This window comes from Nerophis ophidion, linkage group LG10 (genome assembly GCF_033978795.1).
Source record: "Nerophis ophidion isolate RoL-2023_Sa linkage group LG10, RoL_Noph_v1.0, whole genome shotgun sequence".
NCBI classification, from domain to species: domain Eukaryota; kingdom Metazoa; phylum Chordata; class Actinopteri; order Syngnathiformes; family Syngnathidae; genus Nerophis; species Nerophis ophidion.
This window is the reverse complement of record NC_084620.1, coordinates 24,170,223-24,309,528: the sequence shown is the minus strand read 5'-3', so window position 1 is coordinate 24,309,528 and position 139,306 is coordinate 24,170,223. Positions and strand designations below refer to the sequence as shown.

Here is a 139,306-nt window from a genome sequence, read left to right as displayed (position 1 = left end):
GGAAAGGAAGAGAATAATACTTGAGGTTTAAGGTAAACATACAGGGGCAAATAAAATAACATCTGCAGGAATGTACTAAATGCATTAATAATGAAATCATTTTTATTGACCTTCAGTCAGTGCACTTTAAAAAAGTATGTACTGTGCACACTGAGTCCACTCGCTGTGCATGCACTCAAAAGATGACGTGTAAGAACGGAAGTCCAGAGAGTGTGCGTGCAGTTGGCGCATGCGTGTGTGCGTGTGCGTGCGTGGGTGGGTGTGAGACCAGACACCCCACGTTTTAAATCTCGTCTGTACTGTACCACCAAGCACCTCCCCACCCCTGACATCAGGGCTCCGAGTCCCATGCGCCATGACACAATGCATGAAGAAGAGACACAAAGCTTTATTTAACACTGTGTGTTGTCACTCTATTCTTCTTATTCGGATGGTGACTCTCTCTCCTCCGCCTCCACGCTGAAAATGACTTCCCGTGTGCAGGAGGCAACAGGTGGCGGCTGGCAGCGTTACAGTGACCTTGATTGATTAATTGATTGAAACTTTTATTAGTTGATTGCACAGTTCAGTACATATTCCGTACAATTGACCACTAAATGCAACACCCAAATAAGTTTTTCAACTTATTTTAACGAGAGAGGCAGGATGTGAACAAACAAAAACAAATACAGGTTAAAATGAATTAATAATGTTTTTAACACTGTTTTTATTCCTGATTTTACTACTGGTTTAATTGCTACTTATTTACGAGGCCGGCGCTCCCGATATACGCTATCTGTGATTTTCTTCTTTGGCGTGCTGGTTTGTAAACAACTGGCGTATAATTGTGTCAGGAAGATGCACAATTATTTCAATGCGGTACATTTGGTTTTATGCACCAACATATTAATTATGACACATTTCCCCCATTAATTAGTTGTAGTGCAAAACATGCCTCAAATTCAATTCGAGTTTGATTAAAAAGTATAAAAATTGTGTCATAGAAATACATTTTTTGTACATATAATTACACGTGTAATAAGCCGAGTGAAATTAGCCGAAATGTTTAACGGTTCCACTTATTTTATTTACAGCATTTAAATTACATTTAAAATTATATGTTGAACTGCTTCTTTTTTTTAGTTTTTATTTATTTATGGATTTGGCTTTATTGTGGCTTGAAAATGCATTGTAATTTCGCCTAGCAGTACATCTCTGATGAAAACATTTTAAATGACAATAACTCTGAAACGGAATAATTGCACCATGAGTAATGGCCAATTTTTCAACAAGTTTTTGTCCATTCCAGTCTACAGTCTTGTGCCTGAGGTCAAGGGCGTAGAATTGGGTAGGGACGCTAAGGACACGTCTCTACCAATATCCAGCCGCTACTGTGTAGTTACTATCAACACAACCGCTGCCCGTAATGTTTAGTCAATGATTATGGCACAGAAAGGGTTAAATGTCGGTCTCTGCTAGAAGTCCCGCCTCTAACCTAAATATCGCTCCTTGATTGGTTGCCGCTTTCATGCTAACTTACGTGTGATTGGCTGTCTCCGCTGTCACTCCTCACTGTGGAAAAAACAGTCCCACCTATCCAGACGTTAGCTCCAAATTAGCACTGCATCTCGTCTTTTCCTCCGCTTGTTTTCCAGGTGAAAGTCAATGCTCAATCCCCTCTACCATTGTTAACCCTCCCCGTAGGTGAAAGTTAACCTTAAACATGTGAATTCAACTACTTTAGTCCGTTTTTTAACATCGTAAAAACATCAGCTGTCTCTTTCTGCGGACTGCAACAGTCCGTTGTCATGGATACATGACAACAACTTCCATTCATACCAGCCATACGTGCCTGAAGCGGAGTGACAGCCTATGCTGTGATCAGGCTTTAGAATAGTAGCCGTGCTCAATATTTAAACCACGGTTAACAGCCAATCAGATCGCCGGATTTCACCTTTCCGTTTTATTTTTTTTAGTTTCATGTAACATATTTACAGTACAAAAGCAGCAATAGAAAGAGGTAGATGAAGGGAAAAATTGTGAGTGATTTAAACACAAGTTGGGGAAAAGATTATTACAGTTCATTTATGTTTATTTACAATGTTGTATTGCATGAATGTGTTTCTGATGTTGTTGATGGACAGTAGGCTATGTTAATTTACAGTATGATGCACAGTTGCACTACAACCCTACACTAAAGAGTAAAGATGAGAACTCTTCCAAGTTGTCTACTTTGCTTCCATTTTAGTTGCTTTACCCTATAACATCTGCATGACATGAAATTATGATTGCTAATGTAAAAAAAAAAAAAAAAAAGTAAACTTTCAGAGTGCCGCCTTGGAGCACTTTTGTGTCCCCACCAATCTCAAAATCAAACCTACTCCCTTGCCTGAGGTTATTTGTCAGCTCTTAATTGTTCTTGGTGCATGAGTGAGAGGTATGGATGAAAGAGATGTACTTTATTCACATATATTGGGAGTAAATGTTTGCAAACTATAGGGATATTACCCATTTTTATGAATATTGTATGCATTGTAAGTCTTCATACACCCTCCACACAGTTATTAACCCTTCACACACACTTACTTTCTACACCCTGATCTTACTGTACCATATAAAATAAAATGATAACGCTAAAGAATTAGCTGGATGATGATGTGTATGTCCTCTTCCAAGTGAGGAACAAAATTACAGAGAGTTGGGTGCACCTGATTTCGCCATCAGCTAATTTCCATCTAGAACCTATAAAAACACTTCTTTCAGGTCACCTGACATACAATAATATTCAATATGTACATTAAAAACATCATAAGTAATACAACCACTGGCATGAAGTATAAAATTACTTATGTAAAGATTCTCAGTTCACATAAGCTGTTGTGGTGCAGCCGTGCCAGCAACTTGAGAGTTCCAGGTTCAATTCCAGCCATTCCAGTCACGGCCGTTGTGTTGTCGGGCAACACACCTAACCCTTGCTTCTGATGGGTTGTGGTTAGCGCCTTGCATGGTAGCTTCCACCATCATTGTGTGAATGTGTGAATGTGATGTACAGCATATTGTAAGGCAATTTGGGTATCATTCCAGGTATAGTAAAGTACTACATAAATACAGACCATTACCATTTTAAAAGACACCATACATGAGCTATGACCCACTTATAAACCATAGTTACTTATTGCCGAAAAGGCACCAAACAATATAGTGCATATGCTGTGATAATTACTTCATAAAGTGGCCAAAGGGCCTATAATTTATCAAGCACATACGCTGCAGTGCATACAACACACCTACATTATAAATTTATAGGGCTTACATGAGACGTCCACACCACACAGCACAGCTCCAATGTACACTTTATAAAATCAAGCAGTACAAAAAGCCTGTTATTTATAAAATGCTTAAATTATAGTGCATACGTTTTAAACAGCCCTAAAAAAAAGTTTCACAGCATAGTTTATTATAAAGTATTTGATTCCATTCAATTGTAATCAATTATTAAAGTTTATGTATTTAGAATCAGTATAAATCTGTTAATTCTGAAAATACATTGATTCAATGTGATTAAAAACCATGAGGTTTCTTTTCTTAAAAAGTGGATTTATTATTCATTTCTCCATAAATGTCATGCATTGGGAGTAAATTGGCTTCATGGTGGAATCCTGGTTGTTGTAAAATCAATGCGCTGAAATTAGGTTGTGGTGGCCTATAGTGGTTCTCATGTTGGATGAAAATAATGGCGACGATACGACATAATATGAGGAAACACAAGATAAAGTAGCATCAGGTATTATGTTCATCTAGTCTTGGCATATGCATCGGACATCGATGTGAGGCATTGGGAAGGGAAGTAAATTATATTTATATAACACTTTTCTTCAGACACAAAGTGCTTTACATAGAAAAACCCTTAACTACATCTCTAAGCTACAATTAAATCAGTGGTGGCACTGGGAGCAGATGGGTAAAGTGTCTTGCCCAAGGACACAAAAGCAGTGACTTGGATAGCAGAAGCAGGGATCGGACCTGGAACCCTCAAGTTGCTGGCATGGCCGATCTACCAACCGAGCCACTCCTACATTATGAAGTTTGTTCTCGACTATGTCTAGAAAAAAAATGGTGATGACGCTTGTCTTCAAGATATACATTTTACAAAGAGTATACTAATTTGCATAATATATTAGCTCAGTGGTTGTCTAACTTTTTTCACCAAGTACCATGTGCACCTGAGAAAACACATGGCTCTCCAAGTACCATCCAGTGATTATTGGACGTACTACACAAGTAGAGTCGAATATAAAGACAAAATGGCCAACCCGTTTTTTGGAAATCTCTTCAATAATTGGTCAAAAGCGACACGTCCTCCTTAGAGTTTTGATGTGCAAAAATGCCCTGTTGTGCAGCACGGGGCTGCTCAACTAGCGAGAATTCTGAAAAGCTTCTACATCCCCCACAATCTTGAAAAAAACAAGTGTGGGAAGTGAAGGTTCGCGAACAACACTGGGGAGCCACCGATTACACTGTCATGTGTGAGGTAAACGCACGTCATACAGTCTCAGTAAAACTAAAGTAATGCTATTCAGTAACTGTAAAAGAGAAAATCAAATTGAAATCCAAATAGATGGAATACAAACCACATTTTGGGTGTAATAATAGATGAGGAAATAAACTGGAAATCTCATAAAAAATATATAACATAAAAGGACAAGAAATATGTCAATAATAAATAAAGAAAAATATGGTCTGGACCCAAAAACACTCCATATTCTGTACTGCTTGCCAGTGTTGCTATATCTGAGTCATTGTGCAAAAATATGGGGAAATAAGTACAAAAATACACTTAAACTCACTTACCATGTTACGAGAAAGAAAGCTCAGTGAGAATAATATGTATTGAGTGAAATACATTGGAGGCAGCCGCCACAGTTGAAAATCATTCCTCTGTTGGTCCAAAGCTACTGTGGATTTTGGAAAACTTAGAGTATTAAGTAATTTTTTTTGTCAATCTGTGTATTTTTGATGTTTATTTCTGTGTCGGGGGCAGAATGCTGGGGCAGTGTTAGTGCTCGTGCCTCACATGAGAAGGTCCTCAGTTCGATTTCTGGTCTCGGGGTATTTCCTTGTGATGTGATGTGAATTATATTTATATAGCGCTTTTTCTCTAGTGACTCAAAGCGCTTTAGATAGTGAAACCCAATATCTAAGTTACATTCAAACCAGTGTGGGTGGCACTCGGAGCAGGTGGGTAAAGTGTCTTGCCCAAGGACACAACGGCAGTGACTAGGATGGCGGATGCGGGAATCGAACCTGCAACCCTCAAGTTGCTGGCACGGCCACTCTACCAACCGAGCTAAACCGCCCCTTGTGGGGTTTGCATGTTCTCCCCGTGACTCTCAGTACACCGTTTTCCTCCCACCTCCAAAGATATGCACCTGGAGACAGGTTGATTGGCAACACTAAATTGACCCTATTATGTGAATGTTCTCTCTCTATCTGTGTTGGCCCTGCGATGTGGTGGAAAATTGTCCAGGGTGTACACCGCCTTCCGGCTGAGTGCAGTTCAGGTAGGCTCCAGCCCCCCCGCCACACCAAGAAGGACAAGCGGTAAAAAATTGATGGATGGATGGATGCTTTGTCAGGTGCGTGTTAAGAGTACCTGCTGGTCACGAAACACTGCAGGAATGTAGTAGCGGAGTGCGTGAAATACGGCCTCATAATTATACTTGCACAAAATAGAAGCATATCTTATTTTAAGTTGTTGCGCTCTTATTTTGGTTTATTTAATCAGATAAACAGTGATTGCATGCATCCGTGCACAACCACACATGTCATTGGTAGCAAAAATGGTGCCTGTTTAGTTGGCCATACAAACTTTATGCACGGCTCTGACTAGTGGTACTGTACACGCTCCACAGTTTGAAAATCCCTGATCTAGAAAACAAGGAAGAGTATTAACTGTGGATTAAAATCATCATAGATCCACTTCAGGCAAAGAGGAGGCTCAATGTGGCTGAGCCAATCATCTGCCAAGACAAAAGACACAGTGCTGTTATAATATATGAACATAAAAACAATATTTGTATATTTTATTTGAGTGGAGAGGGAACAGTGTAGTTTAATTTCCTGCAAGTTATATCTTCACTACATTAAAATTCCACACAGCTGCCCATTGATCCACTTTAATTGTCCATCTGGTATTAATGGTAAAAGGACGTGACAATGTTTCTGTGATATGATTCCCCGCACTTTTCTGCTAGTGTGAAGTGCAGGCGTACAGTGGAGTCATCGTAAGGCCAACAATGTCTTCGAGGCGAGTCTGTCAGAAAGCATCGGTCTCTCCTGTTCCAGCTTCCTGCTCTGCAGCGTCCCCGGAACACGGACACCGTCCGTCACCATCTTGCTAACCCACACTGCCAACCTCTGTCTGTCAGGCACCTCTGCTGCTCACTCGGTGAGGAGGAGGAGGAGAAGAAGGAGGAGGAGGGTGAGAGGTCACCACCCTGGTGACCTCTGGTTGACCCTGACAGGTTATCCTGCCAGTCGGCTGTAAAGAGCTGAGATTATCAGTCCGTTGCTGAGCTGGAGCAGGTGAATTTCTTTCACACATTTAGGCTTCCCCCTCCCACCTTTCAGGTCACATGCTTGAACAGCAAAAGCCATCACGGGATGCAGGTGGCGTTACGAGCCAGCAGATATGCGGCGTGGATGCGGGCTAATAGTGATTGCTGGGAGGGGGGGCGGAGTCTCATGTGAATGGAACATGTGCACCTTTACTGACTGGTCTAGGGCTACCATCACATGATAATCTGGTCTGAGCCAATCACAAAGAGTACACCAAAAAGAGGGTGTGGCTGAAGCTTGATTGAGGCCCCTCGTTGCGAATGTGCACACAACGTCCGATGTTGACTGACAAGTTCACCTTTTAATCATGGTGGGCGCTCACATGGTAAAGGTCGGGCTACGGGCGGGAGGAGGACTGAAAGAGAGAGTGCTCTTGGTCTGTCTTGCCGCGCTTGATGATGAGGAAACCAGGGCAGCACACACACTTCCTGTAAGCATGTGACCAACTCCTGATTGAATAAGACAGAAAGATGAGGAATCAAGGGGATGGATGCGCTGGCCCCCGAAGTTGTGAGTGTCTTCTTGTGACAGACAGGCAGTGTTGTCTCTCAGAGACTGTTGGCATGGACAACAAACAAAGCCAGGCACGTCATGTGATCGACAAAGTCATCCTGGTCACCTGGCAGCTTCATTGTCTCTGCTTTACTAAGTCCAGGTGCATGTGTGAGTGTCGAGGAGGACACTGTCTTGTGGCCTGCGGCGGCCGGTTGGCATCTTTGCCCGCCGGTGTGTGTTTTGTCACCCGTTCACACCTGGAGACGTCCAAACGTGACAGGGCGTGCCACGGGAAGCCAGTGCCAGCAGACCTCTGGGCCAAACAAATACACTCTCATCATTTGACAATCGGCGAGGAGATGATGTGTCAGGACAAGGAGAACGGGGTCTCCTTTCCGTGTTTTCACTGGAAGCCTCCCTACGAGAAGTTCACACACGCAGGACAAAGGCACGACACTCGTGCACACACCGATTCACCTCAAACATCATGCGGCCCAGCTGCTGCGAGAATGAAGGACCCTTCTTTAAAAAAAGGTCCCCACCCTTTCCTCTTAATTAGTGGTCATCACTGTGGCTGAAGGAGAATGGACAACCTGTCTTTGCGTGACACCTTTCCGTGTCAATTGTGGCTTTTGTGTGCGTCGTCTTCCATTTAGCGGACAGCCATACAATAGGGTGCCTTGCAGGGGTCCCTACCTGTGAAAGGGGCCCCCGACTGGTTCCATCATTCAGTCCTTTTCCTCTCAGTTCATTGTCGAAGACCCCCACACCCCTGTCTTCCTGCTCTGAAAGGCTCTTGTGTGCACTGCTATTTGTGTGTTTTGGGGTGTTTAGAAAACAGCGGCCATTCACCAACTACGTAATGATGCCGTACCACAAAACAGGAAATCACCCCTCTTTTTGTGTGCACGTGCGTCTTTGTCCTTTTGTGCGTTTGTAGCGAGGGACTTGTCCGGGTCGCCTTCTCGCCGGACGCACCGTGCAATAAAGACGTGTTCCCGATGCCTGTCAAATGAAAGACACTCTGTAACAAATCTACTTATACTAACATCCTTCTGTCCTCCATTGTTGGACAGACAGTTTTGAAGACATGACCATTGTCGCCGCTATTCCCGCCATATTTGCTGCGTGCATCCTAATTACTTCCCACTGGAGACAAAGAGGACATTTCAGATGTTGTGACGAGACACTCATCATAATATTACGCAAATTGTGGCACAAAGCCTTCCGTTCAGCGTTTGTGTTGCGTCCACTCTCCAGTCAAGCTAATGACTCGTCAGGCTTTGTTGATTCCAGCTGCTTTGAAAACATCGCCTCCACTTTGTGTCCACCCCCAGGGGAGAAAATTAGCATCCATCCATTTATTTATCCTTCTGCTTGTCCTCTAATGAGGTTTTAGCGTCGCTGATGTGTCCCAACCAACCAACACTCGTCAAGTGTGTTGAAGATTTGGACAAAGACAGCGTCTGAACTGCAATTAGCAGTCCTGTTCAATTTGTTTGTATTGGTACACACGCTGCTTTTGGAATGTTTCTTTTTCTATAGTGCCTGTCTCCGGTAAGGTCACAGTAGAAATGTCCGACAATGGCTTTTTTACCGATATCCGATATTACGATATTGTCCAACTCTTAATTACGATACCGATATTAACCCATACCGATAGATACAGTCGTGGAATTAACACATTATTATGTCTAACTCTGTTGTGATGCCCCGCTGGATGCATTAAACAATGTAACAAGGTTTTCCAAAATAAATCAACTCAAGTTACGGAAAAAAATGCCAACATGGCACTGCCATTATTATTATTGAAGTCACAAAGTGCATTATTTTTTTTAAATGCCTCATAACAGCAGCTTGGAATTTGGGACATGTTCTCCCTGAGAGAGACTATGAGGAGGTTGAGGTGGGTGGGGTTGGGGGGCGGGGGGGGGGGGGGGTGTATATTGTAGCGTCGCGGCGGAAGAGTTAGTGCTGCAAGGAATTCTGGGTATTTGTTCTGTTGTGTTTAAGTTGTGTTATAGTGTGGATGTTCTCCAGAAATGTGTTTGTCATTCTTATTTGGTGTGCGTTCACAGTGCGGCACCCCCCTTCCAGTATGACTTACGTTAACTGAAGTGCTGCACAGGGCACATAAGACAATAAAAGAAATAAAAGCCATAAACAGTGAACAACACATAAAACAATAAAATACCAGCATATTTTTGTAAAAAAAAAATGTCCAGGTCATTAGATTATTATCATTGTTTACTAACAAACTGATGGAAAACTTGCTTTGGAATCAGATGTTAAAGCGACAAGCAGATATTTTAGTTCAGCTAAGTGTAGAATTAGATTTGAAAAGGGTTTCAAGGACAGAAAACGCTTGGAATAGCTTGTTGTGTCAAATAATATCTAGTAAAAATTAAATGCTTTACATATTTTGTCAAAATTGAAATGCGATAATCAAGAGTGATGAAATGTCTTATTGACGCACATATTTTCCAGGCTATGGAGGGCCTCATAAAATGATATGGTGGGCCAGATGTGAGTTGAGTTTGACACCAGTGTCTTAAAGTCAAGAATTGAGGTTTACACAACATATGGCCACCCTCGCCAGCATCCGTTGCACACTATGCACCTCACTATGTGCTTCACTTCTAGAATATTCTATTTCTAAAATGTTTGTAATCAACGTGTGGCCATGGATCTTCTCTGTTGTCACACAATATCAAAGTTGATCTGTAAGAAGACAGGGTTATGGAAAAAAATGGTTGGGTGTTAGTATTGAGAGGGTCAGATATAGGGTTAGGGTTTGGGATAAGGAATGTACACTTTAAAAGTGTAGACAAGAACACATGGGTTTCCCTTTTCTGTGAGTGCTCAATATTGAAAACTCGCTAGTGCAAGGCAGTTAAGAATGCAGGCATATGCAATGCACCAGAGCACTTTCATGACACTGAGTCTACATTTCTTTTTTTAGGCAAGTGGCTGTTTTTTTTAGCTCTCTTTTAATTAACCTGAATAGGAATAAGTCTGGGGTGGTGATCTTGAATTTTCTTTGTGTGTTATTGTCCATGTTACTGTCATTAGAATTAGGGACGTGCCAATTGATCCGCCACCGATTGGTATCGGTATCTCGCTCCACTCCAATAAACTAATTATAATCACCTCCATTATGGCAAATAAACTGCATTTCTTAGTATCTTATATAAAATCTTAAAGTAGTATTATCATTGATGGACGAGGTTCAATCAATCAATCAATGTTCATTTATATAGCCCTAAATCACTAGTGTCTTAAAGGGCTGCACAAACCACAACACAAACCACTACGACATCCTCTGTAGGCCCACATAAGGACAAGGAAAACTCACACCCAGTGGGACGTCGGTGACAATGAGGACTATGAGAACCTTGGAGAGGACCACATAAGTTGTGGCAATCCTTAAAATGTTGAAAATACTGTAATTATTACGTTTTGTCATGGATGTGCGCGTTATTACAAACATATAGCATGTATAAAAAAAGTGTGTGAGGGTTTTGGGTGGTCGTTAGAGTGTTTTATAGGTTAAATAGATTGTACTCCCATTACCTGGATTGTTAGATGCCTCTTTGGACCAGTTTTTTCAATAATTAGAATTCACAAAAAAGAGAAAGATGTGTGTTCTTGTCTCACATAATGAGTGTGGATAATGGGCAAAGTTCCAAAAAAAAGTGAATTTCCCCTTTACACTGTACGCACTAATAGTTTAGTATTAAAGGCCTACTGAAACCCACTACTACCGACCACGCAGTCTGATAGTTTATATATCAGTGATGAAATATTAACATTGCAACACATGCCAATACGGCCAGTTTAGTTTACTAAATTGAAATTTTAAATTTCCCGCCAGGTATCCTGTTGAAAATATCGCTGAATGATGACGTTTATGTTGACGCATGCTTGTGACGTTATTGGTTGGAGCGGAAATTTTATCCCAGCACCACTCACGGCTAAAAGTCATCTGCTTTAATCACATAATTACACAGTATTTTGGACATCTGTGTTGCTGAATCTTTTGCAATTTGTTCAATTAATAATGGAGACTATAATGAAGAATGCTGTTGGTGGAAAGCGGCTGATTGCAGCTGCCTTTAGCAACCAAAACACAGCCGGTGTTTCTTTGTTTGTTGTGAAGCTTTAATATGAAACAGAGCGGTCAAGCGAAAATGTTTCTCTACCACATGTCAACCAGCAAGTTTTTGGATGAGAAAATTGTAATATGAAGTCGGCTCTTACCGGAGACTTGAGCGGAGCTTGCGTCCTCCTGCAGCAGCTGTCCAAAAGGCAGCTGTGACTTTCTTGGCTACTCCATATGGCTTCCCTCAGAGACACTGCCGGTCACCGCAGCCCTCCGACTTTCAGGTATGACTTTATAATCTCACTAAAACACTAGTAACACAATAAGCAGATAAGGGATTTTCCAGAATTATCCTAGTAAATGTGTCTAATAACATCTGAATCGCTCCCATTGCCGTCGCCTTTTTTTTTTTTTTTTTTTTGCTAAATCTAACTTACTCTAACTTTCGTCATCCACGAATCTTTCATCCTCGCTCAAATTAATGGGGAAATCGTCGCTTTCTTGGTCTGAATCGCTCTTGCTGCTGGTGGCTATAATTATAAACAATGTGAGGATGTGAAAAGCCCGACAACCCGTGACGTCACGCGCACATCGTCTGCTACTTCTGGTACAGGCAAGCCATTTTTATTAGCAACCAAAAGTTGCGAACTTTATCGTCGATGTTCTCTACTAAATCCTTTCAGCAAAAATATGGCAATATCACGAAATGATCAAGTATGACACATATAATGGACCTGCTATCCCCGTTTAAATTAAAATTTCATTTCAGTAGGCACTTTAAGGGCTTCACGGTGGCAGAGGGGTTAGTGCGTCTGCCTCACAATACGAAGGTCCTGTAGTCCTGGGTTCAAATCCAGGCTCGGGATCTTTCTGTGTGGAGTTTGCATGTTCTCCCCGTGAATGCGTGGGTTCCCTCCGGGTACTCCGGCTTCCTCCCACTTCCAAAGACATGCACCTGGGGATAGGTTGATTGGCAACACTAAATTGGCCCTAGTGTGTGAATGTGAGTGTGAATGTTGTCTGTCTATCTGTGTTGGCCCTGCGATGAGGTGGCGACTTGTCCAGGGTGTACCCCGCCTTCCGCCCGATTGTAGCTGAGATAGGCGCCAGCGCCCCCCGCGACCCCGAAAGGGAATAAGCGGTAGAAAATGGATGGAATGGATGGATAGGCACTTTAAGACGTAAACCCAAAGGGATCTGCAGAGAATCGGCAGGGAAGTCGGATAATATTTGGTGAATTAAATCAAAAAACTATATTTTTTTAATTCCCCATGCAATTTTTCTTGCAAATTAAAATGTCTTTAAATACACATGAACATTGAACATAAATAGCTGTAGCATGAGCACACTACTCAGTCATCCTTGCAGATTTAGAATTAAAAAAATGAAAATAATATAATTGTATTAAGAAAGCTTATGATTAGCGCTGTAACTACCTGCTAGCGAGTACCGTGCCAGTTGCCATTCAGAAATTAGCGCTCTAATTGTCAGCAAACGATTAGCACACCGTTTGTCAGCTAGCGGTTAATACGCCATTTGTCAGCTAGCAATTAGTGCACCGGTCAGGTAGCGATTAATTTTTGCTGGCTAGCTATTAGCACCGCAGTACAGCATTATTTAAATATCTATAGTATCTTTATATTGCACAATAACAATGTACTTTTAGAACCAGTTTTTTTTAAAACATAATTTTATAAAATATATATGGAGGGGGTTTCACAGTGGCAGAGGGGTTAGTGCGTCTGCCTCACACTACGAAGGTCCTGAGTAGTCTGGGGTTCAATCCCGGGCTCGGGATCTTTTTGTGTGGAGTTTGCATGTCCTCCCCGTGAATGTGTGGGTTCTTTCCAGGTACTCCAGCTTCCTCCCACTTTCAAAGACATGCACCTGGGGATAGGTTGATTGGCAACACTAAATTGGACCTAGTGTGTGAAAGTGAGTGTGAATGTTGTCCGTCTATCTGTGTTGGCCCTGCGATGAGGTGGCGACTTGTCCAGGGTGTACCCCGCCTTCCGCCCGATTGTAGCTGAGATAGGCGCCAGCACCCCCGCAACCCCAAAAGGGAATAAGCGGTAGAAAATGGATGGATGGATGGTCCAAACCAGTTGTTAATGTTGACTTATGTGGTCTGCAAACAAGTATATCATGTGGAATTCATCAGAGGTGTGCTGCAGACAGAACGTGTTGCATGCGCCAGGAAAGCAAACGCATTCATTTATGTCTAATGTCCACTGTGCTTCTCTTTAAAAGCCCACCTTTACCCTATCCAAGAGCAGCCATTAAAAAAACAATATCCCGCTCTTGCCAGGTGTCTGCCTCTTCAGAAGCACGGGGACCGCCTCTTCCTTAAACACATTAACGCTCTCAGGCTCGCAGCTCACAGGTGTCGCTGAACTAAGAGGCTCAGGTGATTGACGCGCTTCATCCTGAAAGTCTTTGCACATGCAGCAGGTTGCCTTTTGTTTTCACACCTCGACACATACGCTGTGTGTGTGTGTGTGTGTGTGTGTGTGTGTGTGTGTGTGTGTGTGTGTGTGTGTGTGTGTGTGTGTGTGTGTGTGTGTGTGTGTGTGTGTGTGTGTGTGTGCGCGCGAGAGTGCACACATGAATAAAGCTGCCATTGAATAAAAGCATTACTCCCACCTTTGACTCAGACACATTTTAGTGTCTTCACACTGTTTCACATTAGATATTATTTAGCTCTATTGGTGACAGGCACTGCCTTTTCCACTCTCTGACATGTATTTTTGATTGTTTTGCTGCACCAAATTGTGGGCTTGTGGAGGAAAGTAATGAGTAACGCCTGTTCAGTCCATGCATAAGATGTGAGGTGTGTGCACGTGTGCCTGTGAGGTTTGGAGGGTGGGGGAGGTGAGTCACGTCAAAGAGTGAACTGTTTCATGGAAGCTGACATCACCCGGAAGGATGAAACACCAGGCTTCAGGTGGTGGATGGCAGCTATCAAAGTACAGCAGTAGTTTAGTGCATATAAAATTATAATTATTCTCTATGAATGTGTTTTGTGTCCATATTTTTGGGTATCTGGAATGGATTAGTCAGGGTTTGTAACATCCATCCAACCATCCATCCATTTTCTACCGCTTTTCCCTTTTGAAACACCACTGTATAGTGGCTGTGCCATGTGTATGTTGGTAAAACTCACTTCCTGACAATATCAAGGGCAGTGCATGGCTATAGGACTGATAGCTTGGGCTTTTAGTTCAGTAGCTAGCATGCTCGTTTCTTATGTCCTTTCTTGAATCCAGGTTCAAGTCCCAGGGGTAACAGAAAAGCATAGACTTAATCTCAATGGTTACAGTAGCTTGCTTCAGAGATGCTGAATACACTTTCTTTCTTCAAATAAAAAGAGGAGGAATTCTTCCACTATATATTACATGTCAAAAAAATATTTTTCAAACCCCTTTATAGTGATATTTAAATAATATAGGACAGGATAGAATAGGACATCATAAGATAGACACTATTAATTTTTCAATAGGGACACTATGTGGTTCCAGTGCAGCGTTTACGTAGTATATAGTAATAAGGTTAAAAGAAACAGTGGAAAAACTACAAATGAGTAATAAGGAGGGACGGCGTGGTGCAGCTGGGAGAGTGGCTGTGCCAGCAACCTGAGGGTTCCTGGTTTAATCCCCACTGTGGAGAGGCGAAGCCAAAGGGCTGACGGCGGGGCAGGGAACGCTGCCCTGCCCAAGATGACGGCAAGGAGGCGGAGGATGTGGCGGAGCAAAGAGGCGGGGCTTGCTGCGAGCGACGCCGCCACAATTTGAAACAGGTGCGTGAACAATTTCCCTATTAATTTGAGCGAGGATGAAAGATTGGTGTTTGAGGATGTTGATAGCGACGGACTAGAAAAAAATTAATAAATTGAAAAAAACGCGATGTAATCGCGTTGCATTGAGACGGATTCATATGTTTTTAGAGACATTTACTAGGATAATTCTGGGAAATCTACTTATCTTTCTATTGTGTTGCTAGCGTTTTAGTGACTTTAACAGTACCTGATAGTCGAACGGGTACGTCCACGCCCTGGTGTTGACGTGCAGTGTCCACGGGGAGTCGACGGCAGCTGTACGGGAGGCGCAAGCTCAGCTGATATCCGGTAAGTGGCGACTTTTTAACCACAATTTTCTCACCGAAACCTGCTGCTTGACAAGTGGTCGGGATCCATGTCCGCTGTGATCCATAGGAAAGTTTCAACTCCGTGAATTTTAAACAAGGAATCACCGTGTGTTTGTGTGGCTAAAGGCTAAAGCTTCCCAACTCCATCTTGCTACTTTGACTTCTCCAATATTAATTGAAGAAATTGCAAAAAATTCAGAAACACAGTTCTCCAAAATACTGTGTAATTATGCCGTTAAAGCAGACAACATTTAGCTGTGTGTGTGTGTAGCGCTCATACTTCCTAAAAACCTGTGACGTCTTGCGTACACGTCATCATTACACAACGTTTTCAAGACGAAACTCCCGGGAAATTTAAAATTGCAATTTATTAAACTAAAAAGGCCGTATTGGCATGTGTTGCAATGTTAATATTTCATCATTGATAAATAAACTATCAGACTGCGTGGTGGGTAGTAGTGGGTTTCAGTAGGCCTTTAAGGTTTTACTACTTACGTATAAAATACTAAACAGTCCAGCTCCATCCTATCTTACCGATTGTATTGTACCATATGTCCCGGCAAGAAATCTGCGTTCAAAAACTCTGGCTTATTAGTGATTTCCAGAGCCCAAAAAAAGTCTGCAGGCTATAGAGCGTTTTCTGTTCGGGCTCCAGTACTATGGAACGCCCTCCCGGTAACAGTTAGAGATGCTACCTCAGTAAAAGCATTTAAATCCCATCTTAAAACTCATTTGTATATTCTAGCCTTTAAATATACCCCCTTTTCAAACCATTTGATCTGCCGTTTATTTTCTTTTAAGCTCTGCCCCCCTCTCCCTTGCGGAGGAGGGGGCACGGGTCCGGTGGCCATGGATGAAGTGCTGGCTGTCCAGAGTCGGGACCCGGCGTGGACCACTCGCCTGTGCATTGGTTGGGGACGTCTCTGCGCTGCTGACTTGTCTCTACTTGGGATGGTCTCTTGATGGCCCAACTATGCACTGGACTCTTACTATCATGTTATATCCACTATGGAATGGACTTTCACAATATTATGCTAAACCCACTCGACGTCCATTGCATCCGGTCCTCCCTATAGGGGGGCGGGGGGTCACTCACTTCTGCGTTCTTCTCCAAGGTTTCTCATAGTCATTCACATTGACATCCCACTGGGTTGTGAGTTTTTCCTTGCCCTTATGTGGGATCTGAACCAAGGATGTCGTTGTGCCTTGTGCAGCCCTTTGAGACACTTATGATTTAGGGCTATATAAATAAACATGCCTCACAATATGAAGGTCCTGAGTAGTCCTGAGTTCAATCCCGGGCTTGGGATCTTTCTGTGTGGAATTTGCATGTTCTCCCCGTGACTGCGTGGTTTCCCTCCGGGTCTTCCGGCTTCCTCCCACCTCCAAAGACATGCATCTGGGGATAGGTTGATTGGCAACACTAAATTGGCCATAGTGTGTGAATGTGAGTGTGAATGTTGTCTGCCCATCCGTGTTGGCCCTGCGATAAGGTGGCGACTTGTCCAAGGTGTACACCGCCTTCCGCCCGAATGTAGCTGAGATAGGCTCCAGCGACCCCCCACCACCCTGAACGGGACAAGCGGTAGAAAATGGATGGATGATTGATTGATTGAACTATTATCACCCATGCGCACTACATTTTTATGTACAAGTAATAAAACAAAATTACACTGACTGGCATGAGATTGTGGTGAAAATGCTTTGTAAAACATTTAGCATATATGACACAAAGTTTAAAGGCCTACTGAAATTAGATTTTCTTATTTAAACGGGGATAGCAGGTCCATTCTATGTGTCATACTTGATCATTCCGCGATATTGCCATATTTTTGCTGAAAGGATTTAGTAGAGAACATCGACGATGAAGTTCGCAACTTTTGGTCGCTAACAGAAAAGCCCTGCCTTTACGGAAGTCGCAGACGATGACGTCATCCGTTGATGGCTCCTCACATATTCACATGGTTTTTAATGGGAGCCTCCAACAAAAAGAGCTATTCGGACCGAGAAAACGTTCCCCCATTAATTTGAGCGAGGATGAAAGATTTGTGTTTAAAGATATTGATAGCGACGGACTAGAAAAAAAAAAAATCAAGTTAAAAAAAAAACGTGATTGCATTGGGACGGATTCAGTTGTTTTTAGACACATTTACTATGATAATTCTGGGAAATCCCTTATCTTTCTATTCTGTTGCTAGTGTTTTAGTGAGTTTAATAGTACCTGATAGTCAGAAGGGTGTATCCACGGGTGTCTTGAGGCCAGTGTCTGATGGAAGTCGACGGCAGCTGTACGGACGGCACAAGCTCAGCTGATCTCCGGTAAGTGGCGACTTTTAACCACAATTTTCTCACCAAAAACTGTTGGTTGACATTTGGTCGGGATCCATGTTCACTTGACCGCTCTGATCCATAGGAAAGCTTCACCTCCTGGAATTTTAAACAAGGAATCACCGTGTGTTTGTGTGGCTAAAGGCTAAAGCTTCCCAACTCCATCTTTCTACTTTGACTTCTCCAATAATAGCTGAACAAATTGCAAAAGATTCAGCAACACAGATGTCCAAAATACTGTGTACTTATGCCGTTAAAGCAGACGACGTTTAGCAGTGTGTGTGTGCAGCGCTCATATTTCATAACAGCCCGTCACACGTACACGTCATCATTACGCAACGTTTTCAAGAACAAACTCCCGGGAAATTTAAAATTGCAATTTAGTAAACTAAAAAGGCCGTATTGGCATGTGTTGCAATGTTGATATTTCATCATTGATATATAAACGATCAGACTGCGTGGTGTGTAGTAGTGGGTTTCATTAGGCCTTTAATCATTAGACAAATTGTCAATCTCAAGCCGTTAGCTCTCGTCCTCCAACAACAGGGGGCGCTCCAGGCAAAAGTAAGCCGCGCCCACTCGGCCCTTCTTCATCTTTCCTTAGCCTGCTCTCGAGACCTTTGACCAGCACAGCGCCGCTGCATGTTAGCAGCGAGCTAGCTGACTTATTTGTGCCTCTTTTCTGTCCTCTCTCGTCTCCTACGTCGTCCTTGTGTGTCCCTTCTTGTGCGGAGAGATGTGGTTTATTTATTTACTAAGCTGGCTGTCGTTGTTGATCCAGGTGTGCTTCGTCACTCTTGCTATAGGTACGTGTTACGTCAATACCGCTAATGTGGAAAGCGAACGTTGGCTGCTCGTGTTAGCAGATCGAATTGTACCACGTATTACTGTTCTTTTCTTAACCGAAGAGTCCGAAAAATATCATTTCTATTTGTATAAATAGATGTTTGTTATAAAACAGTGAATATATTCTGCTGGTATGCTGGTCTGTTGATGTGGTAAGTCTGTGTTTGAAGAACAGCAACGTTATTTGTCTTAAGATGGTAATATCAATCATGCAGTGTGTTAGTTATGCAGGAGTTAGTCAATATTTGACAGTTGCATAGTGGCAAAGTCCCACTCAGGCAACAATTGGAGTCTATCTTTAATACTATTAGAAAAACGTTAAAGTCAATGAGATGTGTGCTAAGGACTTTAACGTCATAGTGTTGTAAGCACAATACCAACGTCGCGCATTTTGCAAATTTAATGTCAAATCAAACATTTATTGAATTAATCACTATACAGTGTACATCCATGACTAAATTACTGACTAAACTACTACCAAGTGTGGATTCAGGCCAGGTGGCCTATTTCAAGTTCCAGGTAAACCTACATTATATTTTATAAATAGTAAACCATGTTGTGGTAGTAGTTTAGTAAGTAGTTGTGTCGTGGATGTACACTGTATAGTGATGAATCCAATAAACATTTGATTTGACATTAAATTTGCAAAATGCGTGCCATTGGTATTGTGCTTACAACAATAGTAAACATGAAGGATGAACATTGCAAACAAGCTTGCACTCAGTTTATTTTTTTTCGGTTTATAACGTTATCTTGCGAAAAATTATTCTGTGTGACCATTTTTCCTGGCTAGTGAGAACTGTATCGTATTTATATGGACTACAATGGAAACGAGCCTATTGGCTTTTTGTGCAATCCATTTGTCTTTTGAAAGCATTACATGAATTCAATTATTTTAGATGCATATAAACTCTTCAATCAATCAGTAATTCGAAGATTATCTTTCAGTATTTTTAGTCAGTATTTTCTCAGGAATTAAAGTTAAAAAGGTAAAGTACTAATGATTGTCACACTCTCGGTGTGGTGAAATTTGTCCTCTGCATTTGACCCATCCCTTTGTTCACCCCCTGGGAGGTGAGGGAAGCAGTGGGCAGCAGCGGTGCCGCACCCGGGAATCATTTTTGGTGATTTAACTCCCAATTCCAACCTTTGATGCTGAGTGCCAAGCAGGGAGGTAATGGGTCCCATTTTTATAGTCTTTGGTATGACTTGGCCAGGGTTTGAACTCACAACCTACCGATCTCAGGGCGGACACTCTAACCACTAGGCCACTTATCATGAATTAATTAACGCGGACCCCGACTTAAACAAGTTGAAAAACTTATTCAGGTGTTACCATTTAGTGGTGAACTGTACGGAATATGTACTGAACTGTGCAATCTACTTATAAAAGTTTCAATCAATAAATCAAGGATTCATCCTCTCTGTGTGTTCATAGCTGCTGGTCTGTACTACTTGGCAGAACTAATAGAAGAGTACACTGTGGCCACCAGTCGAATAATAAACTACACGATCTTGGTAAGTTGGTTAGTGAAATATGCTGTTGACTTAGTGTGCAGAGTCTGTCATTTCTGTTTGTCCCAACAGTTCTCGACAGGCGTTCTCGCAGGCCTTTACATTTTTGAAGGCTTCCCAGCGCTGATGGTTGGACTGGGACTCTTCACCAACCTGGTGTACTTTGGCCTGCTGCAGACGTTCCCCTACATCCTACTGAGCTCGCCCAACTTCATCCTCTCCTGCGGTACGTGGGACCAAGGCACTTAACCTTCTTGTGATAGGCTGAAGATGTGTACATTTTAACATGTTCTCCTCCACCGTGCAGTGTTGGTCGTGGTCAACCACTACATGGCCTTTCAGTATTTTGCACAAGAATATTACCCTTTCTCAGAGGTAAACTTTGATTAACAAAGTCAATGTGTTAGCCGTGTACATTCCTTCTCAAAGAATGCTCTCATTTGTTTCTCAGGTTCTGGCGTATTTTACAATATGCCTCTGGGTGATTCCTTTTGCCTTCTTTGTGTCGCTTTCGGCAGGTGAAAATGTTCTTCCATCCACCGTGCAACAAGGAGGTAAGCTTCTTGTTGACTTTTTGTAATTTTTGACGCCAGCAATGTGTGGAATCCTGTGCTTTTTGTTCACACTAGTCATTTTTGGTCAGGTTAAAATTAAAGTCTAGTCGGTTTTTACTCCGCTAGTACAGTTTGTCGGGTTGTACAATTTACACAACATATACGCCGTTTAATCAACGCAAAATTGAATGCAAATGCTTTACTTTGCGTTATTTGGTCTGCTGGCAAAAGTACAAGCGTGGATGCTTACCAAGCAACACACAAGTCACCAAGTTTTGTTTTTTCTCCAAATATTTTGTTCGTACTGGAGTAGCAGATGACAAGTGTGAAGTTGTTAAGCTTTTAAATTGTGCACAAAAACCTGACTTCCTAGGAGTTACAGTTCTCGGGCTTAATCCTTTCTATGTCACTTCTTTTCCCGTCAATGTCGTCATGATGTGAAGGTGGATTTTTTTGGAGGTGCGTGTCAAGCTCAGAGATGCGCTGATCGGTCGGCCACCAATCAGTATCAGCCAATTTTTTGTGAAAAACTATCTGATGAGTTCGCCATTGCGGATTACCGCCCATCAATGTTAAATACAAAAGCAGAGCTCTTCTTGTTTTGAGTGCCTTGGCTAACTGACATAGGCAACAATCAGCACTGTCTATGTATTCCCCCCACTACGTAATCATCACCTCCATTGCGAAAAATACCAGAACAACCTGTACATTACTCAAAAGTGCAGATTTCTCTTCCTATAGTTTGAGACTCACAGTAAATTAATAAATGCACTGCACATCATATTGGCGGCTCCAGTTTCAATGTTTAAGGTTTAAAAAAAAAAAAAAATATATATATATATATATATATATATATATATATATATATATATATATATAATGTGGGGCAAAAAAAGTATTTAGTCAGCCACCGATTGTGCATGTTCTCCCACTTAAAATGATGACAGAGGTCTGTAATTTTCATCATAGATACAGTTCAACTGTGAGAGACAGAATGTGAAAAAAAATCCAGGAATTCACATTGTAGGAATTTTAAAGAATTTATTTGTAAATTATGGTGGAAAATAAGTATCTGGTCACTTCAAACAATATATGGTCCGCCCCCGATACATGAATCATAATCTATATTCTAAAATTAATTCTTACCAACTCTAAAGGCAATGCAGCAGTTCACCAGCTCAGTATCTCAATAGCTGCAAAAGTTAGTTGGCTAACTGATCACAGTGCTGCTAAAAGTACCGCAGTTCTGCTTATAACAATATCGATAATACTTGGTTAATATTCAAGTGACAAGACTTTGAGATTTTGAATGTTTTTAGAGCAGTTTAAGGGTGGAATAGAGTCCTCCCATTAGCTGAATTGTTTACCACCTCCTATTTGTCGTATTTTACAACTTAAAGTGCATTAAAAAAAGAGAAAAAAAATGTGTTCTTGTCTTAAAATGGGATTGTGAATGATAGGGAAATTTGGCCAAAAATTAACTTCGACTTTAATTTACCAGAAGTGGGGCTTCAGTTTTGAAGCAACGACTATTTCTGTGCCAAATTTTTATGAACTGAATTTTACAACACAGTATTTTACCAAACTGATTTTTTAAACACACACAGTTTGCTCACAATTTTTTATTTAATGAAATTGTCAGCATAATTCCATTGACAAAACTCAAATGCAAAAAATTCAGTAACTAAAATTATATATCAGAAAAAAGCCTTGGTAATAAAGACACAAATTAACCTCAATACATATTCCCCTCAATTTGATACTGTACAAATTAATTGACAAGCTATTTTTCTGCATGTATTTTTTTATTTATTCTGCCTTTGTCTGTTAGAATATTCTTGTCATAAAATAGACAGTTTATACCGCTTTAAGCGGATAAACTTATTGGTTTTGTTCAAATAGTTATTTTTCACTCTGTATGTTTTATGAAATCATTCCAAAGGTTTGTGGTTTTAAGAATATCAGTGTGTCCAATGAATTGAATCTTAACTGTGTGTTTTAGATGACGTGGTGTCTAATTACTTCACCAAGGGGAAGCGGGGGAAGCGCTCTGGGATCCTTCTGGTGTTCTCTTTCCTCAAAGAGGCTGTTCTGCCCAGCAGGCAGAAAATGTACTGACCAGCTGGACTCAAGGGGTTGGATGGGCATGACCATGGAGGTCATGCCTATGCATTTGGGATTCCATTGAAACTGTGGTCAAAGAGGATAAGGAGCAAAAGACGAGAGACCAATGAACAGTGCAGCGCCTCCTGCTGGGCGATCCAAGGAGTGTTGTATCCTGACTTCTACTGCACACCTGCACTTGATGCTGCATTGGACTTTTTCCTTTAAAATTGGAAGACAAAACTTGTTTTTTACAAGACACGTCAGAAAGCTGGCCACCATAGCCTGGTTGATCAGTTCGTTGAAAGACAAATATTTACCAGATAAACTAACAGAACACACCTTGGCAATATTTACAAAAATGTACAAATGTATTTAAATGCTAAACGTGGTGACTTCATAGAAACAGAAGTGAGAGGGAATCAACAAACACTCGGGAGCGTTTCATGGGAATGTTCTGGAAAACTGCCACCTGTTTACCAATACCCACCTGCAAAGTGACTGTTGTTTTTAAAACCCACTTAGAACATTGAAAAGTCAACTGACTTTAGTACGAAAAGCTGCTGAGTTATTTGTGGAAATAGCACAAACGACGCCATGTTGACTTAACTCAGTGCTTCTCAAATGTTTTTGTTTGCGTCCCCCAAGAAGAAGAAAATATTTATATTCACTCCAAAGTGAATATACATGTATAATTTGTCTATAAAATTGTTAAAATTATAACTTGGCATTACATTATAAGCTTATTAAGAATGATGTAAACAACACCCCAGTTTTCCCTCATCTCCCACCGTGGTTACATTAGAGCCAAGTGCTACATATCTTGGTCTTGTTCTGGTATAAGCATGTTCGCCGATATCACTTGTGCCCCCCGAGGGCGGCCTGCCCTACTATTTGAGAAGGACTGACTTAACTCTAGGAATCAATTTCTTCAGCAAACTACTTCTGTGAGAAGAATTTTTATCGTCACATCTTTCTCGTATTAAAGATCCAAAATGACATGTTCGTTAAAAGCCTCATTTGCAAATTAGCACCATTTACCTGATAGTGTTTGATGTGATGGGAGACAAAACAAGAACGAAACTCGTATCTATCACTAATCAGATGACCTTATACTCTTCTCACCACTACCAGACTGGGTCAAGGACAGACTGAGTCTGGGCGTCCAGTTCACAATGCGGTTACTTGATTATTGTGTGACCCTCACTAGTACGTCAACATTGACGCATGTCTTGAGAAGGCAATGGAGCGGAGCCAAGGTCAGTTTTAGTGCATACAATATGTATATGGTGATGCTCTTTTACTGCAGGGCCATGTAAGAGTGTCATTAGACCCCTTTTACCGAGGCACGTTCCCGTGGCCCTATTCGAACGATATTTTGGCTGTGGACTTTTTAGTCCACACTGGCCCAACGTTTTCCCCAAAAGCTCTGATCTTTTTCTACTATTTGACTCATCTTAATTTTATTACATGTTTTGGAATAATACAAAGACTTGGGAAATAAATTGCTCAATATTTACCTATAAAATAACTTAATTGCAAATAAACTAGTATGTATATATATATATATATATATATATATATATACACACACACACACACTGAGTCTCATGTGCCCCAGTAGAGCTTCATGCTCAAGGCAGGGGTGTCCTTTTCACAGTTGTGGCTGCCCTCAGAGGGCCACTTGTAACAATAAGTAATAAATTATTATAAATCTAAAAGGATTCACCTCGTGATATTAATATACAATTGCATTTGATCATTATATATATTTTTAACGTACTCTAGGCAGACAGCTCAGTCACCAGAATTTTATCATACAGTTTTGGTGGGGTTTTTTTACAGCATATTCCTATAAATGGAAAGATTGTACTGCTGTTTTTTAACATAAAAATTCAAAAGACTGGGTGGTCAGCTTTTAACAGTAAAATCTATGGTATGGTGGGATCAAGGGTGTTTGGTCAAATGCAGAGAATCATTTCGCCACACCTAGTGTGTGTGTGACAATCATGGTTTCTTTTACTTTATTGTGGTTTTTATGGTGTATTACAGTAAATAGAAAAACAATACCACTGTTTGTTATGGTAAAATTGTGGGAACAGAGCGGCCATTGTATTAGGGCAAAATCTTGGTGGTTTTTTACAGTGTAATACTATATATGGTAAAACGGTATTACTGTTTTTTTATGGTAAAATTCGGGCGATAGTCAGTTTTGGGTTTTTTTTTAACTGAAATATCTGTTGTAATTTTTACAATTTAATGAATAACTGACTATGAAATCATAAGTCAACAAAAATATGTCATGTATATATGTTCCATTAATGTTGAATTAAATAATAGTTCATTATTTACTACAAAATATAACTACTTTCCAACCTAAAATTCAAAGAATTCAACTGACATTACATTATTAACATTAACATTATTACAGATTCTCACATAAGAAATTTCCTACCTAAATTCATACACATTAAATTGCCTATATGTGTTTCATTATTAAAAAAAAATGTTTAAACTATATACAATTGCATACAGTACATGTATTTTTTTTCTGCCAAAACAAAAAAGCAATACATTTAGTAAGAAAATAAAGTATGGATGTACATTATTTGCAGGCTTTTGTGGGCAACATTAAATGATACGGGAGGTTGGATCTCGCACCCGGGCCTTGAGTTTGACACCTGTGGCCTAAGCCCCTGTCAGTGTGTACTATGTAGCACAATAAACATAATGTGTGCTTGTGCAATATGTAGTATATGAATTATAGTGCCAACATGACGGGGCAGATTAGTGATGTCCTGCTCATGGTAAGTTTGCTGTTGGCATGGTAGCAAGCTCTCCAATTGGCTTGTTACTTTCCTTGGACTCTTTTTAAAAACAAATATATATATATATATATATATTTTCTTTATTTAACGTTGTGGTGCAGCATATCGGTGTGCTTGGATGTACAGTAATACCAATGTTATATGCTCCTTGTAGTCATCAATACCGATTGATTTACTCTGTGCTGCCCCCTGCTGACAAGATTGCTGAAATTTCAGTTGTAATGTGGAGGAACTGATGATGTGTTTCCTATTTCATGAGCATTCTTGCTGTGCTCCCGCACCCTCGGGGCAGCTCCTGGATTCTGTTTGTGCTCTGTATGGATGTACTGTAAAGTTGAAGGAACTTTGTTGTCATACCAGCTCACATGAGATGGCAGAATATGTAACAGCCATGGTCCCAGATTAAGCCCACATGTTGATGTAAAAGGGCTTGGGAAGCTTCTGCGTCCATATGAGCCGCCATCTTTCCCTGCATCGTCTCAGTACCGCTGTAGCGCCTGTAGTGTTTCTTACTTCCTCCACGCCTGTGTTCACCCGGGCGGCCTTGCACTAATGCACCATGGCAGGCTCAGCATCTTTAGTCACATGCAGGGACAACGGTGACCGCACAGCGACCTCCCTTGGCATCACTGTTCTGCACTCTGCCTGCTCAGTGAGAATGTAGCAATAGTGTGTAATTTGAATGCCTGAAACAGAAAAAAAAATGATGAAACTGGCTCAAATCTGTCAAAACGGCTGATAGATTTTTGCCAGGACCCCTGCAATGCATCAGCAGACATATTATTTATTCACGTTTACAAGTGTTAAAGCTCTTAAACAGTTGATGTAGAGCAGCGGTGTCCTGCTCATTATTTTATTGGCCCGTGAGCTGTGACACCTATACAGACATAATAAATTAGTTTTTGATTAGCAAACAAACAAAAAAAAGGAAAAATGGCACCAGTACACCCCCCCCCCCCCCCCCCCAACCCACTGGCGGGGTTGGGGGGGGTGGGGGGGTGGGGACTGAAAACTGGGGGGGAACTGAAAACCAAAATGACCGCGTTGACTTGTGCGTCTTCTACATGGTGTTTGGTACACATTTCTTGCAAAATATGGTAAGATTTTGAGTATGCTAAAGGACTAGTGTAAAAATGATACTAATATAATAAAGAATGACAAGAATAATTGATTAAACTACATTGTATTGGTTTTTGTTGCGTTTCGGTGTATGTATGAACGGCCGGCAAGTGGAGAAAAGAAACCCTTCATTGTTAGGGAAAAGCTGGTAACACAAAAACAAAGATGTGCAGCTGGGAAGTGCACAAATGGAAAACAAGTGTATGAAGTGAAAAGCAAGCAAAAGTACAACTCTGAGGTTCAAGGCAAAATAATCTAGGAAATCAGGGACAGCACTCAGACCATGAGCTGTGGTGGTAAATGGAGGCAAACAAGATGTGGAACGAAAAATCAGAGCGCTGGACAGGAAATAATACAAAAGACAAAAAACTAATGGCAGATCATAAAAGCTTTTATGATCTTGATGTACAAAAAAGTACAAAGTGGCTCTACACATTTGGAAACCTGTGATTTAGATTCTTACAACAATGGTTGTTTCATTTGATAAAATGTGAAAGATGTCAAGTACTTTATTAATTTGCTGTGCACAGGCCTTAGAAGAAAAGTGCGGACTCCCAACAGGGCCGCACACTGAAAAGTCAAAGCATGCAATTTTGTTTAAAAAAACTGACATTTTGGGACTTCTTTCTGTTATAGGTGACAAAGTATAATATTTTTATTAAAATCACATTTTCAGTTTTTCCTTATTAAAATTAGTCATTTTGCCCTTTTTCCCCCTCACCTTGTGTGTGTGTGCGTGTGTGTGTGCGTGCGTGCGAGAGAAAGATTACAAAATTCGAGCTGCAGGTGGCAAATGAACCCCCGGCAGCACTTTGGACACCTTTATTATAAACTCTAAGGTAAAACATTCTATAATTTGCACTGTAGAAAAACTATCAGATTTCAATGCATTTAAAGGCCTACTGAAATGAGATTTTCTTATTTAAACGGGGATAGCAGGTCCATTCTATGTGTCATAATTGATCATTTCGCAATATTGCCATATTTTTGCTGAAAGGATTTAGTAGAGAACATCCACAATAAAGTTCGCAACTTTCGGTGCTAAGAGAAAAGCCCTGCCTCCACTGGAAGTCGCAGACGATGACGTCACATGTTGATGGCTCCTCACATATTCACATTGATTTTAATGGAAGCCTCCAACAAAAAGTGCTATTCGGACCGAGAAAACAACAATTTCCCCATTAATTTGAGCGAGGATGAAAGATTTGTGTTTGAGGATATTGATAGCGACGGACTAGAAAAAAAAAAAAAAAAGTTAAAAAAAAAATGTGATAGCATTGGGACGGATTCAGATGTTTTTAGACACATTTACTATGATAATTCTGGGAAATCCCTTATCTTTCTATTGTGTTGCTATTGTTTTAGTGAGTTTAACAGTACCTGATAGTCGGAGGGGTATCTCCACAGGTGTCTTGACACCAATGTCTCAGGGGAGTCGACGGCAGCTTTATGGACGGCACAGGCTCAGCTTTTCTCCGGTAAGAAGCGACTTTCTAACCACAATTTTCTCACCAAAACCTCCTGGTTGACATTCCTTCGTAATTCATGTTCGCTTGACCGCTCTCTGATCCATAGTAAAGTGTCACCTTCAGGCATATTAAACAAGGAATCACCGTGTGTTTGTGGCTAAAGGCTAAAGCTTCCAAACTCCATCTTCCTACTTTGACTTCTCCAATATTAATTGAACAAATTGCAGAAGATTCAGCAACACAGATGTCCAAAATACTGTATAATTATGCCGTAAAAGCAGACGACTTTTAGCTGTGTGTGTGTGCAGCGCTCATACTTCCTAAAAACCTGTGACGTCTTGCATACACGTCATCATTACACAACGTTTTCAAGACGAAACTCCCGGGAAATTTAAAATTGCAATTTAGTAAACTAAAAAGGCCGTATTGGCATGTGTTGCTATATTAATATTTCATTATTGATATATAAACTATCAGACTGCGTGGTGGGTTGTAGTGGGTTTCAGTAAGCCTTTAATATTCCATCCATCCATTTTCTACCGCTTATTCCCTTTGGGGTTGCGGGGGGCGCTGGTGCCTATCTCAGCTACAATCGGGGGGAAGGGGGCGTACACCCTGGACAAGTCGCCACCTCAACGCAGGGCTGCATTTAACATCCATCCATCCATTTTCTACCGCTTATTCCCTTTGGGGTTGTGGGGGGCGCTGGTGCCAATCTCAGTTACAATCGGACGGAAGGCGGGGTACACCCTGGACAAGTCGCCACCTCAACACCGGGCTGCATTTAACATTTTGCTGTAAAATTTACAGTAACATTACAACTGACTGTTATATTTCACAGCAATCATTATTCCACAGTACAACTAGACCTCTGTAATAACATAGCATATAACTGCAAATTTAAAGTGATTTGTCTCTTGAGGGTTTACGTTGACCAGGCTGCACACTATTGTACATGCATGCAGCAAGGGACTCTGAGGTGTTAAAATTAGAGAGTAATTAACAATAAAATTACAACTGTGTCTGCGAAGTTACAGCTTAATTGTATATTATTGTAATTAACTGTAAAATAATATGTCAGCAGTAAAATGCTGTAAAGATATTACATAGTAAATAACTGTAAATGTTAGTATATGGAAGTAATGCAATTAGTATTCATTTGAATTTACAAGAAAATATGTGTATGTGTGTCTGTCAGCGGGACACCTGCTTGCTAAATGTAAGCCAGGCAGCCGGGTCATGATGTGGTCATCTTGACGGACCTTGTGGCGGGTCCAGGAGGGCGGAGCTCCCTGAGCCAGAGGATCTGACAGACATCCTGCCATCACACCTCACTGCTGACATGAGCTCCTCCTCCTTCACACAAGCCCCCAGAGGGGGGAGCAGGGAGATGAAGAGGAGGTAAAGTGATGGGGGTGTATAGGTCAAGTGAGGGGGGAGGAGGGGGGATCCTCTGTAGCAGCATCCTCAAGGGGGCAGTCTTGAGCTCCAACAGCAGGACTGCCCCCTGTGGTGGGGGACATGGCTACCTTGGTTGCTTTTATAAAGGACACGTGCAGGCTGCCATGAACGCAATACTTGGAAATGAAATTCAACCCCACGTGTGTGTGTTCGCTATACAAATGTTGCATCATGTTACCCTTTGTTGCAGGTCGAATAGTATCCGGGTCGTCCTCCATAGCGCTTTGTATCGCCATGGAGACCAACGACTCATCCAATAGTCATAACACCAGAAGAGTAAAACAAATATATCCCTATGCGATCTAATGTCTGTCTTCTCTTCAAGTTGTTAAAAGAAAAGGTGATGTAACACAGTGGTGAACATGCCCTTTCCCAACTACTTTGGCACGTGTTGCAGCCATGAAATTCTAAGTTAATTATTTTTTGCAAAAAAAATAAAGTTTATGAGTTTGAACATCAAATATCTTGTCTTTGTAGTGTATTCAATTGAATATGGGTTAAAAAGGATTTGCATATCATTGTATTCCGTTTATTTTTACATCCAACACAATTTACCAACTCAAATGGAAACGGGGTTTGTACTTGGTATCGTCACAGTTGATGTCCATGTAGTTCTACCTATGGCATTTGTTTACATTCTTGAGCGCTAGCCTGCTGTTGGTGGTTAGCTATTGTATCCTCCTACGGTGCGTAGTGTCAGGTTCAAACACTGAAGACATCTATTAAACAGACAAGAAGCAAGGAATCATGCACAGACAGAGTTCAATTTGGCTCAAATGAGGAGAGACGTTTTTTGAGCTGTACTCTAGTTACAGATCCAAACTACGCTCTAAAGTCCAGCCCATGTGCTTCCTCTATTTATTTGGGAGGTCCCTGGTTACATCACTGAAGCTGCCGCTGAAGGAAGGGGGTCATCTCAGCAGCTCAAGTTAGACACAATATATGACTATTAATGAAATGCAAATGTGCTGACACTCGTGATATCGCCCTGTCTCTGCTCTGTCTGCGTCACGGTACTCGATGTTCGCACTTGGCAGTCAGTAGGCCGATTCTGAAAATAAACACTGATACGAGACGACTGGCTTTGCACAGATAGAAAAAGTACAACTTCAGTACAATTGATAATAACTATAGCAAAGGCCCTTAAGCATAAGAGTTGTGTGATAATATATACATAATTATTCTAACAGTAGTGAAGCATATGTTTAGCCATTCCTCGTTCATGGAGGCGAGGATTAGTAGCTAAAACACTACTGCGGATGTGCGCTAGCCACTAGCTAGCTATGTTATAAATTACCTTTTGCAGGTGGTGTTTAAGTGTTTATGCTTCTTCTTTATTGTTAAATTTTTAGTTAAAATGCGTCCATTTTTCCGCTTCTATCCCCAAATATGTCTGCTTGTGAGTGTTCTGTCCACTTGCGTTGCCTACCATGTGCCTCAGCTAGTGTTGTAACGATACCAATTTTCTGGTACTGGGACTAAAAAATGTTCAGTACTTTTCTAAATAAATGGGACTACAAAAAATATGTTATTATTGGCTTTATTTTAACAAAAAATCTTAGGGGACATTAAACATATGTTTCTTTTTGCAGTTAAATCCTTAAATAAAATAGTGAACATACTAGACAACTTGTCTTTCAGTAGTAAGTAAACAAACAAAGGCTCCTAATTAGTCTGCTGACATATGCAGTAACATATTGTATCATTTATCATTCTATTTTGTCAACATTAATAAGGACGAGTGGTAAAAAATAAATTATTAATCTACTTGTTCATTTACTGTTGATATCTGCTTACTTTCTATTTCAACATGTTCTGTCTACACTTCTCTTAAAATGTAATAATCACTTATCCTTCTGTTGTTTGACACTTTACATTAGTTTTGGATGATACCACAAATTTGGCGGGCATCAATCCGATACCAAGTAATTACAGGATTATACATTGGTCATGTTCAAAGTTCTCATGTGTCCAGGGACATATTTCCTGAGTTTATAAACATAATATACATTTAAAAAAAACAAAAGAAGATGTTGTGATGCCAATAAATATCGACATACTCATAGCTGTATCAACTAGATACGTGCCTGTACATATCATTACAGTGGATATTAGGTGTCGATCCAGTAATGGTGTTTGTATACATTTTGACACCAGTGAGCTGCGGTGTGTAGTGAAGCATGTTTAGCTATTCCTCGTCCTGCAAGGATGATACTTGTAAGAAAGCAGTGACGTGCGGTGAGGTTCATGGCTGGTGAGGCACTGACTTCCTCACAGTCAGATTTATAAACATATGAACCCTATAGAGTATCTTATTCACCATTTGATCGGCAGCAGTTAACGGGTTATGTTTAAAAGCTCATACCAGCATTCTTCCCTGCTTGGCACTCAGCATCAAGGGTTGGAATTGGGGGTTAAATCACCCAAAATTATTCCTGGCTGCTGCTGATCACTGCTCCCCTCACCTTCCAGGGGGTGAACAAGGGGATGGGTCAAATGCAGAGGACAAATTTCACCAGACCTAGTGTGTGTGTGTGTGACAATCATTGGTACTTTAACTTAATGTAGCAGGTACTTTAGCTAGTATAGTATAGTATAAATAAATTACACTTATTATCATTATTAGCGATAATACTGCTAACATTAACAATATTGAATAATCACATGTATGTACAAAATAACAAACATGACAGTACACAGTGTTGTCACTATGACAGGTGTAACTGCGCTCCAGCGGCAGTGTTCATTCATTGTCTTTACTGTAGCATAAAAAATGCAGATGGCCTTAAAATGCCACAATACTCAGTCACCATATTTAAATACCCAAAATAAAGACTCAACATAAGTATTCATTCAATCGGATAAGAAATATTGGAGGAAACGGGATTAAAACCCGATGCTAACCGCCCATTGAAAATACATGGGTACGGCTAGTAGCTACTATTAGCAAACAAATTCACTTACCAACTCGGCGTAATATCTCAACATCGACACACTCTTTCGTCGCAACTTGTCCCTGATGGTCGGCACCTATAAGTTTACAATTAGTTGTAAAATTTTGGACGTTTTTTTTAACGATATGCAGGCAAACGACAACCTTAAAATATACCGGCTTTGGCCTAGCCGAGTAGTGCAAAAGTAATCTCTGGGATCAGTAGCGCCCACTACCACCAGGAGGCCGGAGAACAGGAGCCTCACATTGTACGTGCTTCGCAGCAGTTTTATGATTGCCCAGCACAAGAAATACGTTACACACATACAGTTGTTGACAAAATACACTGTAAATTATATACCTCAGCTAACCAAACTATGGAAATGTGAAATATAATTCAAATAGCAACACGGTCTCACTGCACAGCAGACAGCAGTTAGCCGAGTCATTGCGCAATCCATGGTGATTCTCAGTATTTGAACGACTAATGTGAAAATTAAGCGATTTTGAATACAAAATTATTTAAAACTGGTGAAGTTAAATGGAAAATAACTTTATAGTATAATCACTGGATACATATAACAATATAATTATATATTTATATTTTTTTTAATTTTTTCTTTCCATAATGGCAGGTGAGGCCACGCCTCACCTGCTGCCCCTGACTGCACGTCACTTTAAGAAACATACTTTATTTGTCGCCATGGAGACGAGCATTAGTGATGTAGAAGTTGCTAAAACACTGGCGACGGCGGATGGACGTTAGCCGCTAGCTAGCTAGCCATGTCTTAAAGCACCTCTCTCTGAGGGTGTTTCTGTGTTGTAACTTCAACTTTATCTTTAGTTTTTACACCAAAATGCGTCCATTCTCCATTTTCTGTCCACACACCATGTTTTCTTGTAAGTACTCCGTGATTGTGTGCCGCCGAACATGCTTCTCTTCTCGTAAACCAGCAACGTCACGCCGTGACTTGGACGGTGGCGCAGGTGGGGGGGCGGTGGAGGTTTAGCGGGACTGGTATGTTTTAGAGACGGTATTTTACTGAAAATGATTCATTAGTATCGCGGTACTATAGTGATACCGGTATACCGTACAACCCTAACCTCTGCTAATTTTACCAGCAATGTCACGACATGACGACAGCGCGCCGTAATATCTAAATGGACAAAAAAGAGTTGGTATTTTTCGGAAACAGTATAATACCGTTATTAATTTATTAGTACTGCGTAACTTTCTTTGTACTAGTATACGGTGCAACCCTAGTTTGAATACAGGAAAAGACAACACTGTCCTTTAATCAAGTGATTATTTGGCATATCACTAGATGAAGCCTAGGTTCCACTAGTGGTATGTACCACGGTTTGAGAATCACTGTTTGAGAGCATAAAAAAAAAAAAAAAAAAAAAACTACTGACGACCTTCTAAATATGTTTTTTAACATAAGAGTCCTCCAGACATAAATAACACCACTAAGAGTCAAACTTGTTTAATCCAAGACATTTATGCTGCTTGGGGCTGAGCCAATCAGTGGTCACGGTACTGAACACTGCGCTCCGATTGGCTTGGTCTTATCACTTGGCCAATACTACGACATTCTTGATATTTTTAGTTTATTTCGCCATTGTTATGCCCAGAAAATGTGTAAAGTATGCCAAAAATAGGTATGATATGCTTGAAAAAAAAATCCCTGTTAGAGTGAAACCGCAAACTTGGAAGTGCGATGTGGCAAGGGGTGACTGTATTGCGTCAGTAAGTACACTTTAATAAGTACACTTACTTATAGTGCTGTCCCAAACCCATGACTGTCCTTGTACACTTACCAGCAGTGACGATGGCAATATGTACCCACTACTTTTTCTTCTGTTATACTTTTCACCGCTACGGTTTGCTCCTCAGCCGCGATTTCTTCAAGTCACTTCTTCCCCTTCTGCAATTTAGCTTGACTAGTGGAAGTGGTCATAGTGTCAAGCAGTGCACACTCACCATCTAATTGCATTTTAACAACACAAATACATCATCATGTGACCTAAACCAGTCAGCACCAGTCAAGAACATCATGCAGGGCTCTGTGAGCACACCATGGCCGGCTCTACGCAGGGGCAAGAGGGGGCTGAGCCCCCTTAAATAAATCTCTTGCCCCCTCAAATCAAAATTTGAGAAAGCAAATTTTAATAAACTCACAAAATTATCTACACTAGCGGAAAAATCCGCCGAAAAAGGGACACACACGATATAGTAGTGTCGGCTTCCCTCTCACCCCTCCCTCCGCTGTGCGTGTATTCACCATTCCACAGGCTGCGCAGCAGACACACACCCGCACACACCCCTCAGCCCTCAGTAAACATCCAATCACTGTTGCAGTATGAAAGTAAAAGAAAAGGAAATGTCTATATTCATCATATACTTGTTAGGATGGGTGTATTTGTGTAGTCTTATCAGTCATAAACACGTTGATCGTCGCGGACTTTCGGTGCTACGGAGTTCGTTTTTTTTTGTTTTTTTTACAACTTGTCGAGAGCAGTGACAGCGGAGGCTCTGAGCAGCAGTGGTTTGGAAGGCAGAGAGCCTCCACTGTCCCTGTAACAAGCTACAAGTCATTTATGATGCTGTTAATGACGGTAAAAATTAAACATAAGATATATATCCTGCTTAGCAGTCCTCCTCTGCTGTCCTCTGTTCAGAGCGGAGTCCCTAGCAACGGCCCGTTTTACTTAGCAACGGTCTGACAATCGACTGCTCGAATTCTTTTTCTGTTGTTTTTCTTGTAATTCTACATAGTCAACCTTTAATGTTTCAATCTACATTTTGTAATAAACAAATTATAAGTTTCATTTGATATGACCATGACACCTAAAAACAAAAACACAGTTGTTTTCATCAATTTACAAGCAAGTGGGCAACACACATACATTGGAGTGAATGAATTTTGTGCCCAGATGAGTGCCCACGTCCACTACATGTGACAAACTGAAGACAAGTGACCTGTGTCTGACAGACCCCTACTAAAGTCCCGCCCCAGGCTGTAGTCCTGTACTGTTGTTGTTTTTCTTCATGTAATCACAGCGGGTTTTTTCTGTTGTTGTTCAAGCTTACTTATTTTCTGCTCAAGCTTCCAGCAGCTCACAAAGAGAAAGTTAATGCTCTGTAATGAATCCATTTTTCAGAGCATTTAAAAAGTCTAGTCCTGCTCCTGCATGTAGTAGTAGCAATGATGCTACTGATAGTACATCAGGGACAGCAGCTAGCAATACTGCACCTTTAGCACCAGCAAGCACTGTTTCTCCTGCACCAGCTCCCTCTGTCCCTCCAACAAGCGCTCCCCCAAAGCAGCCTGCTCAGCTACCCAGTGACTTAAATGGCAACGCACCATCTCAGCCAATACTGGGTGGCTACCCAAAGCGTGCATTTGGTACAACATTAAGATCATTCAATCCTGCCTGGTACCGCACACGACCATGGCTAGAGTATTCTGTGGTGCGAGATGCCTGCTTTTGTTTCCCCTGTCGGAAATATGGCAGCGCTGTTAATGTTTCCCAACCCCCGAAGGATTGCCACCTTATTGTGGTCAGGGGGTTTGCGTGCCTCAGTGACCGTAGGAGCTATACCAGCAGGAGCTTAGTCTTCAGTTGGGACACCCAAGTTGGACAGGTCTGAAGGTAGAGGCCTGACAAAGTGCAATCCACTACTCCAGGTTGGTGTTGGACACATAGCTAAAGACCCATTTCAATGAAGAAAGCATCGTTACTATAAGCACAGAAAAAAAAAGTGCTGGAGCATGATGTGTACACATGATGCCTCCTTCACATTTCTGACTGCCCCCTCATATAAGCATGCCTAGAACCGCCCCTGGAGCACACCCCCAGTACCTAAGGTGAGGATATTAGAGAGCAAGTCTAAAACGGATCTGACCAACACGGGAAAAAAACCTGCAGCATCACCCTCGGCCTAAGACCTGTGGGGTCAAGGTGAGTAAAAAAGCCATCTTTCCCTCACAGTGTCATGTGACAGAGCTCGCTACCGTACGTTCTCGGCGTGATTCTATTTCTGCTGATGTTAATTTGCTCCGTGTTCGCTGGGCGGTTCACAGCTCGGTCAGCCCTCCCTGATACTACACTGCCGCTTGCATCAGGAAAGGTTCTCCCATCACTTCGCATTTAGGTCGCGACGGCGCTGAACTGTGAATGTACCGCACGCGGGGACCTGGCTGCGCTCCAGCCTCTGGGTCCTGCAGTCCTTCGTTTTCTGTCAGACTCTTGGATTTGCTTTCTTTTCTATTGCTCGTTTCTCCAAATCGTGTATCTGCTCTTGTCTAAAAATGCAGATGTTATACAACTAACATAATACTACTAATAAAGAATATGTAATATATGTATTATACAAAATATCCAATAATATGCATATTTAAAAGGCAGTTTAAACCCATTTGTTTAAGTGAGTTCCAGTGTTAGTTCAGTGATATTTCTGTATTATTCCATTCCTTATTTAATCATTATGGCTTTTTTTAAATTATCATATTAGTTATTTTATTTGCAAATGTTCTGTTGTTGCATCATGCTATATGCTGATAAATGATTGTACTGTTTGTACTTTGTGAGCTGTCTTTATGAGAAGTGCTACATAAATAAAATGCACTCATTTACTTTACATCTATAGGCTGTGTATGAAATGTATATATTTTTGTTTTGTTTGTTTTTTTAATTTCTAATACATCTGTTATATTCAAGCTACAATATAAAATGTTTTCAATGTATTGATTTTCTCATGAATCATTCAAAGAACTTTATTGGCACACTATAGCACAGTGGTTCTCAACCTTTTTTCAGTGATGTACCTCTTGTGAAAATGTTTTAAATTCAAGTACCCCCTAATCAGAGCAAAGCATTTCTGGTTAAAAAAAGAGATAATGAAGTAAAATACAGCACTATGTCATCAGTTTTGTGATTTATTCAATTGTATAACGGTGCAAAATATTGCTCATTTGTAGTGGTCTTTCTTGAACAATTTGAAAAAAAGACATGAAAATAACTAAAAACTTGTTGAAAAAAAACCAAGTGATTCAAATATGAATAAAGATTTCTCCACATAGAAGTAATCATCAACTTAAAGTGCCCTCTTTGGTGATTGTAATAGAGATCCATCTGGATCCATGAACTTAATTCTAAACATTTCTTCACAAAAAAAAAAAAATATATATATATATCCATCCATCCATCCATCCATTTTCTACCGCTTATTCCCTTTCGGGGTCGCGGGGGGCGCTGGTGCCTATCTCAGCTACAATCGGGCGGAAGGCAGGGTACACCCTGGACAAGTCGCCACCTCATCGCAGGTCCAACACAGATAGACAGACAACATCCACACTCACATTCACACAATAGGGCCAATTTAGTGTTGCCAATCAACCTATCCCCAGGTGCATGTCTTTGGAAGTGGGAGGAAGCCGGAGTACCCGGAGGGAACCCACGCATTCACGGGGAGAACATGCAAACTCCACACAGAAAGATCCCGAGCCTGGATTTGAACCCAGGACTGCAGGAACTTCGTATTGTGAGGCAGACGCACTAACCCCTCTTCCACCGTGAAGCCCTATATATATATATCCATCCATTTACTACCGCTTATTCCCTTTGGGGTCGCAGGGGGCGCTGGTGCCTATCTCAGCTACAATCGGGCGGAAGGCGGTAGTCACCCGGGAAAAGTCGCCACCTCATTGCAGGGCATATATATATATATATATATATATATATACATATATATATATGTATATATATATATATATATATATATATATATATAGAATAAAGTTTATGAGTTTGAACATCAACTATCTTGTCTTTGTAGAGCATTTTGAATATGGGTTGAAAAGGAATTGCAAATTCCATTTATATTTACATCTAACACAATTTCCCAACTCATATGGAAACGGGTTTTGTATTTTATTATTTTATTCAAGCTAAAATATAAACATATATATATATATATATATATACATATATATATATATACAATATACATACATATATATATATATATATATTTATATATATATATATATATATATATACATATATATATATATTTGTATATATATATATACATATATATATATACATATATATATATATATATATATTTGTATATATATATTTGTATATATATATATATATATATATATATATATATATATATATATATATATATATATATATACCGTATTGCCGCCGGGGCGCTAATTAATCTAAAACCTCTTCTCACTCCTGCGCTTACCAAAGGCATGCGGTAAAAGTAAGCATGCGCTAATTATTTCAAAACATCTTCTCATCTCGGCACTTACCAAAGGTATGCAGTAAAAAATTGAGTGTTATGTAAGCTTGGACCTTAAATCTTACTGAATAGCTCTTAATCTTCTTCCCTTTATGCGATTTAAAATTACCGGTATTGAAATCAGCCTTCTCCATTTTGAAAATGATGACAGGGGAATTGTCACTTGTGACGTCACGAGTTTGACCAGGCGGTAATACTAAGCATGCGCTAATTATTTTGGGAAGCGAGTTTGACCCGGCAGTAATTAAAGGCAGGCGTATACTATATGCCCTGCGGCAATTCAAGGAAATACGGTATATATTTAATATATATATTAAATCATATAAATGTATATTAAAGTTTAAAGTTAATGTACCAATAAATGTTCCACACACACTAGGTGTGGTGAAATTATTCTCTGCATTTGACCTATCACCGTTGATCACCTCCTGGGAGGTGAGGGGAGCAGTGAGCAGCAGCAGTGGCCGCGCCCATATATTATATACCCAGACTCTTGTAACACACATTTGTTTCAGTGACTTTTCCGTGCAAACTAATGTTTTCTGTACGTGTTCCATCAGTTTTTAACACATTCAATTCTTCTTTTCACTTGATTTCTTAAATCATTCATTGAATTATACACAAACAAGCACCTTAATTATTGCATATTTTGTCAATATTATCAATGTAATTATTGCCTTCTTAGAGGGGAAATAAAATAAGAAAAATAAGCATTAAAATTAAAAAGAAAAAAAAGAAAAAATACAATTCTACGGAACTGTCAGCAGCTAATTAAAGTTATTTTGCAGCTTGTTTGAGCATAAAAAATGAAAGCAGCTGATTGTGACCTTTTTGAACCACGGGGCGGATTTGTCAGCTCATCAGGTCGTTAGCAGCAGATTCACGTCTCCTCGTCATCCCTAATTGAATCCTGTTGAAGTGTGCATACACAACACCTCAGGAGGTGCGTTTACGTCACAGTGAAGTGGATAAACGGAGGTCAAGACACGGAAAAACCTAATTAGGTCAGATTCACTAGAAGGCTCTATTTCCTTTTTTCCCGGACGCAGTTGCTTCACGAGGTTTATCTCTATAAAAAATACACAAGACTCTTTGGCCCGTCATGTAAAATTGATGGAACATGGACACTCAGCACGTCCTGCTGAAGGTTTGCAGGTGTGTTACACGTGGTGTCTGTCAACAGGTTGAGGACTCGAAGGCAGAGAGATGAGCTTCTTTTTTGACATACACGATAAATACATTTAAAAGCGATTGTTCTCGTCTGCTATTTGTCAGAGGCAGTGTTCAGTTGCCACGGCAACAGAGGCAGATGTGCACGGCTCTGATGTGAACTGTTGACCTCTGCACATGCAGTAATGGATATGGATTTGTGAGTGTTGTAGCTGTATTGTCACTAACGCAGCTCGGCACGCCATATGCCACAATGTGCATTTTTTATGTCAGGCTCGCAGGTGATTGGCTGTTTGGAACCGCTGCTCCCAGTACAGTCAGCAGCCATTAGCATGACGGTTGCCCTCTTTCAATACACCGTTAATTCCACAAGCTGCTTCAGATCTCTGTGATACACATGACTTACAGATTTGCAGCTGCACAGATGCACGCATGCATTAACTATTGGCGCACATGCGATGGCGTCACTGCTTCCATCCATGGGCTACAATGTGCTGGCTGCAGGTGTTTTTATGCCTCCTACGCACCCTGATGCTGTTGTTCCACTGTCATGTATGTTGTACACATTTGCAACACAAATGTTGAGAATCACATTGAATATGTCATTTATTAATTTTGCAATGAAATAAAATGTTGAAAATATGTATTTGTGTGTCAAGAATTTGGGGCCCCATGCGCTATACCGGTGTTTCTTAACCATAAGGCAGGGGGCCCGCCAAAAAATATCTGTTTCTCAGCTGTGGTTTGTAGGGGCCGTAGAAACTCAGTTGTAATACACTTTTCCACCACTTGTGGAAGTAATGAAAATCTCGAAAGAAACAGAAGAAGTCTGGTGCTGAAGTTATTAAGAAGTTTCTCAAGCACAAAAATTATGACTAAAGTGATCAAGCTGTCTTTTAATTTGCACTTTATGTTTATAGACAGTTAGTTAAGAAACTGTCATTATTCATTTAGTTTCTTTATTATAGCACAGCATAATTGTATGTTAACTTTTTGTGAGTTATTTAGGAGTCCCATTTTTATGCAGTATATTTGGTTAGTACTTATTTTTGTAACCTAAGCCTCGAGGTTATGTGTTGAATTAATAATATTTGTGATTGGTTTCATATCATTTGAGAAGTTTTGAGTTGTGAAGTTGTGAGTTTTCCTTGCCCTTATTTGGGCCTACCGAGGATGTCGTAGTCGTTTGTGTTGTGGTTTGTGCTACCCTTTGAGACACTAGTGATTTAGGGCTATATAAATGAAAATTGATTGATTGATTGAAGTTTGTAAACTGTAAGTAAGTTAGATATAATTATTGAATATGATTCAAATTAAGTGATGGATTACTAATTAATTGTTAATATTTGAGTGGGCCCGAGGCTCCCCTGTTATAAAAAAGTTAATGTTAAGAACCCTTGTGCTACACCATGTAACCAAACCTATTCCACGGAGGGCTGAATATTAAAACATTAAAGAGTTCAGCGGCCATTTTGATATTTTCAAGATTCAACAGGCAAAAAAAAAAATGTAAATATGTAAAAAAAACTATATGGGCCATTCCACCAAATCAGTTCCATTGTTGTCATACTGCTTTCAAAATAATGTAAAGGCATTTTACATTAACATTCATTATTTTGGATACAAATTGCACCAAATCGGTGGAATGGTCCATATAAAGAGGAATCTCGACTTTCTTATTTAATTTGTTCTTGAACCGTGTTGGTGAATACAAAAGTTTGTATATTTAAGCAAATTTCTCCATAAGAAACAAAGAGGAATAAAGGGTTCAGCTTACCTGGGCTTCAGCCGAGGTAAGCCCGTGCAATAAGGCGGCTCTGATGGTCATCTTGTTTGAATTCCTTCTTTTTCTGGCAGGTGGTGACTCTCCTGTGAGAAAACCTTGCTCTCACTTCCTGTGTACACAATACCTGCTTGAGCCAAGACAATAGTAAAGTACTATAGTGCTTGCGACACTGACTTCATTACACCCCCCATGAATATTTCATATTTACCTCCCCCTGACCATCCAATTTTCATGAAGGTAATGGAGATAAAGCCCAAATGGAATATTAATCCCATCAGAAAGGTGGTAGAAAATATCTGCTGTGGGTAAATGTTTGACAGCACTTAGTGGAGAGCGCTCTTCCTCAGTAAACTCCTGACCTCTGCTGCTGGGCAGTAATGAGGACACTTTGATTATTTAGGCAAAAGCGATGATGCACACTGACTCAGTGACCCTGTGGACGAGGACAGAGCTGACTTCCCTCTCTCGGTTAGTTGTCCTCTTCAGCCTTGGGGCTTCTGCCAGCATGAGCTGATGGGAGGATGCTCGGCGAGGACATCAAGCACTCATCGCGCAGCCTAACCTTCAGCTGAACCCCCACTGAGGAGATAAAAGTTGCTCATCTTCAATTTTCTCTTCATATTGACCTCATATAAAGAAGACAATAATTTTAATGTAGAATAATATTATGTTTTATTCGTACAAATGATTACATTATTGCAAAGACATTCAAGTAGGGGCGGTATAGCTCGGTTGGTAGAGCGGCTGTGCTAGCAACTTGAGGGTTGCAGGTTTGATCCCAGCTTTCGCCATTCTAGTCAGTGCCGTTGTGTCCATGGGCAAGACACTTTACCCACTTGCTCCCAGTGCCACCCACACTGGTTTAGATGTAACTTATATATTGGGTTTCACTATGTAAAGCGCTTTGAGTCACTAGAGAAAAAGCGCTATATAAATATACTTCACTTCACATTCTGGATGAGTCAGGTCATCTTTGTCCTGTGGTGAATACAAGATGTTTTATTCATATCAGCGTGTTGCTTTCATTGTCCCTTCAGATACAGTATGTCACTGAATAAATAACATTGATATGTCTATATTATTTATCACATGCATAGTCAAAGTATGACTCATTCAAGCACACAAAAGTACATAAAAGATCACTAACGCAAGGCAGTGTGTGAAATGGCTTCAGATGCACTCAGAAAGATGCTCGTTCGGGACTCTCGCTGCTGTGTCTTGGATCCTCTTTGGACTGGACTCCCGCGACTGTGTTGTATCCATTGTGGATTGAACTTTCACAGTATCATGTTAGACCCGCTCGACATCCATTGCTTTCCTCCTCTCTAAGGTTCTCATAGTCATCATTGTCACCGACGTCCCACTGGGTCATTATTGTCACCAATGTCCCACTGGGTGTGAGTTTTCCTTGCCCTTATGTGGGCCTACCGAGGATGTCGTGGTGGTTTGTGCAGCCCTTTGAGACACTAGTGATTTAGGGCTATATAAGTAAACATTGATTGATTGATTGATTGATAGTGTGCTCATAACCACGCAGCTTATGATTTGCAACGCTTACCCAGGGCTTCTTTATTATTAGCCAATCCTCTCAGCTTCTGCCAGGCTCTTAGCCAATAGAGACCTCGGTTTTGTGTGTGTGTGTGTGTGTGTGTGTGTGTGTGTGTGTGTGTGTGTGTGTGTGTGTGTGTGTGTGTGTGTGTGTGTGTGTGTGTGTGTGCGTGTGTGTGTGTCATTAGCTAGATTCCAGGAACTGGCCCTGGCCCACTGGACGCACTCAGCCGTAAAGGATGACGTCCAGAGGGGGATTCATCATCTGCAGCATCGTCTCCTCTCTCCAATTTTGCTGTCTTTTCAGGAACGCCTCGGGATGAAGATGACGGAATTTGAAAGCAGGCTTTCCACATGGCGACTGTTTCACCTTGTGACCCTCCCTGAAAAGTATTACTAAGACTGTTAAATGCAAGTATGTTCATATTGAAATTAAAAAAAACAAATGTACAAATGTAAAAATAAACATTTTCAAGGGTAAAAGAACTTTGCGATACAGAGAGAAAAAGGAGTATATGGCTAATTGACTGAAGTTTATTCCCTTCACAGTGATCAGTCCATTATTTTTTTTTTTGTATGGGTGTCAAACTCAAAGCCCTGGGGCAAGATTTGGACCACTATATTATTTCATGTGGCCCTCAGAAGCCTAGAAGTAGAATGCATTGATAAAGCACACCATTTTTCTTAATTTTTTCTTTAATTTTCGACATACATAGTGCATGTACTGCATGCAATTGCATGCCTTTTAACTTTAATATTATCTGATCATGCAACATACATTACCCATCCATCCATTCATTTTCTACCGCTTGTCGCTTTCGGGGTCGCAAGGAGTGCTAGAGCCTCTCCCAGCTGCATTAGGGCGGAAGGCGGGATACACCCTGCACAAGTTGAACATACATTATACTATTATATATTCAAAACAAACAACAACAAAAAAATCATATGTATATATTATACTTAAAAATCCCCTGTGATGAGCTGGCGACTTGTCCAAGGTGTACACCGCCTTCCGCCCGATTGTAGCTGAGATAGGCTCCAGCAACCCCCATGACCCTGAAGGGAGTAAGCGGTAGAAAATGGAGGGAGGGATGGATGTACTTAAAAATCCACTTGTCCCCCTTATTTAGGATTTCAAAGCCAATTGTCCAAATGTGTACGTAAACAAATATGATCAAAATAATTGCCTATTGTATACTGAAATCATGAGGAGATTATACAATATTATTCATATATATTTAGGTAGGTAGTAGGGTTTTGAATCTTTGGGTGTCCCACGATTCGATTCAATATCGATTCTTAGGGTCACGATTCGATTTTGTATCGATTTTTTTCAATTCAACGCGATTCTCGATTCAAAAATGATATTTTTCCAACTCAAAACGATTCTGTAATCATTCAATACATAGGTTTTCAGCAGGATCTACCCCAGTCTGCTGACATGCAAGCAGAGTAGTAGATTTTTGTAAAAAGCTTTTATAATTCTGCGATGAAGGGGCGACTTGTCCAGGGTGTACGCCGCCTTCCATCCGATTGTAGCTGAGATAGGCACCAGCGCCCCCCGTGACCCCAAAGGGAATAAGCGGTAGAAAATGGATGGATGGATGGATGGATGGGCTTCTATAATTTTTAAGGACAATGTTTTATCAACTGATTGCAATAATGTAAATTTGTTTTAACTATTAAACAAACCAAAAATACGACTTGTTTTATCTTTGTGAAAACATTGGACACAGTGTGTTGTCAAGCTTATGAGATGCGATGCAAGTGATAAAAAAAGGTTATAGAAGACATTTCAGAACCTCCTACATATATAAGTAACGTATTATTTCTAACCGGCAAATTCCCTGACAAAATGAAAATTGCAAAAGTTGTACCAATTCATAAGAATAGAGACATACACCAGTTCACTAACTACAGACCAGTTTCATTCCTTCCACAATTCTCCAAAATCATGGAAAAACTATTCAATAGCAGTTTAAATAAATTTATCAACAAAAGTGGGACCCTTGTGGGGAACCAATTTGGATTTAGAGCAAATATCTCAACATCAATAGCATTAATCAAAATAACAGAAGAAATTACCAATACAAAAAACGGTAAAGAATGTGCAGCCGCAGTTTTCATGGATTTAACAAAAGCATTTGACACAATTAATCATGATATTTTAATACAAAAACTACAACGATATGGCATCAGAGGTTTGGTATTGAACTGGGTAAGAAGCTATTTAACCAACAGGAAGCAATATGTGAAGATGGGTGAAAATATGTCAACACGGTTGGATATATCTTGTGGTGTACCCCAGGGATCAATACTGGGACCAAGATTGTTTAATCTTTATATAAACAACATTTGTAAAGTTAGAAAGGACTTGAAATTAGTTTTATTTGCAGACGACACAAGTGCTTTCTGTTCAGGAGGGAACACACAGAAGATAATACAAATAATAACTGAAGAATTTAACAAATTAAAAAAATGGTTTGATAAAAACAGACTAATTTTGAATATCAGTAAAACTAAAATAATGCTTTTTGGTAACAGTAGAAAAGAGCATCAGACACGAATACAAATAGACGGAGTATTGAAAGGGTAAAAGAAACCAGATTTTTGGGAGTATTAATAGATGATAAAATTAACTGGAAATCTCATATACAAAACATACAACATAAGGTGGCAAAAAACATTTCAATAATGAATAAAGCAAAATACTTCCTGGGCCAAAAATCACTTTATATTCTCTACTGCTCGCTAGTGTTACCATATCTGAGTTATTGTGCAGAAATATGGGGAACTAACTACAAATGTGCGCTACATTCGATAACTGTGTTACAAAAAATATCAATTAGAATAATACATAATGTTGGATATAGAGAACATACAAACCCTTTATTTATTGAGTCAAAAATACTAAAGCTCGATGATTTGATAAAATTGCAAACAGCTAAAATGATGTACAAACCAAACTATAACCTGCTACCAAATAATGTACAACATTTCTTCTCAACTAAAGAGGAAAAACATAACCTTAGAGGAAAATTTAATTTAAAACATTTGTATGCACATACAACACTTAAAACCTTTAGCATATCAGTATGTGGAATTAAATTATGGAATGGATTAAGTCAATAAGTTAAACATTGTACTGATATGATCCAGTTTAAGAGGCTGTTCAAATTAATAGTGTTTACAAAGTACAAAGAAGAAGAATTATGAGAAACACTTTCAACCTTATTGAAAATAAGATTTTCTTCATCTCAGTATGTTGGTAATGACTGAATTAATTAATTACATGTTACAGAACTGTTGTATTACTCATTCACGGATGTCATTTTACTATTTCGCTGTAAAAAAAAGTCAGTAAATGAATGTATATACAATGAAGAAAATAAGTATTTGAACACCCTGCTATTTTGCAAGTTCTCCCGCTTAGAAATCATGGAGGGGTCTGAAATTTCCACAATAGGTGCATGTCCACTGTATGAGAGATAACCTAAAAAGAAAAATCCAGAAATCACAATCTATGATTTTTTCAACAATTTATTTGTGTGATTCAGCTGAAAATAAGTATTTGAACACCTGTCTATTAGCTAGAATTCTGACCCTCAAAGACCTGTTAGTCCGCCTTCAAAAGTCCTCCTCCACTCCACTGTATCATCCTGAATCAGATGCACCTGTGGGAGGTTGTTAGCTGCATAAAGACACCTGTCCACCCCATACAATCAGAAAGACCCAAACATTCAGCATGGCTAAGAGCAAAGAGCTGTCCAAAGACACCAGAGACAAAATTGTACAACTCCACAAGGATGGAAAGGGCCAAGGAGAAATTGCCAAGCAGATTGGTGAAAAAAGGTCCACTGTTGGAGCAATCATTAGAAAATGGAAGAAGATAAACATGACGGTCAGGGGCGTCACTAGACCTAATACTGTACTGGGGCACACCTGGGGCACAAATAATTCATGTGAGCGCGCAAAGCGCGCAAGCAAAAACATTTTTAGCACTTATTTATCATAAAAAATACATAAATAGTGCTTTAAACTATGAAATCATATCAGATTATGTTGTATGGATCTTTGATTAACCACCTGAAATTAACTAATGCATTTGACCTACTTGTGCACTTTTTTACTCCAAACTTCTAAACTGCTACTGGTAAAAGCAAAAAGGAAGAGCAATGAATCTTTTTGAAATATATATTGCAGTAATCATCTGCAAATTTAACATCTACAAAAGTAAAACAAAAAATAAAGCACCCCTACATCTCTGGGTTCTTTTATATTATTCAATTTCCATTTAGGGCAAAGTGCCTCATCCTATTTCAGATACACAAAACTATAAAATATACACAAAACAATAAAGCCATAGTAGTAGAATAAATGAACAACTGTTGTGTGTCTGTTCAGGGAATCATTTTCTGAGAAGTAAACTGTAACGTCTCGTTTTCATTTTTGCAAAGTGGTCAATCACTCTGGACAGACATGGAAATATTACAGTAACTGTTATACAGTTGACCAGTGGTTCCCAACTGCTGGGTCGTGACATAAAAGTGGATTGTGTGTCATTTTCAGTGAGTCGCAGTCAGATGTGTGCATGAAAAAAAAAGTTTAGGGAGAAAAAAATCAAATTGTGGCAACAAAACCAAATATTTTTAGCCATTTTTCTAGTGACTATTAGTGAGTATTTTAGCAAAAGGCAAACCGACTAACAAGTTGGAGGAGGACACCGGACAGACATGGAAATATATTTTTTTAAAATCTAAATGGGGCAACAAAATCCGATTTTTTCAGCCATCTTTCTGAAAACAAATACAGAAATGTTACTATTTTTTCTGGAAACAAAACCAGATGCTTTAGCTGTAGCCATTTTTCTGGTGACAAAACAAGATTATTTTAGTCAAAGTCACACCGATTAACAAGACAAGTCTACTGTGCTATTTTTCTGTGAAATAAACTTGAATGATTGAAAAGGGGCTGGACTCTCTTTCACTCTGGCGTTGCCGGCAGTGAGAGGCGACGGGCTGGGGTGGCAATTCTCGTTTACCCCGGCTCAAAGCCTGCACGTTGGAGTTCAACCCAGTGGACGAAAGGGTAGCCTCCCTCCGCCTTCGGGTGGGGGGACGGGTCCTGACTGTTGTTTGCGCTTACGCACCAAACAACAGTTCAGAGTACCCACCCTTTTTGGGTACACTCGAGGGAGTACTGGAGAGTGCTCCCTCGGGTGATTCCCTTGTTCTGCTGGGGGACTTCAACGCTCATGTTGGCAACGACAGTGAAACCTGGAGAGGCGTGATTGGGAAGAATGGCCGCCCGGATCTGAACCCGAGTGGTGTTTTGTTGTTGGACTTATGTGCTCGTCACAGTTTGTCCATAACAAACACCATGTTCAAACATAAGGGTGTCCATATGTGCACTTGGCACCAGGACACCCTAGGCCGCAGTTCCATGATCGACTTTGTAGTTGTGTCATCGGATTTGCGGCCTCATGTTTTGGACACTCGGGTGAAGAGAGGAGCGGAGCTTTCTACCGATCATCACCTGGTAGTGAGTTGGCTGCGATGGTGGGGGAGGATGCCGGACAGACCTGGCAGGCCCAAACGCATTGTGAGGGTTTGCTGGGAACGTGTGGCAGAGTCTCCTGTCAGAGAAAGTTTCAATTCCCACCTCCGGAGGAACTTTGAAAATGTCACGAGGGAGGTGCTGGACATTGAGTCCGAGTGGACCATGTTCCGCACCTCTATTGTCGAGGCGGCTGATCGGAGCTGTGGCCGCAAGGTAGTTGGTGCTTGTCGTGGCGGTAATCCTAGAACCCGGTGGTGGACACCAGCGGTCAGGGATGCCGTCAAGCTGAAGAAGGAGTCCTATTGGGTTCTTTTGGCTCATAGGACTCCAGAGACAGTGGACAGGTACCGACAGGCCAAGCGGTGTGCAGCTTCAGCGGCCGCAGAGGCAAAAACTCGGACATGGGAATAGTTTGGGGAAGCCATGGAAAATGACTTACGGATGGCTTCGAAGCGATTCTGGACCACCATCCGCCGCCTCAGGAAGGGGAAGCAGTGCACTGTCAACACCGTGTATGGTGCGGATGGTGTTCTGCTGACCTCAACTGCGGCTGTTGTGGATAGGTGGAAGGAATACTTCGAAGACCTCCTCAATCCCACCAACACGTCGTCCTATGAGGAAGCAGTGCCTAGGGAATTCGTGGCGGACACTCCTATTTCTGGGGCTGAGGTTGCTGAGGTAGTTAAAAAGCTCCTCGGTGGCAAGGCCCCAGGGGTGGACGAGATCCGCCCGGAGTTCCTTAAGGCTCTGGATGCTGTGGGGCTGTCTTGGTTGACAAGACACTGCAGTATTGCGTGGACATCGGGGGCGGTACCTCTGGATTGGCAGACCGGGGTGGTAGTCCCTCTCTTTAAGAAGGGGGACTGGAGGGTGTGTTCCAACAATCGTGGGATCACACTCCTCAGCCTTCCCGGTAAGGTTTATTCAGGTGTACTGGAGAGGAGGCTATGCCGGATAGTCGAACCTCGGATCCAGGAGGAACAGTGTGGTTTTCGTCCTGGTCGTGGAACTGTGGACCAGCTCTATACTCTCGGCAGGGTTCTTGAGGGTGCATGGGAGTTTGCCCAACCAGTCTACATGTGCTTTGTGGACTTGGAGAAGGCATTCGACCGTGTCCCTCGGGAAGTCCTGTGGGGAGTGCTCAGAGAGTATGGGGTATCGGACTGTCTTATTGTGGCAGTCCGATCCCTCTACGATCAGTGTCAGAGCTTGGTCTGCATTGCTGGCAGTAAGTCGGACACGTTTCCAGTGAGGGTTGGACTCCGCCAAGGCTGCCCTTTGTCACCGATTCTGTTCATAACTTTTATGGACAGAATTTCTAGGCGCAGTCAAGGCATTGAGGGGTTCCGGTTTGGTGGCCGCGGGATTAGGTCTCTGCTTTTTGCAGAAGATGTGGTCCTGTTGGCTTCATCTGGCCGGGATCTTCAGCTCTCACTGGATCGGTTCGCAGCCGAGTGTGAAGCGGCCGGAATGAGAATCAGCACCTCCAAATCCGAGTCCATGGTTCTCTCCCGGAAAAGGGTGGAATGCCATCTCCGAGTTGGGGAGGAGACCCTGCCCCAAGTGGAGGAGTTCAAGTACCTAGGAGTCTTGTTCACGAGTGGGGGAAGAGTGGATCATGAGATCGACAGGCGGGTCGGTGCGGCGTCTTCAGTAATGCGGACGTTGTACCGAATCGTTGTGGTGAAGAAGGAGCTGAGCCGGAAGGCAAAGCTCTCAATTTACCGGTCGATCTACGTTCCCATCCTCACCTATGGTCATGAGCTTTGGGTCATGACCGAAAGGATAAGATCACGGGTACAAGCGGCCGAAATGAGTTTCCTCCGCCGTGTGGCGGGGCTCTCTCTTAGAGATAGGGTGAGAAGCTCTGCCATCCGGGAGGAATTCAAAGTAAAGCCGCTGCTCCTCCACATCGAGAGAAGTTAGATGAGGTGGGTCGGGCATCTGGTCAGGATGCCACCCGAATGCCTCCCGAGGGAGGTTTTTAGGGCACGTCCAACCGGTAGGAGGCCACGGGGAAGACCCAGGACACGTTGGGAAGACTATGTCTCCCGGCTGGCCTGGGAACGCCTCGGGATCCCCCGGGAAGAGCTAGACGAAGTGGCTGGGGAGAGGGAAGTCTGGGCTTCCCTGCTTAGGCTGCTGCCCCCGCGACCCGACCTCGGATAAGCGGAAGAAGATGGATGGATAGATGATATGGAAAAAAAATGTTCTTCCTGAAGATAAACCATTTGAGAAGCACTCAACTCACACATGCTTACTCCAAATCATCATTGATGCAGTGGTCCTGAGCAGAACCAGCAGACAATAACCAACATTATGTCTAATGTTCATTGGAAATTCCCTCGACAGCTCGTACAGCAAATGAATATGTTTGTCTTGATACAAGGAATAACGTTAGCTAACTTAGCATCAACTTAAGACAATGATGTTGCCTAGCTAGCTAGGACTTCACTTAATCTCTCATTCCTCGCTGCTTCTTCCCTGCTGCGGGCGAATAACTTTCTGATATCCATCTAGGAGTTACAGTTTGAGTCAAATCAAAATCAAAATAATAAAATTAACAAATTGTTGTTGGCTAACGTTACCTACCTCAGCAGTGATTTGCATCCTCTCTCTCTCTCTCTCTCTCTCTCTCTCTCTCTCTCTCTCTCCCTCTCTCTCTCTCTCAACTGAAGTCTCAATCCACACGTGAATAAATTACCATATTAATTAACCATGTGCTCATTGTTACGTGGAGTGAATACAGTAGCAATCAATTACCATACTAAGTAGTATGTGCGCTGTTGTCTATGTCATGTAGACTTAAAATTCTGAAGCCTTTTTTTTTATTGGTGACATTTTTACTGGGGCTCTGCACATCAACACTGGGGCACGTGCCCCAGTGAAATCTGTCTGGCGACGCCACTGATGACAGTCAATCTCAATCGGAGTGGAGCCCCATGCAAAATATCACCTTGTGGGGTCTAAATGATGCTAAGAAAGGTGAGGAATGAGCCCAGGACTACACGACAGGACTTGGTCAATGACCTGAAAAGAGCTGGGACCACTGTTTCCATGGTCACTGTTGGTAATACACTAAGACGTCATGGTTTAAAATCATGCATGGCACGGAAGGGTCCCCTGCTTAAACCAGCACATGTTAAAGCCTGTCTTAAGTTTGCCAATGACCATTTGGATGATCCAGAGGAGTCATGGGAGAAAGTTTTGTGGACAGATGAGACCAAAATTGACCTTTTTGGTCATAATTCCACTATGCGTGTTTGGAGGAAGAAGAATGATGCGTGCCATCCCAAGAACACCATCCCTAATGTGAAGCATGGGGTGGTAACATCATGCTTTGGGGTGTTTTTCTGCACATGGGACAGGACGACTGTACTGTATTAAGGAGAGGATGACTGCAGCCATGTATTGTGAGATTTTGGGCAAAAACCTCCTTCCCTCAGTCAGATCATTGAAGATGAGTCGTGGCTGGATCTTCCAACATGACAATGACCCAAAGCACACAGCCAGGAAAACCAAGAAGTGGCTTCGTAAGAACAATATCAAGGTTCTGGAGTGGCCCAACCAGTCTCCGGGCCTAAATCCAATTGAAAATCTTTTGAGGGAGCTGAAAGTCTGTGTAACTAAGTGGTAGCCCAGAAACCTGACTTATCTAGAGAAGATCTGTGTGGTGGAGTGGGCGAAATACCCTCCTGCAGTCTGTGCAAACCTGGTGAAGAACTACAGGAAACGTTTTACCTTTGTAATTGCAAGCAAAGGCTATTCTACCAAATATTAATGTTGGTGTTCAAAAACTTATTTTCAGCTTTACCACACAAATAAATTGTTAAAAAAATCATGGATTGTGATTTCTGGATTTTTCTTTTTAGGTTATCACTTGTACAGTGGACATGCACCTACCATGAAAATGTCATACCCCTCCATGATTTCCAAGTGGGAGAACTTGCAAAATAGTAGGGTGTTCAAATACTTATTTTCTTCACTGTATTTGTGGGCGCTCTGATGTGGGAAAGGGGTAGGATTAAATAAGCTTTGCTTCTTCCTACTACTTTTCCCACATGATGTGATGTGAGGTGATATGAATTGTCCAATGTATTGTGTTGTAAATGTGCTATTGTTCGAAATTAACTAAGAAAGAAAGAAAGAAAGAAAGTGTAAGCCACTGTGACACTATTGTTCTTTTTTTTATTTTTTATAAATGTCTAATGATAATGTCAATGAGGGATTTTTAATCACTGCTATGATGAAATTATAACTAATATTGATACTGTTGTTGATAATATTAATTTTTGTTTCACTACTTTTGGTTTGTTCTGTGTCGTGTTTGTGTCTCCTCAATTGCTCTGTTTATTGCAGTTCTGAGTGTTGCTGGGTCAGGTTTGGTTTTGGAATTGGATTGCATTATTATAGTATTGCTGTGTATTGGTTTGTTGGATTGATAAAAAATGTTTAAAAAAAAAAAAATTAAATGAAAAAAAAATTTATTAAAAAAAAAAAGAATCGATTCTGAATCGCACAACGTGAGAATCGCGACTCGGATTCGAATAGATTTTTTCCCACATCCGTAGTAGGTAGGCAGGTCTTTATTGTCATTGCACAAGTACAACGAAACTTTGTTTTCAGCACAAACCCGTTCAAGATTAGACAAACAAACAGGAGTACAGGGTTACAGAACAGGAACGCTGATGGGTTGCCACAAGGCGTCCCGTAAAAGACGGCAAAAAGGTCAACGCTGGGGGAGGATGAGTAAAAAAAATACAATTTAGACTGGGATACTAAGAGGTCCCAGTCTGGAGTGGGAAAAAAAACTCCAGAGCAACATATTACATCCATCTCAAGACTTGCAACAGAAGGGGAAGGAGTGGGGGCAACAGTGGAAGGCCGAAGCTATTCAGGCGCTGCCCATCCGGCCATCACCCCTAAGGGATCTGCGTCAAGGGCGTTGAATGGGGGGTGGGGTATGTGTGTGTGGCGTATATTTTTGTGGATGCATGTGTGTGTGTGTGTGTGTAAGCCAGCCAAGTGTCTCTATTCCACGGACTTAATGTCGTGCAGTCGCTAGTCCAACATCAACAACAACAGGTGTGTGTCCATGAGAGACAAAAAGGGAGTCTGTTGTGTCTTTGCCTTACTGTCCTTCGGGAGAGTCTCAAAGCCAGGGAAACAATCTAAGTTAGAATGTTTTGTATGCGAGTGAAAATAAAATAAGCTTTTCACTCTAAATTGTCTATGACTGATCCTCAAAATTCATGATTTACTAGAAATATACGAAAGTCCTGATACAACTTTTTCACTTCTGATATGATAGCCTTAAATATTGGCAGATACCGATATCAATTCAATATAATATCAGCACAATTCATAGTAAATACTTCTTATATTTAGTAGCGTGGAATGTTAGAAAAGGTTTGATGAAGTGAAATTACTCAGAGAACAATGGTACAGTAGGTATGACAAATACTAACCTATATATTTAAAACTGGAGTGGACTTATGATGTCGTGGAGTGGGAATTTGTTTTTGGTGACACCATGTGGTCACGGACACATATTTGACACCCCTTTTTGCTTGTATAGGTGTAATGTAAGAAAGAGACATAATGTGGATAAAACCAGAAAAGAAAACATATACATGTGTTTTTGATTGAAGGAAATAAGTGTTTGATCCGATTAGTCCATTAAGCAGACTAATTAGTCTTGACCCTTACTTCAAACTCAACTGCTATGTAGATGGAAAACACCAAACTGTTTCTTCCATTCAAACCTCTACGTCACAAGAAGCAAGACCAAAAAGCTATCAAAGCGTCTCAGGGACAACAAGGTTGTAAACCCGCACAAGACTGAAATGGATGACACCGGGGATAACAGGGGGTGAAGGGAAAGAAGGCAAAGACATGGTAAAAATGATCCCAACAACACATTTTTTAAACTATTGGTTCATCCTATACGGTTCATCTTTTAAAATAAGGGTTTCACTTTAAGCAATCAGCAGGGGATCAAATACTTATTTCCACTGAATGTTGGCTTCCTGCGGTCTTGCCTGCTCCAACTGCCCCGAGCAGAGCTAAATGTTGCCTCTGGGCACTGATTGAAGCAGACCTGGAGATCCTCACGGCCCATCGAGCCTGATAGAAATACCCCCCACCCCTGAGGGACGGCTGCTGACCTTAGCTCTGACACCCTCTGAAGTTTTTACCAGTCTCATGAATGTGTTACTCAGCGCAAAGCAAATAAATGATTGTCCTTGTTTTTTTTTTCCATTAACAAACATTTTTTTTTCCTATTCCTATTTTTTTTTCTCTTCTTGGTAAAAACACGTAAAAGCAGAGCATGATTTATCGCAAATGGGTCCAAGCAGCACGCTAATTAGGACATCAAAAATAAACCTTAAAGCCACTCAAATATTAATGAAGACGTTGAAGCGGAATCCCATTTACATCCTTCCTGGGTCAAGAAGGACCAAACATGGATGGCGAGACCATTATTCAAATGAGAGAACAAACGTAATAAAGAATTATCTTCATTTGTAGAGATGGAAATGCAGACTGCATTTTCACTTTCCCAAAAGCTTCTCTCTCAATCTTAATAAGAGGCTCCAAATGAGAACAAATCGCTAGGCAGTACAAAAAGGCATCATTATTGCGTAGGCATGAGTAAACTTACGTAAGTGTTTCTCCTAATCAGTCCCAGCTGAACCCGTAGGAACACTTAAAATGTCTTCAAATTTGGTCATGTCCCTATCCCAGGATATGGCTGCCCCAAAATGGCAGCGTGTCATGCAAAACTAGCTCGGTGATTGCAAACTGTGGTGTGCAGGGTCTATCTAGTGGTACGCCATATAATCATTTGATTAAAGTACATTGGGGTTTTACTCATCCATCAATCCATCCATCTTCTTCTGTTTATTCGAGGTCGGGTCGCGGGGTCAGCAGCCTAAGCAGCGAAGCCCAGACTTTCCTCTCCCCAGCCACTTCGTCCAGCTCTTCCTGGGGGATCCCGAGGTGTTCCCAGGCCAGCCGGGAGACATAGTCTTCCCAACGTGTCCTGGGTCTTCTCCGTGGCCTCCTACCGGTTGGACGTGCCATAAACACCTCCCTAGGGAGGCGTTCGGGTGGCATCCTGACCAGATACCCGAACCACCTCATCTAGCTTCTCTCGATGTGGAGGAGCAGTGGCTTTACTTTGAGCTCCTCCCGGATGGCAGAGCTTCTCACCCTATCTCTAAAGAAGAGCCCTGCCACCCGGCGGAGGAAACTCATTTTGGTCGCTTGTACCCGTGATCTTGTCCTTTCGGTCATGACCCAAAGCTCATGACCACAGGTGAGGATGGGAACATAGATCACCGGTCGAGAGCTTTGCCTTCCGGCTCAGCTCCTTCTTCACCACAACGGATCGATTCAGCGTCCGCATTACTGAGGACGCCGCACCGATCCGCCTGTCGATCTCACGGTCCACTCTTCCCTCACTCGTGAACAAGACTCCTAGGTACTTGAACTCCTCCATTTGGGGCAAGGTCTCCTCCCCAACCCGGAGATGGCATTCCACCCTTTTCCGGGCAAGAACCATGGACTCGGAGGTGCTGATTCTCATGCCGGTCGCTTCACACTCGGCTGCGAACCGATCCAGTGAGAGCTGAAGATCTCGGCCAGATTATCAACAGGACCACATCAGCTCTGAAAAACAGAGACCTATTCCTGCGGCCACCAAACCGTAACCCCTCAACGCTTTGACTGCGCCTAGAAATTCTGTCAATAAAAGTTATGAACAGAATCGGTGACAAAGGACAGTCTTGGCAGAGTCCAACCCTCACTGGAAACGTGTCCGGCTTACTGCCGGCAATGCGGACCAAGCTCTGACACTGATCGCAGAGGGATTGGACTGCCACAATCAGACAGTCCGGTACCCCATACTCTCTGAGCACTACCCACAGGACTTCCCGAGGGACAAGGTTGAATGCCTTCCCCAAGTCCGCCAAGCACATGTAGACTGGTTGGGCAAACTCCCATGCACCCTCAAGGACCCTGCCGAGAGTATAGAGCTGGTCCACAGTTCTACGACCAGGACGAAAACCACACTGTTCCTCCTGAATCCAAGGTTCGACTATCCGGCGTAGCCTCCACTCCAGTACACCCTTCCAGTCCTCCTTCTTAAAGAGAGGGACCACCACCGCGGTCTGCCAATCCAGAGGTACCGCACCCAATGTCCACGTGATGATGCAGAGTCTTGTCAACCAAGACAGCCCCACAGTATCCAGAGCCTTAAGGAACTCCGGGCGGATCTCATCCACCCCGGCCTTGCCACCGAGGAGCTTTTTAACTACCTCAGCAACCTCAGCCCCGGAAATAGGAGAGCCCACCACAGATTCTCCAGGCACTGCTTCCTCATACCAAGTTGTGTTGGTGGGATTGAGGAGGTATTCGAAGTATTCCTTCCACCGATCCACAACATCCGCAGTCGAGGTCAGCAGAACACCATCCGCACCATACACAGTGTTGACAGTGCACTGCTTTCCCTTCCTGAGGCGGCGGATGGTGGTCCATAATCGCTTCGAAGCCGTCCGTAAGTCATTTTCCATGGCTTCCCCAACCTCCTCCCATGTCAGAGTTTTTGCAAACCCTCACAATGCGTTTGGGCCTCCCAGGTCTGTCCGGCATCCTCCCCCACCATCGCAGCCAACTCACCATGAGGTGGTGATCGGTAAAAAGCTGCGCCCCTCTCTTCACCCGAGTGTCCAAAAGAGGCCGCAAATCCGATGACACAACTACAAAGTCGATCATGGAACTGCGGTCTAGGGTGTCCTGGTGCCAAGTGCACATATGGACCCCCTTATGTTTCAACATGGTGTTTGTTATGGACAATCTGTGACGATCACAAAAGTCCAATAACAAAACACCACTCGGGTTCAGATCCGGGCGGCCATTCTTCCCAATCACGCTTCTCCAGGTTTCACTGTTGTTGCCAACATGAGCGTTGAAGTCCCTCAGTAGGACAAGGGAATCACCCGGGGGAGCACCTATCAGTACTCCCTCGAGTGTATCCAAAAAGGGTGGGTACTCTGAACTGCTGTTTGGTGCGTAAGCACAAACAACAGTCAGGACCCGTCCCCCCACCAGAAGGTGGAGGGAGAATACCCTCTCTTCCACTGGGTGGAACTCCAACGTACAGGCTTTGAGCCGGGGGGAAAAGAAAATATTGCTACCCCAGCTCGTTGCCTCTCACTGCGTGCAACGCCAGAGTGGAAGAGAGTCCAGTCCTTCTCAAGAGAACTGGTTCCAGAGCCCTTGCTGTGCGTCGAGGTGAGTCCGACTATATCCAGTCGGAACTTCTCTACCTCACGCACTAGCTCAGGCTCCTTCCCCCCCAGTGAGGTGACGTTCCACCTTCCAAGAGCTAGCGTCTGTAGCCGAAGATACTCCTATATTCAAAGACAGTATTACCGTTCAAACTGTGTATAATGTTACAGTGGCCAAAACTATTCCATATACTTGTTAAATAAAACCTCTGCCTTGTTTTAATGAATACTCAGTCCTACTAAGCTACTGTATTTTAATGTTGGTCATTATGGTGGTACTTGGAGAGTGGAAAAAGTTTAAGAACCACTGAGTCAGCTCATTTGCAAAAGCTTATTTTTGTTGCCAGTAATGCTAAATGTGTGACTTTTCTTTTAATTAGTTCATACAAAATAAGCGAAGAAGGTATCGCTATTAGGCATTTAGCCTCAAAATATGTCTCACAATATTAATGCTAATGCTAATAAGACGTTTCATTAATGCGACTGTTTCAATGATTTTCAAGGACTATAAGTTGTTTGCTCATTTGATGTACATTTGTGGTACACAAAAAGTGTAATGTTTAAAAAAAAAACAAATAAGGAATACATTTACCAAGAAAATCCATCCATCCATTTTCTACCGCTTGTCCCTCTCAGGGTCGTGGGGTTCCCATGAACAGTGTAACATACATGTTTTAGTATCACAATTATTAGTAGTAAAACCGAAAATTTATGTTGTTCAATGTGTTAGAATCAATAAATAAACGGGAGGATGAATTACAGATTTTTGAAAGAAAAAAATGGTCCTTTTTGCAGTTGCCTTCAGATTTCAGTTTGTTTTCAACATGATGTTCAATTGTCGTCTTTTGTGACGGTTTGAAAGTTTGATGGAAGAAGCAAGGATGCCAGAAGGACCATTAAAAAACATAGCCTCCATGTGTGGAGCACAGCAGCACTCCCTAATTATCTGTTTGGTGATTGCCAATGCAGTATCAGGCCCACTTTGCTGTCAAAAAGTGTATTCAGAGAAAGATGTTTCTCTTTTCCACACTCATAATTTACTTGTCAAAGCACCGGTGCTCTCAGCGCGGACCAAGCCCCCCTGGGTGATGATTTCAAAATGATTTTGCTTCTCCTTATATGCCTCTGCTCAAGCAATGTGTTTGTTCCTTGTCAGCTGACTCGTGAAGCAATGTCGCCATCTGATGGCCACGACAGGAACGTCTTCTTTTTCCTAGCTGATGAGCTAAAGTTCAAGAAAACTTCATGTTTGTCTTGAGGAGCTGAAAGGTCTTCATCAAGTTTACCAGCCATAGCACTTTATGGGTGTTAAAATAAAACTTTATGCTTGGCTTGGATTCATTGAGGAAATATTTTCGAATAGTCACAGGCTACTGACATGTCATTATCTCAGAATATCTATAACGTGGCAGTGTGTCAGGTAAGCTAACTTATTTCCAAAAGCTTATTTTTTGCCATTAACGCGATTTAACAATTATGCTTCCGTTTTATGTTAAACATTACAATTCAACCACTCTTACTACGTTTGTTGAATTATTTAAAATAAACAATATTGAAAAATACCGCTATCTGCTTTTTTGCCTTCAAATTACAACATAACGTCTGACGTCACGTGACACAATAGCAAAAAAAATGCTCAAAAAACAAACAAAAACAATAAATGTCACTGTTTTAATGATTTTTTTAAATAAATGTTAATTGTGTATATACAGATAGGATTCATAGAAGTGTAAAGATGAAATACATTTACCATGAACAATGTAACAGACATAAAGCATGTGAATTAGTAACTGCCCCTTATTTTCGTGTAGATGTTAAATGTTTAAAATTCAACTGTTCTTGCTATAATTCTTCAATGCATTTTTAAAAATCAAGCTAAAGGAAAATGTTGCTATCAATGTCTTAGCCACTTTGTCTGTTGTACAGTATGTAGCTCATCATTTGACTTTAAAATGTTTCTTACGTGTTAAATAAATGTACTATTAACACAACAATACTAATTTTATTAGATGAATTTTATAAATTCCCGTAAACAATGTTTTCCACTTTGTCCATTAATCCTTCAATTATGGAGTTGTTTTTCCTGCTGGTCACCACGTGAAACCTGCCTCCACATCTCTGCAGGAGTCCAGCCAGCTCAGTGTTTTTCAGAGCGTTTTTCTCCACGCTCTGGCCTAACGTCTCCCCCCATGTAACCAGCAGCAGCGTTCGCAGCCAAGCATCTTTTCCGAGGCAGTTCACATGGCTTTTAGCTGCTGTCCTGTACTCCCGCGTGCACGCCATATAGGCAGGCAGGAGCAGGAGGACCACTTGAGGTCCTGGACTACACCAGGAGGCACTGGAGAGGATATTTTGTCTTTGATCCGTGCCGGACTGGTCTGGTCCGTCTCGCCACCTTAGACCAATTGGCTCCACAACTTCCAGGCGGCGTCCGGCTATCTGGGTTTTCCAAGACCTGAATCCCAAATGTTTTCGGACTTGTGGAGAGTCCCCGCCCAGGATGGTAACTCCGGGTGGAGACCGTAAAGACCAGTTCTCTCCTAGAAGCAGCACACTCCAAGGTTGTCCTATAGAAGGTCTTCCAGGACTGAGATTGGGAGACCACACTTCCTTTTCGACCCTTTCTGTCTCACCCTCTTCTTCAGCCTCCAGGTGACTCACAAACTTGCCGCTATCTGCTTCCATCTTTCGGTTGCCAACTCCTTCCTGATCCATGAAGATGGACTCTTCCTGGCTTTGACTTCCAGCTGTAGTCAACTTTGTCTGTCTTTCTTCCAGACTTTGCTGGCATATTCTCAGCTGCTCGGCATACCGATGTTCCTTGAGAAGAGTCATGTCCAGCTGCGGCATCCTGCAGGTCACCTGCTCCATTTGCACTTCCACCTGTGAGGTACGCTGGAGCAAGTCTTGATGTACCTCACCTTTCAGTCCTTTAAGGTGATCCTCTTTCTGTTTGACCTCCTCAATGCAGAGCAAATTTAGCTGCCGTCTTTCTCTGTTCTGGATGTGTCCCACCTTCTTGAACTTGCCTTCTCTCTCTACGTGTTGTTTTTGCTTTGCCTCAAGACATCTCGCAAGTTCTCGCTCTTTTATTTCAAGCATCTCTTCTTTCTTCTGCTGTTGTCCACATCTTCTGGATTCTTGTTTTAGACACTTGCTCTCTTTCAGCTTATGCTCTCTTTCAACTCTTTCTCTCACCCTCACAACATTTTGGTGACTCTCTTTCTCCAAACGACGTAAAGCTGCATCTTTCTCTCTGACAATCAGTCGCATGCGTTCAATCTCCTTCTCATACTCTTCCATCATGTTGTTGGTCTCTTTCTCCACCTTGCTTGTGAGCTCCTTCAGCTCAGACCTGGTTTTCTCTGTGGTCAGCCTCATCTGTATCATCTCTCTCTGGCTCTCTTTGGCCCTCTGTTTCCAGTGACGGAGCTGCTCCTCCCTTTTCTCCAGTTGTTTCATCACATCCTGTGTTCTCCTCTCTTGCTCTGCTTGGCGTGTCCTTGTGGCTTCTTTGTGCTCTTCTATCATGACCCTCAGCATGTTTACCTCATCTTCCTGTCTCTGCTCTTCACTCCATCTTCCCAGTTCAGCCTGCTGGTCATGTACTTTTCTCCTCAGGTCTTTCAGAAGGTCATCTTCCAGCTCCTTCTTGTCATTGCTATTAAGTATTTTTCTTTGATGCATTTGTTCTTTCTCTCTTGTGCTTCTCTCCATCCCCTTATGAGTCAGATGAAGTTCTTGATTTTCTGCCTCACGTTTTTCTCCCATGCATCTTAGCTCCTATTCTTGTCGATTTCATTCTTGTCCTCCTTTTTTAACACCATCGCCTTCTATTTTTCACTTGCTAGCATCTCTGAGACTTGGGATAAGTTTGAACTCTTCTTTGCACTGCAGTTCTTTTCTACGTCGTTATTAATATTTTTGCTCAACTTCTTTATTTATCTCATATTTTCTCCAAGCCGCTCTCTGACTTCATATTTTCTCCAAGCCGCTCTCGGATTTCCTTCTGTTGATCGACTTCCTGGTGGTGTCGAACGTGTCGGGCCTCAGCCATCCCTTCAGTTTCTCCTGAGATATACATTCAATATAATGTATAATATGTATATAATATCCTAATGTTTTCTTTCTGTAATATTATTTTGGACTCTCTGCTTTCTCCGCTCGGTGATGTTGACGTTGCACAGGGTTGCAAGCAGCTGTGAGTCCATTGACACCAAAAAGTTATTCCTGAGTGAGTACACGTTCCTGTAGGACTTCTTCTTTCTTCCTAGAAAACGTCCTAATCTGCATGGACAGCCAACCTGCTCATGGCTGGTCTTTACACTATCAGCTAGTCAATACGTTCCACCTCTTCCCTTTTTGTTTCCTGTGTGGCGTCAGGGGAGGAGCCTCGTTACTGCTGCAATGAGGAGCATTAGGCCATCGCTAGCACCATTGAGCGGCACAAAGCGTCAGGAAGTTTTGCGACACAATGTGCAACTGTTAAAAGTGTGAGGTGGGTGGTCTATGCGCACTGATACTCTAATGCTTGACTATTTGCCCCCCTCTGACGTTTTGAAGAACACTAAAAAGAGAGTTTTCTTCCGTAAACATGACACACAATCACATTTTTTCAAACTTAGAACAGACTTGGTTGGAGGCCAGCTGTTGGTTTCCAGCAAAAAATATGCTTCTTTCCGAAAGGGAGGGAGGACGGTTTGTCCCTAAAAGTTGAGGACACCCTATTGGACAACGATCCAGGTGAAGGTGAATAAACGATGGCAGGTTAACCTCACTTGTGTGCACTGGAAAGGATCTGTTGATTCTCTACTTCATTGTTTTACACCTGGCAGCAAGAGAAGCTCTGTCCGTTTGTATGAACATCTCAGATTCCACATGTTCTTCCTAAATGGGACTAACGGTGTGAGTGTGTGTAAAACACACACACTTTCACACTAGCTGGGGTCCCGCCCACCAGTGGACTAACCACCAATACACTATTTAAGCAGAAGCAGCTGAGCGGGGGTGGGGGACGAAAGCGTACCGTCTTTCTTGGAGGTGTGTCTTCACTTGGAGACCCTTTACAAAGTTCTTGGTAAGAAACTTTTTGTATTCTCCAAACTTTTTTTTTTGAACTTCCTTGCATGTTGTGAATATTCAAGTATCGGGGATTAATGTGTGAAATGTTTGAAGGATTTTATTTGTGTTTGATCTTCACTGCTGTTTGGGGACACTTAATGTCTTCATAAACCTTACAGCTGCGTTACTACTTTGGGCTTGTCAGTCACGACATGTCACAACAATCTTTGCAAAGTACTCTCACTTGGTTGGTCATTACTTCATCATCTCTATCCAAACTCTGACGCCAGCTAGGAGGACCATATGAATCTTAAAGTGATCCTGCCGTTCTGATCTCAAATAACAGTCATGCCCCAAAAAATTTTTTATTATGAGTGACTCCTGATGTGGCTTTTTTCTCTTTTTATGTGTTTTTTAGCAATTATTTACATCTGGATAGCTAGTTATTTGACTTGTTGGCTGTTAAATTGCACTCAGTGCCAGGAGGATAATGGGGAACATGTGCATCCTTAAAGTGTTGAATATGCAGAGCAGAGATGTCCAAAGTGCAGCCCGCAGCTTGTTTATTATTGGCCCTCAGCATATTGTAAAAAATAGAATTCATTCATTAGTAATGAGTTGTATAATTAATAATTACACTACTGTCCTTTTTCACCAGTCTCACACAAAGCTGAAAGCTGGTTTGTACATTAGCGTGGAGGTGGCGGTGTACGCTATGCCAGCTTGCTCTTTCCCATCCAAGAAAAATCAAGCCTCATGTTGCGGCTAGGTGGATCATAAAGACTGTGATTAGTCGGCTTTAAATACATTATTTCTTGTGTGTATGCGACATGTTCATGAGAAAGATCACTTAAGTCCTGAAGAGGTGGGTTTTGAGTCTGGATTGTATAAGAATGTCTGGTAGGGGTGAGTTTCATAGTTGGGGAGCAGAGTAAAGGGAAATATGCAAATTATTGATGTGGAATTGAATTTGAATAATTAACCCCAGGGAAGGACAAATTTGAGGAATTGTTGTTACTGAGGGAGAAAATGTCAACTGTCAATGTATTTACGAATTACATTGCCAAGAAGGAGGGGGTGATTGATGACGAGGGATGCTTAGGACAGAGCCTTGAGGCATGCCTTTAGGCATGATAAAAGTGACTGTTGTAACACATCTAGGGTTTCCCGCAGCGCCTTGTTGTTTAGGCGGCCACCTTAACAACAAAGAGCCACCGTCTAAACTAAAGTCTTAAAATAAAAAAAAAAACAACAACAACATTTTCTTCCCTGTCCAGCTTCTCAGGCAAATTATATAGTTGATGTAGATGTCCATATCGGCCGTTCAGATTTACTTTACAAAAGAGAAGTGTAGGATACTTCTCTTGTTTTCTTTATTTGTATTTGACTTTATTAAATGTATTTATATTATCATTTGGTGCTAAGCTAAAGTCTTAACAATCTGCTACGCTTCGTACTGCCTCTGTCAGGGCTTTTCTGCAGCACCCAGCATTGTCCCACCCACACGACCATCTGATTGGTTACACGCAGAGCGGTAACAGCCAATCAGCAGTGCGTAATCAGAGCGCATGTAACAGCCAATCAGCAGTGCGTATTCGGAGCAGTAACAGCCAATCAGCAGTGAGCATTCAGAGCACATGGGTTCAGTTATCATGGCAGAGGCAGGCAGAGAGGAGAGACGTGCGGGTTTGCGGAAAGGTGTTTAGCAGGTGAGCATAATGCAGCGGACTCTCCACAAATGATAATAAACACCTCCCAGTCAACTACTAGTAACATCACCGTTGACTATATTTTAAATGAAGAGTTTATGTCTCTGATAGTTGATATAATGATGTAAGTGCATCATAAAGCCTACATGAACTCCATGGTGTTCGGTGCTTAATAGTCTTTCCTATTGCTATTATACTATTTTTTCAGCCATAGTTACATTAATCATTAGTAAAGTAGCAGCCGAGTTTCCCTGCTATCACATCTTGATAAAAATATATCATTTACATAATTAAAATCAACTACATGCTTCCCAAATGCTGTAATAAATTAAGCATGATGAGTTGAGTATATGTCAGCATGTGGCCCCACTTTTAACTCTTTTTCAAACGCTTATTGCCAAGGCTTATTTACAGTAAATCATTAATTTGACTTGGTCATTATTTTGTCTTAGTAAATCAATATTTACTAAGTCAAAAATAATTCCATAATTAGTATCTCAGGTAACTAGGACTGTTTTGTGCTTTGGTTTTACTTTAGGTAAAAAATATTGAGATATATATCATATATCGCCACCCGGCCCTCTCCCCGTCCGTCCACCTGTCCCGGGCAACGCCCCCTTGCCCGTGGAGCGACACCACCTTAACTAACAAATGTTCTTGGGGAAACACTGCCATCCATTAGTTCTGTCAGTTGCCATAGGTGCTCACAGTTGACTCACCAGGTAACAGCATCTGTAGTGTTTCAGCTTAAATTGTATTGCATGAAGATTCACGTCTGCATTTTAAGGGACTTCACAGAAGCATGAATCAGGCTTAAGATATGTGTTAGGAATGTGCTGTTTGATCGGCCGCCGGTCACAGTATTGGGCGATTCTCATTAAAAAAAGTATGTGATCGCCATTGTAAATTATTGCTGATCAGAGATGCAGAACACCTTTAAAGTTAAAGTCCCAACTATAGTCACCCACACCAGGTGTGGTGAAATTATCTTCTGTATTTAACCCATCCCCATGTTCACCCCCCTGGGAGTTGAGGGGAACAGTGAGCAGCAGCGGTGGCTGCGCTCGGGTATCATTTAGGTGATTTAACACCCAATTCTAACCCCTGATGCTGAGTGCCAAACAGGGAGACAATGAGTCCCATTCTTATAGTCTTTGATATGACCTGGCCGGGGTCTGAACTCACGACCTTCCAGTCTCAGGGTGGACACTCTAACTACAAGCCCACTTAGCTGACACTATTTATTTTCAGGCCCCTGGCTGCCAACCGGCTAGCAGCTTATTATATGTTTTCATACACAGCGTGGAGCCGCTCCCCTAAGCTAATAATGATCACCTCCATTACTGCGACTAAACTGAATTTATTAGTATCTTAAATATCATTATCACGTATCATTATCTCTGGAGGACAAGGCTTAATTTGTTACACACAGAGAGCAAGCCCAGAGCAGGCTCGCTAATAGCTTAGCCAACCTCTTAAGATAGCCAGTAACAACACCAATAAATAAGTGCTTAGTAAAGTATAAGAAGTGTAGATGGAACCACAATGCAGCAGAAAGTATGCACATATTAACATGAAATCAACAGATAGATAAATAAGTGTTCAAAGAGAGTATAATATAACAGTTACTATCAGTTTTGTCAGCTTTGTCACAGCCAGAAGAACATGTTCTCTCAAAATATTTTTTGGGTCATCTTTGTTAACTCTTGTTACACACTGAAATAAATAAATAACAATTATTCCCTGGACACGTGAGGACTTTGAGGGGGGAGTAATATATATATTTTCCCAAGTTATTGTGTACCATGGACTTTTTATTCGATCGAACGATTGTGTGTAGTAAAAGAGAAGAATGAACTAGTTTTAATATCGTGTTGATGATGTTAAACTGTCGATAGCACTCCCCATAAATGAATGAAAAAGTGTACAGGTAATAGATGTGCTCTGCATCGTCCAATTTCACTTATTAATGATCTGAGTCGGCAGTATAAAACCCTGATCAGAACATCCTTAATAGAAATGTTATGTTCAAATAGCTTAGCACATATTACCCTACATTAGATTGGTTTTCAGAATGCTGAGTTAAATGTCGGAGTTCCTTTTCCTTGGAAGGTTTATACACCAGGCCATGACATAATTTATTTGCCCTTTTGTCTTCAAGAACTGTCACCACCATGTCTGATCAGTCTGCCACCACAACCGACCCCTCTACCGCCCCATCTGCACCTACCAATCCCGATGTTAAGGTGAGCAACCGCGGCCGCACCTCTGCTCCGATTGCCAACGCCAACTCGGCTGAATACGACGTCCCCGAGTTTGAGCTCTTTGGCGCGGTCGGACCAAGAGGACTTCCACCTATGACTGGTAATGGACAACTGGCTGGAAAAAGATATGTCTTGCAAGCAGCACAGCTGCTCATCACCCATGAAAAGTTTGACACTTGATTGACACTCTTGACAGGATAAACCCGCTTCCTGCTTCCTGTCATCTCATCACGCTCTCTCACAGCTGCAAATAAAAGATATCTTTGCATGATTGACAGCTAACAACTCACTCACTAATCTAGCTTCAAACACACAAGACATATATGTAAGCTAAATTTAAAATGTGTGTCCAGAGTTCCTAGACGTCTGGGATGTGGACATGATGAGGAAACAAGATGAGACCAACAAGGTTCTCCACCACACAGCCATGTACCACTCTGAATATCTCATCGTACGCAGAGCACAAGAATTCCAGATCAAAATCACCTTTAACCGTCCCTACGATGCAAACAAGGACAAGATTGCTGTGGAGTTTGTCATCGGTGAGCCAACATGTTCACACAGATCCACGAACATGTCAATCACCATTGTCTGGTCTTGTCTCTCAGGTGCCAGTCCTCAGTACAGCAAGAACACCTACATTCCTGTGTTCCCCAACGAAGAGCGCCGGAGTCCCTGGCAGGGGCGCATCATCAAGACCTCTGACAACATGCTCATTATGGGCATCATACCCACCGCCACCAGCATAGTGGGCAAGTACCATATGTATGTTGCTGTCGTGACCCCCTTCGGTATCCGCAGGACCAAGCGGGATAAAAGCCGCGAAGTCTACGTTCTCTTTAACCCCTGGGCAGCAGGTGAGTTTAGGCTGCCAGAACACATCCCCCCGCCAGCCCCGACTGAGCAGGAACGTGAGCTGATGTTGTCTTTCCTTAGCTGATGCTGTATTTCTGGATGACGACACAGAGAGGGAGGAGTGCGTGATGACCGAGACGGGAATCATCTACCATGGCTCCCATGATGACGTTGCTGAGAGGCACTGGAACTATGGACAGGTGAAAGTGAAATCAACTGCTCGTATTTTCAAATGGCTAATTTTTTGCACCGTGTTGTTCTTGTGTCCAGTTTAACTACGGCGTCCTCGATGCATGCCTATACATCCTGGACAGGTCTGAGATGCCCATTGCCAACCGAGGAGATCCCATCAAGGTGGCCAGAAAGGCATCTGCCATGGTGAGTGAATTCAGTTTCTCTTTGAGCACAAGTGCAGACTTTAAACAAGTCAAATTCCAACAGCTGGACAATCGGGACGATGGTGGTGTGCTGGTTGGGAACTGGAGTGGCAACTACACTTACGGGGTAGCGCCCACTGCCTGGACGGGCAGCACAGAGATCCTCCTCACCTACGCAAACAGAAAGATTCCAGTCTGCTACGCTCAGTGCTGGGTTTACGCCGGCGTCTTTAACAGCTGTGAGCACTCCTCCGTGCGGTGCTGACTTTTTTTCTTCTTCAATTTCAGAATGTCAACTCTTCTTTGGTTTTGCAGTCCTGCGCTGCCTGGGAATTCCATCTCGAGTCGTCACCAACTTTGTCTCCGCGCATGACAACGATGGAAACCTGAAGACGGATGTCATCCTAGATGAGAACGGTCGCATGGATCGCAGCCGCACACGGGACTCCATCTGGTACAAAAAATCCTGGTGTCAAACTTATCAAGCCTGGTCCTCCTCTAATCACGCTGTACTTCCATGTCGGCGCCATCAGGAACTATCACTGCTGGACCGAGTCCTACATGTCCAGACCGGACCTCCCTGCCGGCTTTGGAGGTTGGCAGGTTGTGGATGCAACACCGCAGGAGACCAGTGATGGTAACTATGAAATATAATTCAAGTCATGGTTCACATACAAACCTGAGGTCTTCTTAAAGGCATGTACAGATGCGGCCCAGCATCAGTCCACGCCATTAAACACGGTTACATCTGCTACCCTTTTGACGCGCCCTTTGTATTTGCTGAGGTGAGTTAGTAAGTGTCTGAGCCATGGTGGAGCCAACATGGTGCCCTTTGACGCCCTCTACCCGCAGGTGAACAGTGACATGGTGTTTTATTCCCGGAGGAGAGATGGAACCATGGAAACAGTCAAGGTGAATCGCTCCCATGTCGGCCGCATGGTTTTGACAAAAGCAGCCGGCACGCAGGACCGCCGTGACATCACTGAGCAGTACAAGTTTCCTGAAGGTGGCTTAGGAGCCTCTCTTATTTAACCATCACACTCTGGAACACACCAACATGTCATCGCACCCATGCAGGCAGCGCTGAAGAGCGCACAGTTATGGAGAAAGCAGAGCTGTACAGCTGCAAAAGAGAGACGTCCAACCCTCCCATTGCGGATGTTGACCTTCTTCTGTCCAACTTGGAGGTCAGCCTGGGCGACGACTTCCAGTTGAGTTTGGAGTTTGTTAATCGCAGCAACTATCGGCGCACCGTGGAAGCCTATATAAGCGGCAGCGTGATCTACTACACTGGCGTCACCAGCTCCGAGTTCTTGTTCACCACCCCTACCATCAAGATTGGGCCGGGCCAAAGTAAATGATGGAGCGGGGGTAAAAGGGGATATGATGGACATGAAAGAGTAAACGTTTTTTTTCTGTTCAGATGTAAAGGAGTCTGTGAGCGTGGAGGCCAAGCAGTATATGAAGCTGCTGGTGGAGCAGTCCAACTTGCACTTCATCGTCACAGGGAAGGTCATTGAGACAGGCCACATTGTCACCGCCATGAAAGTCGTCCGCCTGCATAATCCCGTTCTCCGTGTCAAGGTGGAGACTCAGCAATACCCTGCTCAACCTCACAATGTGCTCCAATGTCAATGGTGTGTGTGTGTGTGTGTGTGTGTGTGTGTGTGTGTGTGTGCCATGTCAGGTGTCAGGCCCAGCTGTGGTGAACGAGGAGATGATGGCAGTCGTGGAGTTTACCAACCCCTTCACCACCAGCCTTGAAGATGTCAACATCCGCATGGAAGGATCCGGAATCATGATGCCTATGTCAAAGCACTACAAGTGAGCCCCGCGCTAGTGGAAATCATGTGTTCTGGTCTAAATCCGCTCACTCAGTTTTGTTTGCTGCTGTCAGGCTCATTACAGGAGGCTCCTCCATCACTTGGAGCGAGTTCTTCAGCCCACAGAGGGCGGGCACCAGCCGATTGATCGCCACCCTGGACTGTCCCACTCTCAGGCAGGTGCACGGTGAGGCCACACTCACTGTGGAAGCCTGAGGATGGACGTTCAAGCTAGGAAGTTGACTGCTTTATCTGCATGTTACATTAAAACAAATAAAAGATGCAGCTTACATGCATTAATGTCACTTTGACAATCCTCCAAGCTCAGTCAAATAAATGATCGAAAGACCCACATGTACACACGTCCATTATTGTGTCTCGCTGTCTTCTTCACCCTAAACATGTGTGTCCTAGTGTATTTGTGTGTGCGTCAAGTCTTTATTTTGTTGAGGCTTTACATGATCCAGCCACAAATGTGGCAGCGTCATAACTTGTCAGTGGTCAAAAGGCCCCACTGATGGCAGCGGCCGAGAGGGGGAGGGTACATCCAAATGACAAACAAAAACCACAAACACGCGTTGGACCTGATGATAGTCATGATGGAGCCAGCTGATGAATCCCATAATAAGAAGGAAAGTCCCTGAGAGCAACATCAGCATCTTTCAATTGAACCACACGCAACCTCTTTGTTTGCTTCCTCTGATGGCGAGGTGGGTGTAGGGGAATGGGGGACTGTGGACCAACATATGGTCCCCCCCCCCCCCCCCCCCCCCACACACACACACACACACACATTCATACACACAACTAGCTGGGGAAGCTATGAGGAAGTGAAAGTGCATGTTGACATTGATCCAACATCAGAAGTTTGCATCCCATGACTAACTTCAAAGTCCTATTCTGAGGCAGGTCACATTACTTTTTCATGCATACATAGTGTAACACACGCTTGAGGAGCACACACAGCATGAAGATCATCACCTTGCTCACATTCTGCAGCCTGCTCGCCCTCGTTTGCGGTAAGCACACACACACACACACACACACACACACACACACACACAAACACACACACACACACACGGTCATTGCATGTCAACTTCCTTCTTAACGAGTCAAAACTGCTTCATCAGCATTTTGAGTTGAGTGACCTGATATTTTAGGCATGCCACCCCTGAGCCGTGACTTCAACACACACTGCCACTGCCTGCAGTTCGAGACCAGGGTCATACCACCGGACAGCCTGCGGAGCATCAGGCTGTTGTCTGAAGGGCCACACTGCACCAACGTGGAGGTCATGTAAGTCTTCTCGACCTTTGACATGTCCTAAGCGTTTGGCTCAATTCAGTACTTCCTGATGCTTGCTGGATGTTCTTTACAGAGTTTGTTTTTACTAAACAAGAATTCAAACTTTACCAGGAGTTCCACAAGGCTCTACTCTGGGTCTCCTTGACTTTGACTTTACAGTTTATTTTTGTGGACAGTCAAGACAAATATGTCGTAGACTTTATTGAGAAACACAAGAGTTGAAACGTCTAATCTCTCTGATCAGAGCCATCTTGGCGAATGGCCAGCGGATCTGTCTGGACCCTCAGTCCTTGTGGGTCAAGAAGTTGGTCCACTTTGTTCTGGAGAAGCAGAGAAATCAGAAGGAGGGTGTGCAACGCCCCCGGGTTCCAGTTTGATGGGACAACAAGACGAGCGCCTGTCTCAAAATAATAAGACACTATCTTTTCTTATAAGTGAACATATCAACAGTCTGTGTGTAATAATGTGAATTGCTAAATAAAAATGCATTAAAAGTATGATGAACAAAATGGTTGTGTACTTGGTTCATCAAGAGAAGGCCAGTGTCACATATTTGACTTTTAATGGGTGAATCAGTTTATTATGCCATAAAATGTACTAATGCTAAGACAGCAACTCAAATTTGATTACATAAACATAAAAATGAAGAATCATTAATTTAAGTAATACTATGTTCCAAGTGTTGTGGACATCTCTATCATGGCAGAGTTTGATATGAATCTCTAAAGCAACACACAAAGTCAAACAACAAATATTCTTCATCAAAAATGTATTGGAATACAAAGATTTATAAAAAATGTTTATGGTTTTTTAAATAAACACTGTCCGAAATTACATGTGGGCAAACTACAGCCGGTTAATCTTTTTAATCTTGCCTGCGGAATGTTTTCGAAATCATATTTTCGAACCTTTAACGTCAAAAGGCAATATGTATAGCAATGCTACTTTTGAATTCCAGTAAGTCTTGAAGTATAGAAATAATTCAAATTGTTTGTGAAGCTGTAGACTACGCGATAACGGGTCATTACGGTAATCATTGGGACTGTGTGACAGTAGCTGCAGGAGGACGACGCTTTGATACAAAGCTCAGAAGGGGGTTTGTTAACAGAACAGAGCGAATGTGTGTGACGGAAAGGGAAAGAGAAGCTACAAAAAAAACCTAGTATTTAATCAAACATTTGAGTGTTTTGTAGTTTTTATGTTTTGTGGTGGATAGTCACATACTCTTGGATGTTTTGTACTTGATAGTTCATATTGTAAATCCCAATTCCTTGACTCATGTACACTTGTTCAGTAGAAAATCTGTTAAATCTGATTCAGCATTTAAAGTAGTCCTGAAAAAACGTATACAAAAACAGACTTTTTTTTAAACTAAAAGTTGATAAGTTTTTAAGCCCAATGTGGTCCATAGATCAAAGTTTGCCAACCGCTCAACTAAATGTTCGATGTTAGTATGTGTCACGTGCTCATGTCCTGTTTTGTGAACAGTTTAGTTCCTTAAAAGTGTACTTAAAAAGACAAAATGTAGCCATGTGAACTGTCAAAAATTTAAGCCGGAAGTTGATGTTGCAGCAGAGGATCATGGGAAATGGAGTCCTGACAATGTGGTACCACCACATAACCCTTTCCCTGAGGGAACCACTTGTTCAGAGCGTGTGTCCAACTGCCCGTGTCGTACAACGTCAGTATGATGTCAAACACTTGGAGCAGAAAGGCGTGGTCAGCATCGACACACACGTGACGAAGAACGTCGCTCACCTTGATTGATGGCCAGAATCTTAGAGTGGAAGTTTTTGCCGTTTTGCTTCTTCTGCATGTACTCGTCGATGGGGAGCCTCACCACGTGGACGCCAAGTTCCTTGGCCCGACTGAGGCTCAACGTCTGCAGCACAGAAGAGTCAGGAAGTGACTTTGGAGTTGCAATCATTTGGAAGACGTGATAATAATAATAATAATAATAATAATAATAACAATAATAATAACAATAATAATAATAATAATAATAAATTAGGTTTATATCGCGCTTTTCTAGACACTCAAAGTGCTTCACAGAGAAGTGAGAACTCATCATTCATTCACACCTGGTGGTGGTAAGCTACTTTCATAGCTACAGCTGCACTGGGGTAGACTGATGCAAACGTGGCTGCCAGTTCACGCATACGGCCCCCCCGACCACCACCCATCATTCATAATTCCTTCACCAGTGTGAGTGGCACCCGGGAAAAAGGGTGAAGTTTCCTGCCCAAGGATGGCAGCGATTTGAACGGTAAGAGGCGGAGACCGAACCTGCAACTCTAAGGTTTCTGGCACGGCCACTCTACCCATTACGCCATGCCGCCCTGTGATGTACCTTCTGGATGCTTTCGTCCACAAGCCCTCCAAGAACGTAGACCTTGTCCTGCTCTACACGCTCCAACACTGATGGATTGAGGACACAGATGTCAAATTAGAATATTTCCTTTTAGTTTTGGAGCAGAGAAAAGCAATGCACCTTGTTCAGCGTCTGGTGAGAGGTACACAAGACTTTGTGCAGGGAAAATGTCCAGACAGCTCTGCTGTGTGATTTCCATCTGATAGAATGACAGATGTGAGAGAACCTTCACGCCAGGAATCGAACAGTGTGTTTGTTTACATAGGAAAGGACTCACAGCGTAATGCAGGAAGCCGGCATTCATGCGAACACACTCGCTGAAGAGGCGACTGTCCTCTTTCAAGTCTGTCAGGAACAGGTGGAAGGGTCGCAGTGCCTGCTTGTTGGATCCGTAAAGTCTGCGTAACTGCGCCGCGAGTCTGCTGACCTCCTGCATCACAACACGTGACACCTTTAAGAAAAGCTTCGCACAGCACGAGCATTTAAACCTACTGAGAGTTTAGTCCACCTTGTCAGACATGGAGTGTGTCATGGAGAGGTCGACACACACTTTGAGGCCGCTGCAACGAGCCTCAGCTAATCGCTCTCTGCTGATGGCCTTCATGACCCGCTTGCTAAGCTGAGGGGACGCTAACACACAAACACCAAACATTTTCTACAATCTTTTAATTTATATTTTTTCCTCGTCCTTACTAGACTCTCGGTTGAACTTTTTCCTTCGTTTCTCCTCTTTCCTTTTGCTCTTTTTAGCCGCCAGCTGCCTCTGCCAGTGTCGCTGCTTCCTCATCACATTCTTCTGTCCCAACACAGCATTACAAGTTGGCAATAAAATGAATCTAAAGGTATTTTAACGTGTCGTTGTTGCCTCTCCCCACTTACTTACTGAACAGTTGGCTTGGTTTCTCTCAGGTGTGTCCTGGAGATCCCCTTCCTTCTCCTGCATGTCGAGGCACAGCAGCTCCATCAGTTCTGAAGCTTCATCTGCTTGCTTTTCACTCCAGTCTGACGAACCCTCAGCCATTTTTAGTCATAAACAATGTGGACAATATAATGTCCTAAGACGATGTCTGTATGTCTAGTATGACATTTGACAAAATGTGATAAATTACAGTATATATTACATGTATATAAAGTCCAGTGTAATCCTTAGGGGGAAAGACAGCCAAGGCAGGAACTAAATGTGAGTGGAACGTTAGTGTCGCATGTATATGACGTCACGATGTGCCCACAAAAGAGTATAATCGCCTTATTTTCTCTGTTAATAGGAGAACATTTATGGTCAGTGTATGTTTTAATATTTGATTTTGATTTTCAAAAATGGGAATCAAAGAAAAAATATTTGTTTATTTTATTTACATTCAGTCATGTGAAAGTGTGTATTGAAAATTGTAGTGTATTAATGTGCATGCTGACTCAGCGTTGTTTGTCCTGACTGACTTGCCGTAGTTGAGTTGTGTCTACTTAGCATGCTCACCAAGTGCTGTACATTGAGTGTTGATGATCCCTCTCTAGAGTGTATGCTACTGCTACTCCCAAGTCATATATAAAAGTTACTTAACGTGTGTGCTACCTCGTTATTTGAAGACATAACAAAAATCAAAGCGTTTTTTTTTTCATGTTGAAAAGCAATAACTCGATCCAAACATCGTTTTTTTTTTTCATTTTATATTTCACATAACAAAAGCCAGTATCATCAGTCGGCGAAAACAAAAACATAACCAAAATCAGATGTGTCTTTAATATTTTGACATGGGAACAGGAAGTTGCTACTTTAACTACAGGCCATGCGTGGTTGGGCCAGTCGGAGGAATAACTATTAAAGTATGTTGTTAGTTTTTATATATATAATCAGGATACAACATCTGGATTTTTCCTACAGTCTGCGTTTTTGTTTTTAAAATAGCAATTCGCGGTGTCCGAAAATAACAATTTGTTTTGGTCCGTTTTTTTCGTTTCTGTTGACTGTTTTCTATTTATTTTATGTACATGAAATATTAAATTAAAATCAAACAATTTGGTTGTATCCATTTGATACAAAAACGAAGAACACTTTTTCTATACTGTCTTTTGGTATTCCAAAAATGAAAGTAACTAATCGTTTTCGCTCTTAAATTCCTGTCGTCTTCGGTAAAGTACGTATCCATTTTATCTGATTATGTTTGTGGCTTAGGAACTTTGCCAGGTACGATCGAGATAAACGCGACCAGATTGAACCATATTATTATAGACAGTTTTATATTTTATAATAAATGTTTTTTACGGGTAAGAACTGTTGGACGGGAAAAATTTAAACGTTATTGGTGTTGCAGTTTGCACATTTGGCCACACGAGGACGTCAAGCACGGTGGAAGAAAATATGACAAGTTCTGTCAACTTAATTGTGATATACTCCTTTCATATGTAAAGTAGAATGTGTTCATTACGTTCGAATCAAATTGAAAATTTATTGCAATGCTAGCAAATGTTTCTATTTGGAATATAACACACTTTTGCGTGTGTTTTCTAATATTCATTTATATACATTTCACTAGTGATGACAAAGAAACACAAAAACACAACGAAAACTTCCCACATTCTAAAAAAGCATTATAAAACACTTTCATTCAGACATAGAATTAAACAGTAATTTTTTTAAGGGGCTTTAAATTGTTTTTGTTTCATTCTATTCGAAGTCTCATCACTTCCGTATAGGTGCTGTATTCACTTGAAGTGATAGATCGAACCAAAAAAAGCAGTATCGTCCAACCATACGTCTTCCTTCATATTTACATATTTCATGATCGATTGATCGATTGAAACTTGTATTCGTAGATTGCACAGTTCAGTACATATTCCGCACAATTAACCACTAAATGGTAACACCCAAATATTATTTTCCACTTGTTCATGATACAAGTCACGCCTTAAAGAAAGTTTTCTATCTGTCTTTAGCGTTCGGTGCAGTGAAATGTTATGTTGTTTGTGTGGTGAATGATTTGTCTCCCAAGCCTGCTTGCTTGCTCGCTCGAGCGTTGTCAGGGGCGACACAACAAGATCCACCAATGAAAAGAGCCGACGTGCGTCACGTGACTTCAGGGAGCCTTATCCAACATGGCGGCGGCACATCATCTCTTGTGTTGCTGAAATTTTGATTTAACGGCGCGTTGGTAACATGGCGTGCGTGAAAGTCGATCCCAGAGAGCGCGAAGACGACTCGCCGAGTGGACTGAGCGAGTAAGACATGTTTTAAACGTGTGTTTATTAAAGGCCGTATTTGTGGTCAGGTAGTCCTGCTTGCTGGCGCACTAATGGCAATTGATGATGACGTCAAAATGTAATAATTGTGTGTAATATTTGACATGTGAGGTCACTGTGTGCCAACTTGTTTGTGTCAGTGACCTGAGACCTGAATGGCTTGACAACGTTCAGAAAAACGGCGAGCTCTTCTACTTGGAGCTGAGCGAGGGAGAAGCCTCTGCCATCGCAGCGCAACATGTGCCCACTCATCACCTACACTTCCATGAAAAGGGGCAGGAGCTCATCAAGAAACAGGGATGCAGCCAGCGGTCGAAGAAGGAGTTCCACCGCCAATGGGGTGGGACGGATGCTTCCACCTCATCGCCGCTCCCTGCGTCCGTCTTTAAACGTCGGCGGGGGAGCGGCAACCTGCAGCTTAAGGAAGTGTGCGTATACATCAACCCCAAATGTCTCGGAAGGTCGTCCTCACCTTTGTTGGAGGCCTTGTTGGGCATCGTGCATCGGCCATCTTGGATCGGCGCTCACAGACCGGAAAGACTGACCGTTGAGGGCCTCGTTCCCAAAAGCCCGGCGAGCAAATGCGGCCAAGTCCTCATTGGTGAGCTTGAAACACAGAGTGACTGTTGCCACAGCAACCACCAAACATGTTACTTCTGCTACTTAGGCGACGTGCTGCTCGCAGTGGATGCCTTGGACGTCAACGCCGAGAACATCGAAAAAGTTCTGTCGAGCATCCTGGGACCGACTCAGGTAGGAACGACAACACTGTGATCACAGCACATCCTAGCAATCTGATTGGACATCATCAAGTCACATGACGATGAAGAAGACATTTCCTCCTCAAGGTGAAGCTAACCTTAGAGACGTTGGGCGGCGACAGCGGGCCGGGTCTTAGGGCGAAGGTTTCGGCGCCCATCAGCCCACTGGTGCGTCTCCTTTGGGGGCAGGACACAGCTGAACTACAGATGTCAATCAGTCACATCCCACATGTGGTCATGTACCTGTCGCTTAAAATGGACGCCGCCTCACCACAGGAAGAAGTCAGTCTGCAGAAACATGTCTCGAATGTTCCCATTTAATTGGCCATGATGTGAACAGGAGGACATCTTGTACCGATACCCGGTATCAGAGGCGTTTGGTCGGCTAAAAGCAGCCAGAGGAATCTTCCTGACTCTATGTGACATGTTGGACAACGTCACAGGCAGCAGCATCGTCAGGTAAGAGAACTTCCAGATTTGCACAACAGATTGTATTCAAACTCTTTGTGCCGTTTCAGTTCCACACTGCTACTGGAAAAATGCTTGGTCCACGTTGGCTACTGGAAGGAAGGCCCCGCCCTGCTGATCATCGGGCTTCCTGCTGAGAGGTACACCAGTCTTTCTTCCTGTTTGTTTTGAAGATAAGGCTCACTTTTGTCATCTTCCAGTGTTCCTTTGCTGTGCCTGCGCTCGCTGGTTGGAGACGTGGTGCGAACATTAAAAGTCATGTACGGATCCTTGGACAGGTGTGTCACACAATCAAGGCAGCAGGTGATTGACTTGTTTTACTTTTGATTCATGTGTGTCCCCCACAGCGCCTTTTGCAGGGCGGAGCACACGCCACAGCTCGACCAGTTCTTCTGCATCTTCTTCCAGCGGCTCATCCAGCCGTGCCGCTTTACAGATGCTCTCTTAGATCCGCCCCCGGACGTTTCTAGGAGCGTCTTCCTTGACAGATTGCCCGCCGTCCGATGGCTAACGCTTCCGCCAGAAATTAAAGTAAGCGATCTCTAACGCCTGATCTACCACCCCCCTTTGGCTTCTTTTGGTATCACACTGCTGCCAAAGAAGTGAACCAGTGTCCACTTACTGCCGACCTAATGTTCACAGAGTGCTTTGCAAGTGTCCACCTAGTGCCAACTAAGGGATTTAAAAATATCTAAATACCACGTTCTATACAAAGGTCCTGCAGTCCTGGGTTCAATCCCAGGCTCGGGCTCTTTCTGTGTGGAGTTTGCATGTTCTCCCCGTGAATGCGTGGGTTCCCTCCGGGTACTCCGGCTTCCTCCCACCTCCAAAGACATGCACCTGGGGATAGGCTGATTGGCAACACTAAATTGGCCCTAGTGTGTGAATGTGAGTGTGAATGTTGTCTGTCTATCTGTGTTGGCCCTGCGATGAGGTGGCGACTTGTCCAGGGTGTACCCTGCCTTCCGCCCAATTGTAGCTGAGATGGGCGCCAGCGCCCCCCGCGACCCAAAAGGGAATAAGCGGTAGAAAATGGATGGATGGATTAACAGCGTGTGCAAAAAATAGAGTAGGGTGTTTTATGAGTGGGCGTGTTGCCTGTAATCTAATAACTCTGTGTGTGCAATTGACAAGTGGTGCAGACCGCCTCGTTTAAATTAGGATTTTGTGTGCCTATGGGGCTTTTACTACAAGACAATAATTTCCTGCACATTCATGTTACGCTCCTACCTGTGTGCGATGTCTTAATCTGGTGGCACACTTCTACTGTATAATCCGTAAAACATTTTCTGTAACATATGCACACTGACACTTAAATCTGTGCGAGAGGCTCTGGATCTCATCACCAGCGCATTTGTACATCTGAAATGACTAAAACGCAAGAAAATGTGCACAATGCACAGTTTCCCATTAGAGATATGCTATTTAAAAATATTTCCTAAATACAAACAACAAACGACATTAAAAAAACATCGGCGGACACAAACGCACTAAATTCATTCTTTTTAATCAGCCCTAGCAGCAATAGAATTATAAAATTATGTTGCTGAATAGACTTTAATATATATTTTTTTTTTCTGACCATCCAAGATGTTGAGACACACTTGTAGGACGGAGGATTCTTGTCTTTGCAGCGCAAGCACCTATACTGTGGAGTTTGCACGTCCTTCTGACACGTTAAATCAAATCGCAAAACAGTGCTCACAAAACGATGATGAGTGTTGATAGATCACATTGCGCGTGCTAAAAAATTATATTTGCATTTTGATGATCAGCATATTATTTTGCATATCAATGAAAACAGAGACACAAAATGGATTGTACGGCAAAGGCCTTAATCATACTGCAGGTCAATGCCGATTATTTTGCTCAGATCCAACCTGTAAGAGATTTTTTCATGTCTGTGTGAACAGTGCAATTCCAAATTTTTCATATGTGACCCAGGCTTCTTTCATATGTGGATATAAATCGGATATACAGTATATGGGATGCATCCTCAATCTAAACGCTGCCGCACTCAGGTCGCATTCATCCAACCAAAACATCTTAAAAAAAACGATAAGCCTCATAATTATTCCCCTAAATAAAATGAATAAAATATATTATATTAAATAAAATTGTTGACAACGGAGCAGAAAACTGCGGAAAACAATTAGTTTAAGGAATTTACATGAAAGTTTTACCACTTCTATCTCCAACTTCTCACCCACAGACGTGCTCTTTAAACAGACATTGAAGCAAAATATTCCATGAATCTGCCAGAGCCAAAATATTGGTCTTCTTCCTTCTCAATCTTCTACGCGCAATAATTCCATTCAGAAACTGTTGAGTTTGATTTCACAAAATCTTTGAAATTGCCACAAATGAGCCAGAACTAAGAACATATCGAGTAGAAGCAATGTAAACACTGCAGTGCGTGCGACGTCATGTTCGCATGCGGGTAAGATTGCATTCACATTAGAAATCACACTTTTATTTGTAATGTGAACGGCCACTAACAAGATCGGACTTGACAAAAAACAATGCGCTCTTGTTAAGAGTATTTTTGAATGTATCGTTTGATTCTTTGCTCTGTAGATGGAGGTGGACTTTCATCTCACCGACTTTGAGGCCTCTGATTTTGGAGAACTGGTGAGCTGACGAGCACCCATGGGCGGCCATAATTCTTGCATTGACTTTCTGTTGCGGTCTTTATTTTCACCATTATCAGTCAGAGGACTTCTTTGGCCTGAGGCGTTTCTACGAGATTCTGGGCTCTTGTCTCTACTACAAGGTTTTTTCATGTCTCAAAATAAGATCGTTTTCCTAATTGATGAGTTCCGATATCAGAACGTTTGTGGTTGTTTCTGCCAGTCTTACCTGATCGCCAACCATCTGGCTAAAGAGGACCTGCTGGACGTGTGTCTGTATACAGAGCACCACTGCCTGCTTCCGCTGGCGTCCAAGCCGCGAGTGGGCCAGCTGATCATTTGGAGGGAGGTGTTCCCTCAGCAGAGAAGCAACGCTTCATCTGAAGTCACGCGGCACCAAGGACGCCGCTTTCTCCTCATCGTAGGCCTGGTGAGAAGATGCACTATGGTCTTTTGTTCTCCTGAGGGATGCTTGTGACTTTGTGTGTGTGTCCTGCTCAGAGGAGTTTGATACAGTGTGTCCTTCTGGAGACAGGCTGCATGTCGTCTTCTGGACCTTCAGGGCCCGACAGTGTTTACGTGGCTCAGGTGAAGCAATGAGCTCATTTTGTTCATGTAACAGAAGCCTAACCACGCCGCCCGCTCTCAGGTCAAAGCCGCACTGATGCAGCTGGAGACCTTGGAGGATGCCATGGAAGAATGTCTGAACACTCCCGCCGCTCCTTGCCTATCCTGTGCCGACTCGTTCCTGCCTGCCGCCACCACCCGCATCCGCCTGACTGCCTCTTCACCGGTTCTTGGAAAGCTGGCAGCCAGTGTTAAGAATGCTTCGCCAGCATCCCGAAGCAGTAACCTGTTTGGAGAGAGAGCTCGGAGGTCCAGCCCCCAGAGGAGCACATCGGACTGTGGGGCTGAAGGACATGCAGACCATGGGGCTGCATCTCTGACAGCTCATGGTCTTAGTCCAGGCTCAGTCAGGACCCTGGCTGGAGGGCGGGACTTGCCGGGTACTGATGGGAGTGGAAGCCTTTTCAAGGTAACTTGACCATTAAGGTATGAGTGTGAGACATTCCTGCATCCATGTTCTTTGCTAATGAATCTTTTCCTGTCAGGTGCAGAGGACAATTTCCCTGAGGAAGACCGTAAATGCAAAGGACACGCAGGAGACGTACAACACCACCAAGTTTGTCTTTCTTCACGTTTCCTTACCTCATGTTGGACATTGTCGCATCCTGAGTAAGGGTGTGCACAATTTTTTGACTTCCAATAAGACACCGATATTACCATGACAAATCCAAAAATTCCAAGTATCACAAATTATACAGCTGTTTTAAATTACACATTTGACCAGCAAAGAGGTGTCTTGTGCCAAAGCATTAATGAAGCTTCTGGAACCAATTGGCTCAAGTGGTTCAAAGCCTCATGAGGCTTCATCTGACCATCACAAGCAACGACATTTCATTAAATTACGCTAAAGACATAGAAACGTTTGTTACTGGATACTTTCTATTATGCTTTTGCCTTGCAGACTTCGTATGTGTAAGTAATATGCTATACTATATTTATGATACTTGTTTATATTTACAAATGTGCTTTTTTAGACTACAATATTGTTCAATTAGGGCATGTATTACGCACAAGGTGTTGTGTAGCTGCTTGCCCAGTACCATGTTTATTATGTGTAAATTAATTGACTAAAATGCAAAAAAAGACCAACCATGTGTGCTTATTGGAGGACAAACAGTGCATCTGGAAAGAATACACAGCGCTTCAATTTTTGTACATTGTATAATGTTATAGTGTTACAGCCTTATGCCAAAAGGAAATACATTTATTTTTGTTCTTTAAAATTCTACTCTATAATGAAAATGTGAAAACTTTTTTAAATCTATTTTATTATTTGAAATAAAGAAATACAAAAGTATTCACATATTTAGCTCAATACTTATTTGATGCAGAAGTTACAGCCACAAGTATTTTTGAATACGATGCCATACACTTGGCACACCTGTCTTTGGGCACGTTCACTCATTCCTCTTTACACAACCTCCCAAGCTCCATCAGATTGAATGTGAAGTATTGGTTTTCCTCCAGGATGTCTCTGTGCACCGCAACATTAATCTTTCCGTCTATCCTGACTAGTCTTCCAGTTCTTGCCGATTGAAGACATCCCCACAGCATGATTCTGCCACCACCAATGTTCACTGTAAGGATGGTATTGCCTTGTGACGAGCGATGCCTGGTTTCCTCCGAACATGATGCCTGGCATTCACACTAAAGAGTTCAATCTTTGTCTCATCAGACCAGAACATTTTGTTTCTTATGGTCTGAATCTGAGAATCTTTCAGGTTTTTACTAAGAAATGGCTTCTGTCTGGCCACTATACCATACAGGCCTGATTGGTGGGTTTCTGCAAAGATGGTTGTCCTTCTGTAAGGTTCTTATCTCGCCACAGAGCAATGTTGTTGCTCTGACAAAGTGACCATCAGGTTCTTGGTCACCTCCCTGACCAGACTGAGGTCGAATGCAGCAATGTAGAGAGACATCCTGGATGAAAACCAAGGACTTCCCATCCAATTTAATGGAGCTTGAGAGGTGATGTAAAGAGAAATGGGCGACACTGCCCAAAGATAAATGTGCCATGGTTGTGGCATCATATTCAAAAATACTCGAGGCTGTAAATGCTATCAAAGATGCATCAACAAAGTATTGAGCATAGACTGTGAATGTGAATGTATGATTTAAGTTTTTATATTTTGAATACATTTGCAAAAAAATAAATACATTGTAATGATGGTGTATTATGTGTACAATTTTAAGGAAAGAAATAAGGCTATAAAATAACAAAATCTGGTAAAAGCGCTGTAAATACTTTGCGGATGCACTTTAACTGGCTGTCCGGCTTTGCACAAGTAAACACGCTTCAGGACTGCTAGTATCGGACTATTTAGATGCAAGCTGAAATCAGTGTCGGATTGGGACACCCCATAATTTAGATAATTTTGTATCCACTGTATGACAGACTGAGCTCTGGCGCCAACAATACCTTGTTCCATTACGTCCTCATGGAAACGGTCCAGGGAATCTTCATTACCCCCACACACACAGAGGAGGCTCAGCTTGGCGGATCCGTTCACCCTCAGCTCATCCACAACTTTCACCACTGCTGCCTGTCCATTCGGGCGCTGTTCCAACAGAACAACCCAGTGCAGGTCAGCGCAGCCAACTAAAATGATCCTTCCCAAACACGCATACCTTTTTAAAGCTATTTTTTTTAATTATTTTTACAAGCATCTCATCCTGTTTTTCTTTCAGAATCGCTGCACAGCAGACGGACCTCAAAGCGCCAGCTGGGGTTTCGGACAAATCCAAGAACACGGAGTCCTGTTCCAGTGCAAACCCCCAAATTGGACAGACCAGAGGAAAGTCGCACCCACCCTTAATTACTGGGTCATAGGGTATGTGCACCTTGGCTACTGTACATCCCTCTGCAGCACAACAGCCTTTTTAAACCATTTTGTCTTTCAGGCGGTTTCTGCTGGAGCCTATACCTCAGGAGTTCTACGTATGTTTCCACGACTCTGTCCCAGAGGTTCCTGTGGAGATGGCCTTCAAACTTTGTTTCGGTTTGTCCACGTGACAACAACAACAACAACAGCATTTGACATGTTATTTATTAATAAACGTGTCCTTTTTACAGTCATGACTATTGTTGATTAATGATTAGTTCTGCAGGTGCACAAAAAGTTTGAAGGTGGCGCTGCATGTTCTTCTTGTAGCACTGCAGACTGCACAGTGGGACACCCGTCTTGGAGCAGCTGTACTTCTTCAGCTCGCAGCAGCCACTGACCCCGCAGTTTACAGAGGCTGCAGGTGGCGAAAGGGTTGCAGCAGCTTCTGGAGTGGGAACGCCCACAGGGAAGGAGATGGTGACCCCCTGGGCGGAGTCACTATAGCGGACGGTGGGACACTGACTCTGCCTGGACTTCCTGTCTCTCATACTTTTGATCTTGGCCTTGCTGGTCTTGGTCAGTCTCTCAATGGTCTGGTTCTTGTTCTCTTCCGCTTTCTTGGCCGCTTGCAAGCGTCTCTTCCGAGCGCGCTCCTCCCGCTTTTGCATCATCTCAGCAGTCAGCTCCTTCTCCTTGTAGCCCATGGGCAACTCCAGGAGGGGCTGGATCTGCTGCTTGTGGAGTAGCGCTTTCTAAACACACAAAGCGTCGGTCAGAAAGTGTGGAAGTCAAAACTCATCTCATGTCATTACTTCCTCACCTGCCTGGTGGTGAGCAGCGACTCATCCACCTCCTTCTTCAGTTCGCCGTTGTCATCAAGCTCGCCCTTCTCCAAAGCGTCCAGCCATCTCTCCTCCTCGTCCGCGGGACATCTCAGCATTGTGTGTGAGTCCATGTCTGGCAGAGGAGAGGCAGCCATGTTGCTGTCCTCATCTGGCAGGCAAAGATGCTTAAATTATTCACATGAACGCATCAGAAAATATGCAATTTTTCCCCACCGAGCCAGGCCCGATACTGCTCCAGAGGCACAGAGGGCTCATCGTCATCGTCTTCATTATCATTGTCCACAATGGTCAGAGGTGAGGGAGGACAAGCCACACCAGGGTGCACTGTGAAGGTGGGGACACTGCAGACAAAAGCAGCAGTCAACATATGTTCATGTGAACATTGGATGTGTCCCACCTTTTGGTTCCCAGCGTCTGTCCTCCCAGCTTGATTTTGAGGCGCAGTTGCGGCGGCGGGCGAGGTACCAAGACTGGCTCAGGGTGCTTCCTTTTGTGCTTCTTGTGTTTTTTGTGTTTGTGTTTGTGAACAGCATGCAGTCCAACGCTGCCATCACCTGCACGTCACCAAACAATGACATTACACACTCTCGCAAGTCAGCAAATCAAAATGTTTGAAAAAAATTTACAATCATATAACTGATGCTCACCTGGAAATCTGGAATGAACTATTTCTTTCCTCTTCCCCATTTTCTTAACTCAAAATGTCCAAAAAAACAACCTTTTTTTTTTACAGTAAACACAAACTCCTTAAATGGATCATATTTTACTACATTCTCAATACGTTTTAAAATAACCGCAACCAATACGTTGCTGCTTAATTAAGCGATTATTTAATCATAATATGGTAAAGTAACAATTATAGGCAACTATAATTGAATACAAGCAGGAAGATGATGTCGACAAGGGTTGCACCAAATTCAACACTTAAATTCATTCACGTAAACAAAACTTAGCGTTCAATTACCAGAAGGCTATGCAGTTGCCCTAATTCATGCAAAACATCTAAAATCACACGAATTAGTAATACAAGTAATAAATACAACCCACGTTCGAACGGGGATTGTTGTTCGGATGTATGTGACCGAGTTTAACATTTAAGAAGGTGAGTTGGAAAAAAACAAGGCAGGCTAAGTCTCACAGCACGGAAGTGACGTCACTTAACTGTTTCCGCTCGATTCAAAGCCTAACGGCGTATTACCATACTGCCCTCTAGTGGCCGCAGGCCTTAAACATACTCGGGTTTAAATTTCCTTCCATTTTGTTTGGCTTGAAAAAGTGAAGACGTGTTGCCTGACGGCAGGACGTGAAATAAACGTCCGAACGGGAGGAAGATGGCTTTTTAAGGTGTGTTTGTGGTAACCTAGTCTTGTAAATTCGATAACGCAAAGCAGTGCGTTTGAGCGTTAAGAAGCTGCCAGTACTGAGCAGCACAAGGTCAGCTGGTAGGATCTTTCCTCCTGTCTCCTGTATCAGAATGGTTTCTCTGTCTCTGTAAATAACACATGTATTATAAGTAAAGTATTCTGGTTGAAATATAAGGAACTATTGCTGCAGTATAAGCGTTTAACTAAATTTTTTCTTTTTTTTTAAAAAAAGATCAACAAGTGAAAAGTTACAGACTGCAAGAGGAAAAGTGTGCTTACAGAAAATATGAACTATGCTAGATTTTTGACGGCGGTCAGCGCAGCCAGGAAGCCGTCACCCATCAGGATGCTGAGTGAGTGACTGCTAAATCCACCAAACCGAGTTGACGTCATGTTGGCTTAATGTTACCGTTTTGTGCACGAAGCTGAGCTGCAACAGCGTTCGCCTCCATCACTGATCTCGCTGGCCGGGGGAGCGCCCAACGCTGACACGTTCCCCTTTGAATCGGCGACCATCCAGGTGAAAAACGGCCAAACGGTCTCCTTCGACAAGGTGGCTATGAAAAGGGCGCTGCAGTACTCTGCCTCCAGCGGGTAAGGTCTATGTGAAAGGCCCCAAAAGGTTCTAAAATCTAACAGTGAACCTTTCATGTAGGATCCCAGAGTTGCTGACGTGGATGAAGAACCTGCAGAAGAACCTCCACAACCCACCGACGGTTGCCTACAGTCCAGAGAATGGACAGATGGATGTGTGTGTGACCACAGGGAGCCAAGAAGGACTCTGTAAGGTTTGTCCCGCCCCTTTGTTCTTATTTCCTGTTTGTCTGGGCATCATTCAGCCTCCATGGTTGCAGGTGTTTGAAATGCTAGTCAGCCCTGGAGACAACGTCCTGCTGGACTCACCCACTTACCCAGGAACACTGGCAGCGGTAATCGCGCATCCCCTGGAAATGGTCTCCAAACTCCTAAAACCTTCTGACGTCCCTTCTGTCTCCTGCAGCTGCAGCCGCTGGGCTGCAACATCATCAACGTTGGCAGCGATCAGCATGGAATGATACCAGCATCGCTGAAGGAGGTCTTATCTCGCTGGGACCTGTCAGATGTTCACAAACCTGGCAGCGGCGCTCCCAAGATTCTCTACACCATTCCCAACGGAGGGAACCCCACCGGCGCCTCCCTGACGGCTCAGAGAAAGAAGGAAATCTATGAGGTATACAAAAGATTAAACGCCTTCATAGTCTTCCAAGGAGATTAATGCTTGATTGCTGTGGTGTTGCACAGCTGGCAAGGAAGTACGACATGCTCATCATCGAGGACGACCCCTACTACTTTCTGCAGTTTAACAAGGTAATCCGTCTTTTTGTTGCTCTCAAGCTGTCTCTCAAATCCAACACTTCTGTCAGTACACTTCAATAAGTATACTGTGTAACTCCCTCCACATAGCACTGACACAATGGCTTCCTTTGACTGATTTATTGAAGGCTTCCTTTCCCTTCAATTCACCGTGAAAACTGTTAATAAAATAAAGCACGTTACAAACGTAAAAATAACATGCACAGCATGTGGCTCAAACATTTACCGAAGTAAAAAACAAACAGAAATGACAAATACCTCGTTGGCCTGCATGCTTCTTTTAGGAGGAAATTGTGATCTTCTGGCTGTCAAAGCCCAAACGCTGAAAGTCCTTATGACACTTTTTAGTCCTTGTAACCATCAGTCGCTCTCTTTATCCCTTCTCATTGCATCAAACAGATGTTCCTCATACCCGGAAGTAGCTTCCTTATATCCGTTCACAGACCAATCGAGACACTTCAAAACAAACAGATGCCCGAAAACCCAACAAAAAGTTATGAAATTACATTTTTAACCATGGTAACTTAAATAAAGCTTTGTTATGAACTTTTATACATTTTGATTTAAATTCCCTTTTATGAACTTAACTTATTCTGTTTTTAGAGAAATAAAACAAATTATAATAATTACTAGTAGCAACAGTTACATACTGTGTAAATGCATGGTGTACTTAGCTCCTGAGTGAAACAGCATTTTTCAAACTGATATAAAAAATGTCCACTGCAGAGGACACTGCTTCTCATAAAGTAAAAGTTGAAGGACTTTAAACTGAAGATTAGTGTTCTACACGGGATGTTTACATTGACATTCAACTGTAAGTTGTTTTTTTTTTATACATTTGCTTGAAACAGTGGATGTTCCTGCTCAATGATTGGCACTTAAAAATACATGTTTTTAGTAATTAATATGATTTAAAACTTTAGAGCATTATATCTGTGTTCCATTACAGTAAGTGTGTATATCTCTAACATTCCTGCCACTTCATTTTACACACTATGGCATTTTTAAAGTCTTCTTTGTGGGACATACACCGCAATATCGTACAGTGGCTTTTAATACCGTAATAATATCGTTCCATGAGATTTTGATACTGTTGCATCTCTATTACGCATTGGTTAATTTCACAACAAAAAAATGTATCAAGTCATGTAGAAATGTTTATTTGTTACCATCAGAAATCATTAATCAATTAATAACATGATAATAACAGTACGAAGTAATAAATATAAACAAAAAGTATTTATAATGAATCATTGTATTATTAATAAACTAATTAACTCAAGTGTTATTGTCATCAACTGTCATCCATGCCTATTCATTTTTAATCATCTATTTTGTTCTGCATTATTATAACTGGGATGCACATAACTATATCCCACGGTATAGTGCAGTTATTGTACAATTGGGAAATCTGTTAATCGTTGCATCCCTGTTTGAATGTGATAAGTTACTAGCACTGTCCACTCACCAATTTGGCTGTTTAAGTGCTGCATCCACTGACAGTAGGTACTGACAGTGGACTGCATTTTTCCGTACTCCTCACTTATGCACTCAAAACACTTAAAGGGGTGATTTTATGATTTTTTTTCTACATTTAAAACACTTCCTTTTGGTTTACATCAGTTGTCCCCAACCTTTTTGTAACTGCTGACCGGGGATGGGGAATTATGGGCAACTTACAGTTGAATGTCTTTAATAAACGTGGGGCTGACAGTTGAATGTCTTTAATAAACGTGGGAGCCCTGAGCTTGTTTCTCTGCAACGAGACGGTCCTAACTGGGGGTAATGGAAGACAAAGACATCCCAAGTGTGTTGCTTATGTCCAGTCTGCACCGTTGTTTTGTTTTGGTGGCTGTCAAAGTAGAAACCCCGCTTCACACAGATAGGATGCCGGAAATGGGAACAGGATTTTCAGTGCTGTGGTGGGCGATCTCGGGGTACTCTGCCATGGCTTTAATCCAGAACATTGTTGTCTCAAACACTTTTAGGCTGCCGTCATTTGCGATCTCCAGCAGTTGATCTTTTTCTTGCACAGACATGCTGGATTCACCTGATTTGTCAACAAATGGGTCGCAGATCCATTCCTTGGCTTTTCGTTTGTCCTTTGTTGTTGGGAAGTAGCGCTCGAATTCTTTTAAAATCACAGACAGGTGATCGTGCATCAGCTTGGTGAATGAAGGTGCAGGCTCAGTCTCACACAAAATCCCCGCTAATGTTTGAGAGCTGTTCACCACAAATTATGCAGAGCGGGCTTGGTGCGTGGGAATCACCTGTTGCGATAAATCCATATTTCAAGTATGGCTCCTGGTATTGTCTATTAAAAGCTTTCTTTTTGTTGGAAGTCGTAGGCTGTTCTTCTCTCTCTTCCCTGTGCCTTTTCCCCTTCACAAAGAAACTTTCCAAAGACGTCTGTTTTTTACTCCTTTTGCTAGCAGGGTTGAATTTTTGCGCTCAAGTGACCAAGATATAACCGAGAGAATCAAGTCATTTTTCAAAATAAAAAAGACTTTTGAAAACAAAAGATCATTCGGGCTCGGATAATAAATAAAACGGAAATAACTAATTATTTCTTGTGCGGCCCGGTACCAATCAATCCACAGACTGGTACCGGGCTGCGGCCCGCGGTTTGGGGACCACTGGTTTACATGACATGATATGGTGTTTTTTTGGTCTAAATTTCGCAGATATCATTTTACCCTGACCGTCTCTTCAGGATGGACCATTAATTCATTCATTCATCCATATATTTTCTACCGCCTGTCCCTTTATCTAAAACATCTTAGTAAGTTGATAGCATTGCCGCAGTGAGAGCAGAGCTGGGCAAATATTTTGACTCAGAGGCCACATTGAGACGAAAAATGTGTCTGGTAGGCCAATGTGTATGTGTGCATAAATTACATACACACATTAAGCTGTAAAAATCTGCTGTGCAGTATGTATGTTTAGATCCCTTTTTTTCAGGAACACATATACCAAAAGTCACAATGTCCGATAGAATTCTAAAAAAGTTATGACAGACCACCTGAAAAAACGGAATGGAATTTTACGTTTGTTTAATGAATGGAACACCCATAATGTACATTAAAATAAAGAAAGTGGGATTTACAATATTAACTATGAACAATAAAAAAAAACTGCCAATTATCAACATATGAACATCGCTCCTCTTTTACTTCTCAGACTAGCTGCTCTATAGACATCTTTTACAATCAAGCAAAACACAACACATTTGTAACAAACAGCCAAATACGATTGCAAAGGGAAATAAACACAATTATTATGATATATTATCACTTTAATGCAGAACTTTGTTGTAGAAATCTGCTTCCCGCATCTGTTTCTGACACATGCGTTTGGGGCTGACTGCTCTAAAAAAAAAGAAACCCTGCCCTCTCTGCTTTGTTCTAGTCTGAGCTGCTGTAACGTAGATTACCATAATAACTTGTATAACACCAAAAAGTGCAGATTTTGACCATTAAAATACTTTCTATAGTTAAAGACTTATGGTCATTTAAAAACAGCACTGCACATCATAATGGCGTCTACAGTTTCTATGTTAAAGGTCTAAAAAAATTATGTAGAACGTGCGATGGGCCAGAATGAAAATCGTAATGGGCCGTATTTTGCCCAGGTCTGACTTAGAGGTTCCCCCCAGCGGTGACTGGTAGATTATCAAACTCAGCTGGCAGCGTGGTGGATTGAGAGGTGGACTGGAAAAGCTGCAAAAACTCAAAGGCCGAAGATAATTGCAATAATTATTAAAATTGTCCCGCTGTGCAAGCCAGTCTGCCCCACAACAAGAGAAGAACGAAAAAGAAGGAACTTACAAACCCCGTTTCCATATGAGTTGGAAAATTGTGTTAGATACAATGATTTGCAAATTATTTTCAACCCATATTCAGTTGAATATGCTACAAAGACAACGTATGTGATGTTCAAACTGATAAACATGTTTTTGTTTTCAAATAATCATTAACTTTAAAATTTGATGCCAGCAACACGTGACAAAGAAGTTGGGATAGGTGGCAATAAACACTGATAAAGTTGAGGAATGCTCAACAAACACTTATTTGGAACATCCCACGGGTGTGTAGGCTAATTGGGAACAGGAGGGTGCCATTATTGGGTATAAAAGCAGCTTTCATGAAATGCTAAGTAATTCACAAACAAGGATGGGGCAAGGTAAACCACTTTGTAAGCAAATTGTCGAACAGTTTTAGAACAACATTTCTCAACGAGCTATTGCATGGAATTTAGGGATTTTACCATCTACGGTCCGTAAAATAATCAAAAGTTTCAAAGAATCTGGAGAAACCACTGCACGTAAGCAATTAATCTACGGACCTGTGATCCCTCAGGTGATATTGCATCAAAAACCGACACCACATGGGCTCAGGAACACTTCATAAAACCACTGTCAGTAACTACAATTGGTCGCTACATCTGTAAGTGCAAGGTAAAGCTCTACTATGCAAAGCAAAACCCATTTATCAAAAACACCCAGAAACACAGCGGGCTTCGCTGGGCCCGAGCTCATCTATGATGGACTGATGCAAAGTGTAAAAGTGTTCTGTGGTCTGAGTCCACATTTCAAATTATATGTGGAAACTATGGACGTGGTAACCTCCGGAAAAAAGAGGAAAAGAACCATCCGGATTGTTATAGGCCCAAAGTTCGAAAGCCAGCATCCGTGATGGTATGGGGGTGTATTAGTGCACAAGGCATGGGTAACTTACACATCAGTGAAGGCACCATTAATGCTGAATGGTCCATACACGTTTTGGAGCAACATATGTTGTCATCCAAGCAACGTTATCATGGACGCCCCTGTTTATTTCAGCAAGAGAATGCCAAGCCACGTGTTACAACAGCGTGGCATTGTAGTAAAAGAGTGTGGGTACTTTCCTAGCCCGCCTGCAGTCTAGACCTGTCTCCCATCGAAAATGTGTGGCGCATTATGAAGCGTAAAATACGACAGCAGAGACCCCGGACTGTTGAACGACCGAAGCTCTACATAAAACAAGAATGGATAAGAATTCCACTTTCAAAGCTTCAACAATTAGTTTCCTCAGTTCCCAAACATTTATTGAGTGTTGTAAAAAGAAAAGGTGATGTAACGTTATCATGGACGCCCCTTTCGTGCCCTTTCCCAACTACTTTGGCACGTGTTGCAGCCATGAAGTTCTAAGTTATTTATTATTGTCAAAAGAACATAAAGTTTATGAGTTTGAACATCAAATATATTGTCTTTGTAGTGCATTCAATTGAATATGGGTTGAAAAGGATTTGCAAATCATTGTATTCCGTTTATATTTACATCTAACACAATTTCCCAACTCATATGGAAACGGGGTTTGTATTTACTGCGATGGTGGACTTACACAAAGATTTTCAGGTAAATCTCTACCATGTGGAGATATTCCGTGACAGCAGACTTTGGGAAAATATCAGAACTGGGGGACAAATTGAAAACGGCTTGTTTGGAAGACGTATGAAGGAAAGCAAGATTGTTCTATAAATATCCCTGCCATCCCTCTATGGTTTGATTTCAAATTTGTGGCCGTTATGCAGATCCCAAATACACAAAAACAGGTGTCAACAGGTAAGAAAAGTTGGTTTAAGTGTACGTACAGGAGTGCGTCAGTTGAAACACAGCATCAATCTTTCACCTGGTGACATTTGATGATTAATATTGCAGCCATGGGCACCAACTTTCCTTTCCATGGATGTAGACGGGCGTATCATCAGAACGGACTCCTTCTCGAAGATCCTGTCGTCAGGGTGAGCCCCCTGATTAAATCCCATCTGCCCGCATTTATTTCAACTCCTCGTGTGTGCGGTCATTCTTGGCCCAGCTTAAGGATCGGTTTTGTAACGGGTCCCAAACCTCTGCTGGAGCGGGTGGTGCTCCACATTCAGGCGTCCACCATGCACACGAGCACCTTCACACAGGTGAGCCAGTCAGCGTCCGCCTCGCCCAGCCTGCTCTCACGTCACATTGTGGACCTTTTTAGCTGATGGTGTCACAGTTGTTACACAGCTGGGGCCAAGAGGGCTTCCTTCGCCACATAGAGGGGTAAGTCACCTCAATGGTTCCTCTCCTCAAAGAACGTCCATTTTGTTGTGAGAGTTCCTTCCGTCACAGGGTCATCGACTTCTACGGAGAGCAACGTGATGTTATGATTAGCTGTGCCCACAAGTGGCTGGCAGGTATTGTTCCTCTGTCAGTGTTGTAAATGAATAAAATGTCTTCATTGTGGTTCGCTGTGGTCACTGAGATTAGAAATTTCATCGTGCACAGATACGGCTGAGTGGCACGCCCCCTCAGCTGGAATGTTCTTGTGGATCAAGCTCAAGGGAATCCAAGACACCCGGCAGCTCATCATGGAGAAGGCCCTGGAGAAGGAGGTGTGTGTGGAGCAACATTTCCAATGATGCAAAGCAACAGCACTCAGCTTGACCTGTTTTCCCTCGTGAAGGTGCTGCTCGTTCCAGGAAGTGTGTTCATGATCGACAGCAGTGAACCATGTCCTTATGTCAGAGCGGCCTTTTCGCTGTCCACTCCCCAACAGATTGATGAAGTATGCAAACACACAGATTGCACAAAATGCAACACTGAATCACTTCATTCATTTTCCAACAGGCTTTCAGACGCCTCGCCAGTCTCATCAGAGAGGTTTCCTGAGCCTGCTGCCTTCTCCATTTTACGTGAAGATTTGATGGTGTTCAATGTAACATTCATAAAAGTTAATGCCAACGGTGGGAGTCAAACTCTGTTTTTTGATCATAAAAGCAATGCAATGGATGCATTTAAAGTCAAATAATAATTAGCTGAAAATCTTGTTGAGATGCCTGCTTTATTTTATGTTTATGTTGCTCTTTTGTACAACAGAGGTGTGCGTACTGTCTCTTTAAGAGAAAATAGACTGCATCTGCAGTAGCTCTAGTGCTGACAGGTATTCAGACCGTCTTCTTATAGTATCGCATTGCTGGTTTTAAAACATATGTGGAAAGCGCATGCACAAGAAATAAAGCTCAATTGAATAACTTATTGTTTGCATCAGTCCTGTGGAAGCTTTTTTTGCTGCTTTTAGTTTCCTCATTGTTAATGGAGAAGGATGCAAAGAATAGGAAATAGACATGATGTGAAAAGAAATGCAATGAATATGAAAATAAAAAGATTACCTACAATAATTCAAAACATTTCAGCAGCTCCTCTCAGTGATATGTACATATATATATATATATATATATATATATATATATATATATATATATGTATATTAATATATATATATATATGTGTGTGTGTGTGTAAGTTGTTAGCATTGCAGCATTAACAGGCTCCCCCTAGCGGTCACTGGCAGCATATCACAGCCGGCAGCGCGGTGGATGGAGTAGTGGACTGGAAAAACTGCGACGACGAGGATAATAGCAATAATTATTAAAATTGTCCCGCTGACGAGTGCTGATGTGAGTATGAAATAAAATAAGGCGAAAAAAACGAACTTTTTACCTTACTAACGTCGACGACGAGGTGGTTAAGGATTTACGTTTTTTATTTGCATTCTCCGACATTCTTGTTTAGCCAAACATGTAACATTTATCGTCGAATTGTATCCACAAAATGTATCAGGTAGTTGTTGTAAATGTCCAATTTTCTGTCTGCTCGCCAATAGTTTGTAGCGGTTTAATCCCCGGAGGGTCCCGTGACTGAATACCCACCTTCCAGTTAATAGCCGTAGCCCGCTGCCTTCTGTAACCATTGTATTTCTTGTGAAGATCAAATAGTCCCACTAATATTTGCAGAATCTTTAGTTCCAGCATTTTCTTCCGACTAGTCGCACTGCATGACATTTTTATGGTCATCCCCAACGATGTCAACCAGGAATAAAACGCAGCCCATTTCCTGTAAAATAAGGATCCGATGTTTGCTGTAATATGATCCGATGTTTGTTTTAAAATGATCCAATGTTTATTTGAATATTATCCAATATTGTAGTGAGAACCAAAATGTATCATAATGTGATCCAATATTCATGTTTAATTAAGTAACATTGTTAGCTGAAAACATGAACAATGGGTCAGCTGCGTCGAATAATAGGTGTTATTTTTTATACACAACCAACTAGATAAATAGCAATACATTATACATGCACAAAAACACAAAATCTGAATTGATGTAATTGTGATATAAATCTAACATAACGGTTGATATTTGTTCCAACTAGGTTCCCAAAGCATACATTGGAATATTGAAAAGTGGTCGCATTTCAGTGACGTCACTTGGGCCGTGTCAGTTGCCACAGTAACCAGTTTGTATGCGGGGTTGTAGCGTCCTGTTGACTTTTTTTCTCTTTTCCAGTGAGATGTGTCCCCGCGCTCAGCCGCCAACAGTCTTCCTGCCAATTGTGCCGAGATAGCCAGTCAGCGAGGGCGGCTCGGGAGGAATGACCTGCGTTATTTGCCTTGGGTGACACGCTCACAAATCTGAAAAATTATGCACGCCGCCAGAATGGACTTGGTGCTTCTAGTGTCTTTTCTTGCCTTTCACGCCGCCACCGCCTCATCGGGGGATGGAAGCGGCACCGACAATGGCTCTGTCCCGACCGTTCTCACCGCCGCAAGCCAGCTGATCGCCCGTGAAGGAAGCTGCATTCTCATTGATTGCAACGTCACTGGCGAGCCGTTCCCCAGCGTGAGGTGGTTTAACTCTCACGGTCGTCACGTGGATGCCGACACCAGTGGTAAGACACACTCACAGGTTTCTTGTTCTTCTCTCTGGAAGTGCTTACCATTGTAGGAATCAGGTATGCAGCCTTTTGCAGTCTCGTTCAGACTTGCCTAAATCTGCCTCAAAGATCAGAGTTAGTACTTGTATGAGCCCATTCGTGACGGCACAACTACTCTGGTTTGATTCCAACACGTTCACACTGATACGTCACGTGACGACTTGCTTACCTAAACTTGTCCCTTCACTTTTCACTCTGCTGTATTACTGCAATTTCTTCTGACTAGACCGTGATGTAAGTCAAGTTTTTAATGTGAGTCATATCTTTCACGTCAAAGGGGAACTGCACTTTTTTTTTGCATGTCGTTAAAGGCCTACTGAAATTTGATTTTCTTATTTAAGCGGGAATAGCAGGTCCATTCTATGTGTCATACTTGATAATTTCGCGATATTGCCATATTTTTGCTGAAAGGATTTAGTAGAGAACATCCACAATTAAGTTTGCAACTTTTGGTGCTGATAAAAAAGCCTCGCCTTTACCGGAAGTCGCAGACGATGACGTCACAAGGATGAGAGCGCCTCACGTCCTCACATTGTTTTTAATGATACCCTCCAGCAGCAAGAGCTATTCGGACTGCGAAAACTACAATTTCCCCATTAATTTGAGCGAGGATGAAAGATTCGTGGGTGATGATATTGATATCGAAGGACTACAAAAAATAAAAAAATAAAAATGGAGTAAAAAAAAAAAAGGCAATTGCATTGGGACGGATTCAGATGTTTTTAGACACATTTACTAGGATAATTCTGGGAAATCCCTTATCTTTCTATTGTGTTGCTAGTGTTTTAGTGAAATTAAATAGTACCTGATACCCGGAGGGGTGTGTCCACGGGTGTCTTGAGGCCAGTGTCTGAGGGAAGTCGACGACAGATACAAGGACGGCGCAAACTCCACAGATCTCCGGTAAGAGACGACTTTTTAACACAATTTTCTCACTGAAACCTGCCGGTTGACAAGTGGTCGGGATCCATGTTCGCTTCACCGCTCTGATCCATAGTAAAGCTTCACCTCCGGGAATTTCAAAAAAAGAATCACCGTGTGTTTGTGTGGCTGAAGGCTAAAGCTTCCCAACTCCATCTTTCTACTTTGACTTCTCCATTATTAATTGAACAAATTGCAAAAGATTCAGCAACACAGATGTCCAGAATACTGTTTAATTGCGCGATGAAAAGAGACGACTTTTAGCCGCAAATAGTGCTGCGCTAATATTTTCTGACAGTCCGTGACTTCACGCGCACGCGTCATCATTCCGCAACGTTTTCAACAAGAAACTCCGTGGTCGATAGTAGTGGGTTTCAGTAGGCCTTTAACAATCATTTTGAAAGACATGATGACGGATGAATTTTTTTTTTAATGCATTCTAACTCGTAAATGTATGTTCGCTTATAGCACAGTCAATGGGGGGTCCTCTATTGCGCCCATAAAACCCAACAAAAACATTTTAAAAAGAGCTAAAAATACTCCATTTATATTTCGAGACTTGACTATTAACCAAGTATTAGTGATATTGTTATTATAAGCGCTGACTCAAACAAACTACAGCTGTGATCACAAGCTTGCATGCCAATGTTGACATGATCAACTGATCAGCTGTTTCCTTGCTCGTCCAACTTTGTTCTAGATCAGTGGTTCTTAACCTGGGTTCGATCGAACCCTAGGGGTTCGGTCAGTCGGCCTCAGGGGTTCGACAGAGCCTTCGTCCAAACCTGACTAAATAACAAGTTCAATGTTTCATTATTATAATCAAATGACAGCAATAATTTCCATTAGATTATTTTCTAATATAAGTGTTTTGGCCCACTTACAATGACATAAAAAAACAAACATTGTTTTTCATGAGCTCTGTAAAAGGTGGGGTTGGAAATAATTTGTACTCCTTTCAGATATCGCATTTAGGTCCCACTAAAACATCCACATGTTGCACAATGAGATGTAAACATGGGATCATGTTTACATTCCTGTAACTTTCTGTTTGTAAAATATATCTTTATTAGTATTTCTTTGATATAGTAACATCATTAAAATAGGAAAAAACATTTTATTTTTCATTAAATAAGGGTTTGGTGAAAGCGCATATGAAACTGGCGGGGTTCGGTACCTTCAACAAGGTTAAGAACCACTGTTCTAGATCATAAATAATGCCTCTTACCTGAGTAGTTGAAGAATGAGGACGTATTTTGACAAGTTGGTACACTTTGACAGCCAATATAGACCCGGTAATGGCGAGAACGACACAAAAAGACGCTTGGTTCCACCTCCCTTTTCCTCGCAGTTAAAGGCACACTGCCACCAACCATGGAAGTTAAAAGTAAGGCACTTTTACTTCAGAACAGGCTAAACGTTTGTGTAGTGACTTAAAGCAACCAACAACAGAATATTTTCCGTCATTGGGTTTCATTGTGGACATGTTGTGGTACGTCCGGTCCTCCAAAAATGGCTGACAGGTTTGGGTAAATTTGAGTAATACGCTGACATCACAGGTAAGAAAATGTCACAAGTCAAAGTGCATTCCAAACGGACCGTATGAAGGAAGCAAAAAGATTGTTTTATAAATATTTCTGAAATGCCTCAGTGATTAGATTTTACATTTTTGGGACTTATGCAATTTCAAAATACACATAAGCAGGTACCAATAGGTAAGATAAGTTGGTTTTGCATGAAAGGGCCCCTTTAAGTTTATATTACATTTATGGCAGTTCTGCTGTTGTGTTATGTTATGTCATTTTTCCCCTCTGCTGCGATGCTATTGTGCGCGTGAAGGGAATCTGGCCGTGCCAAAGGAGCTGAAGTGTGCTGTGCCTGTGCATGAGTCAATGTGCTTGTGCATGTGTCAATGTGCTCTCATTCATCAAAGATGCGAGGTGTTAAGTGTGCCAAACACCGTTCGATTGGGTCTGTGTGAATTCAACTTTCGTACTATAGCACTAGTCCTCTCTTTTGAGAGAACTGCCTTTCCCTCCGAATTCAACATCATCAAAATAAATAAAATCTTCACACAATGGAGCCAGAAAACTCCACTGGCAGTAACCTAGCTGTTTTTTTCTGCAGGCGGGAAGTGGTGGCTACTGGAGAACGGCGTCCTCAACATCACCAGCATCGAATTTGCGGACCGTGGAAAGTACACATGTGTGGCATCCAACTTGCACGGTACCTCCAACTGCACGGTGACGCTGCGCGTGGTCTTCACTAACGGGGACATGGGCGTGTACTACATGGTGGTGTGCCTGGTGACCTTCACCATCATCATGGCGCTCAATGTGACGCGCCTCTGCATGATGAGCAGCCACCTCAAGAAGACGGAGAAAGCCATCAATGAGTTTTTCCGCACGGAGGGCGCAGAGAAGCTGCAGAAGGCCTTTGAGATTGCCAAGCGCATCCCCATCATCACTTCCACCAAAACCTTGGAGCTGGCCAAGGTGACGCAGTTCAAGACCATGGAGTTGGCGCGCTACATCGAGGAGCTGGCACGCAGCATCCCGCTCCCACCACTCATCATGAACTGCCGCACCTTCATGGAGGAGATCCTGGAAGTGGTGGGCGTGGAGGAGATGAGGCACACCTTTCTCAGACAAGCGCCAGAGGGACGTCGAGAGACAGTGAATGGGATGGCCGCCATTGGTGCTAGGGATGTGTTCACCGTCCTGCAGGAGAGGGAGGAGGAGCGCGGGCACCAGCTGGAGCGCAGTGAATCCCCCGCCGGCGACTCCGACAATTCGTCTGTTCAGGAGCAGCCACAGCACATCGCTATTCAAGTGTCGGTGCACCCGCAGCTCGCCGCCGCAAGTTGCTGTGCCGTCGACGCCGACTCCACCCCTTCCACGCCACCGCCAGATTCTATACAAGAAGAGGAAATAGAAACAAGTCAGAGCGAGGAGCCGGTGCCCCCGCCCTGCCAGATTATCTACGAGAGTCACGTGTGAGCAGGAAAAGAACAATCGAAGCTCAACAGGCTGTTACAGCAACCAATCAATCATGCGTCCTGGCACGCTTGAATGTATCTTGTCATCAGCAAAAAATGTTTTGCTTTCGCTGGGATTTTTCACCCTTTATGTTTCCCTTCACCTTTAACAAGTCTAGCTTCTTTTTTTCTTCTTCTTTCTTGTTCCATTCCCATTCTGTCTGCATGTGAACCATCTTTGCTCTCTTCCTAATGCCATTTGTAGCGAGTGACTAAAAGACAAATAAAACTCAAGTCTTTCATTTCACATATATAAAGTTTTCTGCATCAATAATGCAAACCAAAATCTAAAATGGCAATTATTGGCCTACTATTAAGAGGTGCCCCACACCCCCAAAAATGTTTTTATTTGTATTTTATTTTCTTTACAGGTTCAACAGACGTCAATTACCGTATTTCCTTGAATTGCCGCAGGGCATATAGTATGCGCCTGCCTTGAATTACTGCCGGGTCAAACTCGCTTCCCAAAATAATTAGTGCATGCTTAGTATTACCGCCTGGTCAAACTCGTGACGTCACGAGTGACACTTCCCTTGTCATCATTTTCAACATGGAGGAGGCTGATTTCAATACCGGTAAATTGAAATTGCATAATGGGAAGAAGAAAAAAGAGCTATTCAGTGGGATTTGAGGTCCAAGCTTACATCACACTCAAATTTTTACTGCATACCTTAGGTAAGTGCGGAGTGAGAAGAGGTTTTAAAACAATTAGCGCATGCCTTTGGTAAGCGCAAGAGTGAGAAGAGGTTTTAAAACAATTAGCGCATGCCTTTGGTAAGCGCAAGAGTGAGAAGAGGTTTTAATTTAATTAGCGCCCCGGCGGCAATTCAAGGAAATACGGTACTTTACATATATATCTGGCGTATATGTTCAATTGGCTTATTTTATGTATGTGCATGTCGGTTTTTTCTTAGCCGAAGGAGCAATTGCTGCATATTTTGCACGTTAGTGTCATTTTCATCACTTGTGCAATCTTGATACAACTGTGAAGGTGCAATAGTATTAGCCAGCTATGCGTGTATGTGCATTAGGGCTGCAGCTAAAATTTGATTAATCAAGTAATCGGATAAAACATAGTTTACAGCCCCTTCTACACTAAGCCGGCTCAGGCTATCCGTGTCCACACACAAACAATGGTCGTTTAAACCCCCCACCCAGTACGCATGCGCGAAGAAGAAAAATGCGCGCGTCATATAGTCACCTCTGACCTGGAAATGCATTCTTACTTATCTGCGACTTGTGTGACGACAAACGAAAATGGCTACTCTTTCTGCGAGGAAAAGAGAATTCTTTATTTGGTCCGACGACGAGGTGGAGTTACTACTAAAAGTAACACAAGAATACAAAACCTTCATGGCGGCGAAAAACGTTGACTGGGAGTCCTCGCAGTCCAAATACGGGGACATTCTTGCGCGATTTCTGGAGCGCTACCCCTCGCCGATGGAGGCCAGCTTAAGCGCCAAAGATTTTCCCCACCAAACAGAGGACATAACTAAAGGTATGTTTTTGTAACAAGGTTAGTCTGGTTTGATTTAACCATAATCTGTGCGTAGAATGAGGAGCACTCTTGGGGTTGATTGTTGACCGTAGGCTACCCTCGGTTTGGTGCCGCCATTAATCCAAAGTCTTTGTTTCAACAGCACATCTTACGACAAAATTAAAGAACATCCGTGTGCGGTACCGACAAGCAGTCGACTCGGGGCGCAAAAGTGGACACGGGCGTGTGGTGCTTATATACTTCGACGAATGTGAGTCGATTTGGGGAGGATGCCCGGTCACCGTTGCCACGGGCGAGGGTCTCGACACCAGCGACTTGGAAAGAGCCCCCCCCGCCCCGGAACTGTCATCAGGCGAACCATCCCCGACCAGCAGTTTGACCGAAGAGCCGGCCATACAGAGTCGTAAGCGGCGTCTTGATGAAGAGCAGGGCGACTACCGCACCCAGACACTTCGCAAGGCGTTAACCCCCACGTCCATAGCCCAAGAGGACCTTGAGCTAAAACGGCACTTCTACCGACGACAAGAAGAGACGGACCGCAAGTTTATGCACAGTATGGACCGCATCACCTCCAGTATAGAAATGTTGGTGAAGCACATAACACAGCCAAGCACACAATAGCTACACCACAATAACATCACCAAGGACCTGGCTTTAACATCCACCTGAGCATCCATCTACTCCAAGCTCTCCAGTAGATGACTTGACTTCATTGTGAAGTTGTGTCGTTTAAAAAAAAAAAAAAAAAAGAGCTATATTGTAAATAGTTTGCTGTGTAGCTTTGCAGGCAAGTTTTTAAATTAAATAAAATTTCTCCTGAACAATATCCTGTGTTGTGGTATTTCAATTAACTAGAATCCAGTCTGCTGTGGGACCCTACTGTAGCCATCAAATATGACTCAAATCTTTAATCGACATGTGAAAGTAAACAATTTGATGAACATTTTACAACAATTAATCTAGGGAACCCAAATATCTGGTCAGGACACTCCTCACTCTTTTGCCTTCTCCTTCATTTTCCATTTTTGCAATCCAGCCTGTGCTTGGAGGCTGAAAATGGCAGTCGTACTCCAAGGCTGCAACCACTGACTGCTCGCTTAGTGGCTCCCTCATTGCTTCACAGTAGTTATGGAGTACAAAACAAGCATACACAACGAAAGGTAGGTCAGTCTGGTTAATGTTCATGGGGCGGCGCAGCGCACCAAAGCGTGCCTTCAGTCGTCCAAACGCACGCTCGATGACCGTGCGGGCCTTGCACAGAGAATACCCAAAGTATTGTTGTTGTGTGTTGACTCCACCGTTGGGGTATTCTTTCATGAGATATGGCGCCAGGGGATAAGCTGCGTCACCCAAAAGAAAAACAGGGACTGGATCTTCATCTTCCAGCAGTCGTTTGGGACACGAGGGGATGGTTCCATCTTGCAGCTGCGCACTAATCGCAGAGTTAGTGAAGATGCGGGCATCATGCACGCTGCCTGGCCATTTCACAGTCACGTCCATGAAGCAATATTTATAGTCACACACTGCCTGCACATTGTAAGAGTATCTGCCCTTTCTGTTGATGAAATCCGGCGAGTTACACGGCATCTTCCTGACCTCGATATGCGTGCAGTCAACTGCACCCAAACACTGCGGCATACCGTGGGCTTCATGGAAATTCTCCACAAGATCTTGAACGTCTGCCTCCGTTTTTGGCGACTGTATATACACTGGACCAAGACGCTGAGTAATTGCGCGACATACATGGCGGACAATAACCGATACAGTCTGCTTTGCCAGTCCAAATGCATTGGCTGTTTTTCGTAATCTTCCCTCATCGGCCAGGTAATACAAAGTACACGCAACCTTTTTCAACACATCCACGGGAGCTCGCATTCTCGTGGTCTCTCCTTCGACAAATGGACGAAGTTTTTCGGCAAGTAGAATGACAGCTGACCTGGACATTCGAAAGTTGTCTTGCCATTCCTCCGGCACAACACAGTCGTTGACAAACATATCCCACCAGGCCGTCGTTCTTCCAGGCCTTATCCAAGACCGTCGCTCAACATTGCTGTGTAGCCGCCTGAAATGTGTTGTATCCGAAATTGCTGCGATCGTGTGTTTCCTTCTCTTAAGGTATTCATGTGTAATTTCCATAAGCGCCTGTACATGTACAAGAAGGAGAAAGACGGGCATGTTTGGATGATTCGCGTCCATCTTTCTAGTGGTTCCCGCCGAGTTACCGAACGAGTTGTTGTGAAGCTGGCTGTGGCGCCTTCATTCTGATGTCACTTCCTGTGTGGGCGTGGTCTTCTGTTCGCTTTACTTCAGTGCTTGTGTGAAAACTATGTCCGCATATAAAAAAAGGTCCGGGCAGTCCATTAAGCCCAGATTTTATCAATTTTTATTAGTTACATTATTCAAAGTGAGCAGCACGGTGGGAGAGGGGTTAGTGCGTCTTCCTCACAATACGAAGGTCCTGAGTAGTCCTGGGTTCAATCTCAGGCTCAGGATCTTTCTGTGTGGAGTTTGCGTGTCCTCCCCGTGACTGCGTGGGTTCCCTGCGGGTACTCCGGCTTCCTCCCACCTCCAAAGACATGCACCTGGGGATAGGTTGATTGGCAACACTAAATTGGCCCTAGTGTGTGAATGTTGTCTATCTGTGTTGGCCCTGCGATGAGGTTGCGACTTGTCCAGGGTGTACACCGCCTTCCGCCCGATTGTAGCTGAGATAGGCGCCAGCGCCCCCCGCGACCCCAAAAAGGGAATAAGCGGTAGAAAATGGATGGATGGATGGAGTTTGCATGTCCTCCCCGTGACTGCGTGGGTTCCCTCCGGGTACTCCGGCTTCCTCCCACTTCCAAAGACATGCACCTGGGGATAGGTTGATTGGCAACACTAAATTGGCCCTAGTGTGTGAATGTGGTGTGAATGTTGTCTATCTGTGTTGGCCCTGCGATGAGGTGGCGAGTTGTCCAGGGTGTACCACGCCTTCCGTCCAATTGATGCTGAGATAGGCACCAGCACCCCCTGCGTCCCCAAAGGGAATAAGCAGTAGAAAATGGATGGATGGATGGATTATTCAAAGCAGCCTTATATTAATCGGTATGTAATAGATTAATGGTTGCAGTCCTGATGCACACATATGTGTTACATGTGTACACGTGTCGATACCCCGTAATAGTGGGGACTGCCACTCTTATGCTTCAAACATTTCACAATAAGTTGCTAAAATTTCAAAGCAAATTTAATGAATCATCCTGTTTCAAATGTACAATCAAATAAATTTAACATGAAATTCTTCACAACGATGCACAACTTCATTGACACGGCACATAATTGAGGAAACATCAAGTTGAAGAGGAAACACTCTTCTCTATGCCAACCGTCTTCATCAGTGGAGATGAGAAATAAATCCACAGATTTCTCCAGAGGCCCGGAAACTTCAGCATGAGGACACAGTCTCCCGATGGAAAATTAGCAGGAGTGAAAAGTAAATTGACAAATTGCATCATTTGTTTCACCTTTGTTTCACGCTGACGGATGGACGGATGCTCGATTCTCTTTTTCAAATCTCCCGGGCAAGCACATTAATCTAGTGTGGCAACCTGGTACGATAAAGTTCATTCAGGAGGACGGACAGGTGAGGAAGGTTCACAGGTCCAGCTGCGGTCAATACCACATCGTTGTGTGTGAGCGGACAAGAGCGCATGCTTGAGGTGTTCCCTTTAATGGCCACCGGGCGAGTCTATAAAGCTCAAAAGTGAAAAGGAAACAAAAAGTGTCATAGGTTGGCGCCGTCCAGTAGGTGCACTTCCTCCTCCTCGCTGTCACCTCCCCCTCCCACCCAGCCGTCCTGGAAGGAGCGGATCAGTTGAACATGATGGACTCTGGATCTTTGTTTGCCATTTGAGCCATGTGACGGAGAATATCTTTTTTTGTGATGACGCCAAGAAGCCGCCTGCAGAGGAGACAGAATGAGGAGGTTAGCCAGCACGTGACAATGTTTTTAACGGCACAATCTGTCCCGGTGGTGAGACAGAAACACACAGTCCACAGACTAATTGCATTCTGGACGGTGTCTATGCTGACATAAAGGTGGCCAAGAGGAGAAGAGGAAGAAACCAGAAAGGGGAAAGCAGTGAAAGGTGCTCTACGTTGGTCCTGGCAAGGGAAATATGGGAAGTGGTGACAGAATTCTGTAAAAAGAAGCAGGAGATGAGTTCCCAGGATGCACCAAGCCACTTGAATGAGAGTCAGCCGGGACACCAAACCGGAGTGACAAAACGTGCTGCTGTTGTCACAGCAACGCCATCATCATGACCGCGTCTCAGCCACACTTGAATGTGTTTAGTCGTCACAGGAACTAGAGCGACACAGTAGCAGGAAAGACCGCACTCTGGTCACCCAAGACGCTTGGGAGACCAGGGGCAGATCGCAGTGATGGAGGGGTCAAAGGTCAGCAAAGAGGGGGGCGTGAATCCAGTGTTTCCTAAAAGCCAGCAATGCCTTTTTCTAGATATTTTCGCTGGCTTAGATGAAACATGGCGGATGGATCAGCACATGCTGGCTAGCTAGCGTTAGCGCTATAAGCACCACAACAACACAGCACGCTCCAACATTGAGGTCAGGAGGAAATACGACAACATCGCTCTCCGAGGCGGCTAGCTACCCGCCGAGTGGTTGCTACGGCGACAGGTCACATGCCATCCATCTGCGAAGACCGAGGGGATGGTTTCAGGACACACAGAAAGAGCAAAAGTCATTAATGACGCGACAACTCAGATTTTTGCTGACATCTTTCCTGACACGACCATTAGGTGTAGCAAGCTGACCTTTGACCTGCTCGTCTTAGAAAGCCGCAACAAACTAACACCCCAGGCCCCCCATAATAAGAAGTGAAAGCAGGAGGATTCCGCCGCCACTCTTTCATGCATCCCTCCAAAAGAGGCGGAGCCTAAGACAATGTGTGTCATGTGTATAAAGGGGCGGGGCTAGTCACCAGGGGCTCCGTGTGCTGCTTGAGCTCCTCCAGATGTTCTAATATATTCTTCTTTGTGATGATGCCCAACAAAATCCTGCAACACACACCAGTTACTGGAACACAGCTGCCCCAAAACAACAACACTCCACCTGCAGCACTGAGGGGGGACAAAGTCAGACCGATGAGCACGTATGTAACTCACCCGTTGTGAGTGACCAGGCACTGGCGCAGCCCCAACTTCCTGAAAATGTCCACCACGATCTCCATGGGGGTGTGGTCTGTCACCGTGAAGGGACTCATGTCCAGGATAGAGCGCAGCTTGAGGGGGCGAGGACTGTCAGCAGGCAGGGTGGGGGCGTGTTGGGTGAAGTAGACCCTGGAGTTTAACAGGATGCCTTCCTGCTTTCGGCGGGCGTTCTCTGTTGGGGAGGAAGTGATGAGGTGTCAGGACGTCACTACAGCGGAGAAGGCGTAGTTACCTATAGCGATCGTGATGTCCCTACGCAGAGCGAAGCCCACAAGCCTCTGGGACTCCTTGGACACGATCACAGGAAAACCGTTGTAACTTGTTTCATTTATGACGGCCTGCAGTTCCTCCACGCTCAGGTCGTCCTGCGTCAACACGGCGAGCGGCGGGTCGCTGCGGCGAGGTCTCATCACCTCCCTGGCGAGAGTCGTGTGCGTAAATTCCTCCTTGGCGTCCAGGAAGGGGTAGCCATTAAGGCGGATGTGGGCCTCGTAGATGCCCTCACGGCCGAAGGCGTCACCCACCCATTTGCTGGTCATGACGGCAGCCATGAGGGGAACGATGTACTCCAGGCCGCCGGTCAGCTCGAATACGATGACCACCAGAGAGACGGTCATCCTGGTTACGCCCCCTGCAGAAGAACAAAAAAAGCGTGTTTACAGTAGGAAATTTGACCAGCCATCTTCCACAGACTCACCCAGACAGGCGGCAGCCCCCACCATGGCATAGAGTCCCGGCGTGATACAGTCAGTTCCGACTTCGCACCACTCTCTAAACAGGAACCAGTCATGGTGGTAATACGCCAGCTGCTCCACGGCGATGCCAACGATTCGTCCCGCTATCGCCCCGATGGCCATGCTGGGAATGAACAAGCCCGACGGCACCTGGGAGAGGGTGTGGGCGTCAGTTACCCTTCATTTGCAGATCATGTAGACATTTGCTGGAAACGTAGGATCACCTTGAGGCCGAAGGTGAAGATGGTCATGATGATTTTGAAGATGAGCGCCAGGCACAGCTGCCACATGGCGGCGTAGACTCCGGGCCCAGCGGGCCGGTTGGGGTTGTCCGAAAAGGCTTTGCTGCCGTTCATCTGGCTGCGGTACTGGCAGAGCTGTGAGGACTCCAGCGGGCCGCAGTCAGTGAAGAGCTCCTTGATCAGCTCGCTGGTGTTCTGGCGGGTATACGGGTTCGGAAAAGCCACGACGGCTGTAATCGCCGCAACCAGGATCACCTCCAAAACCGGATACTTACCTAAAGTACAAAGAAACAGGCATATTTTTACACTGAATGACGGCCTAGCAACTCTCCTCCTTTCTGATTGGTCACTTTAAACGCCTCTGGAGCCTATCCGAGCGAGCCTGTTGTGTGTCCCTTCTGAAGAAGATTAGAGTCTTTAGACCAAATGAACCAATATTACTGTATTTTTTTTAATTTTATTATATTTTACACTACCATCCGTCAAACAATGGCATTAACATTTATAAAAATGTTGTGTCAAAGATTACAAACTTTAACGACAACTGATAGCGTATTTCGGCTGAAAAATGTTTATATGGATATATGGTCCCCTGGTTATTGCAACAGACCTACGTAATTGCATATGCTAAAAGGCCTTTTATCGAGGCTCTGATGTCCTAGTGCCAGAGTCCTTACAATGTGATCAAATTTATGTGGTATTTTGTCGTTTTTATTATAAGGACTTTATTTGAAAATAAAATATTATTTTGTCTACACCAGGGGAGTCCAAAGTGCGGCCCGGGGGCCATTTGCGGCCCGAAGCGAATTGTTTACCAGCCCGCCATACATTCTGGAAATGCTATTGCAAAAATAAAAAAGAACATTAAAAATACTGGACTGAGGTGAAATCTATTGAGAAAAAGTTGCAATATTGACACAAAGCTGCCATGCAGGCTGTTTTTTTTTTCTTTTGTCTTTATTTTACAACGTAAAAAACATCTTTACCATGACTTGATTAACGTGGACCCCTACTTAAACAAATTGAAAAACTTATTCGGGTGTAACCATTTAGTGGTCAAGTGTACGGAATATGTAATGTACTGTGCAATCTACTAATTACAAGTTTCAATCGATCAATTATTTTTAATTTTTTTGCCATTGCTCAAAAAAATAATGACAAACAAATCCATGTTATAATGAATTATTTTCAAAGCTCCAATTAGTTAAAATATTTCATTTTAAAATGTTTTATGTGGTAAATATTGCATATATTGTGTAGTTGCCATATAAAAACAAACGTTTTCTTTGACAAAAGAGCATAAAACAAACAAAATAATAGTTTAAACGTAAAATTGACCGATATATCTGAAGTTGATCTCATAACTTAAGTGTTGAAAGTTAACAAAAATCCCTAATAAAAATGTATCACTTTCTGAGTGAGGCACCTTTTGGATTCCAAATATACTTAGAGGGGTTTTATTTATATTTTCACTGTGATTACTCAAAATATAAAATTATTAAAATCACTGGTGTCCTGCACTATTGATCTTTTAGGGCTCTAATTACTAAATACTGCATATTTCAGTTTTACTATGAAAAACAAAGTTGTATTTACAGAAATGCCATAAAACCTTTATTTTTTTTAAGTTGATATGGAGATTTATTGTTAAGTATTAAATAAAAAATAATAATAAAAATGTGACTTATTTTTAACATTTTAATAACTGAGACCCTTTATGGTAAAGTACATTTTAAAAATCCATATATTTTGTTATGGTTTGAAAATGAGAAATATCAAAATGGCCCCCGCATGCTTTAATTTTTCCATGCGCGGTCCTCAGTAGAAAAAGTTTGGACACCCCTGGTCGACACTTTAAACTACAAAGCAGGGATATTAAACTTAATACTTTAAGCGGCCACATTTCCAGAAAACTAAGGACCGGAGGGCGGACATTTTCCATCAATATTATTCTTATGATGTATATTCTGGAGGACCAGCATCCCCTACATTAGACATTTGATTTTGATCTACTTATGTTGTTAGTTACAGGAGCGTTCTGTTGTTTTTAAAGATGTTCCACATAAAAATAGTCAAAGATAATCTGTATGACAGCACTCTATAGTGTTATTAATAATCTGCTCAGAATCGTTCACAATCTTTATGTAAGACAAATACACGTTTTTCTCTTTTTTTATGCATTCTAACTTGTAATTAAATGCGATCAAAAGTTATCTTACAATGAAGCCTAATGGAGTCGCTCTATTGTGTCTATAAAGCGCTCTAAAAAAAACACGTCCATCATGATTGTGTAATGTAGTAACAGGCACATTCATATTAACATGTAATATTTACGTATTTTAAAAATTCTAATCATACGTTGCCGCAGTAAGTTCATAGACGCATTATAATGTTCACTTGTCCTTTCAACAACAACACTGAATACTACGCCCTGCAGACATCATGAGACAAAAATGATAAAACATCACTTACTGTACAAAGTTTGCTCTGCTCTCACTATGATGCCAACTGTTAAGATGTTGATATATTCCCATTTAGATGATGAATGACTCAGAGTCCTTACGAATGGTTAAAAAAAAGGTGGGTGCAAACCGGTTGCTTTCACATGTGTCTTTTTCGCCACCTCCGGGTCTAAATTGGCTGTCAAAGTTACCAATTTGTACCAATTTATGATTTATAACTAACTTTCACAAGCTTGGATGCGAGGGAGCTGCTCAGCAGCGGAGGATGTCATTATAGCAACATAAGGAAGTTACGGCTTTCTGATCAATGCGCTGATAACTGTATGTCCTTAATGTTAGCGAATATAGTAACAATATTGCCAATACTTGGTTAATATTCAGGTCTCCAAATGTAAATGGAGTATTGTTGGCCCTTTTTGGATGGTTATCTATTGGGTTTTACGGTCTGAATAAATTTGATAGGCGCAATGACATCGTGGCTCCCATTGGGTAACGCCGTTGTAAGTAGACTTTTATTTACAAATCCATTTGAAAAAAAGGAATGTGTTCTTGTCTCTCATGAGGATTGTGAATTATAGGCAAAATTCCTAAAAAAGTGCAGTTCCCATTTAAACAGAACTTACGAGCCACTAGTTGAATAGCCCAAATAATGACAAAGACAGGAACGAAAATGCAACTTTGAGAAACACTACTGGCATAACTTAAGGAGTTAAACAAATGATTACTGACTGCATCTTAGGTAAACAAGGTACAGAAACACCTTAGTTACATAAATCACATTACAAAAAATGTGTAGCTGCCAAAAAGGACAGCACTTAAAGTGGTGCCTTGAAGAACACCTTCGTTATGTAAATCACTGCGCACACAGAAAGGAGGAGGAAAAGGTATAAGAGTTTGCACAATTAATTGAGTGTGATTTTCACGCCAAGGATTTTGGCACTGTTTTGACACCATATATTTCTTCTAGACTGACTTTTGGACCCTGATGACCAAATACTTGCCAAATCGGGTGGACTTCCGCCTCCTACACCAAGCGATGTTGGCCCGGATAAAGAAGGCGCCCCACAGGCCCCCAAAAACCCCTAGAAGGATGAAGGGGATGAGCTCAAACAGGGACCATGGCGTGTGGTACTCCACGTAGAACAGCACCAGCCGGCTGTTTCCAAAAGGGTTGATGGAGCGCAGGACAAAGGCGGCCACTAGGGCGGCAAAAAAAGAACGCCACAGTGTCTTCAGAGGGAAGTAGTAGCTGACCTGCAGGAACGACAGAAAAGGGCGAGTCAAACTTGTCAGCACACATCACGTGACCTCACGTTGTTCACCTCCTCCAGGCTGAAGAGAACGCCACCAATTGGCGCTCCAAACGCCACAGACACTCCTGCTGCCGACGCAGCAGAGAGAACCTCTCGCTTCTTGGCCTCGTTCTTGCTGTACTTTGGGAATAGGTAGGAGAAGATATTGCCGCAGCAGCACGCCACATGGACCAGTGGACCTTCCTTGCCCAGACTGAGACCCGATGCCACAGCCAGCACCAAAGTGATGGTCTTTATCATCAGGGTCCACTTGCCCAGATAGCCTCTGATGATGAAGCCACTCAGGATGGTCTTGATCTGCGCAGATCAGAAATCAAAGCTTCCCACTAAGAACTGAATATATCTTTTTCAGGTGTTTTTACCTCTGGGATCCCTGAGCCGCAAGCGTACGGAGCAAACACCTTGACCAGACACACGGCAAGGAAGGCAAAGGACAGCGCCCAGTAGATGTACATGAAGTAGTTCATGATGTACGAGCCTGGACCCTGCAGGAAGAAACCAAAACTTAACCAGGAAGTCCCTTCGCATTGAAGCATCCAATCACCACCGAACCCCTGACACTACCTCGGCCTGGCCCAGGATGAGTTCGGCCCAGCTCTTCCATTGGGGACACTTGTCTCTCTCTGCAAAGGTGGTCTCGTTAGACGTCCAGCAGCACTGCTCGTGGTTGAACCACATGGCGCTCAGGCACACGCCCTCCTTCAGGTCGTTCATCCAGTCGGCGGCAATGTCGATCAGACCGGCCAGCGCCCCTGGCAGGAGGAAGAGGGACAAAAAAAGATGCAAAAATAGCGTCTCCCACATTCGCCTGCAGGACAGGGAGAAACCTTGCATGTTTGAATATGGTGTGCTCGCACCTGAGGCTAAACCTGTGAGCGTCACCACCAGCCATCCTGACCAAGCGTCATATAGACTCTTTGTAAACTCCAATGCTGACTCCTTCTTTTTACTGGTGATCTACAAACACACACAAACGCGCAAACATACACACCACCAATTACTCCATTCAAGTCTTCACTTTCTGCATGTTGAGAGGCGCACAATATTCAAACTGTCAATATTTGTTGAAAAGGCGTTGACAGGCCAAAGCTGCGGTAACATCTCTACAAACAGTAATGATTCCAGCACGTCATTCATTACCTTTCGGTGCCTCTCGCGATCCTTGCATTTCTCACGCACCCAGTCGATGGTGTGGAAGTCGTCATAGGTGCCCACGCCGGGAATGGGCTCCTCTAAGAAGTCCAGCAGGTGAGTAGAGCTGCTGGGTGCCCCGCCCCCGTTAGACATGGCGTAGTTGGAGCCTATGAGGGACCAATAATGACTACATGATGGATAGCATCACAACAGTGTTTATGTGGGTGTCAGGAGACCCTCAGCCATTGTAGTAAATAAGATCAGAGACTTTGCGGGCAGCTGTTTCTGGGTCAGCCATCATGTGACCAGCTGTACAAAATGACCCCAACAGCGTCCAGCTGAAAGCAACAAAAACACCTCCAGTGTCAGATTCCATGCCACAATGTTAAAAACCTGTTGAGTAGTTTTACAAAGCTACACCCTGAATGACGGACAAGGCGACCACGTCTGTGGAGGTAGATGACACTTTATTGCAACAACACGGTGCTAAGTGGCCGCCGCCAACTGAAACTCATCCGGGGCCTTTTGTCTCTGCTCAGTCTGCGTAAAAAGGCTGACAAAGCCTGCAGGAAGCCACACGCTGCACACAGGAGAAGTACCACAAAGGTCTCACACCAATGGCAAACGCTCACACATTCAGATGTATGACATTAGAATATTCCTTATATGAAGAGCGGTCATGTGACTTATGTGCCATTCCAGCATCCTCCAACAGGTGTCGCAGAGCCCAGTGCAGGTGGTCTGCTCAGACAATTCATGTATGTAATGTGACAGTCACAGGCCTGAGCCTTCACTCTAATCACATTATCTCTGCACCGCCGCACGTCGTCGTCAGTGGCAACAGCGCCTCACATAGCAAAGTCCTGTAAGGATGGAGGTAGCGCTATGACGTACCTCTTCTTGGGATAGCCTGCAGGGGGATGGTGTCCCCTCCCCCGTCGTAAGGCAAATAGGGATCGGCGCCTGCGTCCTCATCCTCCATGTTGACAGACAAGACGGCAAACCGAGGATAGGCTAGGCTAGGCTAAGCTTCACTACGCACTCCTGTGTGCTTATGTCAACTGCTGCCATGTTTGCCCAAGCAACACGATCCCTGTGTGTGTGTGTGTGTGTTCTCTTGCCTGGCTCCTCCCTCTTGTCTCCCTCTCTTCCCACTGCAGCAGCTGACTCTCAAGGCTGGTGACATCATCACATGCATGCACAGCCTGCTCGGTTGCCTGGGTAGATCAGCATTTAGAAGTATCACTTTAAACTGTCGTTTTTGTACAAAATAATAAAATGTCCTTCAAAGGCTGCTGTATATACGCAGACACTTTTCTAGCTTAGCCAATTTTTTAAAAGGGGCTGACAGTTTAGCTGTTGCACCTAGCGGGCTGGAGGCACTACTGGATCCAGCGTCCTGCAGAGGATGAAACTACTGCATGCAACATTATCCCTAACCTCTAACCCTAACAAATCAAACCTCATGTAGTGGAGGAAACTACTGCTTGCAACCTTAACCGCTAACCTGGGGGTGCCCAAACATTTTATCTCCAGGTCCTAAAGTGAAGAGGTGCTAATGCGCAGCAGGCCAAACACGCCAATTTTAGGTGTGAAACACAACAAATCTCAGTAAAAATACGAAAGTTCTTTAAATATGTGCAAATAAAATGGATAGATGCAGGGCTGCTCTTGACTATATTGGAGCCCTTGGCATTTTGTATTTGGAGCAGCCCACCTATACCCTTCTCTCCAAAAATTGTCCACACTAATTTGTTGTAAAACTTTTGTACCAAATTTTTTATACCATTTCAATCTAATGTTAATTTAATTTGATTTGTTTTGGACTCCATCCATTTTCTACCGCTTGTCCCTTTTTGGGGGGGTCACGGGGGGTGCTGGAGCCTATCTCAGCTGCATTCGGGCGGAAGGCGGGGTACACCCCTAGACAAGTCCCCACCTCATCACAGGGCCAACACAGATAGACAGACAACATTCACACTCACTTTCACGAACTGGGGCCAATTTAGTGTTGTCAATAAACCTATCCCCAGGTGCATGTTTGGACTAAAATTACTTTTTGGGAAAAAATATTTTTCTAACAAAAATCACAAATTTATCAAATAAATCTGGCTTTCCTTCAGGTTGTCTGTGTTTGCAAAAAAATTTTAAATTCATGCGGCGCGCCACAGAGCACCATAACAATCTTTAGGGAAAATTGTTATTGTATTTTTATCAGTGACAGAAAAGAAAAGGTGCTCTGATAAGTTTGCGCCCTGTCATTCATTGATTGACATTGATTCGGTGCTTCTTAACCTTGTGGGAGGTACCGAACCCCACCAGTTTCATATGCGCATTGCGCATTCACCGAACCCTTCTTTAGTGAAAAATACAATTTGATTGTTTTTTTCAAATTCAAGACAGGGTTACCGTATTTTTCGGACTATAAATCGAGGTTTTTTTCATAGTTTGGCCGTGGGTGCGATTTATACTCCGGTGCGACTTATAGTCCGAAAAATACGGTATATGTTTTTGGTAACACTTTAGTATAAGGAACATATTCTAAGTAACAAAGAATTAATTCAGAGTTTTTTGGACACCAGGGTACCATATTCTAAGTAGGGCTGCAATTAACAACTAATTTTATAATCGTTACTTTGATTAATCGATTAATAATCGGATTAAAGAGACAAACTACATTTCTATCCTTTCCAGTAGTTTATTGAAAAACAGCATACTGGCACCATACTTATTTTGATTATTGTTTCTCAGCTGTTTGTAAATGTTGCCGTTTATAAAGGTTTAATATATATATATATATATATATATATATATATATATATATATATATATATATATACACATATATATATATATATTTTTTTTTTTTAAATAAATAAATAAATAAAGTAGCCTCTGCGCATAGCATAGATCCAGCGAATCGATGACTAAATTAATCCCCAACTATTTTTTCAATCGATTTTAATCAATTTAATCGATTAGTTGTTCCAGCCCTAATTCTAAGTAACAAGGACTTAATTTAGAGTTATTTAGTTAGGGTTAAAGTTAGAGGGTTAGGGCCAGGGTTAGAGAGTTAGGGTTATAATAAGGCCATGCAGAATAAGGCATTAATACGTACTCAATAATGACTAGTTAAGAGCCGATATGTTACTAATTTGCACGTTAATAAGCAACTAATTAATGGTAAATATATGTTCCCCATACCAAAGTGTTACCATGTTTTTTTTACTGGTGCACAAAATGAACCGTGCATGAACATCACCTTGTTCAAAGACTAAAACCAACAGAGTGCATAAACTCACAATTACTTCTGCTGTTGCCGTATCCGTAATACGCCGATAGGGAATAATTTTTATTTACACGATGAATCGGGAGTGTCTTGACCGCCACCGAACCCCTGAGCCCGACTCACCGAACCCCTAGGGTTCAATTGAACCCAGGTTTGCATTGATTTTACATGCATTTTTACACAAAATGGGGGCCCCTAAAGTACACAGGGCCCTATGCACAGCACATAATCTCTGTATATGGACCGGTGGATGTGTATATATCTCAACTAGTTAACCATTAATTATCGTGTGACCTTAAAACAGGTCAGTAAGAATATGTATTTAATTTGGGAATCTACCCTTGGGCGGGCCAAACGAAATGACTCTGTGGGTTGAAATTTGTACACAGGCCCTACTTTGGGCACCTCTGCGCTAACCCTAGTGGATCAAGCCTTATGCAGTGCATGAAACTATTGTATGCAACCTCAACACTAACCTCATGGATAGATGAAACCACTGAGTGCAACTTTAACCATAAACCTAAACCTAATCATAAACCCTACTGGATAACCTTGTATGCAGTGGATAGATAGACCTACTGTGTGCTGGCCTAATCGTGAACCTCACAATTTAGAGAAGGACCCGTCGTGCTCACAAGCTTAAAACACACCAGCGAGTGATGAAGATGATGAGGTGATGATGTGTAATCAATCTGAACAGATAATGTCATTGTGGCTTGTGCAGCCCTCTGAGACACCTGTGATTTAGGTCTATATAAATAATATTTCATTGATTGATTGATTGAAGATGAAGGGGGGGGCAGTCTGTGACACAAGTAATGGTCCGATCTGATTGGAGGTTTCTGGCGTGGGTGTAGAATGACCAGGAGTTGAGCGGGTCCACATGAATGGACTCCCTACCTGGGGAGGAAGCGTCCCCATCCAGCAGGTTGTCGTCCTCAGTGGTGTGGAAGTCCATGATGATGCCGGCTCCATCAAGCAGTTCTTCGTCGCTGCTAGCGCTGGCAATGCTGTTGTAGCTGTTCCTGCAGTGGCCTCTGTGGTACAGCTGCTCCGACTCCATTTAGCAAAGCGCCCTGGGAGGCGAGGGGGGCAGTGGACATATACATACAGTGTAGTGAGGATGCGACTGAGTCGGTGGGACGGACGGCCAAACGCTTTAAGAAGACACAGCGCGCCTCCAGCCAGCAAGACGCCCACTACTAGGCTTCTAACTTCTGCAAACTAAGCCAAACACCAAAAATCTGACTAAAAAATGTTGTGTAACTTAGTAACTTGGTTGCACTTTTTACATGACATACTACTGTTCTTCCATACCATGAACAAGAGAACTTATCTACAGTACTTCAAACTGGACACTATGAAGGCGTTGCCAACGGTAGCAGGGATGACTCAGCACTATTTCTAGCCCATGTAGCAACACATCAAGCAATATTTCACCTCAGAAATGGCTTATGCAGTGTCTCAACCTGGACCTTTGACTGGAGCAAAGACGCAGTTGTTTTTGTACCGTGCGCAGTAGTAATAATGCTATGAGTTTGGCTGCCTTGCTTTTGCAGTGTCACTAACCTATAATGTCATCTTTTATTTGCAGACACATTGTAGTTGTTACGACCCTATTACATACAAAGTTAGTCGGTTAGCTGTAAGCGAGTTAGCGCTCAATCAGACCCCAATTTAAATCAACAGGTCTTTAATTCGAGCTAATGCAAACAATTAGGAGCCACACAAACAAAACATGTGTGATAACCGGTGTAGCCTCTACTGTTAGCTTGGGAGCTAACTGGCTGGCTAGCTTTTTAAGCTAGCAGGCAGGTGGCACCTGTTTCCTGGCAGAGAAAGTCAAAACAAGCTCGGAAGATACTGAGCTTCAAGCCAGCACCATCCGAGCCATCAAACACGGCCTCGAACGAGCTAACCTTTTACTGTTCCTCCTCGTTAGCTGACCGGAAAGACGTGACGTGAAACTAACCTCGTCAATGCATGAAATCCACCCTTAACACAACAGTTCATCATCTTCGCTGCCAAATGAGACGATTTGCTCATTCTCCTCCTCCTCCTCAGCACCGCAGTGTTTTCGTTTTAGCCTAATTTTTGTGTTAGTGACGTTCACTTCCTGTTTCCCATGGCCGAGCTCATTAACTATTCATGACGTCAAGGCGGTCCTCAATATGGCATTCACCCATATACAATTACCGTATTTCCTTGAATTGCCGCCCGGGCGCTAATTAATTTAAACCTCTTCTCACTCCTCCGCTTACCAAAGGCATGCGGTAAAAGTAAGCATGCGCAAATTATTTTAAAACGTCTTCTCACTCCGGCACTTACCAAAGGCATGCAGTAAAAAATTGAGTGTGATGTAAGCTTGGACCTTAAATCCTACTGAATAGCTCTTAATCTTCTTCCTTTTATGCGATCTCAAATTACCGGTATTGAAATCAGCCTCCCCCATTTTTAAAATGATGACGGGGGAAGTGTCATGAGTTTGACCAGGCAGTAATACTAAGCATGTGCTGATTATTTTCCAAAGCGAGTTTGACCCAGCAGTAATTCAAGGCAGGCGCATACTATGTGCCCTGCGGCAATTCAAGGAAATAGAGATTTTTTTTTTCCGTACAAATCCTAGTTTCCCCGAAATTCCGAAAAACCCATTCTCATTTTAAACTGTTACCAATAATAATTTTTGAGAAAATTCCAACACCAACCCATACATATACCGTATTTCCTTGAATTGCCGCAGGGCATATAGTATGCGCCTACCTTGAATTACTGCCGGGTCAAACTCGCTTCCCAAAATAATTAGTGCATGCTTAGTATTACCGCCTGGTCAAACTCGTGACGTCACGAGTGACACTTCCCTTGTCGTCGTTTTCAAAATGGAGGAGGCTGATTTCAATACCGGTAATTTTAAATCGCATAAAGGGAAGAAGATTAAGTGCTATTCAGTAGGATTTAAGGTCCAAGCCTACATCACACTCAATTTTTTACTGCATACCTTTGGTAAGTGAGAAGAGGTTTTAAAATAATTAGCGCATGCTTACTTTTACCGCATGCCTTTGGTAAGCGCAGGAGGCAGAAGAGATTTTAAATTAATTAGCGCCCCGGTGGCATTTCAAGGAAATACGGTAGTCCATGACAAATAGGTTTCTATCAATATTTTCAAAAATCTAATGAACAAATACAAAGTTGTACAATGCCCAAAATTATCACAATTTTGTATCATTTTTTTTACCCGATTCCGACCTTTCAACCATCCACACACACACACAACTCTTCCGATATATTGAATACAAAACATGTTTTCCCCTTCCTCAAATTCCTGGAATTGACAGCTCAGTGGCCTTGTCTGCCTTGAGACTAGGAGGTTGTGAGTTTAAACCCTGGCCGAGTCATACCAAAGACTATAAAAATGGGAACCATTGCTTACCTGCTTGGCATTCAGCATCAAAAGTTGTAATTGGGGGTTAAATTACCAAATAATTCCTGAGTGCGGCACATACTGCTGCTCACTGCTCCCTTCACCTCCCAGATTTCGAACATGGAGATGGGTCAAACGCAGAGGACAAATTTAACCACACTAAGTGTGTGTGTGTGTGACAATCATTAGAACTTTAACTTTAATGGGAAGTATAAAACCTACTGAATATCCCACATTTTTTTATCCGATTTGAACAGTTCCACAATCCACACATGCACTCCACTTACTCAGGACATTTAAGCCAGTGTAGTAACTGGTTTGGAAAGTTCCCTGATTAACCGGAATTTCCCCGCCTTTAAAATAAATAGGCTATGGACAAACCTCTCCATATCCCACATTTCTCTACTGATTGGAACTGCTTCAACATCCACACACTCCACTCACCTTGGACATTCAAGCATTTCAGTTACACTTGCGCGTGTCAGAGTGTCACACGCAATTCCTACCGGAGTTGCAAATTCTGTTTAAATATTATATCTTCATCTTATCTTAAGTACATTTTCTTTTTTTGTACTGAAAGTCCACTTTTTGCTGATATTCTTTAATGCTGTTACACTAAAAATACTAACTCAATACAATGTTATTTGTCAGGCTGCATACATGTATTCCATCAAGGTCAGTGTGAGAAAGATGCTGAGTCAGAGTCATCACATGCTGTGATTTTAAATTAGGGTACTTAAAGTTGCGGTATGATTCATTGTTATGCTGTTATTTCTTATGCTATGTTACATTACGTTACTTAACATTATTTTATGTAACGTGGTTATCCTATGCTGTGCTACATTGTTACATTGTTTTATGTTATGCGATTTTACATTATGTTGTTACTGTACTCTATTTTATGCTGTTATGCTATGTAACAATATGTTACGCTATATTAAGTCACATTATTTTATGTCATGTTATGACATGTTATGTATTGTTATGCTGTACTATGTTATGTCAGCACATAGAAATAAAATAACTTATGTTCCTACTCTTTATTACCCAAAGTCATGAGGCTCTATAATTTCATCAGTCATCAGAAAATTTGGTGTAAAAGTTCTCGTCTCTGCGGTGCTTTTGGAGTGGCATATTTGTACGGATGCTGCTCATCTTGTCCAGATCCACCTCTACCAGCAGCATCCCTGCTTTCTCCCCTCCACAGTCACCCATCACCACGCCCCAGGGATCCACAGCCAGGGTGTGGCCGTAGGACGAGCGGCTGTCATGGTGCCGGCCAACCTGCGCCGCCGCCAGGACGTAGCACTGGTTCTCGATGGCTCTCGCGCGTAGCAGTACCTGGCATTGAAAGGGCCTTAAAGGGGGTTGCATTTGATTAAGCACGCTACTATTCCTAATACCTCCCAGTGAGCAGGTCCTGTGAACTCAGTGAAGGCTGATGGGAACGTCAGTATCTCAGCGCCATTCTTTTGCAACGCCAGTGAGAGCTCAGGGAATCTTAAATCATAGCAGACTCCCAAACCAACCTGACAGAAAAGGCAACATTCACTAATATGGAAGTCCACACTAGCGCTATTGCCAATGTTGAAAAGACACCTTTCCAACAGGAGTTTGGACCGGAGACACCAGCGTAGGTCCTGGGATAGTGAAAGCACTTTCTTTCATCGAGACGCCCTTTTCAGGAAGCTCCACATCGAACAGGTGAGACTTTCTGTATATGGAAACAATCTGACCTGTGTGAAATGTCAAGTGGAGACGTGTGAGTGAGTTGTAGACTTTCAATAGACATTTCAGCTACCTTTGTTGTTGATAACGACATGGCTGTTGTATGTTCGCTGATCAACATCCCAGGCTGGTCCTCGCTCATGGAAGCCCCCCAGAGACAACCAGATGTTCAATTTCCTGGAGCGAGTGTACGAATCAGAACATGATAAGAGTCGACTTATTCTTCATTATTACAGACATTTAAACATGTGTAATGGATGGCAGCTAGTGTGGCTGTGCGGTAGTAAACCTTATTTCCTGACACTTTGCGCTAGACAATGAGCTGGCAGCTCGGGCATTTAGCTCTTCTCTTGTGCTCTTTCCTTTCAATCAATGGACCCGAGTTTGAGCTATTCCAGGTGGGTTACACATGTACCTGGCCATCTGACAGTACTGCGTCATTGTGTGCCCTTCAAGGCTCTCCGACAGCGCCAGGGTCTCCTCCTGACAAGAGCCAATGTAGTCGAAGGCCTCGGGTAGGAACGCAACGCTGGCGCCTCGCTGCGCCGCCTCTTCCAGCAGCTCTTTGGCAGCACATAGGTTGGCCTTCTTGTCTGGAGTGGAGTTCAGCTGACACACTGCAGCTAGTGGCCGGCCGCAGTTGGACATCCTGCATGAGTACAGCACCATCAAAAGCGATAATATAGCGGTACCTCAACTTAAGAATGTTTTGAGATAAGAGCTGTCTCTCGGCTAATTATGTTTTAAGTTGCAAGCAAAAAGTTGAGTTCCAAGCATCACTGCCATGACTTGGCACAGCAAATGTCCCAATTAACCCTGTAAGATCCGACAAAAACCTGTGGTCTTACTCGCTAGCATTAGCTTATAGCTAGAGATCAACATAACTTTGTTTTCAAACAATGGAAAGGAAGAAAGTTAGTGTGAATAGGAAATGGATGATATTCATTGATTTAAAGGATGAAATCATCAAGAAATCATCAAAAGCATTTCACCAATTTGGCGAAGCAATTCGAGCGCATAACTGCGAGCCTGTAACATACTGAAGCAAAATTAGTTGCAATGACTTTAAAATAATTTATCCATGATAATATGGAAGAGCTGCTGATGACATGTTTGACGGAGAAGCAGCTAGAAGTAGATACAGTAGAATTCCACTCTCCAAGGTAAAGGCTGTACATAAATATTACAATACTTCATAAAATTACTGCAGTTGTTAGTGGTAAAATCTATTGTATTCTTTTTTCATACAATATATATTATCTAAAAGTTAGTTTTTCTCTTCAAAAGGGATGATACTCGTTCAAATTGTGCTGTTTTGGGTTTGGTGTGGGGTGAACAGTTCAAGCATCAACTGAGTTCAATTCATTTCGATATAGTGGCCTAGCGGTTAGAGCAGGGGTCACCAACGCGGTGCCCGCGGGCACCAAGTAGCCCGTAAGGACCAGATGAGTAGCCCGCTGGCCTGTTCTAAAAATAGCTAAAATAGCAGCACTTACCAGTGAGCTGCCTCTATTTTTTACATTTTATTTATTTACTAGCAAGGTGGTCTCGCTTTGCTCGACATTTTTAATTCTAAGAGAGACAAAACTCAAATAGAATTTGAAAATCCAAGAAAATATTTTAAAGTTATATTTCTTCACTTGTTTAAATAAATTCATTTATTTTTTTACTTTGCTTCTTATAACTTTCAGAAAGACAATTTTAAGAAAAAAAAATACAACCTTAAAAATGATTTTAAGATTTTTAAACACATACACCTTTTTACCTTTTAAATTCCTTCCTCTTCTTCCCAGACAATTTAAATCAATGTTCAAGTATTTTTTTTTATTTTTATTGTAAAGAATAGTAAATACATTTGAATTTAATTCTTCATTTTAGTTTCTGTTTTTTTGAAGAAGAGTATTTGTGAAATATTTCTTCAAACTTATGATTAAAATTCAAAAAAAATATTCCGGCAAATCTAGAAAATCTGTAGAATCAAATTTAAATCTTATTTCAAAGTCTTTTGAATTTCTTTTAAAATTTTTGTTCTGGAAAATCTAGAAGAAATAATTATTTGTCTTTGTTAGAAATATAGCTTGGTCCAATTTGTTATATATTCTAACAATATGCAGATTGGATTTTAACCTATTTAAAACATGTCATCAAAATTCTAAAATTAATCTTAATCAGGAAAAATTACTAATAATGTTCCATAAATTATTTTTTTTATTTTTTCTAAAAGATTCGAATTAGCTACTTTTTCTCTTCTTTTTTGGTTGAATTTTAAAGAGTCGAAATTGAAGATAAACTATGTTTCAAAACTTAATTTTCATTTTTATCCTGTTTTCTCCTCTTTTAAACCGTTCAATTTAATGTTTTTTCATCATTTATTCTCTACAAAAAAAACCTCCGTAAAAGGAAAAAAAATGTACGACTGAATGACTGACAGAAATTCCCATTTTTATATATATATATATATATGTATATATATATATATATATATACATATATATATATATATATATATATATATATATATATATATATATATATATATATTTGTTTATTAAAGGTAAATTGAGCAAATTGGCTATTTCTGGCAATTTATTTAAGTGTGTATCAAACTGGTAGCCCTTTGCATTAATCAGTACCAAAGAAGTAGCTCTTAGTTTCAAAAAGGTTGGTGACCCCTGGGTTAGAGAGATTGGTAGGTTGTGAGTTCAAACCCCGGCCGAGTCATACCAAAGACTGTAAAATTACTTCCCTGCTTGGCACTCAGCATCAAGGGCTGCAATTGGGGGCTAAATCACCAAAAATTATTCACGGGCGCGGCACGGCTGCTGCCCACTGCTCCCCTCACCTCCCAGGGGGGCGAACCAGGGGACGGGTCAAATGCAGAGAACAAATTTCAACACACCTAGTATGTGTGTGACAATCATTGGTACTTTACTAAGATGATTTGAGATTCAAGTGTTTTGAATTAAGAACCAATTAATAAGCTCGCAATTCGAGGTACAACAGTACTGACATTAAAGTAACGTTTTCTAATGTGTTTTAGGAGCAGCACTTCCATTTGGCACATAAACACTTGACTTCAACAAACCCTTGAAGGATTATATAAACATGTTACTTGAATATAATATAGTAAAATTAGCTGGGAAATGACCAGCCTACCTGTTGTGCAGTTTCAGAGTCCAAACAGGCAGTGAGGCAATACTCTTTACAGATGATCCCAAAATTGAGAAAAACATTGGTTGAAATAACCCAGAGTCCACTCTGACTTTTTCACGCCATGTTAAAGTTTAACAGCACACAGCAAATAGCTGTGCGACTTGTCCCGCGTCAGATATTACCAGAATTGTTCAAAGAAAGACACACTTTATTGTCTGTTTACATGGCCAAGCTAGTACAAGCTAAACGAACCACATTTAATGCGGGTTATTTCCACACAGGCAACCTCCGAGACAGCCTTTCACAGCCAAGCTGGGTCCTTCTGAGCGACACCCTTCCAAAATGGCAGCCAACGGTAGCAACACGGGTTCTAAATCAGGCACCAGTTCTGGGGCTAAACAGTCCGGTCCCTCCGCCGAGCAGGTACCGCCGCGTACTCTTTGTGTCTGTGTACTAGTTCTGATTCTGGTCCGGCCGTTTAATGTCGATCCACGGGACGTGTTAAGACCCTCGGCTAGCCAGCGCTAACATTAGCATACATCGCCATCGTCTGGCTCCTGCTTGTTACTGTTGTAAGCACAATACCAATTGGAGCAATTTGCAAAATGTGCAACCGCATTTTGCAAATTTAATGTCAAATCAAATCAAATGTTTATTGGATTCATCACTATTCAGTGTACATCCACGGCTAAACTACTGACTAAACTACTACCACAACTTGGTTTACTATTTATAAAATATAATAATGTATGGTTACCTGGAACTTGAAATAGGCCAGCCGGCCTGAATCCACACTTCCCTCGCCAAACACCTTCGTTTCCCAACCCTCACGCTTGGATAAATAGGCCTTGATGCCATCAACGCAGTGTTGGGAGACTGTTTTGCTGTTAGATCGTGTCCAAATTTGCAAAGTGCGCGAGATTGGTGAAATGCTTACAACATTACCATGAAACTTCATTAGATGAAGCTTCTACATGTGTTAAGATATGCTCTCTTTTGTCTTACTTTAATTGATTGATTGATTGATACTTTTATTAGTAGATTGCACAGTTCAGTACATATTCCGTACAATTGACCACTAAATGGTAACACCCGAATAAGTTTCTCAACTTGTTTAAGCCGGGGTCCACATATATAATATCAGCATAAAACAGTCATCACACAGGTTAATCATCATAGTATATACATTGAATTATTTACATTATTTACAATCTGGGGGGTGGGATGAGGAGCTTTGGTTGATATCAGTACTTCAGTCATCAACAATTGCATCAACAGAGAAATAAACATTAAAACAGTGTAGGTCTTACAGTAGGATATGTACAGCCAGCAGAGAACATAGTGAGTTCAGATAGCATAAGAGCAAGTAAATACATTAGAAGTACATTTGATTATTTACATTAGGTTATTTATAATCCGGGGAGATGGGATGTAAATGGAGGAGGGTATTAGTAAAGGGTTGAAGAAGCCTGGAGGTGTTGTTTTAGAGCGGTTTTGAAGGAATATAGAGATGCACTTACTTTTACACCTGTTCGGAGTGCATTCCACATTGATGTGGCATAGAAAAAGAATGAGTTAAGACCTTTGTTAGATCGGAATCTTGCTTTAACGTGGTTTGTGGCGCTCCCCCTGGTGTTCTGGTTATTTAGATCGGAATCTGGGTTTAACGTGGTTTGTGGAGCTCCCCCTGGTGTTCTGGTTATGGCGGTCATAAGGACGTAGTTTGACGTGTACTTCGGTATTAGGGAGGTGTAGCGGATTTTATAGACTAGGCTCAGTGCAAGTTGTTTTACTCTGTCCTCCACCCTAAGCTAGCCCACTTTGGAGAAGTGGGTTGGAGTGAGGTGTGATCTGGGGTGGAGGTCTAAAAGTAACCGGACTAGCTTATTCTGGGATGTTTGGAGTCTAGATTTGAGGGTTTTGGAGGTGCTGGGGTACCAGGAGGTGCAAGCGTAATCGAAAAAGGGTTGAATGAGAGTTCCCGCTAGAATCTTCAAGGTGCTTTTGTTGACCAGAGAGGAGATTCTGTAGAGGAATCTCGTTCTTTGGTTTACCTTTTTGATTACCTTGGTTGTCATTTTATCACAGGAAAGATTAGCCTCTAGAATGGAACCTAGGTAGGTGATCTCATCTGTCCTGGTGATAACAATGTCACACACTTTTATAGTGAAGTCACTGACTTTCTTAAGGTTGATATGGGACCCAAATAGGATGAATTCCGTTTTACCTAAGTGTATGGGTAGCTTGTTGTCAGCGAGCCAGGTGCAAATATTAAGGAGTTCAGCACTGAGGATTTGTTCCACCTGTGACTTGACGCCTTTTGGTATTTTTCAGGCGTCTAGCCATCGGTATGTTCATTTAGCATGGACGTATATTTGAGTGACACAAAAGAAGTTGTACACATGTTAGTACAGGCCTACATTATTAAGGTTTATTTGAAATAAGGACAGATACAAAAAACATAGACATCTGAAACAGTTATCCAATGTATGCATCATAGTGTTTGTAGCCAAAGCTAATTTACAACACGTGTCCCCAACAACAACAACAACAACACAGATCCAACATCATTAAAACAGGAAAATCAATCAATGGTTATTTACATAGCCCTAAATCACTAATGTCCTAAAGGGCTGCACAAACCATAACACAAACCACTACGACATCCTCAGTAGGCCCACATAAGGGCAAGGAAAACTAAATAAGATAAATAAATAAAAATAATAAGGCAAAAATTAGTCGATAATAGAAATAATATAGACAAAGTGAAAACTAGATAAAAGCCAATAATAATAATAACAACACAAAGTGCAGACTAGATAAAAACCAATTAGTAAAAATTACCAAAAACTAAACATGGGAACACGATTGCTGCTCAACTAGCCATAATTTTGTTTGTTTTTTGAAAGTGACAAGTGAAGATATACTTTTCAAAGTGTCAGGTAAAGAGTTCCATAGTTGTGGTCTTTTTATTGAAAAGGCAGTCTGGGCAAAATATGTTCTACGGGATGGAACGCTACAGTTGCCTTTTGACATTGCTCTGGTGGTAGATCTGGTACCACTTACCTACTGCATCATAATGCAGCAGTTTTGCGTGAAGCTCCTTCTGTCGTCTTCTACTGCTTTAGTGCAAATTGCCTGAGCAACATCCACATGTGCATATGAATCAGTGACTGATGTCGTTATTGACAGGTGGTGGCAACATTTCAGAGGATGCGTCAGGAACAACGCAGCATGGCTTCCAAATCAGCAGAATTAGAAATGGACATTAACGAACACAGGTGAGCTCTTACACTTCCATCTTAAATGGGTTCTAGCTTATTTTATTGTGTATTTTAACAGGGATAACACCTGTAACATTACACCAAAACTTAATTTTCAGTCCGTCTATGCTTTTCAACTTTTCGTATTACAATGTGCAATTTATCACGGCAAATAGGTTCCAGGCCTGACCATTGTAAAATAATTTTTGCAAAGTCACAATACGAAGGTCCTGAGTTTAGTCCCGGGTCCGAGATCTTTCTGTGTGGAGTTTGCATGTTCTCCCCCGTGACTGTGTTGGCTTTCTCCAGATACTCTGTCTTCCTCCCAGCTCCAAAAACATGCATCTGGGGATAGGTTGATTGGCAATACTAAATTGGCCCTAATGTGTGAGTGTGAATGTTGTATGTCTATCTGTGTTGGCCCTGCGATGAGGTGGCCACTTGTCCAGGGTGCACACTGCCTTCCGCCCGAATGCAGCTGAGATAGGCTCTAGCGACCCCGAATGGGACAAGCAGTAGAAAATGGATGGATGAAGGATTATAATTATGAAATCGAATATTTTCATAGCTGTAGCATAAAAAAACAGTTTACAACCTTTTAAATATGTTTTTAACATAATTAGAGCCCTCTAAACATGAACTAACACCCATAGTCACCGTTACACAACTTTCACCCAGTATAGTAGCCTCGAGTGTATTCTATTGTAGATCACATTATGCACTCCAGCCCAAAGGATCCTCCAAGCGTCATTGGTATGGCCATTGCCCAACCACTACAGCACGGGCACTATGTGGAAATACTCCGTCACATCCTGTGTAATTATTTTAACTTAGAACTGGGCTTTGACGTGCCAAAACCATAGCGTGTGGTGGTCCAAAACGTAATCAACTTGATAGTCTGAGCACGACCATTAGCCGGATTGTTAGCATTGTGTGTTGTTAGCATTGCGTGTCCCGCGTTGTCATTCCACGTCGCTGAAGACGACGGCTCACCAATATACTGTGAAGCTGAGTTATTGATGTCGAAGATAAAGAGCCTCAACAACAAAATTAATCTCTATTTAGCATTGCCCGGAAAGCTGCTGTATTTTAGCATTAGGCAGCGTGCCGAGTTCCATTGAATCCTGTGTCTCATGTCATTTTTCAAGTTAAACTTCTGATAATGCTCACGTCAAAGACTCATTAATGTGTAGATGTGTAATTGATTCAGGGGAAGAAGATTAAGGGCATCAAACAGTTCTTATGCCAAAAGTTGGTCAACTTGATTAGTAAAAACAGAACCAACCCTTAACCTGGAAACAAAACTCCCGCTTGTTGAAGATCTTTACCGCACGACACAAAAAAAATAGAAAAAAGACATGCTGCACTATAATAATGTGACAAACTCGAGCCGTCGTGCGGGTTCAATGGACCACCAAACAGGGACATATTTGAGCAGGTGTTGACTTCTTTATTTTTCAATCAAGAAAAGTCTTTTGCAGGTTGCTTTTCAGCTGTCCGCGCTCTCACTGCTCGCTCCTCCGTGTCGTTTTTCAGCCGTCCACGTCTTTTGCGTCTGCGTCTCGCTGTCGCTCTCTTCCTTGTTTCTACACCACTCCTCCTCACTTTCACAGCTGCCGCCCCTTTTAACAGTGCAAAAGGATTCATAAATTGTGTCCAGGTGCGTGATCCACGCACCTGATCTCGCTTGTGGCGCCGTTCCCGGCACGCCCCACCTCGCCGCTCACATTCTCCGCCTCCTCGCCGCCAGCGTGCCCTGCCACTCCGTCGGACCATCTGCTCCACCTCTCCACCAATATATATAAGGCATAATTAAGACTTAACTAAACACGTAAGTCCACACTTGCGTAGAATATTTGGTAGTTAAACTAGACATCGGTCGTTACCACAGCGACACATTACTTCCTCATTGTGCACCAATAGAGAACACCAAATTTCTGAACATCAACACTACAACACAAGTAGATCGGTTTTCAAAACTACCAATTTTGCACCAGAGTCGGTTAAAATGTAAACTGTACCCTACCAATTCCTAATCAATACTGGCTGCACATCACAACCAAGAATAAAATTGTGTTTTTCTCTGAAATCAGTTCATATTTTATACTCCTGTTACATTTGTTGTATATAATTTTTTGTTACTGTATTTTTTTTTCTACACAATGTGATTGGCTTAGTTCGTAATTCAGGTACGTTTTGACATACACAGCATTTTTCGGGTCATTAAATGGATTTAGCATCAATGTTCAATGGGCATCAATGTGATGCAATCACACACGCTATTAGCAAATCACAAGTCGGCGATTGAAAGCATCACTAAGTAACTTTTCCACCTTCATGAAATATTTTCACAATATACAACTATTTAAATGACACCTATCATGGCTTATCGCTGTCACTGGCACTTGGTAACTTTGTTGGCCCTGTGATGAGGTGGTGACTTGTCCAGTGTGCACCCCGCTTTCCGCCCGAATGCAGCTGAGATGGGCTCCAGCACCACCCGCCACCCTGAATGAGACAAGCGGTAGGAAATGGATGGATAGATGGATGGCAGGAACCGTGCCACACGAAAAAACTACAAAATGTGCTGACTTGCTTTACAGCATACGTCAGTCCCCCTACCCCCATTCGTTAAAAAGACGGAAGTCGATGTGAACGCCTTTTTTCCACCGGAAAACTAAAAAAACGCCTACGTGCAATTACTGCTATCATGGCCGAAGCTGCAAAACAACCAAAGAAACGAAAAGTTTTGTCTGAAGAGACCAAAAAAGGTTACCCGATTAGAAGGACAGTCAGGATCAACATTGTCCCGCTTTCACTCGCTGGCGTGAGTTCAAAGATGAGGAGGTATTTTCGGTCGATGCTGCCTTGGGTCTGTTCCTGCTAAGCTCGTAAGTGACTTCCGATGCTCACATCAAAATAATAATGCTAATGTTAGCTATTGGGAATTTGTGCGGTAGCAAAGAGTAGCCACCAGCTTGATAGTACGTAGTTGCTCACTTCTTCCTTCAAAAAAAACTCTTCCACCGCTGTTTCTTTGCTTCGGACCTACATTCACCCCGATACATTCTTGGTTGTAACATCATGTTTGTAGCGCAATCCAACATCATTTCTTAATAGTGTCTGCTATTTAACATCAGCATGGCCATTAGAGACGTAATATTTGTAATTTGTGCCAATATTACATCATGTCAGTTGGACGCTATATGCGCTAGTTCTCATGGGAAATGTGGTATTCTTTCTGGCAAAACTCTACCGCTTTGGTACACTGGCGCCACCAAAATCAACCAAAACTGAAAGTTCTTATGTAGAGCGTTAAAAATGTCAAATATATTTGGTGTGACCAAAAAACCCAATTCTGCTATATAGAATAAATGAAAATATAAATAAATTCTATTTTGCTACAGAGTAATTGTTGATGTAAACTTTTCAACTAATCAAGATTATCTTTGTCAAATGCGTAATATTTTTTCTATGGAGACAATTGTAAGCTTTTGACTATATGTAATCACTATCTGCATAAGCATTTAAATGTTTTTTAAGCGGCATTAAAAAAAAAAAAGAATTATAACACATTACATTCGACTTGCTGATAACTGCAGAATACATGTTACACTAATAATTGACAAGAACATTGTAGGAACCGAGCTTGCTCGTAACCTGTGTAGCTAATTTACAGTCTCTGGCCATGATTTTGGACATAATAAAGGAACGTAAACAAGGAAACAATATAAATGTGATTGTATAACGTAACATTAAATTTTATATTTCTGCAGATGCTTTGGCCAAGAGTGCATTTTGACACAAAACTGAGAATTTTATGGGAGTGTTCTTTTCACTTAGTGGGGTGTTAGTCCCAACGTTATTTTTATTTTACCTGCACTTTGGGTTTTTTACATTTCTGTTCAGTTACAGTTGACATTGACTTCCATGGCGTGTGTCCACATCCAGTTTAGTCATTGACACCCTCAAGGACGTGGCCCCATCTCGGAAATGCTATCGTCTGGTCGGTGGCGTGTTGGTGGAGAGGACAGTGAAAGAAGTCTTGCCGGCACTGGAAACCAACAAAGAACAGGTCAAACATTTTAAGCTACTAGTACATTTTGCAAATGGTGTTTCATAAGCTACTGAGTAAACTATTAATGACATATGATGTTATATAAATGTGGACTGGACATATCAGGTAACTACATTCCAGTTAGTGATGCTGCTGTTAAAAGGCAGCTCTAAACTGGATGTTCTTCTCGAGTATCGGTGGTCAAAGCATCCTGTCTACACTGTCCTACATAGGTTGACACTCTCTTCTGTCCCCTTACAGATCTCCAAAATAATTGGGTCCATCAACACAAAGATGCAGGAGAAAGGGCGTGAGCTGACCGAGTACAGGGAACGGTACAATATTCGCTTGGTGGGCGAGGGTGAAGGAGAAGCACAAGGCCAGTCAACGTCCTCCACCAACAGCGAAGGAGGCGGCCAGAAAAGTGGAGCGGGTGTTTTGGTTTCCTAATTTTTGACACTGTGATTCTATGTTAGCGTGTCACATATTGAAAAAAGTTGGCAAAAAAAAATGTAGATTTTAAAATGGAATTTGCCTGTGTGCTTTTTTAAGATCAGATTTTGTGTCAAATGTGAAAAGCGTTTTCACAGACTTTCAATGTGGTTTACAGCGTTTCTGTCCTCGCACGTGACAGTGATGTCAATTAATGAATGAATGAATCAATGATTATTTATATATCCCTAAATCACTTGTGTCTCAAAGGGCTGCACAAACCAAAACACACACCACAACGACATCCTCGGTAGAGCCCACAGGATGCTTCATATAAAATTTTACCACAAACTCCTTTACTGATAAGCATTAAGTATATCATATTCTTAGTAGCTTAGGTGGCGCACTACATAAATGCTTGTTTTGCATGGCAGAGGTTACTAGGTTAAATCCCAGTCAGTATTGATATAGCGTGGTGAAATTTTTTGTTTTCCTCTTAAAATATATCATTAAACTATTTATTTGCCACAAAGCCATTCATGTACAGAATTGTATTAAATCAAATTCAAGTTTAATTTAAAAAGTGTATAAATATGTTTACATTAGTAAAAAAAAGTGTGTAATGGGGAGTGGAAAGGGCCTCCCAAAAAATCTGCATAGGACCATAATTTGGTTTGCGGCGTTCTTGTTCCCATCACACAAAATACTTGGATTATCGACATCACAGCAGTCGGCCAAGTTACGTTGCTTCTTGAGTGCAGGTATTACGGTAAGTAATAGGTTTGGGCGATACTGGGAATTTTGGATTATCGACATCACAGCAGTCGGCCAAGTTACTTTGCTTCTTGAGTGCAGGCAATACGGTAAGTAATAGGTTTGGGCGATACTGGGAATTTTGGTATATATCAGGGGTAGGGAACCTATGGCTCTAGAGCCAGATGTGGCTCTTTTGATGACTGCATCTGGCTCTCAGATAAATCTTAGCTGACATTGCTTAACGTGACAAGTAATGAATAATTCTGCTGATAATCACAGTGTTAAAAATAACGTTCAAAAGATAAGACATTCTCATGCATTTTAATCCAACCATCTATTTTTTATCGCACCTGTTTAAGAAGACGCATTAATCGTAAGAAGTATTATATTTATTATTGGTTAGCTTTAGAATAAGTTAATTATATTGTGAAGTGAATTATATACAGTATATATATCACTTTTTCTCTAGTGACTCAAAGCGCTTTACATTGTGAAACAATATCCAAGTTACCTTTAAACCAGTGTGGGTGGCACTGGGAGCAGGTGGGTAAAGTGTCTTGCCCAAGGACACAACGGCAGTGACTAGGATGGCGGAAAAGGGGATTGAACCTGGAACCCTCCAGTTGCTGGCTCGGCCACTCTACCATCCAAGACGTACCGCCCCAATAACAATGTTATTAAAAACAATAAAAGACTTATTATTCTCTAAAAATGTTAGTCCTACTTATAAATGCACGCATTTAAATTGTATTCAGTGTTAAAAAATAATATATGGCTCTCACGGAAATACATTTTAAAATATTTGGCTTTCATGGCTCTCTCGGCCAAAAAGGTTCCCGACCCCTGGTATATATCCAATGCCAAGTAAATGAAAAGCCAGTGTATAGTCAGTACATGAAATGTCAATCATTGAATAATTTGTAAATTTGTTTGTAATTGTTTAATACTATGATGCAACAGCAATAAGCCTATAACCAAATGATACTATCTAAAACAATGTACTAGTATAAAATGAATTGGTAATACACTCAATTATACAACTATCAGAATAAAAAGTTAATGGTGAAAACTTAGAATACAACAACATAACAAACATGTCAAAACAACATACTTATACTGAGTGAGCAGTAGTTGGACAAATGTGTACATAACTTGCTGGATTTACAGACGAGAAACAGCAGGCAAAGCGTCGATCCCATCACAGTAGTAGTATCAATCCGATACCAATACCACCTTGGTATCGGTACTATTCATACCGAGATCGATACGCCCCCTCCTCCCCTCAGTAGAAATTGGATCGTGAGTATCCGTTCCTTTCAAACATCCGTTCAAAAGATTTTCTCGTTGTATAGGTTAGTTTGATAAAGGAAACAAACACCGGTAGCAGTTAAATACAAGATGTAAATGAGAATAAAACAAATGAAATATTGACCATATTTTTATTATTGTCGGACTCTGATGTGTCTTACAGTCCAGGCACCAGTCGGGTGACACACTCATGCAACATGGGCATTTGATTAGAAAAGTCGCTTCCGAACGCAGGTGCAAATCGGTTCTCCACTGTCACTTAAAGAGCTGGTCAAAAGAATCGTTTCGTTCGCGAACGTCACATCTGAAGCGGCTGGCGCCTCGCAGTGAGACAAAGACGGTGGGTCCATGGCGATATTTGACAACCTTCCGCAAAACATGTTCTTTTTCTCAAGTTTCTAACAAGTCGTCGAGTGCTAAATAAACATTCGACTGTCAGTAGAGAGTCAACAAGTTAGGCTAGGCCGCTAGCTTCAGTTCAGCAATGTAGGCTACGTCAGCTAGCTCGGAAGCAAGCACGCATCCCAAACAGCGGCCGTCCTCTCACTTTTTTGGCTTTGGTTCTTGTGGAATGCATCTGTCCAAGAAATGTTCCGCCTTCAGAGTGGTGCTGAGTGCTCTCCTGCTAGTGGCGCTGCTGCAGCTCCTCTACTTGTCCTTCTTGTCCAAGTTCCACGGCAAACAGCAGCGATACCGCTACTCGGAACTCTTTGGAGGCTCCCGTCCGGAGAACATGGATCACCCCGAGAGGAACTCACGCAAAGAACGCCTGAGGTACTCTCTGTCCACGGGGGGCATCTTTGACAACAGTGGACAGTACAGAGTGTACAAGAACCTGATTAAAAGCGAGCAGAACCCGGCCAACAACGTCCTGACTTTGGCGACCCACGCGAGTATTAACAACCTCCACCACCTCGAAGCTCTTGTGGAGAGGTGGAAGAACCCACTCTCAGTGGCTATCTTTGCTCACGGACAGGATGTCAAGTTTGGCACTGCACTGGTGTACGCGCTAAGCGTCCTGTGTCCTCACGTCCAGGCCCTGGTGGACTTCCACCTGGTCTGCCTCTCGGGGGAGACGGCCAGCTTTCCCGAGCAAGACCACCAGCACTTTGCAGGCCTGGACGACTGCGCCGCTGTCTTTTCCAGACTAGACTCCCACAGGGACAAATACAAGAACTACGTCATCAGTGGAAACGTATCTTACCCCAACAACCTTCTTCGGAACGTGGCCCGAGGAGGCGCAGAGTCATCTTACATCCTGGTCATGGACATGGACATGATGCCTAGCGCCGACCTGCACCGAGACTTCCTGGCCATGGTGGTGAGGCGCGAGCCGGTCCCCGACCAGGTGTTTGTCTTACCTGCATTCGAGATCCGCCATGCCAGAAAGATACCGGCCAACAAGGCCGAGCTGGTGCAGCTCTACCAAGTGGGCGAGGTGCGGCCGTTTTACGAGGAGCTGTGTTCTCGCTGCCAAGCCCCTACCAACTACTCACGGTGGGTCAACGGCCACGTCCGAGGCGACGACGCCCTGGATGTGGCCTACACCCTCACCTGGACCGATCCCTGGGAGCCCTTCTACATCGGCCCGCGTGGCGTGCCGCTCTACGACGAGAGCTTCAAGCAGTACGGCTTCAACCGGATCAGCCAGGTCAGTTCCTCCTTGATTTAGTTTTTCCCTTGGATCTCTGCACAACCATTCATAGTTTATCTCTTGTAGGCCTGCGAGCTTCATGTGGCCGGATACCGCTTTGCCGTTCTAAACTCGGCCTTCCTGGTCCACCGTGGCTTCAAGATCCAGGGGGAGTTCCACGCCAAGAAGGACGAGGAGAACAAACGCAACCGGCTTCTGTTCCGCAGCTTCAAAGAGGCTCTGAAGAGCAAATATCCATTGTCTAGCAGGAGATGTTGAGAACACTCGTTTGGACTCCTGAAACCACATTTCAGTCAAGGACACTGGCGGCCACCAGATGGCAGCAGGCGCCCTGTTGGTAGTTGGGTATTGCCAGTGCATGTGATGCGCTGCAACAGGGCCCAGTAAATCAGATGTCTTCATGTTTGTCAGCCTGTCCACGTAGCATCTGTAGTGCCTGAGCCTTTGTTGTCATTTCTGCATAGTATTTATTGTAAAATCATACGGTTATTTATGTTATGTTGCACTGAGTTGTATTTATTTTGACTTTGTACTGTTTCTTAATAAAGCTGCAGGAGGACAACGGCCAAAACAAAACAACATTATTTTTAATATATGGTCTTAACATTTTTTTAACAAAGTATTTATAACCGGAGTAAAAGTCTAAGACCAATTTGGAGTAGCGGTATGGCTCTATTTAAATTTAACAAGCTGAATTTTATTCCCTAACTGTCTGAATCTGCTAAAATTGTCCAAAGTGCAGACCCAAAAGCCATTTTTAGCTTGCAGCTCATGTTAATTGGGCCTCAACATATTTGGTAAAATCCAATCTTTTTATGCAGTTGTTCACGTTACCCCAACATTGTACTCGTATTTTGTGTATAACCTTTAGTAAATTAATTTTTTTTTTGCAATAGGGCTGAGTATTGATTATTTTAGTAATTGAGTAATCTATTGATTAGTTTATTCGATCAAGCAAGTAATTGAGAAAACCCCACCTAAAAGCCTACTGAAATGAGATTTTCTTATTTAAACGGGGATAGCAGGTCCATTCTATGTCATACATGATCATTTCGCGATATTGCCATATTTTTGATGAAAGGATTTAGTGGAGAACATCCACAATAAAGTTTGCAACTTTTGGTGCTAACGGAAAAGCCCTGCCTTTACCGGAAGTCGCAGACAATGACGTCACATGTTGATGGCTCCTCACATATTCACATTGTTTCTAATAGGAGCTTCCAACAAAAAGAGCTATTCGGACCGACAAAACAACGATTTACCCATTAATTTGAGCGAGGATGAAAGATTTGTGTTTGAGGATAGTGATAGCGATGGACTACAAAAAAAAAAGTGATTGCATTGGAACGGATTCAGATGTTTTTAGACACATTTACTAGGATATTTCTGGTTAATCTCTTATCTTTCTATTGTGTTGCTAGTGTTTTAGTGAGTTTAACAGTACCTGATAGTCGGAGGGGTTTGTCCACGGGTGTCTTGACGCCAATGTCTCAGCGAAGTCGACGGCAGCTTAGGGACGGGGCAAGCTCAGCTTTTCTCCGGTAAGAAGCAACTTTTTACCACAATTTTCTCACCGAAACCTGCTGGTTGACATTCGGTCGGGATCCATGTTCGCTTGACCGCGCTCTGATCCATAGTAAAGTTTCACTTCCAGGAATTTTAAACAAAGAATCACCGTGTGTTTGTGTGGCTAAAGGCTAAAGCTTCCCAACTCCATCTTTGTACTTTGACTTCTCCAATATTAATTGAACAAATTGCAAAAGATTCAGCAACACAGATCTCCAAAATACTGTGTAATTATGCCATTAAAGCAGACGACTTTTAGCTCTGTGTGTGCGCAGCCCTCATAATTCCTAACAGCCCGTGACGTCACGCATACACGTCATCATTACACGACGTTTTCAAGAAAAAACTCCCGGGAAATTTAAAATTGCAATTTAATAAACTAAAAAGGCCGTATTGGCATGTGTTGCAATGTTAATATTTCATCATTGATATATAAACTATCAGACTGCATGGTGGGTAGTAGTGGGTTTCAGTAAGCCTCTAATAGCCTATACGTGCATTTCAGAGAAAATGGTATAAATAAAGATTATTCTGCTTTCCATAACATTCTTTGATTGTTTTTCTAACAAATGCACATCATCAAGTTTAAGGTTGCAACTTTAACAAGTGTGCAAGAATAAAACGAAACAAAAAAAACTTTCTGCTGTTGGCTGCCAACACAGATCAGCACCACACACCACTCTCATGTGTTCTATTGCAGCGGGTGTGTCCGCATCTTTACTCCATGCAATCCAGGTTCTGTCAGCTTTTATTAGTTACAAACTTACAATCATTTAAAGATTAACCAAAGCAACATAATATAAATCAGGTGTTTTTATTTTTTTAATAATATTTATTTATTAATAAGACATTAAAATCGTAATACAGGTACTGAGAAAACTTTTTTTGTCGTTCCCCCCAACACCAAAAATAAAAATAAAATTACAAAAAATAATAAATGTTAAATAATACCCCCTCCCACCCCCGTCCTACATTTCAGTCACAGTGGGTAGCAATGTACTGCCTTCCTCTTCACCACAAGCAGATAGAGAATCATATGAACTGACTAAAAGGAAAAAAAAGTAACGACAAAAATTAAAATCACAAACATACAGAGAAGTGTCACTAAATAAAAACAACAAAAAAGAGTTGCGGTAAGTGGAAAGGTAAATTGTCAACGGTGAGTGTCACGTTAATCCTATAGTGTCTTTAATTTATTTATGCAACTAATTATGCAGCCCCAGTTCAAGTCAAATTGTTTTGGTGTAACCCTTTAGATTGTATTTAATTTTCTGTAAATCTAAGAAAAACA

The 139,306-nt window shown here is 42.4% G+C and overlaps 13 protein-coding genes across 27 annotated transcripts; 9 read left to right on the top strand and 4 right to left on the bottom strand.

The window, feature by feature from the left end:
* Window positions 1–18,251: 18,251 nt before the first annotated feature.
* tex261 (testis expressed 261) lies at window positions 18,252–23,682 on the top strand. Its single transcript, XM_061913059.1, has 6 exons — window positions 18,252–18,471; window positions 19,950–20,029; window positions 20,099–20,252; window positions 20,334–20,401; window positions 20,478–20,580; window positions 22,583–23,682. The coding sequence occupies exons 1-6, from the start codon at window positions 18,402–18,404 to the stop codon at window positions 22,696–22,698; spliced, it is 591 nt and encodes a 196-aa protein (XP_061769043.1). The 5' UTR covers window positions 18,252–18,401; the 3' UTR covers window positions 22,699–23,682.
* A 19,058-nt stretch (window positions 23,683–42,740) lies between these two features.
* Window positions 42,741–75,159, bottom strand: trmt10b (tRNA methyltransferase 10B). 3 transcript variants are annotated; one of them, XM_061913056.1, is made up of 8 exons: window positions 74,825–75,159; window positions 74,635–74,737; window positions 74,450–74,571; window positions 74,219–74,371; window positions 74,062–74,140; window positions 73,921–73,988; window positions 73,329–73,452; window positions 42,741–43,704 (listed from the first exon to the last, which is right to left on the bottom strand). In XM_061913056.1, the coding sequence occupies exons 1-8, from the start codon at window positions 74,960–74,962 to the stop codon at window positions 43,688–43,690; spliced, it is 804 nt and encodes a 267-aa protein (XP_061769040.1). In that variant the 5' UTR covers window positions 74,963–75,159; the 3' UTR covers window positions 42,741–43,687. The 3 variants fall into 3 exon arrangements, with proteins under 3 accessions (XP_061769040.1, XP_061769039.1, XP_061769041.1); XM_061913055.1 differs by lacking the exon at window positions 42,741–43,704 and adding an exon at window positions 71,398–73,270; XM_061913057.1 differs by lacking the exon at window positions 42,741–43,704 and adding an exon at window positions 71,398–73,270 and having other exon boundaries at window positions 74,821–74,958.
* Window positions 62,575–70,620, top strand: f13a1b (coagulation factor XIII, A1 polypeptide b). Of its 4 annotated transcripts, none has more exons than XM_061913050.1 (15): window positions 62,575–62,671; window positions 67,105–67,307; window positions 67,561–67,749; window positions 67,816–68,064; window positions 68,144–68,262; window positions 68,333–68,440; window positions 68,504–68,678; window positions 68,755–68,893; window positions 68,973–69,076; window positions 69,136–69,224; window positions 69,292–69,445; window positions 69,517–69,792; window positions 69,863–70,023; window positions 70,127–70,263; window positions 70,337–70,620. In XM_061913050.1, the coding sequence occupies exons 2-15, from the start codon at window positions 67,118–67,120 to the stop codon at window positions 70,476–70,478; spliced, it is 2,232 nt and encodes a 743-aa protein (XP_061769034.1). In that variant the 5' UTR covers window positions 62,575–62,671; window positions 67,105–67,117; the 3' UTR covers window positions 70,479–70,620. The 4 variants fall into 4 exon arrangements, with proteins under 4 accessions (XP_061769034.1, XP_061769032.1, XP_061769035.1 ...); XM_061913048.1 differs by lacking the exon at window positions 62,575–62,671 and adding an exon at window positions 63,104–63,250; XM_061913051.1 differs by lacking the exon at window positions 62,575–62,671 and adding an exon at window positions 63,192–63,250 and having other exon boundaries at window positions 67,105–67,189.
* Window positions 71,076–72,079, top strand: cxcl19 (chemokine (C-X-C motif) ligand 19). Its single transcript, XM_061913058.1, has 3 exons — window positions 71,076–71,281; window positions 71,426–71,561; window positions 71,815–72,079. Exons 1-3 carry the CDS (start codon window positions 71,230–71,232, stop codon window positions 71,945–71,947), a joined length of 321 nt encoding a protein of 106 aa, XP_061769042.1. The 5' UTR covers window positions 71,076–71,229; the 3' UTR covers window positions 71,948–72,079.
* Window positions 75,160–76,124: 965 nt separating the features above from the next.
* intu (inturned planar cell polarity protein) lies at window positions 76,125–84,733 on the top strand. 2 transcript variants are annotated; one of them, XM_061913046.1, is made up of 17 exons: window positions 76,125–77,154; window positions 77,316–77,776; window positions 77,843–77,928; window positions 78,024–78,218; window positions 78,277–78,395; window positions 78,455–78,544; window positions 78,605–78,664; window positions 78,752–78,935; window positions 80,982–81,035; window positions 81,115–81,177; window positions 81,258–81,464; window positions 81,536–81,622; window positions 81,684–82,070; window positions 82,147–82,217; window positions 84,057–84,246; window positions 84,350–84,492; window positions 84,563–84,733. In XM_061913046.1, the coding sequence occupies exons 1-17, from the start codon at window positions 77,093–77,095 to the stop codon at window positions 84,672–84,674; spliced, it is 2,571 nt and encodes an 856-aa protein (XP_061769030.1). In that variant the 5' UTR covers window positions 76,125–77,092; the 3' UTR covers window positions 84,675–84,733. The 2 variants fall into 2 exon arrangements, with proteins under 2 accessions (XP_061769030.1, XP_061769029.1); XM_061913045.1 differs by having other exon boundaries at window positions 76,130–77,154; window positions 78,605–78,682.
* ino80b (INO80 complex subunit B) lies at window positions 84,692–86,531 on the bottom strand. Its single transcript, XM_061913054.1, has 5 exons — window positions 85,979–86,531; window positions 85,729–85,885; window positions 85,545–85,672; window positions 85,307–85,479; window positions 84,692–85,238 (listed from the first exon to the last, which is right to left on the bottom strand). The coding sequence occupies exons 1-5, from the start codon at window positions 86,016–86,018 to the stop codon at window positions 84,741–84,743; spliced, it is 996 nt and encodes a 331-aa protein (XP_061769038.1). The 5' UTR covers window positions 86,019–86,531; the 3' UTR covers window positions 84,692–84,740.
* On the top strand, window positions 86,517–95,099 carry aadat (aminoadipate aminotransferase). Of its 2 annotated transcripts, none has more exons than XM_061913052.1 (14): window positions 86,517–86,675; window positions 86,928–87,048; window positions 87,121–87,289; window positions 87,351–87,483; window positions 87,550–87,624; window positions 87,696–87,905; window positions 87,977–88,042; window positions 93,747–93,829; window positions 93,904–94,000; window positions 94,063–94,124; window positions 94,194–94,258; window positions 94,350–94,456; window positions 94,528–94,629; window positions 94,692–95,099. In XM_061913052.1, the coding sequence occupies exons 2-14, from the start codon at window positions 86,982–86,984 to the stop codon at window positions 94,731–94,733; spliced, it is 1,278 nt and encodes a 425-aa protein (XP_061769036.1). In that variant the 5' UTR covers window positions 86,517–86,675; window positions 86,928–86,981; the 3' UTR covers window positions 94,734–95,099. The 2 variants fall into 2 exon arrangements, with proteins under 2 accessions (XP_061769036.1, XP_061769037.1); XM_061913053.1 differs by having other exon boundaries at window positions 86,545–86,765.
* A 269-nt stretch (window positions 95,100–95,368) lies between these two features.
* Window positions 95,369–101,045, top strand: mfap3l (microfibril associated protein 3 like). The gene is made up of 3 exons (XM_061913043.1): window positions 95,369–95,521; window positions 96,414–96,795; window positions 99,889–101,045. Exons 2-3 carry the CDS (start codon window positions 96,549–96,551, stop codon window positions 100,758–100,760), a joined length of 1,119 nt encoding a protein of 372 aa, XP_061769027.1. The 5' UTR covers window positions 95,369–95,521; window positions 96,414–96,548; the 3' UTR covers window positions 100,761–101,045.
* A 942-nt stretch (window positions 101,046–101,987) lies between these two features.
* LOC133560479 (uncharacterized) lies at window positions 101,988–103,122 on the top strand. The gene is made up of 2 exons (XM_061913044.1): window positions 101,988–102,296; window positions 102,439–103,122. The coding sequence occupies exons 1-2, from the start codon at window positions 102,056–102,058 to the stop codon at window positions 102,915–102,917; spliced, it is 720 nt and encodes a 239-aa protein (XP_061769028.1). The 5' UTR covers window positions 101,988–102,055; the 3' UTR covers window positions 102,918–103,122.
* A 2,382-nt stretch (window positions 103,123–105,504) lies between these two features.
* Window positions 105,505–118,818, bottom strand: clcn3 (chloride channel 3). 8 transcript variants are annotated; one of them, XM_061913034.1, is made up of 15 exons: window positions 118,653–118,818; window positions 117,581–117,756; window positions 113,398–113,558; window positions 113,115–113,214; window positions 112,822–113,009; window positions 112,620–112,742; window positions 112,267–112,554; window positions 111,946–112,198; window positions 108,465–108,757; window positions 108,204–108,390; window positions 107,739–108,137; window positions 107,462–107,678; window positions 107,278–107,353; window positions 106,948–106,989; window positions 106,139–106,236 (listed from the first exon to the last, which is right to left on the bottom strand). In XM_061913034.1, the coding sequence occupies exons 2-14, from the start codon at window positions 117,741–117,743 to the stop codon at window positions 106,975–106,977; spliced, it is 2,463 nt and encodes an 820-aa protein (XP_061769018.1). In that variant the 5' UTR covers window positions 117,744–117,756; window positions 118,653–118,818; the 3' UTR covers window positions 106,139–106,236; window positions 106,948–106,974. The 8 variants fall into 8 exon arrangements, with proteins under 8 accessions (XP_061769015.1, XP_061769020.1, XP_061769021.1 ...); XM_061913031.1 differs by lacking the exon at window positions 106,948–106,989 and having other exon boundaries at window positions 105,505–106,236; XM_061913036.1 differs by lacking the exons at window positions 106,948–106,989; window positions 117,581–117,756 and adding an exon at window positions 114,513–114,608 and having other exon boundaries at window positions 105,505–106,236.
* A 2,305-nt stretch (window positions 118,819–121,123) lies between these two features.
* On the bottom strand, window positions 121,124–125,291 carry nit1 (nitrilase 1). Its single transcript, XM_061913041.1, has 6 exons — window positions 124,983–125,291; window positions 122,242–122,475; window positions 121,900–122,003; window positions 121,698–121,834; window positions 121,502–121,627; window positions 121,124–121,439 (listed from the first exon to the last, which is right to left on the bottom strand). The coding sequence occupies exons 1-6, from the start codon at window positions 125,057–125,059 to the stop codon at window positions 121,173–121,175; spliced, it is 945 nt and encodes a 314-aa protein (XP_061769025.1). The 5' UTR covers window positions 125,060–125,291; the 3' UTR covers window positions 121,124–121,172.
* Window positions 125,243–132,829, top strand: pfdn2 (prefoldin subunit 2). Its single transcript, XM_061913042.1, has 4 exons — window positions 125,243–125,402; window positions 128,172–128,260; window positions 132,194–132,317; window positions 132,561–132,829. The coding sequence occupies exons 1-4, from the start codon at window positions 125,322–125,324 to the stop codon at window positions 132,747–132,749; spliced, it is 483 nt and encodes a 160-aa protein (XP_061769026.1). The 5' UTR covers window positions 125,243–125,321; the 3' UTR covers window positions 132,750–132,829.
* A 1,963-nt stretch (window positions 132,830–134,792) lies between these two features.
* Window positions 134,793–137,028, top strand: b4gat1 (beta-1,4-glucuronyltransferase 1). Its single transcript, XM_061913040.1, has 2 exons — window positions 134,793–136,446; window positions 136,516–137,028. Exons 1-2 carry the CDS (start codon window positions 135,367–135,369, stop codon window positions 136,705–136,707), a joined length of 1,272 nt encoding a protein of 423 aa, XP_061769024.1. The 5' UTR covers window positions 134,793–135,366; the 3' UTR covers window positions 136,708–137,028.
* The last annotated feature ends 2,278 nt before the right edge of the window (window positions 137,029–139,306 follow it).

What these genes read in the sequence shown, in the direction of transcription:
- tex261 (XM_061913059.1), top strand. Translation starts at nt 18,402, where the DNA reads ATGTGGTTTATTTATTTACTAAGCTGGCTGTCGTTGTTGATCCAGGTG. An exon ending in TAATAAACTACACGATCTTG is followed by an intron (nt 20,030 to 20,098) that starts GTAAGTTGGTTA and finishes TTGTCCCAACAG; the next exon opens with TTCTCGACAGGCGTTCTCGC. An exon ending in ATCCACCGTGCAACAAGGAG is followed by an intron (nt 20,581 to 22,582) that starts GTAAGCTTCTTG and finishes TGTGTGTTTTAG; the next exon opens with ATGACGTGGTGTCTAATTAC.
- f13a1b (XM_061913050.1), top strand. Translation starts at nt 67,118, where the DNA reads ATGTCTGATCAGTCTGCCACCACAACCGACCCCTCTACCGCCCCATCT. An exon ending in CGCCGGCGTCTTTAACAGCT is followed by an intron (nt 68,679 to 68,754) that starts GTGAGCACTCCT and finishes TTGGTTTTGCAG; the next exon opens with TCCTGCGCTGCCTGGGAATT. An exon ending in CGCACACGGGACTCCATCTG is followed by an intron (nt 68,894 to 68,972) that starts GTACAAAAAATC and finishes CGGCGCCATCAG; the next exon opens with GAACTATCACTGCTGGACCG.
- cxcl19 (XM_061913058.1), top strand. Translation starts at nt 71,230, where the DNA reads ATGAAGATCATCACCTTGCTCACATTCTGCAGCCTGCTCGCCCTCGTT. An exon ending in CCTGCTCGCCCTCGTTTGCG is followed by an intron (nt 71,282 to 71,425) that starts GTAAGCACACAC and finishes CTGATATTTTAG; the next exon opens with GCATGCCACCCCTGAGCCGT. An exon ending in TGCACCAACGTGGAGGTCAT is followed by an intron (nt 71,562 to 71,814) that starts GTAAGTCTTCTC and finishes CTCTCTGATCAG; the next exon opens with AGCCATCTTGGCGAATGGCC.
- trmt10b (XM_061913055.1), bottom strand. Translation starts at nt 74,962, where the DNA reads ATGGCTGAGGGTTCGTCAGACTGGAGTGAAAAGCAAGCAGATGAAGCT. An exon ending in CACACTCCATGTCTGACAAG is followed by an intron (nt 74,372 to 74,449) that starts GTGGACTAAACT and finishes GTTGTGATGCAG; the next exon opens with GAGGTCAGCAGACTCGCGGC. An exon ending in GATTCTGGCCATCAATCAAG is followed by an intron (nt 73,271 to 73,328) that starts GTGAGCGACGTT and finishes TTCTGCTCCAAG; the next exon opens with TGTTTGACATCATACTGACG.
- intu (XM_061913045.1), top strand. Translation starts at nt 77,093, where the DNA reads ATGGCGTGCGTGAAAGTCGATCCCAGAGAGCGCGAAGACGACTCGCCG. An exon ending in ACAGGCAGCAGCATCGTCAG is followed by an intron (nt 78,396 to 78,454) that starts GTAAGAGAACTT and finishes GTGCCGTTTCAG; the next exon opens with TTCCACACTGCTACTGGAAA. An exon ending in GAGACGTACAACACCACCAA is followed by an intron (nt 82,218 to 84,056) that starts GTTTGTCTTTCT and finishes ACTGTATGACAG; the next exon opens with ACTGAGCTCTGGCGCCAACA.
- ino80b (XM_061913054.1), bottom strand. Translation starts at nt 86,018, where the DNA reads ATGGGGAAGAGGAAAGAAATAGTTCATTCCAGATTTCCAG. An exon ending in AGTTCATTCCAGATTTCCAG is followed by an intron (nt 85,886 to 85,978) that starts GTGAGCATCAGT and finishes GGTGACGTGCAG; the next exon opens with GTGATGGCAGCGTTGGACTG. An exon ending in CAGACGCTGGGAACCAAAAG is followed by an intron (nt 85,673 to 85,728) that starts GTGGGACACATC and finishes TTTTGTCTGCAG; the next exon opens with TGTCCCCACCTTCACAGTGC.
- aadat (XM_061913052.1), top strand. Translation starts at nt 86,982, where the DNA reads ATGAACTATGCTAGATTTTTGACGGCGGTCAGCGCAGCCAGGAAGCCG. An exon ending in TTCCTTCGCCACATAGAGGG is followed by an intron (nt 94,125 to 94,193) that starts GTAAGTCACCTC and finishes CTTCCGTCACAG; the next exon opens with GGTCATCGACTTCTACGGAG. An exon ending in AGAAGGCCCTGGAGAAGGAG is followed by an intron (nt 94,457 to 94,527) that starts GTGTGTGTGGAG and finishes TCCCTCGTGAAG; the next exon opens with GTGCTGCTCGTTCCAGGAAG.
- mfap3l (XM_061913043.1), top strand. Translation starts at nt 96,549, where the DNA reads ATGCACGCCGCCAGAATGGACTTGGTGCTTCTAGTGTCTTTTCTTGCC. An exon ending in CGTGGATGCCGACACCAGTG is followed by an intron (nt 96,796 to 99,888) that starts GTAAGACACACT and finishes TTTTTTCTGCAG; the next exon opens with GCGGGAAGTGGTGGCTACTG.
- LOC133560479 (XM_061913044.1), top strand. Translation starts at nt 102,056, where the DNA reads ATGGCTACTCTTTCTGCGAGGAAAAGAGAATTCTTTATTTGGTCCGAC. An exon ending in AACAGAGGACATAACTAAAG is followed by an intron (nt 102,297 to 102,438) that starts GTATGTTTTTGT and finishes TTGTTTCAACAG; the next exon opens with CACATCTTACGACAAAATTA.
- clcn3 (XM_061913031.1), bottom strand. Translation starts at nt 117,743, where the DNA reads ATGGAGTCGGAGCAGCTGTACCACAGAGGCCACTGCAGGAACAGCTAC. An exon ending in TTCTCTTCAGCCTGGAGGAG is followed by an intron (nt 112,199 to 112,266) that starts GTGAACAACGTG and finishes TCGTTCCTGCAG; the next exon opens with GTCAGCTACTACTTCCCTCT. An exon ending in TCTTCACCTTCGGCCTCAAG is followed by an intron (nt 108,391 to 108,464) that starts GTGATCCTACGT and finishes ACCCTCTCCCAG; the next exon opens with GTGCCGTCGGGCTTGTTCAT.
- nit1 (XM_061913041.1), bottom strand. Translation starts at nt 125,059, where the DNA reads ATGTTTTTCTCAATTTTGGGATCATCTGTAAAGAGTATTGCCTCACTG. An exon ending in ACTCTGAAACTGCACAACAG is followed by an intron (nt 122,476 to 124,982) that starts GTAGGCTGGTCA and finishes GTACTCATGCAG; the next exon opens with GATGTCCAACTGCGGCCGGC. An exon ending in TCCAAACTCCTGTTGGAAAG is followed by an intron (nt 121,628 to 121,697) that starts GTGTCTTTTCAA and finishes CTTTTCTGTCAG; the next exon opens with GTTGGTTTGGGAGTCTGCTA.
- pfdn2 (XM_061913042.1), top strand. Translation starts at nt 125,322, where the DNA reads ATGGCAGCCAACGGTAGCAACACGGGTTCTAAATCAGGCACCAGTTCT. An exon ending in ATGGACATTAACGAACACAG is followed by an intron (nt 128,261 to 132,193) that starts GTGAGCTCTTAC and finishes GTCCACATCCAG; the next exon opens with TTTAGTCATTGACACCCTCA. An exon ending in TGGAAACCAACAAAGAACAG is followed by an intron (nt 132,318 to 132,560) that starts GTCAAACATTTT and finishes GTCCCCTTACAG; the next exon opens with ATCTCCAAAATAATTGGGTC.
- b4gat1 (XM_061913040.1), top strand. Translation starts at nt 135,367, where the DNA reads ATGCATCTGTCCAAGAAATGTTCCGCCTTCAGAGTGGTGCTGAGTGCT. An exon ending in GCTTCAACCGGATCAGCCAG is followed by an intron (nt 136,447 to 136,515) that starts GTCAGTTCCTCC and finishes TATCTCTTGTAG; the next exon opens with GCCTGCGAGCTTCATGTGGC.